Below are 127,494 nucleotides of genomic sequence, written 5' to 3'. Positions count from 1 at the left end.
AGACAGGAGGCCGGAGTTAGGAGTCAGAGCTGGGACTCCAAGCAGGCTCTCCAGCACAGGCATCTTTACCACAAGGCCAAAGAGTGTGAACTCTGATTGAGTTTTACAAGCTCCTTGGATGGTTCCAGCATACAGCTGGACTAGAGAATCCCTCACACAGCTAGTGTGCCAAGTGTAGAACGTGCTGTGCTTGACGTGTGACAGGTGCCTCCTCAGGCAAGCACTGAGGTGCCTGCCAGTGTTTTTCACTAAGTGTGTGTTCTCTGGGTGCAAGAGTCCCTGTGAGAATCCATTCGTGCAACACAAAGTTCCTGATCTCCTACAAGTTGCCAAGCACTGTACCAGGCACTTGGGGACACACCAGGGGGTATAACAGAGGCCCCACCTTTGAGTATGTGATGATGGCATCAACAAGTCCGGTTGGGTGTCTCCTGCCATTAGCCCAGGGATATGGGACCCGTGTGGATTGGTGAAAGGTGGACAGCTTTGCCAGGCTGGCAGGTATGTCCCTATCTGTCCCCTGTGTGCACGTGTGACTGAGGGTGAAGAGATCTGGTGAATGTGGCTTTCTGACTCTGAATAAATATGGCTGATGGCGTGGTGTGTGTGTAGAGGTTCGTGTGATCCAGACCTGTGAAAATACAGACACACAAGAGTGTGTATGTGGAAGGGCTGTGCTGAATGAGAGCTGTGGGCAATCCAGACAGCAGCCCAGAAAGCCCCATTGAGGCACTGTACACACACGCACACACGCATGCTTGCACACACAGCCAGCTGTGAAGAGGAGGAGGCTGGGTTTCAGGCCTGGAACTCTGCTTGGGGAATGTGGGGGAGGCCCAGTAGGGGCTGGAAACTCCAGGGTGGGAGAGAGAAACAGGCACATGCTGGCTTGTTGTGCTTGGGCAGTTCCGGGTGCTCTGGGTCTCTTCTCTCAAGTCCGGATCTTGGCATCTCCTCCTGTCTCCTCTGGGTCTTGAGCTTTGAAGCCAACCACGTGACTCTGGGTCTCCACCTCTCCAGCCTGCTTGGCTCCATGTCCCCTTCCGTGTCTCCGGCTCTGCCTCCATGGCTGCTTCTGTCTCCGTGTCCTTCCCTGTCCTTGCCAGGTGGGGGGAGGGGCCCAGGGCTCAGGGAGCAGGTGTCGGCTCACTCGGGCAGCAGGGAGTGAAGCTGAAGCCGGCAAGGAGCCAGCAGCCCCCGGTCACAGCCACACTGCAGTCTGCAGTGGAAGGGCGCCCACAGGCATGCAGTGACATCCACGGAGAGATGGGCTCCAGGGGACAGTCACAGAGACAAAGCAGCACACAGCCATGCCCAACCACACACAAGGGTGCCAAGCACAGGTCACTCGTAGGTATTGGAGACTCCCACTATGTGCACAGATACAAAGGCAGGTATGTGCTCACACACACACACACACACACACACACACACACATCCGGGCACATGAATTTTCTGCCAAACACCTGGAACACTCCTACCGCAGAAAACCCAGAGCCACGGGCAAGCACAAGGACATAGGCACACACACACACACACACACACACACACACACACACACACACACACACTTCGGGCACATACAGAACAAAGACAGCAAACCCAAGCATACACAAACAGCACACACCAGCACACAAAGGCTCAGGGACTTGAGTTACCAACAGCCCCACATCCAGTCACGACAAGGAGGCAGGTGTGTCCAGACAGGCGGGTGGCCGCGAGGAAGGCGGAGCAGACAGGCACACTGGGGGCCCAGAGGGAGATCAACACTTTCAGGTACATACTCTCCTACCCCACGGGGCTCTGGAGCACCTGGGGACATACCCAGAGGTGGCAGGGGCTGGGTAGGGTGGTCCCAGCACACCTGGCACCTGCGGCGCACCCCCAGGCACCCTGTGGGTCCAGGGTGCATCCATACTGGTGCATGTGTGCATGTGTGCCCGCCACTGCACACATGGCCACCTGTGGAAGGAGAGGTGCACTGTGCGCCCAGGGCTGCCAGGCTGGCGGCTGGCGCAGCATGGGGGTGGTTGCCATGGCGCAGGAAGCTGGGCCGCATACTAATTGGGGCTGCCATGGCCACTGCCCCACATGGCCGCGGGCTCCTCGTCCTCCAACCCATGCTTGGGGCCTGAGCCTCTTGCCTGGGCCTGAGGGCCTTCAGTTCACTTCTTTAAACAGAGAAGGTCCAAGCCCAGGCCAAGGGGACGCAGGGGCCCCACAAGGGTGGACAGCTGCTTTGCAAATAAGGAAGGCCAGCCTGGGAGAGGATAGGTGTGGAGGTGTTGGAGGCAATCAGGGGAAGTTAACCCCTCCTTGCTGCTGTCTTCTCTCACCAGCTTCCAGCAGCCCTCAGGACTGGTTTGATTTTTCGGAGGGAGGGGCCGGGTAGGATCTCAGCCCTGGTTCTGCTCCTCATCCCTGCAGTGTGGCCTGAATCTGCCTGGGGAGGCAGGAAGTGTGCAAGACTGCACCACCAAGCCCCAAGGGAAGGGGGCTGCAGCACAGGAAGGGTTAAGACCTCCCCCTACCTTGATCACAGTCCCCCAGAGCTGTCCTGACCCCCTACCCTCTTGGCCCTGCTGTGTTAATTGGCATGGAGGAGCCAGGCCATATCCTGGGGTTGGGGGAGCCGCCAGAGGGTTTGCAGGTAGAGGCAGTGGGAGGGGGACCTAATGGGGGGAGCCAGGCAGTTGCCTAGCAACCCCACAGCTGTCTGTTGACCTAGAAGAAGCTGCGCTGTCTTGACACAGCTGGTGTTTACATGTAACCGAGGCTCTGGCTTAGCGCTTGCTTGGAGGAAAGCTGAGGCAGGGCCCTCGTGGCAGCCTGGCCCCCGGCTGTCCAGGGCTCACTGCCTGCCTACCCTCTCTGCTCTACTTCGCACCTCAAGTCCAACGGAGGAGGAGTGGGCGAGCGGATCCCAGGGCTGGAGGTTTGCGGCTGGGGAAGGTTGGTGTGTACACACCCACGCACAAACACACGCACACAGCCTGAGGCCTGGGACAACAGACAGGCAGAGATAAACGAGAAGTACAGATTCCAAGTCATACCAAAAACACCTCTACCCTGGAACCCTGGGACACGCAGAATCAGAATGAGAAAGAGTGGCTCTCATCTGCACAGTGTCGTCCAGGCCTGAGGGCATGGAAACTCATCGGAGGGACGTGGTGCGAGGCAGAGGCCCTGGCCACCTGACAAAGTCGCCCTCCGACACACTGACACGCACGCAGCCCATCCCCCGCCTTCACAGCGTGGCTCCTGCTGGCCTGCCACGTGACAAGCAGAAGCTCATGGGCATGCACCAGAACACAGAGGAACACAGCTCACCACAGCTTGGACTGACTGCATGCAGGGCCCCAGGTGGGCAGCACCACCAGCGTAGGCAGAGGCACACCCAGGGGCCCTATATGTGAAGTGGATCTCCCCATATCCCACCTGCACCCCCCACACAAGCACCCGTGGCCCAAACCTGTGCCAGCCTTGGGTGTGGTGTGGGCAGTGCTGAGGCTCCTCCCTGCCCTCGAGCTCCCAGGAGCGCTACCCATGTGCAGGTAGGGCCTTGGCTGCACTTGGGAGGCCCAGCACCAGGGAGAGCCAAGGCCCCATTGAGGCCTCTAGAGGGCTGATAACCATCCTGTTATCTCTGGCTCGTCACGGGAGGCTCAGCCCTGGCTGTAGGGGCCAAGTCTGGTGGAGGTCATGTGTCTCTGTCCCAGGCACCTCTGGACTCTACACACATACACACACATGCACACCAGCATGTGGTCGCTCCTGGAGCAAGAGGGAGGTACTTGAGGGTTTTCAGAAAGAGGGGAGCCCCAGGCCTGGCTCTGCAGCCCGAGAAGAAAGGGGCTGGGTATGCAGGGCTGATGAGGGCCTCCTTCCCTTCTCCCCTACTCCGCCCCCTCATCCAGCAGTTCTTCCTCCCCCCAGGGCCCAAGGGGCCAGCTGGGGCCCCACAGTCCCATCAGCCCCAGCAGTGAGCAGAAGGAGGAAAGTGGATATTTTTAGCTTCTCTGCCACTGACATTTCGCAGCAGGCGACCTGGGCTGAAGCTGAGTGAGTGCTGAAGGCTGGGAGAAGCCGACAGCGCCTGCCCGCCCCCCTGCACATGCACGCACAACAGGGCACGCACACAGCCACAGTGCTCCCAGAAGGAGCACAGCTCCAGGCCCTCAGCGTGCCAAGCCTGGCCACACACACACCTCTGCATATGCTAGATTCCTACACCTCTTAGGATTGCAACCTCACTCCCCACCCCGCAACTCCAGCACACAAAGGATGTAGCTCACACATGACTCCTCCATGTCACATACTCCCCAACCCTAACCAAGCAGCCACATGCTTGTTGCTCCTTGGTTGGAGAAAAAGGACTCTGGCAGTTACAATGTATTGGGCACTATGCTAGAGGCTTGGGACACCATGAACAAAATTGATGAATGTTTCTGTCCTCATGGAGTTTACATTCTAGCTGGGGACAATAAGCAAAAAATCTGTGAAGTGCTAGACTGCTCCAAGAATCACGAAGCTGGGCAGACACTTTGCACGGCAGTGAAAACTCCACTAGAAAAGCCCTGGTTTCATGTCAGAATGCTTGGGCCACCATCCCCATCTGCTTCAGATTCTAGCTTCTTGCTCAGGCACGCACTGAGGGGCAGCAGTGATGGCTCTCACGCCAGAGTCCCTGCCACCCATATGGGAGTCCCAGACTGAGCCCTGGACTCCTGATTTTGGCATGGCCCACCTGGGCTGTTTGCAAACATATAGGGCAATGACTCATTGGATGGGAAGAGCTCTGTCTCTCTCTCACTGTCTCTCTGCCTTTCAAATAAAATAAAAATAAGTGAATAAAGTAGAATTTTTTTTTTTTTTTTTTTTTTTTTTAGAAAAAACCACCTGAATAGCCCAGTCCTTCAAAAGATGCAGCCACAGGAATGAACTCTTACATTCACTGCCTCCCAAGCACATGCATGTGAGAACAGTCACCAGCTGTGTGAACTCGGAACTCGGTTGCACACATACACCATTACGCACTTCACAGAAAGGTGTGCTTCTCACTAACTGGCACATACCGATCTAGTCACCGCTGCACTGACACACACACGTGTGCAGAATGCAGCCTCCCTAGGAGCAGGTAAGTGAGGGTTCACGCTCTTCCTCATCCCTAGGCCGTTCTGTGCCTGACACCCAGACAGGCACTCCCACCGTCACCACCACCCCCAACACACACACCCAGCCAGGGAAGTCACAGCTACACAGTCTACAGCTTCACACTCAACAACCTGGGGGACACATACCCAGGGTGTGCCCATGCTGCCCACCCATAGCCCCCCTCGATTTTCCTGATGCCATGAGGATGCCCCTGCATAGCACACAACAACCCTCAACGGGTTCAGCCCCGCTGTCCCCAGGCCTTGGGAGTGGAGCCCTCAGAAGAATCCAACCCCATGGTCTCCCCACCCAGGGAGGCAGGATCCTGTATGCCTGCAAATTGCTCCTCTGTGCCCAGCCTAGGGGGAAGTTTTGAGAGGCCAGCCCTGGCCCAGTGCCTACCTACTCTCTGCTCTCTGCCTCCTCCCTCTCTGGGAGCCTGTGGCCCAGAACCCAGCTCTCCCTTCCTCTTCTAGGTTCTACTAGAGGGGATGAGAGCCCTTGTAACACACAAGCAGACTCCTGAGGCTGAGAGAACCAACCCGATTAAAAAAAAAAAAAAAAGAAGGTCATTGTCATGACCTGAAGAACCTGGGTGGGAGACAAGACTAAGCAGGCAAGGGATGGGACGTCCTTGTTGGCTCTGAGCCCATGTGCACAGCCAACAGGAGTGGGAGAAGCAGCACTGAGTTGCTATCTTGGTCCTGCTGTGTGGCTCTGGAGCAGTTGCTACCCCTCTCTGGGCCTCTGTTGCTGCTGGACACAGAGAGTTGCAGTGGATTGATCTCTAAAGCCAAGGGATTCTCAATGACACAGCAGCAGTTGGAGAAACTGGGAGAGAGAGGCTGGCAGCCCTAAAAGCCTGGTCAGAGCCTTAAAAGCCCTCTCCTCCCAGAGTGCCCCAATGGCCTCCTCCCCCTCCCAGGCCTGGGACGTAGAGGCCAACAGCACCCCCTGGCCTTCAGCACAGATAAAGGCGCCTGCTCACCCTGCACGCCCAGACGCCCGCTCACTGCCTTTGCCCTTTGTCGACCAGAGTCCCCCAGCTTGTGGGTTTGGGCTTGGGCTCTGAGCCGGAAAGCCAGTCTATGTGTGCAATGTCTGTCTGTCTGTCCCTCTGCCAACAGCCTGCAGGCGCCGGGAGGGGAGGCAGCAGTGGGGAAGGTGGGGGCAGGGACAGTGGTAGCGTTGACAAGTTCCAATGTCTGCTTTCCCTCCTGGAAACCCAGAGCTGGGGCTGCCCCCCCCTTCCCTTCCTGTCTCTCTCGCTCAAGCACGTCCCTTCTAAGAGCCCCTCTCTGCAGACACCCCCAGTGGAGCCAAGCCCAGATCAGCTGCCAAGAAGGCCGATATTTCTTAGAGTTGCCACGTTAGAGGGGCCTGCACAGGCACGCACTCAAATCCCCCCGCCCGCCCCAAGTCCTCCTGCGCACATTCAGGCGACCCGAAGCACACAAAGACACGGTTGGACACGGCGGCCACCTGTGCACACAGGAGGCAGCACATGGAGCGCAACTGACCCGGGGCTCACTGACAAGCACAAACACAGCCGTGGGCTCCCTCCCCCTTCTTCCACCAACCTCAGCACAGACTCACACACACACACACACACACACACACACCGCTCACAAACACACACAGACACAAGCACACACAGGACCTAGCTGTGCAGAGAATCCAGCACCACCCCATCGCATGGTGCTTGCTGTAAACCATCCCTGCCATTGCCCTGGTTGCCTGCAGTCCCAGGAACACAATGCCTGCGCCGCCTGTTCCCTTGTCCACACGGTCAAGCACACAGTCACCAAGGTCTCCTGCATTACAGTTAGTAGCCACACAACACGCAAAGTCTGCGAAACACAGACCCACTGCAGGCCCAGCCCCTGGGCATTCAGACCAACCCACACTGGTAACTCAGCATCTTTCTGCACACTGAGAAACACGCCCGAGATCACAATGACACACGGCCATGCCTTGTGCACAGGCTAACCCTGTCCCTTGGGTGCACACAGATGAGCTCACTGACATACCCACGGCACTTCGTTATCCTGCTGCACCACGTAAACACATAGGCAGCCACAACATAGTCAGACGTGACGTACACAGACTCCAACGAGAGCACTGACCCTGTGGCACACACACACGGATGCCTTCCTTGTCACAGACGGCACCCAGTGCCTTCCAGGTACATGCACTGCTGGGCACAGTGTGCCTGTGTTCACAGACCCATGCTCTGCCCCAGGACACATGCAGCTGTCCTTTGTGCTTCCACAAGCACCCAGCGGCATCACAGCCCCAGGAGCAAAACCTCATCCTTGAACACCCCTGCACACTGAGACAAACCCAGACTCACAAACTGCCTCCAACACACTCTTCCAGGCACACACACATGTTCCCCTGGACAGATCTCACTCTCAGACCTTCTCCTCCCTCCCCCCACCCAGCCCCCTGCCTTCCTTTCTTGGCCGGTGAAGCTAGGAAAGGGTTGGGAAGGTTGGGGGCTGGCTCAGCCCTTGTTCCCTCCCTCTACCGGCTGGCTCACTCCCTCCTGTCTGGCAGAGTTAGCCAGCCCAGCCCCGGTTCCAGCAGCCCAGGCTGCTCTGGGCAAGCTCTCGGCGGGTTGGTCTCGGCTGTTGCCGCATCAGCAGCAGCAGCAGCAGCAGGGGCCGAGAAGGCTGCGGGCGGCTGCCAACGTGGCAGACGGCGGGCAGGGCGGCAGGAAGGAAGCTGGGCCGCTTGTGCGCCCACTCGCTGGGGGAGACAAAACCAAGTGGGCTGGATGAGCAAGCGAGGCAGCTGGGCAGGGGGACCTTGCTCAGGGACTGGGCTTCAGGCCCACACTGGCCGCGCACTCCCTGCGTGACCTTGGGCGACTTGTTCCCCGCTGTCCCTTGTGCAGAACAGCCTGGACTGGCCCCTTCTTCCAGCCCCAGATCCCAGTCTCCGACTCATTCTGTAGCCTCGGGGCTGGCTGGTCCCTCCCCTCTCCCCAGCTCAGCTTCTCAGCCCAGTGATAAACATTCCACCATTTTACAGATAAGAAAACTAAGGTTCCCAGAAGCCAACAGTAAGTGAGCGCTCGGGGCATCTGGTTGAGTCTAAAATCAGCACTGGTGCCCTCATTTTCCAGCCAGGCTTCCCCACCCCCACCTCCACCCACCTCACCTCCCAGCCCTGGGCCCCCTCAGAGCCACCTGGTCCCGCCCTGGGGAGTCAGAGTGCAAAGGCCAGACAGGCCTCCCACCAGCATTCCAGCTGCCACTGGGAACACAGCTGTCAGCAGAGCCCTAAGAGCCAAAAGCCGCCTCCCCAGCAGGCCCACATAATTGGTACATTGTCAGCTCTAAGCCAGAGCTGCTGTGGGACCTGGGTCTCTCTGGGCCTTTCCAGGCCCCGGTCTGTCCACCTGGCTGGCTCTCATGGCTCAGGCTCGGTCATTTGCAAGGGTCACTTTGGCCTCCTGTGCTGCCTCAGGAGTGACCATGGCAAAACAATGCCAGTGGGCAGCAGTGCCAGGGACCCCAGCAGGCCAGGGTGTATGCCTCAGGGCCTGGAAACCTGAAAATCTGGCCCCTGCCTCACCTTTAGGCTGTGGGGGGGAGGACGGTGTGGCTGACTGCTCTCTGAGGTCCCAGGTAAGGACTTACTTGCAGGCAGGTAGATGGGCAGATAGACCAACTGAATCGTGAAGGAGAGGAGAGGGGTGCTGACCAGTGCTCCAGGGGCCTAGCACACCCTGAGGAGGGTGCTGGGGAAAACAGGCAGAGGTGGTACCTCTGCCCCACCCCCACCTTTGTTTATTCCACGCCCCCTGTGGATACTCGCTGTGGGAGCCCTACTAGCACAAGCGTGGGACACACACAGGAGCCAGCAGCCTGCTGAGGGCTCAATCCTGTGGGCTGAGGCAGGAGGTGACACAGGGATGGAGCCCAGGTTTCCAGGAGTCAGACTGAGCCCCCTGAGATGTGGGATGAGAGGGGGTGGACAGGCATAGCTCAACGATTAGCCCCATTATACAGACAGGGAAAGCGGTGCTGAGAAATAGAGAAATGGAGCCGGGCCTGGGTGATGGCTGCTGCCCTCAATACCACACTGCCTCCCAGAGGAGGGGATTGCTAATGGTGGCATTCAGACGTAGCAACCCCATGTGTGCTGGGAAGAGGATCTGGACAGATGGTGCCCAGTCGGGCCCCTGCCTGGGGCAGGCAGAGCAGAGGGCTGTCAGGGCCAAGAGCAGAGTGCAGTCTTGGCCCAACAGCTGTGCGGGAGGTGGGCAGGCCCCTCCCGGTGTGCACTGGCCCCTCCAGCCCTCCGGCCTGGCTTGGGTGACCTGCATGAGCTCAGCTTTCCAGCAGCCCTGCGGAGGAGGCAGGCCAGGCACAGCTGCCTCTGTCCTCTCCCTGCTCAGCAGTGCCAAGGGAGGCAGAACCGCAGAGGGGTGGCAGACCGTCACAGCCACAGGCCCTCGGGCCCAGTCTCCTGGCCCAGGCACCCGCGGGACTCACTGCTGAGACCAGGACAGTGGTGCCGGGCTGGGCCTGCTGGTCAGGCCCGTCTCTGTTGCTGCAGCCTTGTTGAGCTGCCATTAACAAGTGGCCGGAGGTTGCCGTGTCTCCATGGAGACCAGACAGTCAGTGCGGCTGCGGCTCCGGGGTGAGGGCCGTGATTAGTGAGTGTCAGCTTTGCCAGCCTTGCTCTTCCCGCCGCTGGGCCCAGAGACAACAGGCCTGGCGGGTGGGGGAGGACTGGAAGGTGGGGGGAGCAGCACTCAGGGCTGCACAGGTTGGAGGGGGGAGCGCCCAGGCACAGCGCCAGGTGCTGCGTCTTTGTCTGCCCCTGTGGCTCCTTCATTCCCCCTCGGCGAGTCACCTGCCTTCCCTCCCTGATCCATCTTCCACACAGCACCAGGTGGAGCTTGGGAAAACACGAGCTGAATCCCAACACTGCCTTCTTTAAGAACTTTCCATGGCTCCCAAGCCCCTGGAGGCAAAGCAACCAGTTCCTTCTCACAGCCTTCAAGGCATGCATGTGTGTATTTGGCAAGCCTCTTTTTGAGCCCCTACTGTGTGCAAAGGAGCCTGTCAAAATCACACAGTCAATAAAACAAACAAGGTACCTGCCCTGGTGGAACCTCCTGTCTAATGAGGAACTCACTATAGACAAAACACCCCTTTCTGCTGGGTGGGCAGGGCGTCTCCTGGGACACCTGCAACCTACATAGGAGTGTCTTGGTTCAGGCCCTGGCTCTGCTCCCGATTCCAGCTTCCTGTTGGTGAGTAGCCCAGAAGGCAGCACGTGACAACACAAGAGGTTGAGTACCTGCGACCCACATAGGAGACGCGGATTAAGTTCCCAGCTCTTGGCTCTGAACAGGTAGGTCCCAGTGCTTGGCACTTCGGGAGTGAATGAGTAGATGAGGGTACACCTTCTTTCTGTCTCATTGTGCTTCTAGAAATAAACTAAAAATTGAAAGCAAAACAAAATACCCGTCCAACTTCTCTCGTCCTACCATCGTACTGGGGGCTGAGCAGGAAATGGAATGTGTTGGTAAAGACCAGTTTGCAGGGGAGGCAGTGGATCCAGGGTGGCCAGGGGGAGCTTCTTGGAAGAGGCAGCATCTTAACAGAATCACAGCCATGGATGAAGTTCCCCTGCCGGGTAGATGGAGGGGAAAAGCATTCCTGGGGGCAGCCTGTGCCAGGGCCTTGTCTCTTGCCAAGGGAACGCTCTGCCCTGCCCCCTGCCCCTCCCTCTTTACGTCCAACCCCCCCACGTGTTTCCCATTTTGGTTAAAGGCACAGGACTTCTCCAAGGCACAGGACAAACCTCGTCATTGCCAGCTCTCCTCCCCCTGCACTCTGCTGTTATTGTCCTTGCCTCCTACCACTTCTGTCGCCACTGTTCGTGGCCACCGCAGACCCCATCGTTTCCACTCTGCCTGTCGCACCAGGCTTATCCACTCATGGCTCCAATCATGGGTGTGGCACAGTGAGTGGTGTGCCCAGCCCCGGGCCTCGGGGCCTTGTGGGGACAGGCGCACGGTTGTTCCCTGCCCTTGGCCAGAGTCCGGTGGGGAAGGGCAGACAGGCCTGTGCGAGCAAGGAGGAGCAAGACAGACCCGGATCTGGAACAGGGTGTCTGGGAGGACTTCTTCGAGGAAGTACTGCTCAGGCAGACCCCCAGGAGGACAAGGGGTTCGGCAGGCAAGGGGAGGGGGCGAGGCTGCCAGCAGAGGAGCAAGTGGGCAGGCAGGAAGTAGGAGGTCAAAGCCTCTCTGGAGGCTGCTGGAAAGCCATGGGTTGGGGAGGGGGGATTCAACCCCGGAGGGGGAGCACTCAGCACTACTCCCACTCTCTGTCCTTCCGGTTCATTCTGCACACCACAGTTAACCTTCCGTGCAGTCATCTGTCTCCAATATGCACAGTCCTTTCCTGTCTCTGCTCTTCAAATCCTGTCCTGTCTCCCCAGGTCTTTTAAAGTCAGCGCTCAGCAGCCAGAGCCTGGAGGCCCCGCCGCCCCCTCTCTGCCTCCTCCCCACCCCCCCGCCTGCCAGCCTCCTGTTTCACAGCTCTTCCCAGCCAGCTTTGCGCTCAACCACACCCAAACAGGTCAGATCCTTCCAGAGCACCGCCTGGGCCTGCGTCCAGGTAACACATTCCTTCTCTTAGGCCCTCCCCCACTTCCCTTTTGAGGACCCAACACCCAGGGCAGACAGATGCTGCCTCCTCTAGGAAGCTGCTTCCGCTACAGGAGTCCATTTCTCTTGCTTCTCCGTTACAAGCTAAATGCATTTCTTTGTGGGTGTTACACTGCATAGGAGCCCTGTACCGTCATGGTCATTTTGACCTTGATTGCCTGTCTTCTAAGAAAGAACCTATCTTGGGGGCCAGCATGATAGCTCAACTCTGGCCATTGCAGCCATTTGGGGAGTGAACCACTGGATGAAATGTGTTTCTCTCAGTTTCTTCTTCCTTCTATAAATCTACCTTTCCAATAAAAAGAAAGAAATCTTTTTTTTTAAAAAAAAGAGAGAAGGAAAGGAAGGAGGGATGGATGGTAAGGAGGAGGGAGGGAGAAGCTGTCTTATTGTTCAAATTTTGCTTGGGTAAAACAGAGGCTCAAGGGCCCAGCACTGTGGCCTAGCTGCTAAAGTCCTCACCTTGAACGCACCGGGATCCCATATGGGCACCGGTTCTAATCCTGGTAGCTCCACTTCCTATCCAGCTCCCTGCTTGTGGCCTGGGGAAGCAGTTGAGGACAGCACAATGCTTTGGGATCCTGCACCCGTGTGGGAGACCTGGAGGAAATTCCTGGCTCCTGGCTTTGGATCGGCACAGCACAGCACCGGCTGTTAGCGAGAGGAAGATCTTCCTCTCTATCTCTCCTCCTCTCTGTATATCTGACTTTGTAATAAAAATAAATACATCAAAAACAAACAAACAAACAAACAGAGGCTCAAAAGAGCTACCTAGAACCTCACCCAGGCAGGGTGCTACCACAGCTCATTTTCTTAGTTACCAGTCTGCATGGGGCCATGGGAAGGTCCAGTGGCAAATCAGGCTAATCCTCTGCCTGCATCCCATATGAATACTGGCTCATGTCCCAGGTGCTCCACTTCTGATCAAGCTCCATGCTTATGACCTTGGAAAGGTAGCAAAGGATGACTCAAATCTTTGTGCCCCTATACCCATGTGGAAGACCCAGAAAAAAACTCCTGGCTTTGGATTGGCTCAGTTCTGGCTGCTGTGACCATTTGGGGAGTGACCAGCAGATGGAAGATCTTTCTGTGTCTCTCCTCTCTTTAAAAAATTTGCCTTTCAAATTACTAGGTGGGTGTCAGGTTCTTGAGCCCCAGCGGTCAACGGTCAACGATGCTTGGGACGCCTGGCCAGGGTACTTGGACTTGCCTGCAAGAACTTGTCCTGCTTAATTGAAAAAGTGGAGCAGTGAACACAGCCCCTGTTGTAAAAGGAGAATATGGCAGCTCATTTGGTGCTGTAGCAGAAGAACAGAACTAACTGGACAACTACCCCAAACAAACGATAACAGCAAACAATCTCAGTGACTGGAGCCAATGGACATTGGGAGGATGACATCATCCTCGGACTGGTGAAATGGGCAGCATTTCAGAACTATCCAAACTGCTCGAACAGAACCCTCGGAATATGTACACATGGAGACTCTGGGCTGATAGGAGGTGGCGGTTCCGCATTCCTGGGTGCTGGAATGTATGGAAAGTCATGAGTGGTTCCCCCCTTTGTCTCTCCTCTTCCCTCAGAAACAAAAGAATAGCAAATTTAGGAACAATTAGTACACCCAATTTTCCCTAACCCTCAGTCCTTCCACACTGATCCACCATGTAATCACTATAAAAAAAATAAATCTTATTAAAAAAAGAAAGAAAGATGGGCCTGGTGTGATAGTGTAGTGATTAAATCCCTCGCCTTGAATGCACTGGGATCCCATATGCATGCTGGTTCTAATCCTAGCGGCCCCTCTTCCCATCCAGCTCCCTGCATGTAGCTTGGGAATACAGTCGAGGACGGCCCAAAGCTTTGCGACCCTGCACCCACGTGGGAGACCCGGAAGAGCTCCTGACTTCGGATTGGCTCAGCTCTGGCCGTTATGGCCACTTGGAGAGTGAACCATTGGACGGAAGATCTTCCTCTGTGTTTCCTCCTCCTTATATATCTGCCTTTCCAATAAAAATAAATAAATCTTAAAAAAATAAAAAAAGAAAGAAAAAGAAGGGCCGAGCATGGTAACCTGGTGGCTAAAGTCCTCACCTTGCATAAGCTGGGATCCTGTATGGGTACCAGTTCGTATCCCAGCTGCTCCATTTTCCTTCCAACTCCTTGCTTGTGGCCTGGGAAAGCATTAGAGGATGGCCCAAAGCCTTGTGATCCTACACCTGTATGGGAGACCTGGAAGAAGTTCATGGCTCCTGGCTTTGGATTGGCTCAGCCACTTGGGGAGTGAACCAGCAGATGGAAGATCTTTCTCTGACTTTCCAGTAAAAATAAATAAATCTTTTTTTTTTTAAGATTTATTTTTTATTTTTATTGGAAAGGCAGATATACAGAGAGGAGAGACAGAGAGGAAGATCTTCCATCCGATGATTCACTCTCCAATTTGAGCGCAATGGTCGGTGCTATGCCAGGAAGCTTCTTCTGGGTCTCCCATGTGGGCGCAGGGTCCCAACTGTCCTCGACTGCTTTGGGCCGTCCTCGACTGCTTTCCCAGGCCACAGGCAGGGAGCTGGAAGGGAAGTGGGGCTGCCGGGATTAGAACCGGCGCCCATATGGGATCCCGGGCATGCAAGGCGAGGACCTTTAACCACTTGCGCCACCGTGCCAGGCCCAATAAATCTTTAAAAAAAAACTAAGGCCATTTTCTGCTGCCTTCCCAGGTACCTTAGCAGAGAACTGGGTTGGAAGTGGAGCAGCTGGGACTTGAACCAGCTCTCCACTATGAGATGCCAGTGTCATAGGATGTGACTTAACCCACTACATGATAACATCAGCCCCCTGGTGGGTAAATGAAACCCTCTATTCTGGGAGTCACTTGGGGCCAGAGCGGCCCCTAGCTCTTGGTCACCTACTGGTGACCCTGGGAAGCCCAGCCCAGATGTGCCAGATTCAGCCTTGCATCTCAGCTGTGAACTCAGCAGCACCTGATCTTGTGTGTGGCTGGGCAGACGATGAGCAGCAGGCATGGTGACTGTTTCCCAGGGTTAGCTGTGCACCAGCACAGGCTTAGTGGCTGAGTCTTCATCAGGACAATGCCATCCCCTTTGGCCTTCCTGCTGCCTCACTGACAGCAGGTTCACTGGCAGGAGAATTGGGGAAAGGAGGTATGGTAGCTGGCTGGGCCCCTGCCTGGAGCCTGGCCTGAGGACAGCTGTTTCATAGGTTGGGGTGGGGACAATGGGCAGAGCTTGAATTTGCTGGCAAGGGGCAAAAGAGGGGTTCTGGTGTCCTCTTTCTAGAAACTATCTGTCCTTGATAATCTTCCTACCTGCCTGCAATGATTCATCCTATTGGAGAGATGAAGAAGCGGCAGTGTTGTGGCTCCATCCTGGTCTCTTACATGGGTGGCAGGGGCCCAAGTATATGGGCCATCATCTGCTGTCTTCCAGGAACATTCACAGGAAGCTGGATCAGAAGTGAGGCAGCTAGGATTTGAACCAGCACTCCTACAGCACTTGCCCTGTGGCAGGCAAGCTTTCAATCCTTTAGAGCCTGCTGCCTGTTTTCATGAACACACTTACAATTCAGTCCCTTTTGCTGGTAGGCAGTCTCCACCTTGGCCACCTGGCTGCTCCTGGCTGTGCAGCCAGCCAGAAAGGGGTAGATTAGTGATCCTGTCTGAAGACCTGCCAGGCCAGGGCTTGTCCTACAGCCCCAGGCCAGCCCAGCAGAGCCCCGGGACTGCTCTGAGAGACGCAGCAGCTCTGAGCTCCCAACTCTGCCCCCCTTCCAAGCCTACAGCCTGCAAAGATGGCGCTGTCCCATGGCCCAGGCAGAGGCCGCCCCCCGCCTTGCCTTCAAGGCCCAGCTGTGGGGCGGCTGCCCAAGATCCCGCCAGCCCCGCCTCTCCTCCTCCCAGCCAAGCTGCTCCTCTGTGGTCACCTGGACCCAATTTCCTTCTTCCTGCCTCCTCCCATCTCTGGGAACCTCCCCAGTTTCCAAAGCTTCTCCCCCAGGAAACCATCTCTGTATTCCCCTTTCCTCCACCCTCAACCCCCACCCCAAGCCCAGGGTGGGCTAACCCCGCCTTGGAATGCTCCAGCCCCTCTCCTTGCAGCCCCACACGTAGAGAATCACTTGGAGCAGCAGCCCATTTTCCATTTGGTTCCTGGCTGAACATTGGGTCTCCCTGGCCAGACTGCAAGCGAGCTCCCTTCCCAGGGCAGGATCACGTTGTGTGCTGCCCTCTCTCCCCACATAGTCCATGGTGGGGAGGAGCCCAGGGCCAGTATCGCCCTTGGAGCAGGAATTGACCCTTAGCCCTCAGAGAGCTGGAGTCCATGAGCCCATGTGACTGTTTCAAGGTCAAATTATCCCTCACCTACTGGGTGAACACTGGGAAGGAGGGGAAGAGACGCACCCAAAGTCACCCAGAGGCCAGGCCAGGACTCCACCTGGCCCTTCTGACCTCCTGACAAGCCCGACAACGTGCTGCCAGAAGCCTGGGGGCTGACTTGGCCCCAAACGCCACTACCACATCTAGAGAGGTCTCCAGGAGGTTATTAGCCCAGTCTGCCTCCAACCACTGCTAACTCAGACACAAGCAGCAGAGGCCCGCAGAGCAGAAGGGGCTTCCTCAAGCTGCCTTAGAGCTGGGGCTAGAGCTGCAAGAAGATTCTGCATCAAGATCTTGGAGAAAAAAAAAAAAACAAACTGAAGCATTGCCTTTGAATTCTTTCAGGCAATAAAAATTGGGAGTGGGTGCTCGGTGCCGCATTGGCTTAAGCTGCTGCTTGGCATAGCAACAGCCCATATGAGAGGGCTGATTTGAGTCCTAGCTAGCCTGCTTCTGCTCTGGCTGCCTGCTGATGCATTCTGGGAAGGCAGCAGATCATGGCCTGAGACCTTGGGCCCCTGCCACCCTTGTGGGAGACCTGGATGGAATTCCATGGCTCCTGATTTCCACCTGGCCCAGCCCTGACTGCGACAGACATTTCGGGAACAGCCAGTGGATGAAAGATCTCTTTCTCTCTCTGCCTCTCTCCCTCAAATAAATAAGTCTTTACACCCCAGGCAAGGTTTCTTAGGGGATTTCCTAATGAGATGGCTGACTCAAACCCCAGCCACAGGGAAAATCACAATATATGTGGTCTGACCTTGGAGGGCATGTATGGGGACTGGGCCTCCTCAACTGCTGATGCCTGTGCAGTGGTCAGCATGCCCAGATGCACACAGGAGATGTGACATACAGCTCATCTGGACCAGTGGAGGATGTCAAGTGCCTTGTCAAGGGTTGGAAAGCAGAACGGGTTGGACCACTCTCCTGGCCAAGCTTTGGAATATGTTCCTGGACCTGCGGAGGCACTAAGGTAGAACTGGTCAGCCAACAGATCTTGGAAAGATTTTCTCAACCGTGGTGCAGCAAAGCCAATGATGACTCAGAACTATCAAACTCACCCAAGCAACACCTTCAGAACGCTCTTCTGCACATCGGGGTTTCTAAGGTGGCAGTTCTCCCATCCCGGGTACTAATGAAGTTTGATAGCAAGGAATGACCCATTCCCTATCCCTCTCTGCAGACACAGAAGAAAAATATAATTGAAACACTTGTCCCACCCCCTTTCTCCATTCTTGGACCCTCCTTACCCTAATCAGAGACCACATGAGTTTCCCTCTCAACTGTGTAAACAATGTTAAAAATAAAATTGTAGGCCCTGGCCCGGTAGCCTAGCAGCTAAAGTCCTCACCTTGCACATGCCAGGATTCCATATGCGTGCCGGTTCTAATCCCAGTAGCCCTGCTTCCCATCCAGCTCCTTAACTGTGGCCTGGAAAAGCAGTAGAGGACAGCCCAAAGCCTTGGGACCCTATACCAGCATGAGAGACCCAGAAGAAGCTCCTGGTTCCTGGCTTTGGATTGGCTCAGCTCTGGCTATTGTAGTCACTTGAGGAGTGAATCATTGGACAGAGGCTCTTCCTTCTGTCTCTACTGCTCTCTGTATATCTGACTTTCCAATAAAAATAAACAAATCTTAAAAAAAAAAAAAGAAAAAAAGTGCCAAGATTTGCACCTGACCTCTTTGTGAGAGTGGCTATGTAGGGTCTGATACACAGAGAGGAGGAGAGACAGAGAGGAAAATCTTCTGTCTGCTGATGCACTCCCCAAGTGGCCACAACTGCTGAAGCTGAGCCAATCCAAAGCCAGGAGCCAGGAGCTTCATCCATGTCTCTCATGTGGGCTCAGGGTCCCAATGGCTTGGGTCGTCCATGACTGCTTTCCCAGGCTGCAAGCAGGGAGCTGGATGGTAAGCGGTGCCACCAGGATTAGAACTGGTGCTCATATGGAATCTCAGCGCGTTCAAGATGAGGACTTTAGGCAATAGGCTACCAGGTCAGGCCTAAACTAAAATAAATCTTAAAAAAAAAGAGATACCCCTTAAGATACCTGCATCCCATACTGGGATGTTTGGGTTCTAGTTCTTAGCACCATTTTCAATTAGCATATACTTTGTAGGCAGCAGGTGATAGCTCAGCTGCTTGGATCCCTACCCTCCACATGAGAGTCCTAGCTGGTGTTCCAGGCTCTTTTCAGTGTGGCTCAGCCCTGTCTGTTATGGGTATTTATTTATTTATTTATTTATTTATTTGAAGAGGTATTTATTGTTATAGCAAAGGCAGAGTTACAGATAGATCTTCCATCCACTCTCAAATGGTTGGAGCTAAGCTGGGAGCCAGGAGCCAGGAGCTTCATCCCAGCCTCCCGTGTGGGTACAGGGCACCAATGCCTTGAACCATGCTCTGCAGCTTTCCCAGGCCATAAGCAGAGAACTTGATCGGAAGTGGAGCAGCTGGGACACGAACTGGAGCCCGTATGGGATACTGATCAACAATTAATATAAGTGAAGAATTAGCCTGCTGGGCACTACACCAGCCCCTGTTATGGGTATTTAGTGAGTGAATCAATAAATGGAAGATCACTCACTCTCTGCTTTTTTTTTAATCATCAATTTTCTCTACATATATACATATTATAAATATATAATATTATTATTTTATTGGAAAGTCAGATTTACAGAGAGCAGGAGAGACAGACAGGAAGATCTTCCATCCACTGATTTACTCTCCAAGTGGCCACAACAGCCAGGGCTGAGCTGATGTGATACCAGGAGCCAGGAGCTTCTTCCAGGTCTCCCACGTGGGTGAAGGGTCCCAAGGCTTTGGGCTGTCCTCGACTGCTTTCTCAGGTCACAAGCAGGGAGCTGAAAGGAAAGTGGTGTATCTGAGACACGAACTGGCACCCCTATGGGATCTGGTCCTACAATTTTTAAAACAAGATTTATTTATTTTTGTTAAAAAGTCAGATATACAGAGAGGAAGAGAGACAGAGAGCAAGATCTTCTGACCGATAATTCACTCCCCAAGTGACCGCAATGGCTGATGCTGAGCCAATCTGAAGCCAGGAGCTAGAAACTTCCTCCAGGTCTCCACGTGGGTGCAGTGTCCCAAGACTTTGGGCTGTCCTCAACTGCTTTCCTAGGCCACAGTTAGGGAGCTGGATGGGAGGCGGGGCTGCCAGGATTAGAACCAGCGTCCATATGGGATCCCAGTGCACTCAAGCAGCTAGGCCACCATTCTCGGCCCCCTACAATTTTTTAAAAGATTTGTTTAATTTATTGGGAAGTCAGATTTTATAGAGAGAAGGGGAGACAGAGAGAAAAACAGAGAGAAAAATCTCCCATTTGCTGGTTCACTCCTCAAGGGACCGCAACAGCCGGAGTTCAGCCGCTCTGAAGCCAGTAGCATCTTCTGGGTCCCCCACAGGGGTGCAAGGTCCCAAGGCTTTGGGCTGCCCTCTTCCACCACTTCAGGGCACAAGCACTGAGGTTGATGGGAAGTGGAGCAGCCAGGATACGAACCAGCGCCCATATGGAATCCCGGCAAGGCAAGGACTTTGGCCAGGTCCTCTGTCTGCTTTCAAGAAAATGAAAGTACACAAATAAAAATGAATTGAACATGAAACATGGATCTACCTGTGAAAGCTATCAGTACATAATGTTCTAAAAGAAATGGAAATATTTAACTGACCTTGTACTAGGCAAAGTTTTTTATTTTAATTGCAAAGTCAGATACACAGAGAAGAAGATAGACGGGAAGATCTTCCGTCCAATGATTCACTCCCCAAGTGGCTGCAACAGCTGGAGCTGAGCCGATCTGAAGCCAGCAGCCAGAAGCTTCTTCTGGGTCTCCCATGTGGGTATAGGGTCCCAAAGCTTTGGGCTGCCCTTGACTGCTTTCCCAGGCCATAAGCAGGGAGCTGGATGGGAAGCAGGGCTGCCGGGAATAGAACCAGTGTCCATATGGGATCCCGGGCATGCGCAAGGTGAGGACTTTAGCTGCTAGGCTACTGGGCCCAGCCCAAGGCAAAAATTTCTTAGGCATCCAAAGCACTAGGCCTAAAACCTAAGTACAGTGGTAGGGAACAGTGCTTATGACACAGGCTGCTATGTGATGGACAGGGGAGTGAGAGGCAATTGGGGAAGTAAGAAAAACCTAGCAGGAGTAAAGGCAGTCCAAGGAGGAGGCAGAGGCCACACTGGAGACTTCGTCTGACGGTAATAGACAGTCAGAGAAAGCTCTTGTGGAGGGCTTCTGGCGTAGTGGACCAAGTTGCTGCCTGCAATGCCAGTATCTCAAATGAGTGGCAGTTTGAGTCCCAGCTGTCCTACTTCCTAACTCCTAACTCCTAATTCCAACCTAACTCCTTGCTAATGCTCCTGGGGAAGCAACATTGAGTCTTTGTACCCACATGGGAGATTTGGGACTTGGGAGAAGCTCCTGATTTTTGCCTGGCCCAGCCTCACTGTTGGGACCAACTGGGGAGTGAACCAGTGGATGAAAGATCTCTCTGTCTCTCTTTCTCTGTGTAGCTCTCTATCCTGTAGCTCTGCTTTTCAAATCAGGAAAAGGAATTAAAAAAAAAATGGCAGGAGCAGCAAGCGAAGCATTGGCTGGGGACAAGACAGAAGCTGGAGTTACCATCCTTGATGTGCCCAGGGTGGCAAGGTGCTCCCTGCACAAAAGGGAGAAGAAAGGGGAACACTTCCTGCTCCCTGCCCTGCCGCAAGACAGCGCCAGGCTGGGTTTCAGCTGCTTGCAACCCAGACCTTGTTTTACAACTTACAAAGTCGCTTAATCCAGGTGCCAGAATGAGGTGGGGCACGGCAGGTGGGGACTCGGGCTGGGAGCTCTGTCCTGCCAGGCCCTGCCCTGGTCTTAGAGGAGCTGGCAACTACCAGCTCCCACCCACACCTCAGCTCCTATGAGTGCCCCACCCACCCTTGCTTGCACCTGGTCCTCCTCCCTGCCTCTGCCCTCTCCCTCCCTGGAGAAGAAAGAGCCCAGAGGTCAGGAGTTGCCTCTGCTCACTCCCACCACCACACGCTTATCACCAGCCTCTGGTTCTGAGCTGGGCTGCGCCCCTGGCAGCCAAGTCCCTGCCACAGTGTCCAGCATTGTCATCCCTCAGGGCTGCTCCCTGCAAGGAGCTCAGGAAAAGCACCAGTCATGACGGACATTTCTGGAGTACTGCTGTTTGCCAGGCACCATGCTAGAGTGAGGAAGGCTGCTGTTCCTACTCTCTGGGGACCCTGGAGCGTTGGGGGAGAGCCAGTACTCTTCTAGGGGTTTCACAGAAGTGCAAGGTGCAGTGGAGTGTAGAAAACCAGGCAGCTCACACTTGGAGTATGGTGTGTACAAAGCACAGGAAATTTTCTCCAAGTGACATCTGAGCTGGGTTGTAAAGAACTGCAGGGTCGCCTGGAAGTGTCAGGTTCTGTGCTCAGCACCTTATGTATTCATTTAAACTCCATAATGATTCACAATAGAAATAGTATTATATTTATACCCATTTTCCAGTCGCACTAGCTGAAGCCCCAAGGGGTGGCAGGTGCGGATTTGCTTTTAAATTCTCAGAGCTGGCTGAGTGGCAGAATCCACTGTGTCTGACTTCCATAGGGTAGCTGAGGCAAAGAGCATATGATCACCCAGGGACAGGGGCAGGAGAGGTGGGAGAGATAAGGAGGCAGGGGTGGGATGGGGGAAGCCTTTGTTGGGAGGGTGGCTTAGCCAGAGGGCAATGGGGAGCCATAGGAGGATAAGGAGTGATGAACCGTGGGATTAGCTTTGTTTACAGAAGCCCACTTTGAAAGAGGCACTGCAAAAACACCACAGAAGGGGGGTGGTGGGAGCTGAGGAACAGAGATGAGGGGATGCACCAGAGACAGAACACAAGGCCTGGCTCATTCTGGTGGCAGGAATAGAGGCAGGAGTCAAAGACAACGTCTGGCACTCTGGGCTGATGTGTTTCTGGAGGAGGCTCAAGGACTGGGGCTCAACCAGAGACTGGGCGTCTGCCCCCCTTCCCCCACAATGGCACCTGCAAAATTCACTCCTGGAAGGTGCTTTCTTCCTCTCCAAACACTCATGCATATTCATCACCTGTTTGTGCATGCCTTCATCCAAAATGTAAGGGCACCCACTGGATTCCAGATGTAGGCTCCGAGCTGGGGATATGGCAGGGAGCAAGCTGAACCTACCTCATTAGCAGGTATTTGTGACAAAGTGGGGTCCAGATTGCAATCCTAGCTCTGCAGTTTCTTTGAGGGGAGCCCTGGCTTCCCGCTTACTCTGACTTCAGGTGAATGAACCTCTTGCCTCAGTATTCTCACCTGTGAGATGGGGAGAGGCACAGTCCCCCACCACGGGGTTAAAGAGTTTGAGATGTGTGTGTTGCTGATGCCATGCTGGCTATGCCTGCAGAACCAGCTGCCAACATCACAGAGTTCACATCTTAGTGTGGAGACAGAGCCATTACCTAATGAACTACTTCACTCTAACAGTGATAAACACATTGGCGCAGCACAATCTGGGCAGGGTTGGAGGGGTGTTGGGGGGGGGGGGGACAGGCAGCTTCTAGCCCAGAGTGAGCCAAACCATGGGCCTGCTCAGCTGTGCAGAGGGAGGTCAAGTGAGGGGCAGAGAAAGGACAGTGGGGGCAGAAGGCCTGGGGGATCAGGTGGTGCAGTAGACGCAGAGTTTTGTGTGTTTCTGTTCCATCGACCTCTCCGGGGCCTCAGAACAGCGCTAAGAATTAGGTCAGGCCCTGTTCCCATTTCACAGACAGGGCACTAGGGCCCAGAAAGGGCCAATGACTTAGCAGGTCTGTGCTGGAGGAGGCGCTGGGCCAATGGCTTGAAGGCTGATCCTGGGGGCTGCTGGGCCCTGGTCTGAGTGGAGGCCTTTGTCCCCTTGCCTGCTGGGTCTGGCGCAGCAGGAGCTGAGGCTGCAGCTGGCCCCCAGCAGCTGTGATGGCCAGGGCTGCACTCCCCTGCTGCCAACAGACCAAGTCCAGGCTTGCAGAGGGGCTGGGAACTTCCTTTAAAAAAAATGCATATTGGCTTGTGACTTCCAACAGGCAGCTTCCCACATTCCCAAGGGTGGTTGGTCCCCAGGCAGCCAAGTGACCCTGAAAGGTAAGGTGACCTGGAACTGGAGGTCAAAGACCTCGGGGGCAGTGTTGGTTCAGCACCGCCACCCGCTCCCCCAGCTTGCTGTGTGACCTCAGGCAGGTCACCAGCCTTCTCTGAACCACAGCAGCAGCTACAAAACAGGGAAAGGAGGGGTGGATGACCTCAGTGGGGTGGGGAGCTCAGGAACCGGCTCCAGCCAGCTGCAGCAACTTCTCAGTCCTCTAAGTTAGAGGCCTGGGGGGCCTTGGGGGACCGGAAGCTGGAGCCAAGCAGCCTTTCATCTCTGCTGGCCCAGGGTTGCTGCAGGTTGGCAGGAGGCTTCAAGGGGCCTTCCTGTGACCTCAGCAGCCAGTTCTGCCCCTGCTTCCTCCTCCCATCCTCACCAGGGGGAAGCAGGCAGCCTCCTGCCCAAGGTCACTGACCAGCAAGTGGCTGTCCTTCGGCTTGCCCTTCCCTCCTATCCGAGAGCCAGCCCCGGCCAGCCTCCCCCTGCAAAGCAGCAGGTCTCCTGGGCCATTAGGAATCTGCCAGGCGAGGCGTGGTCTTTTCCTCTTGTTTCTTGGCTTGTTTTCCCAGTCCTCCAACAGCCGCCTCCTGCAAGCCTCCGGGTGCGGTGCGGGAACATTTTTCCTTTAAAAAAAAAAAAAGCGAGACAGAGAGGAAGAGAGAGAGAAAAATGCAGCCACGGTTTGAGTAGAAAAAGCAACCAACTCCTTAATCCTCCCCTGTAACCTCTGGCTCCACAGCCGCTTGGCTCCAGGCGCTGGGAGGAAGGCCTGGCTGGGGCGTGAGGCCCAGGCTTGTCCCCCACCGCCCCCACCTCACCGCCCCCTCGGCCCTCCAGGGTTCAATCTAACTTTTGGAGCCAGTAGGAAAAGAGCTGCAGGGGTGAGCAAACTGGGGGTGCCAAGGACTTGGCTGGAGACTTTGCCCCTGTGCCCACTTGGCTGCCGTCTGTGGAGGTTACGGGATCTGGAACTTTCTCTCCTGACCCACTCCCTCTGAGGCCAAGGGGCAATTTGGGGCCTTTGTTCCTGGGTCTTGGGAAGCAAGAACCACAGCTGGCAGTGTTCCCGCGGGCCATCTCCTTGTCCTTGCTCAGTGGCCCAGACCAGGGCTCACCTTTGTTTTCTGATAAAAATTGTCCAAGTCTTTTTATCTGTCCACCTGTAGGGGTGACACTCAGGTCCTACCCCTGGCTCTGGCAAAAGGACTCCTCACCAACTGCTGTGGGTGCCAGGGCTGCTTATCTTGAATGAATTACAGTCCTGAGTGGGAACATTAAGGGCAAGCTCACCCAAGGGACAGTGGATGATGACACAGCTCTTAGTACAGTCCCTCCCTGTTCCCCCCCCACACACACACCTGGACCCATCCTCCATCTCTGCCTCTCCCCTCTCCCCTCTCCTCAGCCCTTCTCGCAGCAAGCCCCCCACTCCCAGGCCTCCTTTCTCTGGTCTCTGCGGATGAATTGCTCCATGGTCAGCCACAGCCGTCTCCACCTGCACCTGACTGACTCCTTCAGTTCCCCCAAGAAGCTGATTAAGCAGGGATTTAGAATACCAGCAAAGGAGGGACACTGCAAACTTCCTTTTCAAATATTTGACCCTTGATAATTAAGAAACAAACACTAAGAGATTGGCATGGTGGCATAAAAGGGTAATTCTCCGCCTGAGGTGCTGGCATCCCATATTGGCACTATTTAGAGTCCTGGCTACCCCACTTCCAATCCAGCTTCCTGTTTGTGGTCTGGGAAAGCAGCACAGGACAGCCCAAGGCCGTGGGATCCTATAGAAACATAAGAGACCAGGAAGAGGCCCCTGGCTTCTGGCTTCAGATCGGCTATGCTCTGGTTGTTGTTGCTGTCTGGGGAGTGAACCAATGGTTAGAAGATCTCTTTCCTTCTCTCTGTAAAATCTGTCTTTCAAATAAAAATAAACAAATCTTTAACAAACATTGAAATAGTATTCATGGGAAAAATTCAACTTTGTTGGTGTTCCCTCCTCTTATTTTATGACTTATGTTGTTTTTAGTGTTGACCTAATACATATTTCTTCTAGTCTCAGTACCCAAAATCTCTTAATTGCTTGAAGCCCAAGTAATGCCGCTCTATTTCCACACCCGGGCAGAACCTAAGACAACACCGAATGCAGACATGTCACTCTCTGGCCTTGCTTTGTTCAGTACTCTTTGTAGGATCTGTACTATACATCAGTTTCTCTGTCCCCATGTAATTCTGCCTGAGGAACTCCTACTCTTCCTTCAAGACCCCATGCAAATGGCCCTTGCTCCAGAAATATGTTCTAGTCTTTTAGTTGAGTTACTCTCTTTGTTGCTATAGACTCACAGCTTCTGCTGCAACCTGGGTCTCCTTCTTACAATGTTTCTTTTATAAACTGTATTTATTTGAAATTCAGAGTTACAGAAAGAGAGGGTGAGACAAATATTTTTTCCACCCCACTTGTTCATTCCCCAGATGGCTATACTGGTCAGCTCCAGGCTATGTGCAAGCCAGAAGACAGGGGTCACCCATGTGGGTGGCAATGGACCAAACACCTGGGCCATCTTCCATTACTTTCCCTAGGCCATTAGTAGGGAACTGGATGGGAAATGGAGCAGCAGGGACACAAATTGGTGCCCGCATGAACTGCCGGTGTTGCAGGTGGTGGCTTTATCCAGTGCCCTATTTTGTTTTTTTAAGAAATGCCTTCCTCCTCAGCAGCATGAGACCCACGCAAGGACAGAGGCTGGCTAGACTGAATCCTGGGGCCTCAGCACCTGGTCGAAGTCCAGCCAGAGCAGGAAGCAGCATGCACTTGTGAAATGCCAACTGGAAAACATCACAAAAGAGGTAAAATGCAGGCAGGCTTTTGAAGGTGAGGCGAAAGAGAGTGACCTGCAGCTGCTGTGGGCATGGAGTCAGTGTAGAGAAAAGCAAGTCATCGTGATCATCATGGCAACTGTTACTAGGTGTGCCACACAGTGCAGTGGCCAAGGACACAGACCCGGGGCCTGGCACTGAGGCATAACCGGGCAATCTCCTGAATGGGACATCTGCTTCCCACATTTAAGCGCTGATTCTAGTCCTGGATGCTCCAATTCTGACTTCATTCCATATTAATGCACTTGGGAGGCAGTAGCCTGTGCCCCAAGTCCTTGATTCCCTTCTTCTCAGTTAGGAGACATAGGTGGCATTCCTAGCTCCTGGTTTTGGCCCGGCCCAGCCTCATCTGCTGTGGCCATTTAGGAACTGAGCCGAAGGGTGGAAGATTTACCTCTCTCTCTGTGTTATTCTCTCATTCCAGTAAATAAATTGTTTATAAAAGAGAAAAAGGGAGCCGATGTGGTGTAGTAGGTAAAGCTGCTACTTGCAACAGATACCAGTTTGAGTCCCAGCTGCCCACTTCCAATTCAGCTTCCTGATAAAAATCTGGGAAAAGTAGGGAAAGATGGCCCTTCTCAGGCCCCTACTACCCATGTGGAAGACCCAGATGAAATTAGTGGCTCCTGGATTCGGCCTGGTCCAATCTTTGGTATTGCAGCCACATGGGGAGTGAACCAGCAGATGGCAAATCTCTATCTCTCTGTCTTGTCTCTCTCTCTCTGTAACTTTGCTTTTCAAATTATTAATTGGGGAAAAAGGGGGAGGAAAGAAAACACAGACACACACACCACACCACACACATGAATGCACAATGCACACACCACACATGCACACTCACGCATATACATCATATATAAACATGCACAAAATACCACCTGCATACATCCCACACACTCACACACACCGTACATGCACGCACAGACACCACACGCACATGCACACGTACCACATGCAGGCACCATACATATACATCATATATACACACCCCCACATGCATATATCACACACACGCACAAACACACCACAGGCACACCCCACACACTTACACACACCACACAACCCATGTGCATGCACACCATATACACCACACTCACGCACACACACTCCACACACATGAATACATGCATGCACACACGTACACACTCACCACGCATACACATGTACAAGCATGCCACTTGCACACACATCACACTCACACATACCACTTGCACACACATATGTCACACACACATACACAGTCACACACATACCACACACAGCCATGCACATCATGCACGCATACCATACATACCACACTTATGTTCACACACACCACACATGCACAGACCACACACACATACACACATGCCTACATGCATACCACACCACACACACTTCACACACTCACGTACACACACACCACACATGCTGGCTGTGTCAGCTTGAGCAGATTGTATATACTCTTTGTGTGCCTCTGCTTCCTTATCTGTAAAATGGGGCTAACAACAGCAAGTACCACATCAGGAATGGCAGAGGTTAACACATGCAGGTTGTGGAGTGCTGTGCCAGGCACACACACCCCGTGTGTGTTTGCTGTCACTGCTGGCCTGGCCACTGCCAGGCGCTTTCATCTGCCACCTCACTCAGTCCTCGTCCAGCCTGAGAGCAGGAGCTGTGGCTCTCTGCACAGAGGAATGAGGCAGCAGCACTCGATGAGGTCATTTGCTAAGTAGGGGGTGAGACTTGAACCCAGGTCTCTCTGGGCCCATCACCCACCTATGTTCCTTGCTTGTGGCACCTGCCTGCAGGAGGAGGGGGTGAAGGAGGAGCGGGCACAGAGGGGAGGGGGGGTGCTTCCCTGTGCTGGGGCCTGGAAGCCTAGCGGCAGGCATTTTTCCAGGGTTTTCATTTCTGTCTGCCTCTTCCAAGCAGGTGAAAACCCCCACGGAGGCCTTCCCTGAGTCCCTTCCCTCCTCCCTCCCCTCCCAGCGCAGGGGATGAGGCAGTGCTGGGAGGGGGAGGTCAGGCAGGCAGCTGGGGGCTGCAAAGGAGGGGTGTGCGGAGGTGGGGGAGCATCCTGCCAGATCCTTTCCCTGCAGCAGCAGCCTCCTTGTCCCCCCATCAAAGGCACACAGGGAGGAAGGGATGGCCAGTGCAAAAGGCTGCAGGCAAGGCAGTGGAGGCGGGGCAGTGTGCGCAGGCGGCTGGAACCCAGCTTGCTGCAGCCGAGGTTGGGGCCCCCTGGGATTGCTCAGTGAAGAAGAACTTGTTTGACGAGAGAGGAGAGAGAGAGAAAAGGAGAGAGAGATTGAGAGAGAGGCCTGGACAACATGCTAGGCTCATAGCACCTGCACCCTGTTCCTGCAGATGTGCGGGGTGAGACCTCACTACCTCTTGCCCTGTCCTTGACCTTGGAATGCCTTAACTGATTGCTCCCTAACAGTGCTGCACCACGCAATGGAATGTGTGGCTTTTTACTAATCTCTCACTGCATTTTCTCTTCAGCTCTACAAGATCGGATTCTTCACTCCATTTTCTGGATGAGAAAACTGAGACCCCGATGATGTTTTATCAGATATGTCCCCAGTTGGACAGGGCAGAATTGGCACACTTGGGGCCTGTGCCTCAATCCTGTTTTCAGGCATCCCTCCCGCCTGCTGTACCCACTTGGCGGTGGCGGCGCTGGCTTTGCCGAAGTGCCTGCCATCCCCATAGCAACAGCAAGAGGCACTCTCAGTGCAGGCCTAAGGCAGGGCTCTCAGCACCCCGCCATCAGGAAACTGAGGCGCAGCGCGGGGGTGGGACTTGGCTAAAACCACAGAGCCACGGGGCAGCAAGACAGGGATACAGAGCCAGTTCTGGCGAGTCCCAAGGTCTTTCTTGCTTCTCCTTGCCGAGGCAGAGGGTCTGCTGCCGACTCTTATCAGGGAGCAACAGGAACTGCTTTTCATAATTCCTAGCAAAGAATGAGGGCTTTGGAACTTGGGGATTGCAACAGACTGTAATTTCTGGCTCCAGGTGACATTGCGAACTCTTTGAACACAAGAGGGAAGCCAGCTCCTCAGGGGAGTAGAATTCTCCCCCACTGTTCCATGGTTCAGTTTGGATTCCAGAGCTGCTGGGCTACTGAGCTGGGTGTCTTTGAGCAACTCACTTACCCTCTCTGGGATTCCTTCCCCTCCTTTGTAAAAGGAAGATGATATGGACCTCATACAATGTTAATCATCAATTAATTTGAAAGGCAGATATATAGAGAGATCGAAAAAGATCTCCCTTCTACTGGTTCATCCACAGTTGTTTGCAATGGCTAGGACTTGACTAAGCTACAGCAAGGAGCCCAGAACTCAGTCCAGGTGTCCTGTGTGGGTGGCAGAAACCCGCATACTTGATCCAGCATCTGCTGTCTCCACGTGTGCACTAGCAGGAAGCTGGAGCAGGGGCAGATGGGACAGAACTATGGCTCAGCCTGCAGCTCCTGTAACCCGTATGGGCGCCAGTTCCTGTCCCAGCTGCTTCACTTCCCATCCAGGTCCCTGCTTGTGGCCTGGAAAATCAGCAAAGACAGCCTAACACTTTGGGACCCTGCACCCACATGAGAGACTCAGAGAAAGCTACTAGCTCCTGGCTTCAGATTGGCTCACCTCCGGCCCTTGTGGCCATTTGGGAAATGAACCAGCAGGTAGAAGGTCCTTCTCTCCTCTGTAAATCTGCCCTTCATGTCAAATCTTGATATTCCACTATGGGATGTGAGTGGCTCCAGAGGAGTTTAACTGCTGTGCCAAATGCTGGGTCCATTTGTGTTTTGGAATATTTTTAAATTTTTATTTAATTTTATTTTATTTGAAAGGCAGAGCTAAGGAGAGACAGAGAGCTAGATGGTTAGATAGAGATATCTTCCATCCTGTGTACTACTTCCTGATTAACCACAACATTCTGGGCTGGACCAGGCCAAGGCCAGAAACTTGAAGTTCCATTTGCATCTGCTTATATAGGCATTGGGGACCCAGGTATGTGGGCCATTCTCTGCCGCTTTTCCTAGGAGCATTGGCAGGGAGCTGACCAGAAGTGGAGCAGCTGGACCTGGCATGATGGCTCAAATGGCTAATCTTCCCCCTGCAAGTGCCTGCATCCCATATGGGTACTAGTTCATGTGCCGGCTGCTCTACTTTCCATCTAACTCTCTGCTTTGTGGCCTGGGAAAGCAGTCCCAAAACCTTGAGACCCTGTACTCATGTGGGAGACAGTGGAAGAGGCTCCTGGCTCCTGACTTCGGATTGGCTCAGCTCCTGCTCTTGTGATCATTTCAGGCAGTGAATCAGTGGATGGAATATCTAACTTTTCTCTATAAAAGTACCTTTGCAGTTAAAAAAAAAAAAGAGTAGCTGCAGTTGCAGTGGGCATTCATATAGAATGCCTTTGTTGTAGGGAGCAGCTTACCATGCTGTGTCACCACACCGGCCTCTAACTTGTTTTATAGGATTGCTATGAGGATGGATGAGCTAATACACGTGAAGCAATTAGCACATGCCTGGCATATAGTAAATCCTAAGTGTCACTATTTATTAATATTACTATTAATATGCTCAGTACTGCTTCTTCTGAAAGGACTTGCTTGTCTCTGTTGCCTAAAGGGGAAGTTCTTGTTCTCAGATATCCTTCAAGCAAAGTGTCAAAATCTTTTTATACACGTATATAAAAGATATTTTCAGGGCCCGGCACAGTAGCCTAGTGGCTAAAGTCCTAGCCTTGCACATGCCAGGAACCCATATGGATCCCAGTTCATGTCCCAGCTGTTCTACTTCCTTCCAGCTCTCTGCTTGTGGCCTGGGAAAGCAGTCAAGGAGGACCCAAAGTCTTGGGACCCTGCACCCGTGTGGGAGAGCTGGCTCCTGGCTCCTGGCTCCTTCGAAGTGGCCCAGCTCCAGATGTTGCAGTCACTTGGGGAGTGAGCCAATGGACAAAGGAGCTTTCTTTCTGTTTCTCCTTCTCTCTATCAAATCTGCCTTTCCAATTAAAAATAATCTTAAAAAGTAAAAGATATTTTCAGCAGTTTGCATTATGGTACTGTGGGTTAAGCTGCCACTTGCAATAGCAGCAGCCCATACTTTGGAGTTGGCTCAAGTCCCAGAGGCTCCACTTCCAGCTTCCTCCTAATCTGATACTCATTCCCCAAATGCCCACCATGACCAGGGCTGGGTTATGCTGGGAGCCAGGAATTCTATCCAGGTCTCCCCCAAGGGTTGTGGAACCCAGTCACTTGGCCCTTACCACCATGATCTCCCAGAGTCTGTGACAGCGGGAGTTCATGGGGCTGCAGATTCAGGAGAAGGGAGTGAGCCCAGCATTTTGGTGTGGCATGCGGGTGTCTTAATTGCTTGGCCAAAGACCTGCCCTCTCCATAGGCTTATCTTCCAGGCCTGTAAGGGACTGCTGCTATCAATAATGTGAGGGCAAGGGGAGGTGCTTGGCCCAGTGGCTAAGAGGCCGCTTGGGACCCCGCAGTTCCAGGTCAGAGTGCCCAGGCTTGCTTGAGGTTGCCACTGCCAGCTACCTGGTGTTGCACACCCTGAGAGGCAGCAGGTAATAGATCGGAAACTTGAGTTCCAGTCACCCATGTGAAAAGCCTTGTTCCAGGCCTAGTCCAGCTCTACTTTTAGCCTTTGCAGGCATTTGGGTAGGGCATCAGTGCATACGAACTCTCTTTTTCTTTCTGTCTCTTAAAAACAAAACAAACAGGGCCTGGTGCAATGGTTTAGTGGCTAAAGTTCTCGCCCTGAATGCGCTGGGATCCCATAAGCGTGCCAGTTCTAATCCTGGCAGCCCTGCTTCCCATCCAGCTCCCTGCTTGTGGTCTGGGAAAGGACGGCCCAATGCTTTGGGATCCTGTACCCGCGTGGGAGACCTGGAAGAAGTTCCTGGCTCCTGGCTTTGGATCGGTCCAGCACCAGCCGTTGTGACCACTTGAGAAGTGAATCATCGGATGGATCTTCCTCTCTGTCTCTCCTCCTCTTTGACTTTGTAATAAAAAATAAATAAATATTAAAACAAAACAAACCTGAGCCTCAGAGAGGCGAGGTCACCTGCTTAATGGCATACAACTAGGAAGTGGCAGTAGCAGTGACTTGACATCAGCCTCCCATGACAATTCAGATCAGGGGACAGGTTGCTCAGCACCTGGACTCCTGCAGCAGCAGCTCCATCCCCAAGACCTTTTCTGGGTCTGCTGCCCAGGACTCACCTCCCTCCATGTTGAGAAGGCCACACATTGTTTAGGGAGTTCTTTCTGTGTGCTGGACACTTACCACATGTTACCTCATCAAGTCCTGTGACTCTATTTGCCTTTTAAATATTTATTATTTTTTTTAAAAAATTAAAATTTATGGACTGATGGATCTGGCACAGTAGCCTAGTGCTTAAAGTCCTTGCCTTGCATGCGCCAGGATTCCATATGGCCAATGGTTCTAATCTCTGCAGCCTTGCTTCCCATCCAGTTCCCTAATTGTGGCCTGGGAAAGCAGTTGAGGACAGACCAAAGCCTTGGGACCCTGCAACTGTGCGGGAGACCTGGAAGAAGCTCCTGGCTCCTGGCTTTGGATGGTTCAGTTCCAGCCATTGCAGCCGCTTGGGGAGTGAATCAGTGGACAGAAGATCTTCCTCTCTGTTTCTCCTTCTCTTTGTATATCTGACTTTCCAATAAAAATAAATAAATATTTTAAAAAAATTAAAATGTATTTCCATCTAAATTTTTGTTACCTAGGTGAGGGGACTGCAGACTCATGCAGACTCTGGGTGGGATGGGAAGGGATGCAAGGAAGTGAATGAGGGAGAAGACCTTGCCCTACCTCCTGTGAACATGGGGCAGGAAAGGGGGAGATGTGTTGCTTCTTGCTGTCAGATCATGTCAGTGCCAGGGGAGAGATGGGTCCCTGGTTTTGTCCCAGGGACCCCGATGGGGAGAATTATCTAAGGGTGTCACTTGAATAGTCTCAACTGTTCTGAGATGGTGCTGACTTCCTTGCATCAGGTATGAGATAATGCTTCCCATACTTTTCAGTTGTCTGTGTATTGGTGTGTCCATTGCTTTAGATGCTTGGAGGAGAATTTGGCCTATAGCGTTATTCAACCTGCTCTTTCCTTTTTTTTTTTTTTTTTAATGTGAGATACCCAAGGTCCTCTTTGAATCAAAAAATCCAGCTGCCTTTAAAAAAAAAAAAAAGATTTATTTTTATTGCAAAGCCAGATATACAGAGATGAGGAGAGATAGAAAGGAATATCTTCCATCCACTGATTCACTCTCCGAGCGCCCTCAATGGCTGGTACTGAACCAATCCGAAGCCAGGAGCCAGGAACATCTTCCGGGTCTCCCATGCAGCTGCAGGGTCCCAAGGCTTTGGGCCGTCCTCAACTGCTTTCCCAGGCTACAATCATGGAGCTGGATGGGAGGTAGGGCAGTTGAGATTAGAACTGGCATCCATATGGAATCCCAGTGTATTCAAGGTGAGGACTTTAGCCACTAGGCCACTGTGGTAGGCCTGAATCCTGTCTTTTGTGTGTACCCCAGTATGTTGTCTCTCCTTACACGGAGTCAGAAATGGTGGCCCAGTCCTATCACATATGCTCCGAGGCCAGATCAGATGCCCATGTCGTGTTTCCTGAGGTTGGGGATTGACTGGAGTGGTTCTATCAGGCCAACTCCTTAGAGCTCCTACTGGGTTACTCCTCAGATCCGGCTGTCCTGTGTGCCAGCAGGCACTGCAGCCCAGCCCAACCCAGCCCAAGACCTGGTTTCACATGTGCCAGGGGTGCGGCAGCTTGGTGAGAGCAATCCCCCAGTACCCTAACCAGGCCTGCACACAGACATGGCCCCTGTGCATGCCAGTGAGCACTGCACCCTAGCCCAGCCCAGCTAGTCTCCAGACCTGGCTCTCAGACAGACGCACCTCACGTGCTGTGGCCTAGCTGGGAGCACCTTAACCCTAACCCTGAGGACTATTTCCAGGCCTGCCTCAGACCCAGGTTAGGCCAATGGGTACCTAACCTGGCCTACCCCCAGCCCTTATTTTACTTGATGGGTTGAAAGAGAGATATCTGCCTTCCTTTGATTCACTCTCCAGGCGCCTGCAAAAGTCAGGGCCAGGCCAGAATGAAGCCAGGAGCCCAGAATTCCACCGGAATCTTCCAGGTAGGTGGCAGGGCCCCAAATCCTGGAGTCATCGCCTGCTGCCTCTCAGGGGTGTTCATTAGCAGGAAACTGAATCTAAAGTGCAATAGCTGGGTCTCAACCAGATACTCTGTGGCATTTGTCCCAAATAGAGAATTATTGTGTCACTTAATAGCCACTGTTACTGTGCCCATTCTTCAGGAAATTGGCCGAGGAACTGCCAGGCTCAGTGAATGCTCAGGCTCAAGCATTGTGAGGTGAGGTGGTAGGTCCAAGATTGAAGTCCAGAGGACTGGCTTTGTGGCATAGCAAGTCAAGCTACCTGAGACAGTACCATCTCATATAGGTGTCAGTTTAAGTACCAGCTGTTCTACTTCCAATGCATCTTCCTGCTAATGGCCTGAGAAAAGCAGTGGTGGATGGCCCAAGTGTTTGGGCCCCTGCACCTACAGGGAGACTTCTGACCCTTATTTCAGCTTGATCCAGCCAGCCATTGTGGCCATCTGGGTAGTGAATCAGTGGATAGAAGATCTCTTTTTCTCTCCTCGCCACCCCCCCCATAGCTCTGCCTTTCGAGTAAACAAATCTTAAAACAGGGGGTCTGATGTGGTAGCCTAGTGGCTAAAGTCCTCATCCTGTACACGCCAGGATCCTACTTGGTGCCGGTTCATTTCCTGACCGCCCCACTTCCCATCCAGCTCCCTGCTTGTGGCCTGGGAAAGCAGTTGAGGATGGCCCAAAGCCTTGGGACCCTGTACCTGCATGGGAGACCCAGAAGAAGCCCCTTGCTTCAAACTGGCTCAGTTCCGGCTGTTGTGACCACTTGGGGAATGAATCATTGAACGGAAGATCTTCCTCTCTGTTTCTCTTTCTCTCTGTATATCTGACTTTCCAATTTTACAAAAAATTAAAATAGGGACCAGGTGTGGTAGCTTAGTGGCTATAGCACTACCTTGCACTCGCTGGGATCCCACGTGGGTGCCAGTTCGTGTCTCGGATACTCCACTTCCCTTCCAGCTCCCTGCCTGTGGTCTAAGAAAGCAGTCAAGGACAGTCCAAAGCCTTGGGATCCTGTACCTACCTGGGAGACCTGGAAGAGGTTTCTGGCTTCGGATCGGCTCAGCTCCGGGCCACTGTGACCATTTGGGAAGTGAATCAGTAGTAGATAAAAGATCTTTCTTTCTATCTCTCCTTCTCTCTGTATATCTGCCTTTCCAATAAAAATAAATCTTTAAAAACTACACTAAAAATTAAAATAAAACACAGACTTTAACCTAGGCAGGGAGTGAGCCCTGTGCACAGCAGATTGAGATGCTGGTTACGATGCCCACATCTTGTGCCAATGAAGGGCCTGAGTTTGAGTCCCAGTTCTGCCTGGTGGTTACAGACATTTTGAAAGCGAATCAACAAAAGGGAGGGCTCTCTGCTTTCTGAAAGAAGGTAATGAATGAATAAGTGAACTCGGGGTGGTCTGTCTCACTGTCTGCATGTATTTTGGGGGTATTAGACCATCAGAGAACAGCCTTACTTTTCAAGTCAGTTTCCTTTCCTTGTAATTATCATTCATTCAGCAATCACCAGGACTCTCCCTAGGCTGTGTGCTAGCCCTGGTTGCTCGGCCCACTATCCCTGCTGCCACTGTCCCCTGACCTACGTTGCTTCCACACTCCACCCTTCCTTTGGTCAGCAAAGCTTCTGCCAGCCTCCCATCTTCACTAACAGATGTACTTCCCACACCACCTCACTCCAGGCATTACATCTTCTGGAAACTTCCTTTGACCCCACCAGGTCACCTGATACTATCAAAAACTCATCCTATTTTCACTTCTGGTTCCTTATCCCATTTCTGTGTCTTGATTTGCCTGAGCATCTGTACCCAGAGATGTTTCTCCTTGAAGACTCCAAGCTCTGACAGGTCTATTTTATTCACCATTGTGGCTGAGCCATCAGTAGGTGGCCCTTACTGCCTGCAGGTGCTTCGTGATTTCTTACTGAACGGGTGAATCCAGGAATGAATAAATAACTACCAGGATTTTACCTGCAATGGTTCATTACTAGCACAACGAATTCATTGTGTCTTCACAACTGGCATGTGGCCCCATTTAAAAGAAGGAGTTGGCGAGGTTCAAAGCTCCAAAGTGGTGGAGCTTGGATTCAAGCTCAGGTCAGTCTGACCCCCAAAGCACTGCCCTCTGCACAGCTGCCTCCCAGCCCCCGGCAGGCCTCAGCTGGAATTAAAATAGTCATTGGTCTCAGACCACATGTCCCAATGTGAGCTGGGAGGACACCAATGCAGATGACACGTGGAGGCTCTGGTGACACCACCCATTTGGCTGACTCTACCCTTCTTGAAGTCTTGGGCTGCTCCCCCTCCCACTCCCTTATTGGCCTTCTTCCTTTCCAGTGAGGGAAAAGGACGTGGAACAACAGCCAGGACAGCCCTGCTGGGAAAAAAAAAAAACAAAAACAAAAAAAAAAAAACAAGCCTGTGGGGAACAGAGAGCCCAGAGAGACCTGGGGTGAGGTCCTGGCCTGCAGGCCAACACGCCCACGGCCCCCACGTGGTGTCCCCATGTCCTGGCCTCACAGCCATCTATTCCTTCCCTCTAGATTCCTAACGGCCAGAAACAGCACGGGCACACCCCTCAAGTCCCTCTTCCTCAGGAACCCTGGTGACTAACCCTGGCTGGAGGATGACCTGGTCTCAGACCAGAGGGACTGGCCCGGCTTCCTTAAGGAAGGAGCTGAGGAGGAAGAAATACAGGAAGTGAAAGCTGAAGACAGATGCCTTCCAGTTACCTCAAAATGTTGATGGCAAAGTGGAATTGAAAGGAAAGTTTGTTTTGGTGCAGAACACTTTTGAAGTCCACACTTTGTTTTCTTTTCATCAGACACATCTTTCATTCACTCTGGAAAATCCTCAATACAGGTTTGAAACCCTCCCCCGCCCCCCGGGCTTCAAACCGGGTGACTAAATCAAGCAACCGGCAGAGACTCGATTTCCTCTTTTGCAAAAATGAGGGCAGCATGTGCCTCACAGGCTTCCTCTGGAGAAGAGGATGAGCTTTCTTGGGTCACACTGCGACCCAGCTGCAACCTTTTGGTTTTAACAAGTCGCCGTGAAGGGTCGGTCACTCAGGCATGCCTTCGCAACAACCCCACCCCAGGAGGTGAGGTAGAGAGAACGCTCCTGCTTTGCACAAGGACAAACTGAGAACCAGATGGGCTCAGGGAGCTGAGGTCGCCGCAAGGTAGGGTGGCCCATTGCACTCGGGCCTGACACTGGCATTTCTGACCAAGTTTGCGGCCCCAGGAACCGAACCTCGCCCCGGATGGATACTTCAGCGGACTGGAACCTGTGACTCACACTCCCCACCCTACTTTCCGCCGGTTACACACTAAAGAGATACAACTAACTGCAACTTGAGGGGTGATTCCAGAAAGTTTATGAGCTTGGCCCCTTCTGCCCGTCAAACATATCGATCCTCTGAACCCTAATGAGGAGAATTCGTCCTTTAATGTACTTTACACTTTGTTGGGGGCGGATTTTTATACTCCGAATTTAGGAGTCGACGTGATTTAATCTCCACCCCCACTTCACTTGGTCTGCGCCCCGCTGTTTACTCTGATTGCGGAAGTCTCTCGGGTGGAGCTCCCGGGACGGTACCCCTGAGTACGTCTTTTGCGTAGGTATTTAACTGGCATTCCACTCAGGCCAATGGAATGTCTGCAAGGGCCGGGTGGGTGGGGCAGAGAACCAATCAGAGCTCTTGGCGGGGTGTGGTTGCGTCTCGGGGCGGGGAATCGCGTAATGGCGGACACGGGCCGGGCGAGCGCGACTGGGGGCGTAGCGCAGTGAGGGGGGTCCGGCTGTGTGGCAGCCCGTGAGGCGGTTCGCGGGGCCACACCCCGTGTGGAGACGGGGCGTCCGGCCGGCCCTTCTTGTCTCTGAGGGCGACCGCGCGAGGCCAGGTGAGCAACAAGTCCCCTTGGGCGGGCCCCGCGGTAAGGCACGGACCCCGGCGGGGCCGCCCCTCGCGCACCGCGCCGGGTCCCGGGGGAGATGGGGTGCCGCGCCTCCTGCTGCCGACCGGCGGAGGCCGGGCGAGCCGTCAGCGCCTGCTGGCCTTTTCCTTAGTTCCCCCCCGCGCCCCAACCTAAGCGGGGTGGCTCGAAGTCCCCTCGGAGACTTGGAGGGTCCTGCAAGTATGAGAGGCCCCCCCGAATGTCCCGCCCGGGACTTGGCTCTGCCTCCCGCTCTGTCGGGGTGATCTTGAGCGAGTCACTTCCTTCTGTTGACCTCGGTTTCTCCATTTGTAAAAGCTTTATCAGTGGGCGCAGAAGAGTTGAAGGGCCGGCTCTCGTGGGAGGTCCTGGGGCGGGGGAGCAAGTTCGAACCCAGGCCCAGCATCAGTTTCCGTGCCTGGCGGCCTCGCCGGAGACCGGGCCCGTGTGGTTGACAGGAGGGCCTGCTGAGGAAGCAGAGTCGGCCGGAGCGGCTCTCTGGCCACGCGGGGATGCAGTCGTGGGATGGGTCTTGGGTCTACAGCAATCTCAGAGCTTCAGATGGGATAGTTTTTGAGCGGGTGCCCCATAGGGAAGAGCAGAGCATCTTTGGGGGGCCGGGGTTGGAATTGAATCAGTACCCAGTTAGAGGAGAGTTTATTTGTTGTTGTCTACCATGCCTCTGGTTCTGACTGAAAAATTGTGTAGCTACTTTTGAGACGTTACACCTAGGAAACCCAGATTTCAGAGGAGTTAAGTCACTTTTCCAGGGTCACACAGTAAAAGCAGAACTGAACTATGTTAAGGGCAAAGAGTAAGTCACTTAGATCACTTACAAGGCAGGAAGAGGAGGGAAGTTTGCTTTGTTAGAAACTGAGGGAGGGGGCCGGTCTCAGACACGTCTGATTTGTGGCGGGGAGCCGGGCTGATCTTGATGTCTGGAGGATTAATTAAGTAGTCCATCCCTGTTGCCCATCTGTGGGGTGCAAAGGACCAGTCCTGTGTTATAAAAGTCACTGTGAAGTTAGGAGGCCGGGGAGGGAGCCTGGTCTGAATGCTGGTCGCATGGCCTCTAGGAGGAAGTTCACCATCTATTGGTGAGGAGACTTGGAAGGCAGGGCAGGGCGGTGCCAGCCCAGAAGCTTTTTTTTTTTTTTTTCTCCTCTTGAGGAAGGCCGGAATTTCTTGGGATGGAACAAGTTTCCCGTTTGTCAGTTCAAATTTCTTACCTCTTGGTGCTGTTTGAAACCCCAGTTTCAAGATTGTAGATTTTAGATTAGGAGGTCATTGGGTACTAGGAATTATAGCCTCAATTTTTTTCCCCCAAACCCCAGAGCTTTTGGTTAATCAAGATGGTAGGGGACTGACTGGCTGTGGGTATTGTTCTCATTTGTTAATGGTAGAGAGGAAAATTGGAAGAGGAAGTTGCAGAGAAAGAGGGCGTTTGTTAGCTTCGGAGCCAATATGTATTTCTTTGTTTGAAATTCTAAAACCAGAAAAGCAACAACTAAAGGAGGAAGGAAGGGAAGAGCTGTGGAACTCTTCCTCCTGTTCCGATATCCTTAAGGGCTGTCTGTGCATCCATCCTCTTCCAGAGCCCCACTTGCACAGAGAAGTTGGCGGTAGTTTGTTAGACAGGCAGAGCTTATCTTCTAGAGTTAAATTTTAAGTCCTGAACCCTCTCTGATTAATTTTTGAAAAATCAGAACATTTTACTGAGCATGGTGTTTATCAGTGGATAGTTCTTTTTTTCAATGCGATTAGTAGTCCATTCTTTGCCTTTGTTTAACTGTGATTTCAGTCAGTGGATTTTAAATCAAGTGGACTTGATTTAGATATTAGAGGATGCGAATGTCAGCATTGCTTGAAAAATAAATTGGAATACTCAGTTTTTTGACATTTGTTGAAAAAAATTTTTTTGAATATATATTTTTCTGGAGTGAATGAGTGAGTATGTGTGTGAGAGAGGGAGAGACAATTGTTAAGACATTGAACTTGTATATGAAGATGTACCATGATTTTCAATAATAATAATTTTGAATAAAGCTGTATTTCCTTTATAAGAAGAAGTCTTTTAATTACTCTGACAGTCCATATTGGGGCCAAAAGTTCTTGGGACCAGATGTGCTCCTGGGATGAGAAATTTTGGGATGTTAGGAAAGAAATATGGTACATGTAGTTTGTGCTTTGTGACACTACAGAGAGAGCTGGGCAACAGCCTGTGATCCGGCTGTTTCTCTAGTTAACTTGATGTTCACACTAACTGGGGTAAATATTGTAAATAACTTGATGCTGTTTCTTATGTTTTTCTACTAAATGAGTAATGAAAAGTTTGTGACAGAATTTTGGAGTTAAAGTGAAAGGAATGTAGACCTCTGGGTAAAACTTAAATGATGATAAGAACAGTTATAGGAAAAAATAATATTTAAAAGTCACAGGTCCTAGGGGCCGTTCTAGTGGCTCAGTTGGCTCATCTTTCACCAGCAGTGCTGGCAACTTATATGGAAGCTGGTTCAAGTCCTGGCTGCTCCACTTCCTATCTGCCTCCCTGTTGATGTGCCTGAGAAAGCAGTGGAGACGACCCAAGTCCTTGAGACCTTGTAGCCATGTGGGAGACTTGGAGGAGGCTCCTGGCTCCTGGCTCCTGGCTCATACACCTCTAGCCATTGTGGCCACTTGGGGAGTGAACCAGTCCAGCAATACATGATCTTTCTCTGTCTCTCCTTCTTTCTCTGTAAATCTTCCTGTTCAATAAAAATAAAGTCATAGGTCCTAAAGACCGTATTCTATACTAGAAATCTTTTTTCATTTCTAGCATGTGAAAATCTTGCTAAAGTGTATCTGATACCAAAAAATGTGTATTTTAATATCTTACTGGTCTTTGGTTGAAGTGTTAGGATGACATCTTCCACCCCTTTTTAAATATTAACTTATTAATATCACTTTTTGTATTGTAATTAGGAATATTCTACCTTTTTCCATGTAATTCAGAGAAAGGTAAATCAGGTTAGGGTCTGTAGATTCATGCTTAAAGCTGACTTTTCCCTTCAGGGTGGTCTTTAGCATAAGATAATACTACTGGGTGGAACTTGGACCAAAATTTTCTTTGTTTTTAATACACAAAGGTTACATAAATTGTACATTTTAATCAGCATTTTACTAAAATGTGTAATTTAGAGTAGTTTTATTCTTCAAGAGTTGTTTTATTTGAAAGACATAGCATTAGAGAGAGAGAGAAACAGGGAGAAAGAGATTGAGATCTTCCATCCATTGGTTCGGTCTCCAAACGCCTGCAGCACCCAGGGCTGGGCCCAGTCAGAGCCAGGAGCTCTGCTCCCTCCAGGTCCCCATGTGGGTGGCAGGAACCCAGGGCCTCAGCGGTCTCCTGCTGCCATCCATGTGCATTAGCAGAGAGATAGATGGGGAATGGAGCCACTGATACTTGAGCATCTTGTGATTTCAAAAATTTGTTTATTTGAAAGATAAAGTGGTAGAGTGGATTGATTAATCCTCAATCCACTGACTCATCCCCTCAATGGCCCCAAATGTTAGTGCTCTCGGCTGAACCCAGAGCCTGGTATTCCATCTAGGTCTTCCACATGTAGGCTGTGTTCTGCTTTTCGGGCTGTGTTAGTAGGGAACTTGGATTGGAAGTGGAGCAGTTAGAAATGGAACCAGTGTTCGTATGGGATGCTGGCATTGCAGGCAGCAGCTTGTTTTGCTGCTCCACAACACCAGTCCCCAAATAACTAAGTAAATATTAGAAACAGTACCAACGTATCTAATAGTTGGCGGGTCCATACCCACAGTCAGCTCACTGTTGGCACTGTGCAAATATGAATACCTTCAATTTTTGACCTAGGCAGAATTGGATGCAGTCTGTGTCAAACTGAAAGTTTGTTTACACTTTGAGTTGTGTCCCTACCAAAATTGATTACAGTGGCAATTACTAAATTAGGAATGGATAGAAATGGAGAATTCTTGAGGTGGGAGGGAGGTGGACTACTGGGCACCTGGGAAAGAAAGGGAATGTTGTCATTTGATTAGGTTTACAATATATAGTACGGGGTGTGGCATATAGTTGATGTGCTAGCTCATTATTTATTTGTTAAAAAAATGTTTATTTGAAAGGCAGAGTGACACAGAAAAGGGGATCGTCTGTCTGTTGCTTTGCTTCTCCAGTGTTTGTGATAGCCGGGGTTGGTCCAGGCTGAGATCACGGGTCCCAGAGCTCAGTTTGGGTCTGTCACAGGTTACAGGAACTCAGGTACCGGAGCCATCATTGCTGCCTCCTGGGGTGTGTGTTAGCAGGAAGTTGGAGTGAGAAGAGAGCTGGGACCTAGTGCCAGGCCCGCAGGACGTGAGGGTCCCAAGCAGAGGAGGCTTCACCGCTGTGCCACAGTGTCTACCCCGACACCAGGAATGATGAAACATCCATTCTGGTCTCGACCCCTGGGTGACAGTGGCCCCTCCTCCCACCTGAGTTGTAGCTGAAGTGTTTCCAGGCGTGTCACATGTACCCCAGGGAGACAGAGTTTCCCTCTTAGTGCCACTGTGTTAGCAGCAGTGGGAGTGGGAGAAGGAAGTGAGTGTAGATCTCCTCAGATACTGTTCTGCTTTTATTCCTTCTTTTTGGTTATACAGTCTCTTGTCTTGCTTTCGATAAGAAAGGAAAATGAAGGAAATCGAGGGTTTTATTCTCTTCAAATTTTATTTTATTCATTTAAAATATATTAGAGCAGTGCAGATAGCTGAATTATTTATGCAGATTTATGTAAATTCAATTTCTGTCACTGATTAAGATTAGATTGAGGAAAGCACTACTGGAATATTATGAACTAGCATGAAGGCTGTCTCAAAAACAGTAGCGGAAAAGTTTAACACCTGAAGAATAACCAGTATTGTTTTTTTTCCTACAAATTATTCTCATTTATTTTAGAGACAGACAGAGGTCTTCTGTTGACTGCTTCACTCCCCAAGTGCCTGTAGCAGCTGGAGCCTGGCCAGGCTGAAGCCAGGAGCCAGGAGCTCAATTGTGGCCCCCTCTTCTAGATGATAGGGACCCAAATATTTGAGTTATCTCCTGTGTTCCTAGGGTGTACACTCGCAGCAGATTGGAATTGGAAGCAGACCCAGTCCCTCCAGTATGAGCCGGGTGCTCCTCGGTGACTTTGTACTGGCTGTGTTAAATACCTGCCCTGCTGCTTGTGCTTCATAGCTAAGATTTATTTTCTGATGAGACTGCATAGATACTCTATGACTGTTAAAAAAAAAAAAAGGCATTTTAGCTGCTGAGCATGCTTTTCTCTAATTTCTGTATTTTTTATGTTATGGTGATTGGTCAAGGCAGTAGTCCTTGGTTTCTTTGGGCATTGGTAAATTATTGACAAGGTAGTAGTAACATTTGGCCAATCCTCTGCAATGTAACTTTGTAATCATTCATGTCTTAATTACCATTAAGGTGAAGCTGAATGAATGGTTTTTTCTTTTCTGTTTCATTTGAAGTTATGAATGGTATTCTAGAGAATTCAAATGTATAGTTATGAATAGTGTCTCAGAATAGTTACCATTTATGCAAATGAAACACACTTCTTAACTTAGAAACCAAACAGAATTGAATTAGAAAAGAGAAAGAATAGAAACAAGAATTGTAGAATGCTTACAAGAGGAAATAATGTACAGATATAGAAGTATCTTAGAAAAATTGCTTTTCATCATGATTTCAACATACTAATAAAATAAACAGTTTGAAATTCCTGGGGAAGGCTTTGCCTGTGATGTTTATTGTCAAGCTTTAATGTGGAGAAGTCTTAGATACCCTCTTTTATTGTAAGATTAATTTTAGTTAAAATCAATTTTCCTAATTTTAGAAAAAAGAGGCCCTTTTGAGGAAGTAGTGGTTCAAGTCAGTTGCACTTTGAGTGGAAATATAAACTTGGTGTTCAACAACTAGTGACTCTTACTTTCAAGTGTTTAAAATTTGAATTTTTCTTTCCCTCCTAATTGTGCCATTGTTCTAGCAAGTATTCAATCTGAGAACACTGTCTCAAGTAAGATTTTGAGAAATTGTGCTTAACCCTGTAGAAGGTCTTGTGGGTTATGCCCATTGATATTCCCTTCCTTTTACAATTGAGAACTATAAGTGAATTTACCTTTGTAGATTATTGATGGTCTTTAAAATAAGATATTGCCTTAACCAAAGGCAATATGAGAAGTATAAGGCCAATTTTGTAGGACTGATGTTGTGGCATAGTACATTAAGGTACTGCTTGTATCATTGGCTCTCATATGAGTAGCATTTCAGATTTTGGCTGCTCCTCCCTGCTAATGCGCCTAAGAAAGCAGCAGAAGGTGGCCCAAGTGTTTGGGCCTGCCACCCATCAGGCCTGGATAGACTTCAGGCTGGCCTAGTACTGGCCACTTTGGCCACTTTGGCCATTTAGCGGAATGAACATTCAGGCAGAAGATCTTTCTGTGTTTGCTTTTTCTCTGTGACTCTGCCTTTCAAATAAATAAGTCTTAAGGAAGAAGATCAATTTTAGTACCTTTAACTTTGCGTTTGAGAGGTAAAGAGAGAACTCCTGTCAGCTGGATTAACTTCTCAGATGTGTGGAACAGCTAGAACTGGGTCAAGCTGAACCTGGGAGCTAGGAACTCCGTGCGGTTCTTCCACGTGGCTGGTAGGAATCCAGTGACTTCCGCCATCACCACTGTCTTCCAGGGCCTGCTGCAGCAGACAACAAATCACCAGCTGGAGTGAGAGGTCAGACCGAAGCACGATGATGTGGGACTTGGGTACCTTGATGAGCATCTAAACTGTCATGCTAGTTGCCTGTCCTCTAAAGAGACAGTCAGGAGGAACTTCCGTCTGCTGATTCACTCGCTGGAGCTGAGCTGATTCGAAGCCAGGAACCAGGAACTTCTTCCACGCAGTTGCAGGGTCCCAAGGCTTTAGGACGTCCTCAACTGCTTTCCCAGGCCATAGGCATGGAGCTGAAAGGGAAGTGGGGCCGCTGGGATTAGAACTGGTGCCCATACGGAATCCCAGGATACTGCACTTGGCATATATATTTGTTTATTTTAAGATTTATTTATTTTTATTGGAAAGATAGATTTACAAAGAGAAGGAGATACAGAAAGATCTTCTGTGTGCTGGTTCACTCCCCAGATGGCTACAATGGCCAGAGTTAAGATGATCCAAAGCCAGGACCCAGGAACTTCTTCCAGATCTTCCATACAGGTGCAGGGTTCCAAGACCTTGGGCCATCCTCTACTGTTTTCCCGGGCCACAGGCAACAGAAAGCATATATTCCCTATCAGAGCACCTGGATTTCCCAGCTTTGGCACCTGACGCCAATCTCCACTAGTGCTTTATCCTGGTCTCCTATGTGGGTTCAGGTACTCAAGTGTCTAAACCATTTTTTGCTGTTTTTCCCAGGCACATTAGCAGGGAACTGAATTGGAAGTGGTATAGCCAGGACTTAAACTGGTGTGTATATGGGGTGCTGGCATTGCAGGTGTTGGCTTACTTTTTATATGTAGTTTGTTTTCGTTTCTCATGTCCTACATTCACTTGTTTTAAAAACTCCTTGAAATTGCAGCGATTGCAACAAAAAAATGCTCATTGCAACAAATGATACAATCATAAAATAATCACGAGTGAAAATATTCTCAGATTTTTATTTCTGCCTTTTTTTTCAATTACGAAAATAAGGAATGCTTTTACTACAAACACAAATAAGAAAATTGGGCTGACATTGGTGTAGTGGCTAGAGCTAACACTTGTCTTGCCAGTATCCCATGTGGGCTCCAGTTAATATTCTTCCTGCTACACTAATGATGCAGCTTCCTGCTAAGAGCTTGGGAAAAGCAGTGGAGGATGAACCAAGTATTTGGGCCCCTGCCACCCATGTGGGAGACCTGGAGGAAGCTTCTGGTTCCTGGCTTAGGTGCGGCTCAGCCCTGGCCATGGTGACCATTTTGGAAAAGAACCAGCAGATAGAAGGTCTCTCTATCCCTATCTTTTGCTCTGTCTAACTCTGAATCGCAAATGAATACATAAATCTTTATTTATTTATTTATTTATTTTTATTATTATTGGAAGGGCAGATTTACAGAGAGAGAGAGACAAAGAAAGATCTTCTGTTTGCTGATTCACTCCCCAAATGGCCACAGCTGCCAGAGATGATCCTATCTGAAAGCAGGAGCCAGGAGCTTCCTCCTGGCCTCCCATGCAGGTGCAGGTTCCTAGGGCCCTGGACCATCCTCTGCTGCTTTCCCAGGCAACAGACAGGAAGTTGGAAGGGAAGAGGAGCAGCTGGGACACAAACCAGTGCCCATATGGAATTTTGGTGCGTGCGAAGTGAGCATTTAACTACTGAGCCGTTGTGCTGGGCCCTCAGTTCTATGTTTTAAACAGGATTTATTTATTGGAATGACAAAGTTATAGACAGAAGGAAAGAGCATGAAGGAGAGAGAGGAGATGAAGAGATCTTTCACTCACTGGTAACTCCCCAAAAGCTCACATCCATTTGAATCTCCCATGTGGATGGCAGGTGTCATCTGCCATTGCTTTATCAGGCACATTAGCAGGGAGTTGAATCTGGGGTGGAGCAGCCTGGACTTGAACTGGCGCTCATGTGGATGTCAGTGTTTCGGGTGGTAGCTTAATGTGCTGTGCTATAGTGCTGGCCTGCTATTTGTATCTGTCTATTTCTGTATATCTACATCTGTGTTTTTAATAGATTTGAGAGACTTAGCTTTCATTTACTCGCTTACTCCTTAAATGCCTGCAGTGACTAGGGCTGGGATAGGACTGAGGCCAGGAGCTAGAAGCTCATCTAGATCTTCTACAAGGATGGCAGAAACTCAGTGACTTAAACCATCAACACAGCCTTCCAGGGTCTGCACTAGTGGAGGTTGGAGGTGCTCTGATAGGGAATATAGTTGTGTTAGCTGGTGTGTGTGTGTGTTTTAGTGATAAAAAACAAAAACTGTACGTTTAGATTTACTCAACTGGATTTAGCTTAGATAATTGCAGTTTTGTTGGCAGTATCAAAAACATCATAGTCTTGAATGAGTTGAACATATGTATGCCCTTTTCTCTACGTTAGGCCTGAAGAAAGTGTTGACTTAGGCTACTTCATATCATAGAGCTTCTCTTTCTTGCTCACTTGCTCTATTTTAAGATTTTATTTATTTATTTATTTATTTTTAATGATTTACTTATTTTATTGGAAAGGTAGATGTACAGAGAGGAAGGAAGAGAGACGGAGAGGAAGATCTTCCATCTGGTGATTCACTCCCCAAGTGACCACAACGGCCGGTGCTGCGCCGATCCAAAGCCAGGAGCCAGGAACTTCTTTCCAGATCTCCCATATGGGTCAGGGTCCCAAGGCATTGGGCCATCCTCAACTGCTTTCCCAGGCCACAAGCAGGGAGCTGGATGGGAAGTGGAGCTGCCAGGATTAGAACTGGTGCCCATATGGGATCCCAGCGTGGTCAAGGCAAGACCTTAACCATTACGCTATCGTGCCAGGCCCTAAGATTTTATTTATTTGAAAGGCAGAGTTAGAGGGCCTGTGCAATGATTGGCTCAGTGGCTAAATCCTCGCCTTGGTCATGATGGGATCCCATATGGGTCCCAGTTTGTGTCCTGGCTTCTCTACTTCTCATCCAACTCCCTGCTTGTGGCCTGGGAAAGCAGTAGAGGATGACTCAAGACCTTGGGACCCTACACCCACATAGTCCTAGCTTCAGATTGGCTCAGTTCCTGCCATCGTGGCCACTTAGGGAGTGAACCAGCGGACAGAAGATCTTTCTCTTTGTCTTCCTTTTCTGTAAGTCTGCCTTTCCAATGAAAATAAAGCTTTCTTTCTTTTTTAAGGAAGGGAGGAAAGAAGGAAGGAAGAAAGGAAAGAAAGTTAGCGAGAGGGATAGGGGAAGAAAGAATCTTCTGTTTACTGCTTCAGTGGCCAGAGCTGGGCTGGTCTGAATCCTGGAGCCAGGAGCCTCCTCCAGGTTTCTCACATGGGTACATTCTCCACTGCTTTCCCGGGCATGTTAGCAAGGAACTGGCTCGGAAGTAGGCCATTCAGGACTTGAATTGATACCCATATGGGATGCCCATGTCTCAGGTGGAGACTTTACTCACTATGCCACAGGTCAGCTCCCCTGGAGCTTCCTCACAGCCTGTTTGGTCTGATGCTTGGACTGGCTTGACCTTGCATGGTGAGCATGAGTGTGTTGCCTTCTGCCTTCCTCAAGCCGACTCTGGTCAGGTTTGTATCTCCTGGATCTGCTCTTAGGTCTGTGGCCTGCCCTTGGAGACACTGAGGGCGTGAAGGGCAGGGATCTGTGGAGCTGTCTTCGTGGTCGGCAAGGCCTCTGCTTTGACTTGGGGAGGGACACGAGTGTCTGTTTTCACCTTCACTGTCGTCTAGGTAAGAAGGTAGAATTCTTCTCACTACAGCTTTCTAGATGGGGCTGCTTGTGGGGAAGGCCTGAACATCTTTGAAATTTAGAGTTGTTATTCTAAATCGGTAGTTTTGGAAATCTTACCGACGTCTTGAATTATGTTTATATTCTGTACTGCCCACCTGAGTAATGAGTTTTATTTGTATACTGCATTCTGTAGTAAACTGTTAGATTTTGTCGGTTCAAATAAAAATAGTAGTTGCGAGTAGTGAATATATACTGTGTTTATAACTGCCCATGGTCACACAGCTAAGCCAACTGGGACTAGAATTCAAAACTCCTGTCTTCTTAATTCTAAAATCTGGGTTTAAAGTGTTCCAAAATGTGTTTCATTGTTTCTTTAGATTTTTAACTGCTTCATAACTTCTGAGGTTTGATGCAGAAGTATCTATGTACCATTTCACATCCTTTTTGTTTCATATTAAAGTGTCTTTTATATTTTCTGAAAAAAAAATCTGTGCTTACCCAGAAGCCCCTCTGTCTTTTGGTCTTTTCCAGTACCTTGCTATGCCTGTGCTGTGATGACCATAGCTGCACGTTCTATTCTAGGTACAGATACACTTTGGTTTGTACAAGGATAGGATAATGTGTTCTGTTTCCAGAGCTTTCAGAATAACTGCCAGCCTCTTGCTGCCTCTGTGGAGCTGCGACCAGGACACAGTCAAGAGGCTACAGCCCCTTTCCTGGCTTCTACAGGTAGCTCCAGCTCATCATCGCCTAATAACAGTTTGTTGTGTTTTTCCATTACTGAGTTACCTTAGCTTACTTTTGTCTGCTTGGGAGCTGTTTTCCACATTCTGGACACATATACCATCATACTTTGTTACTGTAGAATTCTCCGTAAACCGGGAAGGCATCCCTAGATCACATTCTTTCTAGATAATTTCTGAAAATGTTGATTGTGATAGGTCTCAGCTTCAGTCCCGGGGTGCCCTTTGTTTATACATCTGTGTAGAGCAGACACTATTGCTGCTCTCTGCTGTTTGTTTCTAAGTGGAATTTCTGTGTGAAGGAAAAAATTGGCCCTCCCACCCCCTGCTGCTACTTTTTTTGTGCTCTTTTGAGCACCTTTGGAGCAGTTTTAAAATTCCGTCCATTTTGTTTTCACTCATTATGTATCTTATTTCACATGTGTATGTTTGGTACCCAGTGTCTGGCAAACAGCGGATTCTCTGTAAGCCTTTGTCATATTAATGCTCAACAATAGGGTGATGCTCAGTATTGGGTTATTTAGCATTCAGCAGAATTTTGGATACTGATTGTATGCCAGATACAATTAAGTATACCTTATTCAAAATACTTGGGACCAGAAGTGTTGCAGATTTTGGATCTTTCTAGATTTTGCTCTGGGCCAGGGCTGAAGTCAGGGAATGAGAACTCGGTGCCGGTCTCCTCTGCAGGTAGGAGGAGCTTAGCTTTTGAGCCATCCTGCTGCCTGTCAGGGTCCAGGCTCTTTCTCATCTTTATTCCCTAAACAGTATGGCATAACAGTTACGTGGTATTTACGTTGCATTTTGTCTTGTAAGTAATCTAGAGAATATGCAGGAGGGTGTGCATGGATTAAGTACAGAGTTTTAATACAAGGGATTTGAGCATCTGCAGATTTTGGTGTTTGTGGGGGTTTCTAGAATCAATCTCTCATGGTTATTAAGGACAGTCATATTTAAAATTTGGTAAGTTTTTTTTAAGATTTATTTATTTTTATTGGAAAGTTAGATATGCAGAGAGGAAGAGAGACAGAGAGGAAGATCTACTTTTAAGGTGAGGATTTTAGCTACTAGGCTACCGCACTGGGCCCAGATAAGTTTTGACACATGTGTATACCATTGTGGTCAAGATAATGACACACCCATCATCCCTTGTGCAGTCACTTCTGCTCTTCTCCCCCCTACCATTCCACAGGCAATCTCTGATCTGATTCTTTCACTGTGAAGTAGTTTGCATTTTTTAGAGTTTACTTTAATAGAATCATTAGAATGTGCTCATTTGAAGGGTGTCTGGCTTTCATTTAGGATAATTGTTTTAAAATTCATCCATGTTGGTGCATATATCAATAGTTCATTCTTTATTGCCATTTTATAATTCATTATATGAATATCAATTTGATTATCAGTTCATCTCTTGATGGACACTTAAGTTGTTTCCAGTTCTAGACTAAATCTGTTATGACCATTTGTGTTCAGGTGTTTATATGGGTAATAATATTTTTTAAAATAGAAGATATTTGTCCCCCAAAAGCACTCATTATTTTGTAAACATTATTTATTTTGAAAGTCAGTATGGTGAGAGAGTCAGTGAGGGAAAGAGGGTTTCTGTCTGCTGGTTCATTTCCCAAAATGTTGCCATAGATGGGGCTGGGCAGACTGAAACCAGGAGCTTAATCTGTGTTGCTTGTGTGGGTGAGGAGCCTAAGCATTCGGACTCTTTGGCTGCTTTTTTCTGGGTGTTAGCAGTCAGGACACAAACCAGCGCTGTGTGGGATGCCAGAGTTGTAGGTGGTGGGTTCACTTGCTGCATCACAATGCAAGACCTCTTCAAAATTATTTATTTAAGAGACGGAGACAGCTCCCATCCATTGTCTCACTGCCTAAATGACCATACCAGCTGAGGCGGGGCTCTGCACCAGGACTGAAGTCAGGTTTCCTCCGCAGGTGGTAGGAGCTTAGCTCAGCTGTTTGAGCCATCACTGCTGCCTCTCAGGGTCTGCATTGGCAGAAAGCTGGAGTGAGAAGCCAGAGCTGGGGGTAGGCTCACGGCACTCCAACGTGGAACACGGGTATCCTGCCTGGTGCCCTGGGTGCGGAGTTAAATGTCTGCCTCTCTGGCTATTTGTTTGAAGAGCCGTTCACTTATTTGAAAGAGAGAGAGGGAGAGACCAAGAGAAAGAGATCTTCATTCCACTGATTTACTCCCCAAATGTCTGCGATGGCTGGAATCTCCATCAGGTCATTCATATGGATGGCAGGAACCCAAGTATTTGGCCCATTTTCTGTTGTTTTTCTAGGCACATTAGCAGAAAATTGGGCTGGAAGAGGAGTACCTAGAACGTGAGCCTTGTGCTCCTAAGGGACGCTGTCGTAGGTGGTGGCTTAACCTGGTGTGCCACAGTACCAGGCCTGTTTCTTTTTGTAAATCAACACCTAGTAATTGTACATATTTAAGGAGAATAATGTGATAGTTCAGTACATGTACACAGTACAAATCATTAGCATTCCCATTTCCTTAAACTTCTATCATTTCTTTGTGTAGGGAACCTTCAAACTCCTCTTCTATTTTTCATAAAATATGTAAGTGTGAAACATCTATAGGCAAGATCACTTAAACTGCAAATATAGTTTTATTTCCTTCTTGGCCGTCTGAGTGCTTTTCTTTCTTGCCTGATTACCCTGGATAGAACCTACAGTCCAGTGTTGGACAGAGGTGGTGAGAGAGGGTGTCTAATCTTGTTTCTCATCTTCAGTCTTTCATTATTAATTGTGATGTAAAGCAAAGGTTTTTTTTTTTCATAGACGTAGATTTTTGTCAGATTGAGAAAATTCCTTTCTCTTCCTGTTTTGTTGAGTGCATTTTAATCATAGTTCAGGGGCTATTGTGATGGCTTAACTGAAAAATCCTCTGCCTGCAAGTGCCAAGATGCGCTATAGACACTGATTTGTATCCCAGCTGCTCCACTTCCAATCTAGCTCCCTGCTTGTGGCCTGGGAAAGCAGCGGAGGATGGCTTAGGGCCTTGGGACCCTGCACCTGGAGAAAGCTCCTGGCTCCTGGCTTTGAAGGGGATTAGCTCCACTCTGGTCATTGGGGCCATTTGGGAAGTGAATCAATAGATGGAAGATGTTCATCTGTCTCTCCTTCTTTATGTAAATATACCTCTGATAAAAATAAATAAATCGGGCCCAGCGCGAAAGCATAGTCCTTGCCTTGAACGTACCGGGATCCTATATGGTTGCCGGTTCTAATCCCGGCAGCCCTACTTTCCATCCAGCTCCCTGCCTGTGGCCTGGGAAAGCAGTCGAGGATGACCCAAAGCTTGGGACCCTGCACCCGCATGGGAGACCTGGAAGAAGCTCCTGGCTCCCGACTCCAGATTAGCTCAGCTCTGGCCATTACGGCCACTTGGGGAGTGAATCATCGGACGGAAGATCTCTCTGTCTCTTCTCCTCTCTGTATGTGTATCTGTGCTATTGCACCGGGCCCTGATTTTCATTTTTAAAAGATTAATCTACTTGCTATGAAAAGAATGGGTTCTCTGGAAGCAGGAGTTGTTTGAGATGGGTAACAGAAAGCTTTTACGAAAGTCCAGATAATGGTGGAGGCTCAAGCAGGGTTGGTGGAGACAGAGATGTGGTGTATTTTGTGTGTATTTCTTGTGTGCTGACAGGACTTGTTGATGAGTTATATATGTGGTTCATGGAAGAAAACAGTCACTGAGCATGGTTTCTTTTGTTGTTATTTTTTAATTAATTCTGCTTGAAAGATGAAGGGATCATGAGAGAATTTTATTTTAAAATATAAAGTATACTTATATGTGTATGAGTGTGTGAACATGGCTTCTCTGGAATCTATTAGCTTTCAAGACACAATGTTATTCTGGTTCTCCTTCTGTCTTCCTGATCCTCTTTTGTCAGTCTACGTTGTCCTCTGACGTTGCTACTTACTTCATTCTTTTGTATTGGGAGGCCATCTGCCTTGGTATCTTTTTTTTGAAAAGCAGAATAACAGAAATCTTCCTTCCACTTGTGCACTCCCAAAATGTCCACAACAACGGGCACTAGGCCAGGCCAGAGCTAGGAGCCAAGAACTCTACCCAGATCTCCCTTGTGGGTGGCAGGAACCCAAGCACTTAAAGTGCAGGGTGGCTGGGATTCAAACCAGGGGCTCTGCTGTGGGATGCGATGATCCGAGTAGCAGCTTAGCCAGCTGTGCTGCAGTGCCTGCCTGCCTGTCCTGCTCTTCTGTCTTTAATTGCGACCTCTGTATGTAGCTCCCATATCTATCTATTTCTGCGTCTGAGCTCTAATTCCAGAATTCCTGTCGTACCACCCATTGCTGTCCTGTCTGCAAGTCTAGCTTTTCCTGGCCTGTCTGCTTTTGGGACAGTTGATCAGATTGTTACAGTTTGTGAGAAGTTTAAGGATAGATTTTGTAACATTGTAAAGACTCATTTCTTTATTATTTTAAAGATGGGTAAAAGAAGGAGGGAGGGGAAAAGAGAGAGAGAAAGGGAGAGAGAGAGAGAGAGAGAGAGAGAGAGAGAGAAAGAGAGAGAGAGAGATCCTTTCCAGAAGTCTGTCATAGCTAGAGCTGGGACAAGCTGAAGCCAGGAGCCAGAAATTCCATCAGGGCTGTCCACGTGGATGGTAGGAACTTAGGCACTCTATTAGCCTACAGTGTCCATCCCTGAATTTTGTAGCCTTCTTGGGTGTTAATGGTGGATACTTTGCTTTAGAGAAGTACATTTCTAGGAAAGGTGCTTGGCACACTTGGTGAGGTGGTTTTTTCTTAAAGACCTTGGCTTTCTGATAGGTGATGAAAGTGATGAAGCTAAGCTTCTGTTTTGCTCCTGCTCTGCTTCCATCCAACCCTTCCCTGCCATTCTTTGGCTTTCACATATTTCTGTTTGTTCACTCACTTTTGCAGTACTGTTTAGGTCAGCCAAGATGCTAATTATTGACCCAGCCATTCTCCCAGCTTATCTGTGTATAAACCTTAGTTACTGTTGATGTCCCTGAACCCTTCTTCCTGTGTGTGGACACTCTCAGGTCGTCCTTGTCTTTCTCCTCACTGTGGTTCTGGTCCTGTTACCTTGGGTTTTTTTGGTCTCTACTTCTGATCTCTCTCCGTAACTCTAGTCTGTTCTGCCCTACTTAGGTGAGATGTACAGCGTTTTCCCAAATATTCTGCAATTTGTAATTCCAGTAATGGGACTCCCATTGCTTATTGACTGGTGTATAAACGAAGATTCTATAAAGATTCTATAATCTGGCCTCTGCTTGTCTTTTCAACTTTTTGTCCTATTTCTTGTGAGATAATGCATTCATCTTCATTTCCCAAAAAATTCTCATTTTCGGTTTCTGTGCTTTTTTCACACTCTATGTCCACTTAACATAAAATACTCCTTGTCAGTCATCATTGCATGTTTAAATTCTGTCCATTTGGGGCCTGGCATGGTAGGCTACTGGCTAAAATCCTTGCCTTGCATGCACCAGGATCCCATATGGGCACCAGTTTGTATCTTGGCTGCTCCACTTCCAGCTTCCTGCTTGTTGCCTGGGAAAGCAGTACAGGATGCCCAATGCCTTGGGACCTTGCACCCACAAGGAGGACCCAGAAGAAGCTCCTGGCTCCTGGCTTTGGATTGGCTCAGCTCTGACTGTTGTGGCTACTTAGGGAGTGAACCAGCAGATGGAAGATCTTTCTGTCTCTGTAGATTTCACTTTCCAATTAAAAAAAAAATTTTTTTTTTAATCCTGCCCATTTACAAATAAGCTTCTTTTAAATTTTCAGTGAACATTCTTTCAAAACAAATTATTTGAAAGACAGAGAGAGAGAGAGAGAGAGGCAGCTAGAGAGGAGTTGTTCCAGCTGCTGGTTAACTTCCCACATGTATGTAACATCCAGGATTGGGTCAGGTGAAAATCAGGAATTGGGTTCAGTCTGAGTCTCCCACGTGGGTGACAAGGACCCAAGTTCTTGAGCTGGCTTCCATTGTCCCCTGGTTACACATTAGCAAGAGGCTGGCTCGAAATTAGAGGAGTTAGAACTCTAGCCAGGCATCCCAATATGGAATGTAGGCATCTAAAGAGAGAGAGAGAGAGAGATCTTCCATCAGCTGGTTCACTTCCCAAATGGCTGTAACAGTCAGGGCTTGACCAGGCCAGTACCAGAAGTATGGAACTCAATTTGGGTCTTACACATGGGTGGCAGGGCCATCATTCGCTGTTTTCTCAGGTGCATCAGCAGGGATCTGTAAGCCGTTCAAGCTGCTGAGACTGGAACAGGTTCACGTTTGGAAAGCCAGCATCACAGATGGTTACTTAACCCACTGTGGTGACCCTTCTTTTTTTGTTAATCAGGGGAATGCCTCAAAAAACTTGCCCTTTTTAATTCTTTGAATACCCTGAGGTTTGAGATGTAACTGTTTTTTCCTTCAGATTTATTTATTTACTTGGAAGTGAAAGAAAGAGAGAGAGAGAGAGAGAGAGAGAGAGAGAGTTTTCCATTCACTGGTTTACTTCTTAGATGGCTATAATGAACAGACCAAAGTGAGAAGCCAGGAGTTTCATCTGGGTCTCCCACAAGAGGCCCAGGGACTCAAACACTTGCCATTTTCCACTGCTTTCTTCAGGCCCAAACCAGGGAGCTGGACTGGAAATACAACAGCCCAGACATGAACCAGTGCCCATATGGGATTTTAGTATCAGAGGTGGTAGTTTAATTCACTATTGCCACAACTCTGGCTCCTGAAGTCATTATTTTGTTTGTTTTTACTTGTTTATTCAAAAGGCAAAGAGGGAGTTTTCTGTCTGCTGGTTTACTCTCCAAACGCTCACAGCATTCAGGGTTGGTTCAAGACAAAGCCAGGTGTCAAGAGCTCAGTATAGGTCTCTCACAGTGGTGGCCAAGACCCGAGTACTTCACTCTTAACTGCCGCCCAGGGTGTGCATTGGAGAAATTGGATTAGAAGTGGTGGTGGGGCTTGAGCCTGGGTACTCTGAAATGGGCTTTAAGTGTCCTAAGTGAAATGGGTTGTGAGTGTCCTAAGTGAAGGCTTAAGTGCAGCACCAAGGTGCCTGCCTCCCGGATTCCTTTCAACATAGCAGCGGTACTCTGTGATAGTGTTTCTTGCTTCTAAAAACTAAGATATTCCAGATTGTTCTTGTACATTTCCTGCTCCTTCCTCAAAGAGCTTTGGATCCTTTTAGTGGGACATTTAGAAGCCATGTTACTGGCTCCCTTGTTTTGTAAATGAAGCAGCTGAAGGCTAGTGATGTCTGATTTAACCAAGGTCACACAGGTTTAGTGCCAGGATGTGTCCTAGGACCCAGGTCCTCTGGCTCCTCCCTCTTTGCCATTGCCATTTTGTCTTACAGCTTCTGCCTAGTTTCTACTGTGGTTTGACTACATTTTAGTTTCCACTCTAGGCCATAAGGGGAAGATAGGTTTTGTGGGTCACCATTGGAGAAATTATCAAACCTCATTAATTTGGGCTAATTGGGGAAAAAACCTGGTAAGAATGCTGTATGTTGTTTTCTGGAGGTGCAGCTGTTACTTGCAGTTCACAGAGTAACTGAAACTAGGCTAATAGTGTTACTAGGTTATTTTGTTAGGTAGAGGTCCTTGTACCTGCCTTAATGAATAGCTGAAAACGATGTGTAATTTAACTTTAATTTATGTAAATTAGACTCTTGGAATGCTTAAAAACAGCTCATTAAACATTTCTGTCTGCAATCTTATTTACACTGTTTCTGAATCTTTTTCTTTATTAGAGTGTAGAAGTAAACTTCAGCTCAGATCTGAATTCATTTTAAGTTTTAAATATGTGGAGTTTATATGAATAAAATGTTGCTGTAAAATTCAGAGAATTTCAGAAAGATATTTGAGAAAGTGCAGAGGAAGAAGTCAGACATCTGGCAGTTCAGCCAACCAGCACACAGCTCCTTGCGTGTGCAAGTCAGCTGAGAGTGCTGCTGCGGGAAGAGAGGGAAGAGAGCGTACCGAAAGCTCCTTCACTTCTCCCCACAGCAGCATCACCCGAGGGCCTCACTCAGAAAATTGTGTATATTGAGGCGCAGAGGACACAGGTGTGTGAGTGCTGCCTGTGTTGCCTTTTGACTCTGTGGCCCCAGTCACTTGGCCTCTGAGTTGTAATTTATTCATCTATAATGAGGTAGGTAAAATGAAGTAGTAATAAATGTATCCTTTTAAAGACTTATTTTTATTGGAAAGGCCGATCAGATTTAAGGAGAGAAGGAGAGATAGAAAAATCTTCCATCCGTGATCCTAATGGCCAGAGTAGGCTGAGCCAATCCAAAGCCAGGAGCCAGGAGCTTCTTCTGGGTCTCCCACATGGCTGCAGGGTCCCAAGGTTTTGGACTGTCCTCTACTGCTTTCCCAGGGCTATAAGCAGGTTGTTGGGTGGGAAGTGGAACAGCCAAGACATGAACTAGCATCCATACGGAATCCTGGCACTTGCAAGGTGAGGATTTAGCTATTGAGCTGTTTAGCCAGGTCTTAAATATTCCTTTTATCGTACAAACTACTTGTGAGAGTCAAATGAGCTAGTTAAAAAGCTGATATAATAAATATTATTTGAATTAATGGGAGATGATAGATGGAAAAAAATTTTTATGTATACATTTTATCTTTGATAATTATTATATATTTGAATGGGGTGTGAAGGGTCAAGGGCTAGAGGAAAGTGGGTTAGACCATTGTTTTGACATTCTCTTTTTTCCTTCCTGTATCTGGGAGGAGAGGAGGAGCGGAGAAATAAGGGGAGAAGCCACAAACCCAGCGTCCCAATTATCTCAGGGTCCCCTATGTGGGGCACACTCTGAGAGTCCTGCTCAAGTGTTTTTTTTTTTTTAAAGATTTATTTTTTTATTATTTTTTCATTGGAAAGGTGGATATACAGAGAGGAGAGACAGAGAGGAAGATCTTCCATCCGATGATTCACTCCCCAAGTGAGCGCAACGGGCCGATACTATGCCGATCCGAAGCCAGGAGCCTCTTCCGGGTCTCCCACGCGGGTGCAGGGTCCCAAAGCCTTGGGCCGTCCTCGACTGCTTTCCCAAGCCACAGGCAGGGAGCTGGATGGGAAGCGGGGCTGCCGGGATTAGAACCGGCGCCCATACGGGATCCCGGGCGTGCAAGGCGAGGACCTTTAACCACTTGCGCCACTGCGCGCCGGGCCCAAGTGGTTTTTTTTTTTTTTTTTAAGATTTATTTATTTTTGGGCCCGGCGCGCAGTGGCGCAAGTGGTTAAAGGTCCTCGCCTTGCACGCCCGGGATCCCATATGGGCGCCGGTTCTAATCCCGGCAGCCCCGCTTCCCTTCCAGCTCCCTGCCTGTGGCCTGGGAAAGCAGTCGAGGACGGCCCAAAGCCTTGGGAACCTGCACCCGCGTGGGAGACCCGGAAGAGGCTCCTGGCTTCGGATCGGCATAGTATCGGCCCGTTGCGCTCACTTGGGGAGTGAATCATGGGATGGAAGATCTTCCTCTCTGTCTCTCCTCTCTGTATATCCGCCTTTCCAATAAAAAAATAATAAAAATAAATCTTTAAAAAAAAAAGATTTATTTATTTTTATTACAAAGGCAGATAAGCAGAGAGGAGAAGAGACAGAGAGGAAGATCTTCCATCTGTGGTTCACTCCCCAAGTGACTGCAACGGCTGATGCTGTGCTGATCTGAAACCAAGAGCCAGGAACTTCTTCTAGGTCTCCCACGCAGGTGGAGAGTCCCAAAGTTTTGGGCCGTCCTTGACTGCTTTCCCAGGCCACAAGCAGGGAACTAGATGGGAAGTGGAACTGAAGGGATTATAACCACACCCATATGGGATCCCGGCACGTTGAAGGCAAGGACTTTAACTACTAGGCCACCGTGCCAGGTCCTCAAGTGGTTTTGATAGTTCAACAGTTCTGAATTGCTGCCAATCTTGCCACTCCAATCACGATGAAATCTCTGCAGAATCCGTCAGCTGACATAGTCCACCTTAGAGTTTCCGTTTGCCCAGATATTCACTGCCAACTCTTAGCTGGGGTAGTTGATTGATTTGTTCTGTGCCCGTCCTCTGTTATGGTACCAGGTGTCCTTTGCAGGCTCCAGTGTACTGCTGTCCACTGCTTGGTCAAAGCCACTGAGGAGGCCCATGTTTTGAAACTGGAAGCTTTGTGTGTTTCTGAGTATTAGAAAAACACAAATCAGACTTATGCAGATGTTCTAATGGTGTGCAGCACAGCAGCAAGAGGAGGGGTTTATGATGTCAGCCCAATCTTGGTAGTCGAAGTGCCACAGAAGCCAGCAGCCTTCACGTTTTCTGGGCTTCGGACAGTGTCACAGGACCCTTCCTTACCAAGCAAAAGTTGGTAATAACTCTGTATAAGAAATGGTGGTATGCACAATTATACTTTACAGAGATTTTTATAAAAATAACTTCAAAAAAGTCAAATATCTAAAAGATCTTTTTCTGTTATCTGACAATTCTACGTAATTTGGAGTCTCTTATTCTCCAAAATCAGCTAACACGTGCACCAAAGGCAGGTTCTAAATTTTTTATATGTAATATATGAGGATATTTCAAATATGGAGTTCAAAGGTCAGTTTATTTTGTGCCAAACATTTTCAAATACATGTGTAGTTTCTTTTATAACACACCATGTTTTGTGTTTTAAAGAACCCTCATTCAAAAAGTTAAACATTTTTACAAGAAAGTAAACTTACCTTTTAATTCCACTTTTGATTCTAGATTTTTTTTTTTTTAACATATGTTTGAAAAGCGGACAGGCAGACTGACAGAAATCTTTGAGCCACTATTTCATTTCCCAAGTGTGGCAAGATGGGGCTAGACTGGGCTGAAGCAAGGAACCTGAAGTAAATCCAGATCTCCCCCGTGGGTGGCAGGAGCGTCATCACCTCCTGCCTCCTGAGTACACTAGCAAGAGCCAGGGCTCCAACCCAGGCACTCCTGATATGCTATGCAGACGTCCCAAGAGGAGTAAAACTTATTTATTTACAAGACTGAGTGTACAGAGAGATGGGAAAAAGAGAAATGTATCTGCTGGCTCACTCCCCAAATGTCTGCATTGGCCAGGATTGGCCGGGCTGAAGCCAGGAGCCTGAGACTCCCACCTGGGTGGCAGGGTCCCAAGTACTTGGATCATTTCTGTGGCTTACCTTGCTGCTCTGTAACACCAGCACTCAAGGTTTTATTTTATTTTAAAATTTATTTATTTATTATTTGAAAGGCAGAGTTATATATAGAGAGAAAGACAAAGGGAGATTCTCCATCTGCTTGCTCAATTTCCCAAGTGGCTGCAGTGGCTGAACCTGGGGCAGGCCAAAACCAGGAGCCAGGAGGTTTCTGCAGTTCTCCCACACGGGTGATTGAAGCCCAAGTACTCAAGTTGCCCTCCACCGCCCTCCTAGGCACATTAATAGGGAGCTGGATTTGAAATAGAATAGCCAGGACCTAAACCAGCGCCCACATGGGATGTCAGCTTTGCAGAGGTGGCTTTTTAGCTACTGCACCAAGCATGTGTCTTCTTGAATTTTATTGAAGTATCCTTGTATTTTTAAAAAAACTTTTAAAAAAGATTTATATATATTTTGGGTCTGTCGGCATGGCCTAGTGGCTAAAGTCCTCGCCTTCAACGTGCAGGGATCCCATACGGGTGCTGGTTCTAATCCCGGCAGCTCCACTTCCCATCTAGCTCCCTGTTTGTGGCCTGGGAAGCAGTCGAGGACAGCCCAAAGCTTTGGGACCCTGCACCCGCGTGGGAGACCCAGAAAGAAGTTCCTGGTTCCTGGCTTCGGATCGGCATAGCACTGGCTGTTGCGCTCACTTGGGAAGTGAATCATCGGACGGAGGATCTTCCTCTGTCTCTCCTCTTCTCTGTATATCTGACTTTGTAATAAAAATAAATAAATCTTAAAAACAAAACAAAACAAAACAAAATCCATGATCCTAATTGCAGTTTTTCAGGGGCTGGTGTTGTAGCATATGAGTAAAGCTGCCGCCTGCGACGTCAGTACCCAGCATAGCTGCCTGTTCCAGTCTTGGCTGCTTCGTTTCAGCCCAGCTCTCTGATAACGGCCTGGGAAAATCAGTGGAAAATGGCCCAGGCCCGCCACCTGTGTGGGCGAGCTGGATGAAGCTCTTGGCTTCTGCCTTCGACTTGACTCAGATCTGGCCGTTGTAGCCACTTGGGAGTGCATGAATAGATGTAGGGTGTCTGTCTCTCTCTGCCTCTGTAATTCTGACTTTGAAATAAATAAATGTTTTTAAAGAGTTGCAATGCTAGGTATTCTATTCACAGTGCTAGATAATAAAGGTATATCTGTGAGGAAATTTGTCTATGGGTCTGTGATTGTATCCTAAACACTGAGCTTTGTTAATGGCCTTGTCTCCTGGTTCTTTAAGGATAGGGTGGTCATATAATTTATTGTGTGAATTAGTTAATTTTTAAGAGTAAGAAGGAATACTATTAATAATCACCCTGAGATGATTGATGTAAACCATGATTAATGGACACCCTAAAAGGTATCTCTTGGCAGAGTTCAGTTTTAACAAATGTGACAGGACCTAATTACTTCATTATAATTGAATTTTGTTTACATTGGTTTTTGTTTATACAGTACAAATTTTTTTTTCTCCTGCCAATAGAACTTAGGCTCTGTCACTTAATATGTTTTCATATTTTCTTCTTTCATTTTTTCTAATTCCTTTGCTTTTTTCTACACCACTTAGAAAATATTCTTTTTCAAAACCCGTTTCCTCCAAGTTTGAAAAATACCAGTAGGAAGAGCCAGTTTTGGGGTATAATGGTAAAGCCACTAGCTGCCATGCCGGAATCCCATGTAGGAGCTCCAGTTTGAGTCCTGGCTGCTCCACTTCCAATCCAGCTCCCTGCTAATGTGCCTAGAAAAGCAGCAGAGGGTGGACCAAGTGCTTGGATCCCTGTCACCCACATAGGAGCACTGGATGAAGCCTCTGGGTCCCGGCTTCAGCTTGGTCCAACCCTGGCCATTGTGACTATTTGGGGAGTGACCCAGCAGATAGAAGATCTCTCAGTGTTTACCTGTCTCTCAACACTTCCAAGTAAATAAGTAAATCTTAAAAAGAAAGAAAAATATTGTGTTATGCTGGAGACAGTGTTCATGTTTGTTAGAAAGGGTTAAAGCAGTCTAGACTCCAAGATGGCTGTGCTGTCTCAGTGATCTGTTGGCCAGGTGTTATCTATGGCCGTTTTTCTAACTGTGCTTATTTGCAGTAACATTCTCCTGGAGTCACATCCAATTAGAAGTTGACCTTCACTGATGGAGTGCTAGTATTTTTGGTTAATTGCTAAACAAGCTTTCAAAGTTGTTCTGGGACAATCTGGTCTGAATTTTTAAATATCTGCCTTCTTTTTGCTTTTCTTTTTTCATGTGGTATATATTTAATGAAGTATGCATCTACAATGGTAACAGGGGATGGAATAGGCCAGGGACACTGAAATTTGTATCAGATAGCTTTTTTTGCCAGTTGCTATACTATGAGGCTTGTAACAGTGGATAAAACACATATTTAGGGCTCAGCGCGATAGCCAAGTGGCTAAGGTCCTTACCTCACACGTGCTAGGATACCATATTGGTGCTGATTCTGGTCCTGGCAGCCTTGCTTCCCATCCAGCTCCCTGCATGTGGCTTGGGAAAGCAGTCCAGGACAGTCCAAAGCCATGGGACCCTGCACCCACGTTGGGAGACCCAGAAGAAGCTCTGGGGTCCTGGCTTCAGATTGACGCAGCATCAGCTGTTGTTTGCCGCTTGGGGAGTGAATCATCGGAGGGAAGATCTTCCTGTCTCTCCTCCTCTCTCTATATGTCTGACTTTTCAATAAAAATAAATAAATCTTAAAAAAAAAAAAAAGAAAGGAAGAAAATCTTATATACCGCTTCACTCCCAAGATGGCCTCAACAGTCCGTGCTGCGTCGTGCTGAAGCTGAGTACTCTTCCTTTGGTCCCCGTGTGGGTGTCAGAGGTGCAGACACTTTGACCACTTTCTGCTGCTTTTCCCAGGCCATTAGCAGGGAGCTGGAATGGGATTGGAGCAGCCTGAACATGAATGGTTGACCATACAAGATACTGGAGTCAGAGGTGTTTTACCCTTTACGCCATGACAATGCCTCCAACTTTTTTTTTTTCTTAGATCATGAAATGTACTTTCACAGGATAGTGGTCTTAATAACAATTTCCTTTTATTTTTATTATTATTTAATAATACTGTGGGGGGGAGTGGGCGTTTAGCCAATTGGTTAAATCACCTATATCCTACACACTTGACCTTAGTGCCTCCGGCCATGGGTTCTAATGCAGATCCTGGGAGATAGCTGTGATGACTCAGTGGAATTTCTGCAGTGTGCCTGGGAGATCTGGGTTGATTCCTTATCTCAGCCCCCGCCGCCCCCCCTCCTCCTGCCCTCTGCTGTCTGTAATAGGTCTTTGGGGAATTTTCCCAGTGAGTGTAACCACATGTGCTCTCTCTTTATCCTTCTGCCTCTCAATTAAAATAAAAAGATTTATTTATTTGTCTGAAAGGCAGAGGGACATAGAAAAATAGGAGGAGCAATTGATCTTGTATCTGTTGCTCCACTTACAAAATGCCTGCAAGAGATGGTAGTTGGAGCAGGCCTGGGCCAAAGCCAAAAGTCCAGAAATTCATTTGGTTTACTCATGTGGGTCGCAGGAACTCGAATATATCTGAGCCTTTCCAGGCTATGTCTGTTGCCTTCCCAGGCTCATTAGCAAGAAGCTGATTTGGAAGCAGAGTAATTGGACTTAACCAGACCCTTGAGTATGTGATGCAGGCATACCAAATGGTCTATATATATATTTTTAATATAGCTCAGAGCTTTTAAATTTCTTATTTTGGGTGCCTGGTGCTTTGATATAGAAAGCTAAGCATCCACTTGCAGCTCCAGCATCCCGTATGGGTGTCAGCTTAAGTCCCAGTGGCTCCTCTTTCAATTCAGTTACCTACTAGTGGCATTAACCAAGAAATTGCTCCTGTACCCACTGTGGGAGACCAGAAGAAGCTCCTGACTTTGGAACAGCACAGTTACAGCTGTTTTTGCCACTTGGGGAGTGAACCAGTGGATGGAAGATCTCTTTATCTCTCTGTTTCTTCCTTTCTGTCATTCTGTCTTTCAAATAAATAAAATCTATTTAAAGAAATAAGATACTAGTTTGGCTTAAATTACCAATTTTATACTTTTTACTTAATATAGAAAATTAATAGATACTTCAAAAAATTATTTATTTGAAAGGCAGAATTAGAAAGGGATAGCCAGAGAGAGAGAGACTAAGAGAGAAATCTTGCATAAGCTGATTGACTTCTCAAATGGTCACAATAGTAGAGGTTAGGTCAGCCTGAAGCTAGGAGCTTGGAAATCCACATGTCTCCCACATGGCTCCCTGTACATGAGGGACCCAAGTACTTAAACTGTCATCCACTGCTTTCCCAGGCACATTAGCAGGGACCGTGATAGGAAGCAGAGCAACTGGAACTCAGACTAGCTGTCTGATACGTGCTGCTGTGATGCAGATGGTGGCTTAAGCTGCTGCACCTCAGTGCCAGGTTCTGTCCTTTTGTCTCTGTGGTTTTTTTCCTTCATAGTCAACAAGAAGTTTGAAAAAGCCATAGTGCCTACCTCTCAGTCTGTTCCTGTTATGGCTCAGGATGAGACGGGTGCTTCCAATACAGGAGTTGCGGTGAACTGTTGGAGTCACAGAGAATTTGGTCGATTCTGGAGAACAGAAGGATTAATAGAATTTCTTTTTTTCTTTTAAGATTTATTTTTATTACAAAGATATACAGAGAGGAGGAGAGACAGAGAGGAAGATCTTCTGTCCGATGATTCACTCCCCAAGAGAGTGCAACGGCTGGTGCTGTGCCAATCCAAAGCCAGGAGCCAGGAACCTCCTCCAGGTCTCCCACACAGATGCAGGGTCCCAAAGCATTGGGCCATCCTCAACTGCTTTCCCAGACCACAAAGAGGGAGCTGGATGGGAAGTGGAGCTGCCGGGATTAGAACCAGCACCCATATAGGATCCTGGCTTGTTCAAAGAGAGGACTTTAGGCTTTAGGCCACGGCGTCAGGCCCCGGATTAATACAATTTCAAAAAGAAGGAAAAAACAGAAGGGTCTTCTGGTGGGTGGGAAATGTCTCTGGTGAAATCACAGAGGCATTGGTGGTCAGTGGATGAGCATTGGGAGGGTGTGACCTGAAGGATGCTTCACAAAATATGCTGGTGTACAATAGGGAAAGGCCTCGTGAAGCCCATTTTTGCTCTTAGAATTGCTCGCTCTGATTTTTCTGTCTCCATTTCAGTGTTTCTTTTTTTCTTTTTTCTTTTTTTTTTTTTTTTTTTTTTAAGGTTTTTAGTTCTATTGGAAAGGCGGATATACAGAGAGGAGAGACAGAGAGGACGATCTTCCGTCCCATGATTCACTCCCCAGATGGCCGCAATGGCTGGAGCTGAGCCAATCCAAAGCCAGGAGCCTCTTCCGGGTCTCCCACACGGGTTCAGGGTCCCAAGGCTTTGGGCCATCCTGTACTGCTTTCCCGGGCCACAGGCAGGGAGCTGGATGGGAAGCAGGGCTGCTGGGATTAGAACTGGCGCCCGTATGGGATCCGGGGCATGCAAGGCAAGAACCTTAACCACTGCACCATTGCGCTGGGCCTGTGTTTCTTTCTTTCTTTCTTTCTTTTTTTTTGGAAAAGATGTTTGTATTTGCAAGAAAGAGAGAGAGAGAAAGAGAGGTGGAATCTTCCATTTCCTGACTCGCTTCTCAGATGCCCTTAATCGCGTATTTAGGGCCAGGCTGAAACAAGGAAGTGGAACTCCATCCAGGTGTCATGTGGATAGCAAGAGGTCAAGCAGTTGAGCCATCTTCTGCTGCCTTCCCAGGCACATTAACAGATACTGGGTTGAAAGCAAAGCACCTGAGCTTTAAACTGCCACTCTAGTATAGGAGGCCAGTGTTCCAGTGGGAGCTTAACCTGCTGTGTTGTAACTCCAGCGCCTATAAATAATTTTAGAGTGTTAAGAAAAGATTGATGGGGGCTGCCACAGTGGCATAGCAGCACTAATCCTAAACTTGTGCCACTGGCATCCCTTATGGGTGCCAGTTCAAGTCCCAGCTACTCCACTTCCAATCCAATTCCCTGCTGATGTATCTGGGAAGCAATGGAAGATGGTCCAAGTTGCTTGGGCCCCTGCATCTATGTGGGATACCTGGAAGAAACTGCTTTCTGCTAGTTTTGGACCAGAGCAGCTCTGGTTGTTGCCACCATTTGGCAAACAACAGGTGGAAAATTTGTCTTTCCCTGTTTCTCTCTGTAGCTCTTTCAAGTAAAATGAATTTTTTTTTTTAAAGAAAAAGTTGATTCTTGATCTAGTCTACTGTTCTTAGTTCTGCTTTCACACATAAACATAAGATACAGAGGGATTAATTAGTTAAACTGAAAGAGAAAGCTTGCTGGTGACCAAACCCTGTGTCAAACCCACTGTGGAGGGCTTACTGTCATCTTAAGATGCAGCTATTCCTTTTGGTAGATTTTTCTGATCGATTGTGAGTGCTTCCACTTGCACTACTAGCTCAGTCTTTCACCCCTTCGTATTGTATGTTCTCCGTGCTGCTGCCAGGGAGAGCTTTCTAAATGCAAGTCTGATCATGTCACTCTCTGGCTCCATTTTAAACAGCTCCCTGTAGCTTTCAGCACACTGTGAATGCCCTAGCTCAGTGCACAAGGTGCTCTGTGCCTTGGCTTCTGTCTGCCTTATTAGCGTCATCACTCATGCCTGCCTGCGCTTCAGCCACACCAAGCCATTTGTGGTTCTTGAAACACAGTTTGCTTGTGCACACACACTGTTCCCTGTACCTTTATCTTTGAATCAACATTACCTGTCCTTAAAGGCCCCCTATCTTTCCCTTTTATTTATTTATTTATTTATTTTATTGGAAAGTCAGATATACAGAGAGGAGGAGAGACAGAGGAAGATCTTCCATCCATTGACTCACTCCCCAAATGGCCACCATGGCTGGAGCTGCGCTGATACAAAGCCAGGAGCCAGGAGCTTCTTCCAGGTCTCCCACATGAGTGCAGAGTCCCAAAGCTTTGGACCATCCTTGACTGCTTTCCCAGGATACAGGCAGGGAGCTGGATGGGAAGCAAAGTGGAGCAGCTGGGATATGAACCAGTGCTGGTATGGGATGCTAGTGTTTGCAGACAGTATTAGGTAGTTGAGCCATCACACTGGCCCCAAGGCACCATTTCTTAACTGGTCCCCAGACCCCTCCCCCACAACATGTCCTAGCTTGTCCTAACCTGAGCTGGATCCTGTGTAACAGTCTGAGTTTGGTGTTTGTTGTCACACTGACCACAGAACATCCTTGTTTTCTTTCCATCGCCTTTGTGTGGCTTGCAAGTTCAGTGAGGGCAGAGGAAGCTCCCCTCCATGTGTGGCACAATGTGGTAAATGAGCTTCATTAAGTGAATGAATGCGTGAATAAGTGATTGGCTACCACTTTATATAAATCCCATCATTTTATAGTTGTCATTTGTGTGCTAGATTTTCACCAGCTCTGTCCATGTTTTTAGAGAAAATAAGTGAGAAAGAGACAGCAAAGAGGATGGATAGGAGAGTTCCTTGTCAGCAGGCAGTGGGTAAATTGGTAAGAGAAGAATATTACAGGTAGCGAAGCAAGACACTGATTCACGAAGGACAGGAAGGACTCAGGGGCTTGAGAACATTTTAGGCAAGTGCCTGTACAGTTCAAGACAGCCTGCATTTTTTTTTTCAGGTTTTGGATATGTGCTAGTTTTCATGACCTTCCTTAGCCTTTTTTGAAAGTTTTTCTCCCTTGGCGGATAGCTATCATTTTTCTCTCTTTACATTAGGGAATTAGAACTTTGAGATAGATTAGTAAAATGGGGATGACAGCTCATGTTGGTAATGGTGGCCTCAGTTTCTGATTTTTAGGTCTTCACTATGCTTTATCCCAGAATGGAGCCCTGGTCACTTCCCTGGGCTTGAGAAATGCCTGTGAATTCTGTTTCACGACCTGGTGAACTGCAGGGAGTCAGTGCTAGAACAGAGATTGACCTTGGGCTATTTGGGTTGTGTTTTCTTCCATTAGGAAGGAGTGTTATTAGACTAGTGGTTCAAACTCATTCCCCTCCCGACTCTTACCTTGTGAGGGCTAAAAAACAAGATCTGCTGACTGTGGCTTCATTTGTTTGTTAAACATTTATTGAGCCTTCTCTGGGTCCCTAGCCTGGTAGTAGGCGCTAAGATTAGAGATGACTAATAGCACCCGCCTCAAAGAACTCACTGTCTGCTGGGGGAATAAGCAAAACCATCATTTTAATGCACTGTGATGGTATAGGCATAGACAAGGTGTTTGGAAAAGTGATGTGGCATGAGGGAGAAAGGCCTTGGGACAAGGCCTGTCAAGAAGTGTTTCACGTACACTCAGCCTTGGAGACCTTAGAAGTTGGTGAAGATTATAGTGGGCGGTCAGACTTGATCATCCAAAATATAGAATAAGAGAGTATGTGATACAGCAGGGAGCTGTGGGAGGTCTGTGGGATGGCAGAAGGGGTGCCTAGATAGGAGAGTGTGACAGAAGGCACTGGCATTGTGGTGCTGCACGATAAACTGCTGCCGCCTGCAGCACCTTCTTTCCATATAAGTTCTTGTTTGAGCCCTGGCTGTTCCACTTTTTTTTTTAAAGATTTATTTTTATTATGTTTTTATTGGAAAGGAGGATATACAGAGAGGAGAGACAGAGAGGACGATCTTCCGTCCCATGATTCACTCCCTAAGTGAGCGCAACGGCCGATGCTATGCCGATCCGAAGCCAGGAGCCTCTTCCGGGTCTCCCACGCGGGTGCAGGTTCCCAAGGCTTTGGGCCGTCCTCAACTGCTTTCCTGGGTCACAGGCAGGGAGCTGGATGGGAAGCGGGGCTGCTGGGATAGAACCGGTGCCCATATGGGATCCGGGGCGTGCAAGGCGAGGACCTTTAACCACTTGCGCCACTGCGCCGGGCCCCACTTTTTTTTCTTATAAAGATTTATTTTTATTTGAAAGGCAAATTTACAGAGAGAAGGGAAGAAAGAGAGCGCACTCTTCCATCCACTGCCCCACTCTCTGAGTAGTTGCAACCAACAGTTGGAGCTGAGTTGATCTGAAGCCAGGAGCCAAGGACTGGAGCCTTCCTCTACTGCTTTCCCATGCCATAAGCAGAGAGCTGGGTTGAAAGTGGAGTAGCTGGGACTAGAACTGTGCTCATGGGATGCCTGTACTTCAAGGCTAAGGATTAGCCTAATGAGCCACCATACTGCCGCCTGCTTCACTTTTGACTAAACTCTCAGGTGGAGTTCTCTGCTTGTGTACCTGGAAAAACAGCCATTCACCCATATGAGAGAACAGGTTGGAATTCAGGCCTCCTTCCTTCCTTCCTTCCTTTCATTTGTTGTTGTTGTTTTTTTATTTATTTATTTTTTTTTTGAAAGGCAGATTTACTGAGCGAAGGAGATATAGAAAGAAAAGTCTTCTGCCTTCTGGTCATAGCAGCCAGAGCTGAGCTGACCAGAAACCAGGAGCTTCCTCCAGGTCTCCCTCGCGAGTGCAGGGTCCCAAGGCTTTGGGTCGTCCTCGACTGCTTTCCCAGGCCACAGGCAGGGAGCTGGATGGGAAGTGGAAGATCCCAGTGCATGCAAGGTGAGGACTAGTCATTAGGCTACCAAACCAGGCCCCTTTCTAATGTCTTAACAAAACAAACAAACAAACAAACAACAACAAAGCATGTAACAAGAAATCAGGCTGATACTACAGAAAGGGACCATATCATGAGCATTATTTTGCTGGATTTTGATGAGGGATACAAAGAATAGATAGTGATAAATAGGGCTCGAAGTAATGGCTAAATTGGCTAATTTCCCCCTTGCAAACGCTGGGGTCATGTGGGCGCCAGCTCTTGTCCCAACTGCTCCATTTCCCATCCCGCTCCCTCCTGATGGCCTGGGAAAGCAGTGAAGGGTGGTTCAATGTCTTGGGACTCTGCACCCATGTGGGAGACCCGGAAGAAGCTCCTGGCTTCAGGTTGACTCAGCTCCAGTTGTTGTGGTCATTTGGGGAGTGAACCAGCAGATGAAAGATCTTTCCCTCTCTATCTCTCCTTCTCTCTGTAACTCTGCCTTTCCAATAACTAAATTTCTTTTTAGTTGTAGCTGTAAATAGCTGTAAATAATGATAGAAATACTTTCATTCATCCAGTGTTAGGTATTCAGTGTTTCTCTACTGTTGTTTTCTTGAACAATTGAATTTTTATTTCTTGAATTTGTTATTTTTATGATACCCAGATATGAAGTTCTTTCTTTGTATTCTTTAGGTGATTCTGCTTTAAGTAAGATGTAGTCAAACCCTGCACTCTGACTTTGTGGAATGGATGACACTTTGCTTTTAAGGCAGCTTGGAAGAAGGAGGTTTTAAATGACCTTCAAAGAGTAATGTCAGACCCCATGTCAATGTCACTGCAATTCATGCGTGCATGGAAAGTAGGAAAGGGAACTTAATTATGGAGGAGGGGAATCGTAATCCTGCTTGAATGGGTTGTTGAAAGTCCTGGGCCCGCCCCTCAGGCTCAAAAAAGGACTTTCTTACATTTGCTGCCAAGAGGCCATAGGGAGAGCCCACATAAATGCCATCCTCACTGCAGGGCATGAGAGTCAGCCGCGTCGTTACTTCCACAGGTGCAGAATACTTCCACCAGAGACTCTTCCAATCTCCACTGAACGGCATTTGGCATCATATTGTCCTTCCCCAGAAAATCAATACCTTTGAAGCCTGTAACATGGCAATTTTAGGTCAGGAGGCATTTGAAGACACCTTTTTAACCTGAAGGGCTAGACTAATAAGATAGATTTTGTACAAAAATACCGGTGTTATCAAGATGGAACTTGAATCATTTACATTTTGAAAGGGGCTTGGTTTTACTAGGGAAATTACTTCTTGTCTTTTTAATGGTGCTGTCCTGGAGCACTGTGATCAGCAGCAGCTGTCGGTTCTGCTTCTGCCAGTAGTCTTTGCTAACTATTTTTATTTTATTTAAAAGCCAGAGAGAGAGAGAGAGAGAGGGAGAAAAAAAAAAACCCAGAGATCTTCTATTGGCTGATTGATTTACCAAATACCTACAACTGCTGGGGCTGAGCCAGGTCAGCCCGGGACTTGGAATTCAAGCTAGGTCTCCCACATGAGTGTCAGGGACTGAGATACTCAAATCATCATCTGCTGTCTGTCAGTGCTTTAGATGAGGGAACCTGTAGTGACGTGTCATTGTCCTTTCTATTAAATGACTTCTTAGGGGTAGGTGTTTAGTAAAGCTGTTAAGAGGCCATTTGGGACACCTGCATTCCACATTAAACTGCCTGGGTTTGCATTCTGGCTTTGCTGTTGAATCAGCTTCCTGTTGATGCACACCCTGAAAGACCAAAGATGATCGCTAGCTAGAGTGTGTTCCTGGCGCCCATGTGAGACACCCAGAGTTCTAGGCTCCTGGCTTCAGCCTGGCCTGTGCTACCCTGGCTGTCATGGCGTTTGGGGGTGTGAACCAGTAGATGGAGGATTTCTTTCTTTGTGTGTGAGTGCATGTGTATTCCTTTTCAACAAAATGAATATTGAAAATCACTAAAAAAATAAAACAGTGTCCGACGCCATGGCCTAGCGAATAAAGTGCTTGTCTTGCATGTGCCAGAATCTCATATAGGCGCCGGTTCTAATCCTGGCAGCCCTGCTTCCCATCCAGCTCCCTGCTTGTGGCCTGGGAAAGCGATCATGGAGGGCCCAAAGTCTTGGGACCCTGCACCTGCATGGGAGACCTTCAAAAAGCCCCTGGCTTTGGATCAGCTCAGCTCTGGCAGTTGCGGCCTCTTGTGGGGATGAACCAGCAGATGAAAGATCTTTATATTATCTCCTTCTTTCTGTAAATCTGCCTTTCCAATAGAAATAAATCTTTTTAAAAAAATGAAAAAGGAGTAGTAGGAAAACAAAGTTCAATCTTTTTAATTCCTCCTCCTGTAAGCCTTTTCCTTCCTTTGTAGTTCTTTAGTGCACAGCCAGTGACAAAGCCCGTTTTCAAAGCAGTTCATAGAGATTTAGCTATCCAGTTTTTTTTACTATAGGTCACCAAGAAAGAATAAAAGCCAAATAACTGGAGGGGAAAATAGCGGAGGAGAGAAACTGAGGAGTGAAAGTCCAGAGAGCAAATCAAACGCTTGGGGTGATCTCAGGTAGCTACGACTGGACTAGCAGAATTAAGGTCATGAGATGTTTAGGCGGCTCTAATAAAGGCATTCTTCTAACAAATCTTGTCTTGGAATTCTCTTTCCAAGTAAAGAACTTGTGATGATTGGAATGCCACAGAATTCATCTCTTGGCTTTTTGTTTCATAAAGGTATTAGCATTTAGGCTCACATCCCGTTTATGCATGCCCAAGTTCAAAACCCAGCTGTACTCCTGACTCCAGCTTCCTGCTAAAGTAGTCCTTGGGAGGCAGTGGGATGGCTGGAGTAATCGAGTTGTCGCCACCCAAAGGAGACTTGGTCAGAATTTCTGGCTCCTGGCTTTGGCCACCCCCACCCCCACCCCCGCAGCTTGGGTAGCTGCAGGCGTCGGGGCATGATTTGGGGAATGGAAGCTCTCTTCTTTTTATGTCTTTCTGCCTTTAAAGCCAATACATTTTTAAAAAGAAAAGTTTAAAATTTTTTTCAAAACAAACTCTTTAACAATTTATGCGAGGTAAGAAACACCAGTTCGTTTTGGGCAGGTGGTATTTAATTATACCCCTTTCTCTGCAGGAATGGGCCTCTTTCCAGCAAAATAGGGGTGAAATCGCAACAAAGATCCATGTGGTACAGCTTTACTTTTTTTTTTTTTTAAGACATCAGTTTCTTGCATTTTCTAATGTCAAAGGTTAATTTAAAATATTAATGCTGAAAAGATTAATTTAAGATATTAAATGGAGTAGGCAAGAATACATGTACATATTGTAATTACTTTTTACAATTAAAATAATTGGATTATATTTAATGAGCTATTTACATTTAATAATTTAAAAAGACTTATCTTTTCAGTATTCCCTATATGCAGAAAGAGATGGGGGGAACTTGTGATGTAATTATCTTGACTTGAGCTAAATAGGAGAAACAACTGTGCTTTTTAGAAAAATGGTCAGAAGACTATTACTTTAAAATATACATGTACAGTTTAGGAATTACCCATAGGAGTATGTTTTGGTTCATTGTGAAAGAAGATGAAAGATTAGGTGCTTAAAAAAAGTCCCTGATGACAAGATTTGATGAGCTGAACAGTGAATAGAAAATGAAGCTTAAAGTGATTTTCAGGGACCCTGTAGATAAAAGTAACCTGTCAGAAGTGACGGAACCCCAAATGCCTTGCTGTTTGAAAACAGGGGCTTGTTTGAAAAGCAGCAGCAGCTGAACATGCTGTCTGAGGCTGGCACTTTAAATGAGCCAGTGTTTATGTTGTTTAAAGTGAGAGATGTGAAGCCCCTGAGCAGCTGGCTAAAATTGGGTATAGAGGGGGAAAAGGCAGCGTGTGCTCCTCATTAACACCATTCCAGGCCTCGGGTAGGTCTGTCAGGGAGACTTCCCTGTGTTAGCATGCAGTCTTTTGTTGCAGGAAAGAAAACCAGTCTGGGGTTTGGGAACACCTGTGCATGAGCACTGTGGGCCTATCTGCCATAACTGCTCGAAGGTCTGAGTCTTTGTCAAGAGCTGTCGTGATGTGGAGCTAGTATGGCCTTTGGGTCTGGTTGGACTGTTCAAAAACTGTGTGTGTGTCTTCAATACAGTTACAGCACCAGATTAAATTTTAGCTTTCTCAGCTGTAAAAATCAAACTATCACTGCTTTTCATGAAGAATTACCTTGAGGATTAAACATTTTCAAGAAGGGCCTGGCGAGATAGCATAGTGGTTAAGCCCTCACCTTGAACGCGCCAGGATCCCATATGGGCACCAGTTCTAATCCCAGCAGCTCCACTTCCCATCCAGCTCCTTGCTTGTGGCCTAGGAAAGCAGTCAAGGACAGCCCAAAGCCTTGGGACCCTGCACCTCCCTGGGAGACCCAGAAAGAAGCTCCTGGCTCCTGGCTTCGATTTGGTTCAGCTCCAGTTGCAGCCACTTGGGGAGTGAATCATCAGATGGAAGATCTTCCTCTCTGTCTCTCCTCCTCTCTGTACATCTGCCTTTCCAATCAAACAAATACATTTAAAAAAAAATTCAAGAAATGTGAATAAATACTTGGCACAATTTGGGAATTTAATATTTATTGGGTAGACACTATAGAATGCTAAGAAACTTTTAAGAATCTTAACTATGGATCCAGGTATGTGCTGTTGGTGCTGTAAAGATATTTTCTGTTTAGTGTAAAGATGCATTTTTAAAGATGTATTTATTTTATTGGAAAGACAGAGATATAGAGAGAAGACGATAGAGAGAAAGATCTTCGTCCATTCGTTCACTCCCCAGGTGGCCACAATGGCCAGAGCTAAGCTGATTCAAAGCCAGGAGGTAGCAACTTTCTCTGGGTCTCCCATCCGGGATACAGGTGCAGGGTCCTAAGGATTTGGGCCATCCTCTGCTGCTTTCCCAGGCCACAAGCAGGGACCTGGAAGGGAAGTGGAGCAGCCAGGACACAAACTGACATCCATATGGGATCCTAGCACGTGCAAGGCAAGGACTTCAGTCACTAGGCTATTGTGCTGGGTCCCAAGATATTTTGTTTTTCAATTCTTGTAGTTAGTGATACCCTCCTACCCCTCAATCTGCTACAGAACAGAATGTAAGGAGTATCAGAAAGGGCTCTACATATCTGTGGCTTTTCCAAGAGGGAGTCTGCATTCAGACTATAAGTCAAGGAAGGCTTCCAGAGGTGGTGGCGTTTGCTTTGGGCCTTTAAGATGAAATGGTGTGTTTTCCAAAAGAAAGGCCACTACCTATTATAATAGTGCTTTTGAGGCTGTTTCACTTGCAAAGTACATAAAATGAACATACTGAATGGTCTCTTGACTGTGATTGGAGATCTGATACTCAGTTATAATCCTTAAAATTGGCATAATGTGAGCTGAGGCCATCATTTCTTCCTTAGTGTTTTTCTCCACTTTTCTTAGAGAACCTGTGACAGGAGGTCAGAAGCTCAGCCACGACTTGGCCTCCTCTGGACGCAAAGACAGTGGGCCTGGGAGGAGACATAGGGAAGCCCTTGTGCGTTGCTTGTTTGATTTGCTTGCCCACCTTAAATCAGTCCACAGCCACTCAGAGGTGAGAGCAGACAACCTCAGCATGCCTTTCAATCAGTAACCTGGAGAGCTGTTGGCTCCTGAGTGCACGTCTGCATTGGACAGGTGCTTAGAACCGTCAGTGGGGTAGCCGTCATCTTCCCTGTTCTTAAGGCTCACTCTGTGATAGAACATGCCTCAGGGTTCACCCAGGAGTTAACACAAATATGAGGAATACCCATATGAATCTTAGCATTAAAAAAGAGAAATTTCACATAATACAATGTTAACAACAATTTTTAAAAAAGAGAAATTTCCAGACATTTTCCTCAACAGTAATCATTCAAAAACTTTAATACAGCAGTCAAATATTATATGCTGATGGTGACAATATCCTACGTATTTGCAGTTGCAGTCGTTTGCTTGATGTCAGGACATTTGTTTGTTATCCTCTTACTCCCAAAAGCACTCTGAGGTATATACTTGTGGAAGATTGAGATTCTAACAAAAACATCATTATTTTAAGAAACATTTATTATGTGAAAGGCAGTTAGAGATTTTCCATATGTTGAACCACTCCTCAGACGGCTGCAGTGGTTTGCACTGGGTCATGCTGAAGCCTGGAGCTGCTGCTTTCAGAGAGCTGGATTGAAAGCGAAGCACCCAGGACACCAACTACCACTGATAAAGGGATACTGGCCTCTCTTAAGTCTTCTTGAAGTCTTTTTTAGCGTACCACTTTATGACTGGGAGCCTTGTAAAACCGATAGAAATGATTCCTGGCTTAAATAGGAAGCGCAGGTCTGCCATCCCTGGGAAAAGGGAAATGGAGATGAGCTTTGGGATTATCCTTGCTCTTGAGTGGGGTGCATATTTGGAACCAGGGAGCAGTCTGGGGGTTTTTAGAACAATGTAGAGAAAGAAGTTATAGTTTAAGGGAGCTTGGAGATGTGGAGCAGAGTTCTAGAGAGAGGGAACTGTGTAGAAAAATGGCCTTAGGAATCTCTGTTAGGTCCTTTTGATGACCAAGTGCATGTCTAGAGTCTAACTCCAGAAGGCTAGGGGAAAGTGGTCAGGACACTAGGACACTTTGAGCTGCTAGTTCTCAAAGTAGGACAGAATTTGAGTTTCTACAAGCCAAGGTGGGAAGTCCACATTGCTCATTGAGGGCCTTCAGTAACGATTTCAGGAGGGATATATTTTAGTTCAAGGACTGAAAGAACCCTAGAGTGGGGTCAGTGTAGCACAGCAGGTTAAGCAGCTTGTAATGCTGGTATCCTGTATCTGAATCCCAACCCTAACCCAACTTCTCACTGTTCTGCTGCCCATGTGTTTTTGTTTGTTTGTTTTAAAGATTTCTTTTATTTTTATTGGAAAGTCAGATGTACAAAGGAGAGACAGAGAGGAAGATCTTCGTCCAAAGATTCACTCCCCAAGCGGCTGCAACAGCCAGAGCTGAATTGATCCAAAGCCAGGAGCCCCAGGAGCTTCTTCCACATATCCCACATGGCTGCAGGGTCCCAAGGCTTTGAGCCGTCCTCAACTGCTTTCCCAGGCCATAAGCAGCGAGTTGGATGGAAACAAGGCTGCTGGGAGCAGAACCGGAGCCCATATGGGATCCCAGCACATTTGAGGCAAGGATTTTAGCCAGGAGGCCACTGCTCTGGGCCCTCCCATCTGGTTTTTTGCTAAGGCAGTGGAAATTAGCTGTAGTAATTAAGCCTCTGCTATCCATGTGGGAGACCAAGGTGGAGTTCCTGGCTCCTGGCTTTGACCTGGCCCAGAACTGGCTGTTAGGACCATCTGGGGAGTGAAACAGAGGATGGAATATCTGTTTCTCTCTCTGTTGCTCTTTGAAATAATACATTTTAAAAAATATTTATTTGGGGCCGGGCGCAGTGGCGCAAGTGGTTAAAGGTCCTTGCCTTGCATGCCCGGGATCCCATATGGGCGCCGGTTCTAATCCCGGCAGCCCCGCTTCCCTTCCAGCTCCCTGCCTGTGACCCAGGAAAGCAGTCGAGGACAGCCCAAGGCTTTGGGACCCTGCACCCGCGTGGGAGACCCGGAAGAGGCTCCTGGCTTCAGATCGGCATAGCATCGGCCGTTGCGCTCACTTGGGACTGAATCATCGGACGGAAGATCTTCCTCTCTGTCTCTCCTCTCTGTGTATCCGGCTTTCCAATAAAAAAATAATAAAAATAAATCTTAAAAAAATATATATATATATTTATTTGGGGCCTGGCACGGTAGCCTAGTGGCTAAAATCATCGCCTTGAATGAACTGGAATCCAATGTGGGTGTTGGTTCTAATCCTGGCAGCACTGCATCCCTTCCAGCCCCCTGCTTTGTGGCCTGGGAGAGCAGTTGAGGATGGGCCAAAGTCTTGTAACCCTGTACTCACATGGGAGACCCGGAAGAGGCTCTTGACTCCTGGCTTCAGTTCAGCGCAGCTCCAACCATTGTGGCCACTTGGGGAGTGAATCATCGGAGGGAAGATGATCTTCTATTTCTCTTTCTCTCTGGATATCTGACTTTGCAATAAAAAAATAAATCTTAAAGATATATATATTTTCTTAAAGTCTACTTTAAACCTACCTTAACAAAACTTTATTAAAACAAGCTTCATAAATACCAATTCTAACTAAAAGTAACTTAATTGCTTACTGGTGGAAATCCGGTGTTCTGGAAGATAGCAATGTTAAATATTCAGCAATATAAAATCACAGTGTCCAGTGTGCAATCAGAAGTTGTAAGACATGCCAAGAAGATGTGACCCATAATTAGAAAAAATTGCTAGAAACAGAAATTACAGAGATGTTGGAATTGGCAAACAAAGATATTGAACCAGCTGTAATAACTGTGTACAATTATATAAAGTGAAACTTGAATGTACTAGTTAGATATTTTAACCTTGCAGATTGTGGAGTATGATTCTATTTTTGCAATCATTGGGTTTTTTTTTTAAAGATTTATTTATTTTTATTGGAAAGTCAGATATACAAAGAGGAGGAGAGACAGAGAGAAAGATTTTCTGTTCATTGATTCACTCCCCAAGTGGTCACAATGGACAGAGCGGCACTGAACCGAAGCCGAGAACCAGGAGCTTCTTCTGGCTTCTGGATCTTCCACGTGGGTACGGGGTCGGGTCTCAAGGCTTTGGGCCGTCCTCGACTGCTTTCCCAGGCCACAAGCAGGGAGCTGGATGGGAAGCAGGGTTGCTGGGATCAGAACCAGCACCTGTGTGGGATTCCGGCATGTGCAAGGCGAGGACTTCAGCAGCTAGGCTACTATGCCGGGCCCAAACTTTATTCTTATAGTATTGATGGTTTGATGAAATTTACACAATGATCGTGTTCCCTTCTTATGTCATAACAAAATATGTGTTTTGCTAAGTCCAAAATATACATTTTCCCCCACATTTTTTAACATCCCTTGAACCATTATGCCTTTTAGAATCAGTGACCTCTCAGTGGCTGGTGCTGTGGCATAAGGCTCCACTTGTGGTACTGGCATCCCTTATGGCTGCCAGCTTGAGTCTGACATGTTCCACTTCCGATCCAGTTCCCTGCTAGTGTGATTAGGAAAGTAGCAAAAGGTGGTCCAAGTCCTTGGGCCTCTACACCCACAAGGGAGACTCAGAAGAAGTTCCTGGCATCTGGCTTTGGACCTGCTCAACTCTGGCTGTTACAGCCGTTTGGGGAGTGAACAGAAAACAGAAGGTTCTTTCTCTGTCTCTCTTCTCTCTCTAAATCCCATTTCAAAAAGAAGTAAATAAGTATTTTAAGAAATAGGATCAGTGGCAGTTCAGATTTGATGAAATATGATAGAAATCCATTGGAATCATTATTTTCTACTAGTGTTAGAGTTTAAGACTATGCGCACATATTCCCCTATTTTGAAAACTCTCCTTTCTTTATTCTCTCTCTCTCTCTCTCTCTCTCTTTGCTGCTTGTTTGCTTAGGTTTATTTATTTGCGTGGAAGGCAGATTTACAAAGAGAAGGAGAGACAGAGAAAGGCCTTTCCTCTCCTGGTTCACTCCTCAAGTGACCACAATGGCTGAAACTGAACTGATTTGAAGCCAGAAGCTTTTTCCTGGTCTCCCATGCAGCTTCAGGGTCCCAAGGCGTTGGGCAGTCCTATGCTGCATTCCCAGGCCGCAAACAGGGAGTTGGATAGGAAGTGGAGCAACTGGGGCACAAACTGGCACCCGTGTGGGATCTTTGGAGGTAGAGGATTAGTCAGTTGAGTAATTGTGCTGGGGCTCCTGTCTTTATTCTTTATATCTAAATTCTGCTTACTTCATGTTTTTGTTTCAGAAGCCCATTTGGTCTCTGCAGTTTCCAGTGACCTTTTCCTCTTTCCTGTTGAAGGCATTGACTACATCATTCATTTGGTAAACTTCCATTTATTGCTATATTTTCACTTAACTGTGACTTTATACTTCCTTAACTAAATTATAAACTCTTAGTTTCAAGGGAAAGACTTCACAGTTTTTTGTATCTTCTACTGTCTACTTGATAAATACTTCCTGACTGATAATAGGGTAAAATTAGTTAACCATTAATACTACCTGAAATTTATTGAGTTAGTATTATATAATGACTGAGTGAGCCACACATAGTCTTGGTCTCTCTTTCTTCTTTCTTTCTTTCTTTTTTTTTTTTTTAAGATTTATTTATTTTTATTGGAAAGCCAGATTTACAGAGAGAAGGAAAGACAGAAAGATCTTCTACCCACTAGTACACTCCTCAAGTGGCTGCAGTGGCCAGAACTGAGCCAGTCTGAAGCCAGGAACCAGGAGCTTCTTCTAGGTCTCCCACATGGGTGCAGAGTACCCAAGCTTTGAGCTGTCTTCAACTGTTTTCCTAGGCTGCAAAGAAGGAACCTGATGGGAAGTGGAGCAGCCGGGATATGAGCCAGCACCCCTATGAGATTCTAGTGCATGCAAGGTGAGAACTTTAGCCACCAGGCTACTTCTTATGAAGTAGAGAGCATTGCATTAATTTAACAGTTTAGTAGACCGAGAGATGAGGCTGCTTGCTGCAAAGGTCCCAGAGCTAAAATGTGGCAGTGGTAGAGTCAAATGCAACCCTTTGTCTCTGATTGTTCATGCGCTCCCTCCTCTGCCCCTTTGCTGATGAGGTTTTAGGACTTTGGTAACTGCCTGGTAGACTGAAGGGAGAAAGAAAAAAATAGTACTTTTTTTCCTTTTCTCCAGGACTTTTCCTTATAAATCCCACGTTTTGAGTGGTGGCTAGACCTTGTGAGAGGAAGTAAACATACAGCTGCCCTTTGCTGCTGACTCTTAGTCAGTTGCTGGCGGCTGGGCTGTTAGTGACAGATGAGTGTGTGACACTTCTTCAGGAATGAATTCTTGTTACAGCTGGCAGAATAAAATAGTTGTTACGGAATTGCATGGCAGTTTGCTCCGTAATTCCTGCCCCGGTTGCTCAGATGCAGTTGTGATTGCTGGGTCTCTCCCCTCCCCGAAGTCACTGTATTAACACTCCTATCTCAGACTGCTGCCTGCCTGTTCCATGACCACACGGTGTATTTGTATGTTGCCCTCAGCTGTCAGCAAAACATTTTGCTGAATTTCCTTTTCTGTTGCTGCTCTACAACCTTCTTTTCCCTAGCCTTTCTCAGTTATGAAAAGTCAGTTTCTTTTTTGGCTTTTCCATCCCAGAGAGGGAGCAGTTACTGCAGAGAGAAGCTTGAAATACCAAGTAAGACATCATAGAGACAAAAATGAATGGTTAGACAGTGGGCCAGATGAAATGAGACTTACTCAGTGCCTGATGTGCAATTCAGCTCTAATTATCTCCTTCCTCTTTCATTTTCAAATCTGCCACTGTATTTAATCCAGCAGTGAGTATCCCAGTGTCTTGACTACAGGGAGTTTAATCTGGTACAGAACGCACTGCTGCTGTGAGAGCCAGAGCACCACTGTCCTCAGCATTCCTGAATAAGGTGGCAAATAGTCCTTTCCATAAACACCAACTATAGATTCCCATATGGATTAGGTTTTTGACTCTGCTTGTCTGGGAGTCTAGAAGACACACCCAGGATAGGCCTCTTCCCAGACTTGGAGAGGAATGCATTTTGTATCTAGCCTCTTATCTCAAGTTTTTGGGAATCAGCAGTTGGAGATCACACTCTTCTATCCTTGGCTGTACATTTTAAAGGAACATATTTGAAATAAAGGTAGCTTTATTGGGGTTTATGTAAGTTGTTATTTTTAAAGATACTTTAGAAATTTATTTAAGAGGGCACAAATCAATAGCTAAGGCTAAATCCTTGCCTTGCAGCCGCTGGGATCCCATATGGGTACTGGTTCATATCCTGGTTGCTCTACTTGCTTTCCATCTTCCTAGGAAAGCAGTCGAGGACGGCCTAAATCCCTGGGATCCTGCACCAACAAGGGAGACCTGGAAGAAGTTCCTGGTTCCTGGCTTCAGATTGACTCAATTCTGGCCGTTGCGGGCCCCTTGGGGAGTGAATCAGTGCGTTTAAGATCTTCTGTTTCTCCTTCTCTCTGTAAATCTGACTTTCCAATAAAAATAAATAAATCTTTTAAAAAAATGTATTTAAGAGACAGCCAAGGTGCTCTTATCTACTACTTAGTTCACTCTGCAAATGCCTGCAGATAGCTGGAGCTAGGCTCGGGCCAGGAACCAGGAACACAATCCAGGTCATATAATCTAGCTATCCCACACTGGTGGCAGGAATCCAGTTTCTCGAGCTGTCACTACTGCCTCCCAGGGTCTGCATTAGCAGGAAGCTGGAGTTGGAAGCTGGAGTTGGGAATTAAGCCTAGCTGTTCTAATGTGAGATGTAAACATAACTGTTAAGCTAAATAACTAACTAATTAGTTATTTAATAACTAAAGCTTTGTGAATATTGACATATTTCTTGTAATCTTACAAACTTGTTTGTTGATTTGATAACTTTTGTGTGTGCATATAGGTATTTTTAAGAATAGTTTGCTTATTTTTATGTTTACCTTTTAAAAATTTTATTTATTTATTTATTTTAAAGGAACAGTTACAGAAAGGGAAGAGACAAAGAGAGAGAGAGAGAGAGATGCTGTCTGCTGGTTCACTTTCCAAATGGCTGCAATGGTCAGGGTTAGACCTGGCCAAAGGCAGGAGCCTAGAACTCCACGCTGGTCTCTCCTGTCAGAACAGGGACCCAAGCACTTAGGCCATCTTCTCTTCTCTCAAATGTTTTAGCAAGGAGCCAGATCTGAAGTAGAGCAGCTGGATATTGAACTTATATGGGACTCCCACATCACTGGCAGCTACTTATCTCACTCTGCCACTGTACGAGGTCCTAGTTAACTTTTTTTTAATGTTAAACTTCTGGGTTAGTGTAATGCTCAGTTGATGATGAAGGCAAAAAAAAAAACAAAAAAAAAACAAAAAAACAAAACTAGTGCCCATAAATATTAGGGTAAAGTAAATATTATTACTCATAAGGATTTTTCCATTTATGAGTAAATTATTTCTAATCTGCATTTATCCAATCAAAGTAAAAATAAGCCCAGTGAGAGGAATAGTTTGTAGTTCAAACTATACCATTTTGATTATTTGAATATTGATAATTTGGCAGTAAATTTGGAAAATAAAATGAACTCTTGTAACTGGAAGTCATCAATGACAGCAACATCATAAAACTTGCATAACAGTAGTGGCTGTATAACAGGAAATTAGGCAAAGATGGAGATACAAAAGACTTTATGTGGATCAGTCTTTTCTTCAGAGCTCAGAAGACTTTGCAAACAAAATCTCAGTTTGCTATAGAATCTCTTGAGTGTTCTTTGCCAAAGTTCACTGCTAGATGAATTGAAATTGTATCCCTGATTGCCAGTCATTCTTAAACTAATAACTAGAATCCAGATTTCTGACTTCAGGTAAATGTGTTTTCTTTTGGACAACCAGATATATCCTGTCAAACAGACAACCCAGGGCCAGTGTTGTGGTGCTACAGGTTAAGCCTCTACCTGTAATATCAGTATCTGGTATGATGCCACTTGGAGTCCTGACTATCCCACTGCCAATGCCACTCCCTGCTAACGTGCCTGGAAAGGTAGAAGAAGGTAGACTAAGTGCGTAGGCTCCTGGCACTGGCATGGGAGACCTGGATGGAGTTTCATGATCCCGGCTCAGCCTAGCCCAGTCCTGGCTGTTGCAGCTATGGGGGCAGTGAGCCAGTGAATTGAAGTGCTCCCTTCTCTCTCTCTGTCTCCCTATCTATCTATCTATCTATCTATCTATCTATCTATCTATCTATCTAATCTGTCTATCTCTATTTCTGTTTAACTTTGCCTTGCAAATAAGTAAATATATACTTTTGAGAGCCCAATTTTGGCCATTTACAAGGTGGTTTTCTGTGGTAAAGTTGAGACTAAAAGGAACCAACTTTGAAGGTAAAAGTGATGCCCTAAATTTTAGTTTTTAGAGCAAAGGTATGATTAGAGCCTGAAGAGTAATAAAGGAAAGAGCAAAAGATGGAATGCCCCAGAAGATAATAGAGAATTATGGAATTACCAGGTGTGAAATGGTCCTTGATGGAGGTACCATGTGCTCAAGGAGTAAAGTCCTGGAGTTCAGAAGTCCTTTGTCCTGCACTATTGTCTCAAAACCAAATCAAGACAAGAAGGATCCTTCTATTGACCGAATGTTGGCCCAGAGCTGGTGTCATTCCTTTATGAAATTCAAACTTCTCTCAATTTTAGATCATAAATAAGCTCTTTTCCTTGATTGTTCCAGTCCGATTTTTTTTTCCTGTCTACCCCAGGAGTTCCATTTCTGTCCTGCTGGCTCTTTTGGACATTGTTTTAGTGACCTGCACTAATTTGCTAGCCATTCCTGGTGTTTGGAGACAGTCTGGTTCTGTTTGTCAGTTCAACCCCACCCTTTATTTCAACAGGAAGTGGGTGAGTGCTTAAGGTATGATGAGAGTTTTATCCTTGTAGCTGCTGCACGATGCTAGGGACTGCTTTAGTATACAGACTGAAGTACAATGTCTCTCATTTTGAAATAAGATGACTATCTTGTTTTCCAACTGAAGTTTTTTAATTTTGTGGAACGCATTTTTTTAACGTAAAGAAATTCATCTCATTGAAGAGGAAACTACAAACCTCTTCTCCTATGCACCCCCACCCCACCTAAAGTGCTGTTAACTACAGAATAGTGGGAAATGCTGAAGTGAAAGCAGAAGTCCTAATTGTCTTACATCCAACGTCCCCACGTGTTCCCATCCCCTGCTCCTGCTGATCAGCATTTTGAGGTGTTTTTCAAAGAGGAACTGCCTTGAGAAGCATTTCTGTTGTGATGGCTATTGCTATAGCACAGATACAGTTGCCTTTTGACTGTGTTGATAGAACTCTGTGGGTATTACCAATGACCTTGGCTCTAAATGCAACGTTGTTTATCTATAACATCCCTTCCAGCACAAGCAGTCATTGGTCTTGATGATAACAGGAATTCAGATTGTGAGGTGTACTTGAGGGACTGTTGTTACCTGCTTCTACCCACAACCCCTCCTCTCCCTACTCCCGCTCCAGGCTGTTGGGAGCAGTGTTGTGGGAGTTCAGAAAGTAGAATGGGTGTCAAAGTCTCTTGGACTTTCTACTAACCAAATGTGAGATGTCCAGTTTCCTGATAACTTTAACTTTCACCATTTGGAGTGAAGACTGACCGAAGAGACCTGAAAGAACACCTTATCCAGTTTCCATTTCTTTGTTTAAAAACAACTTATTTTTATTTTTGTAAGATATATTTGCTTTACTTGAAAGAATTAGAAAAATGGAGAGGGAAAGGCAGAAAGATCTTTCATCTGCTGGTTCACTCTCCACGTGGCAACAACGTGCAGAACTGGGCTGGTCTGAAACTGGGACCCAGGAGCTTCTTCCAGGTTTCCCACAGGAGTGCAGGGGCCCGAGGTCCTGGACCGTTCTCCACTGCTTTCCCAGGCCATTAACAGGGAGCTGGATTGGAAGTGCATGCCAGTGCCTCATAATGCTACTATGGCTACACCACCACACTAATCCCAATGCATTTTATTTATTTGAAAGGCAGAGCTACAGAGAGGGGAATCATACAGATCTTCTATCTGTTGGCTCATTCTCCAATGGCCACAACTGGTTTCAGGTGGGTTGATCTGAAGCTGGGAGCCAGGAGCTTCTTGCAGGTCTCCCAAGTGGATGCAGGGACCCAAGGACTTAAGTCATATCAACTACTTTCCCAGGCCAGGGGGGATGAATTGGAAGTGGAATAGCTGGACCATGAACTGGCAACCCATATAGAATGCCAGTACTGCAGGCAGAGGCTTAGACTACTATGCCACAGTGCTGCACCCATCTAGTTTCCATTCTGAAGCATGAATCCTATCAAGGCACTGTCAGCCCATACCTTTCCAGAGTCTGCCAGACCATTGTGAGAAAGGATGTCTTGAAGTCTTTTATTTGTTCTTGGAGTCATTCTCAAGTCTTTAGCTAAAACTAGCTCAAAGTAAAGATGGGATTTGCTGTGGAGTCTGGCGTAGGTGTCTGGAACTGGCCACGAAGCTAGTTTTTCCCTTTTGCATCTCTGAGTAGCCAGCTCCCAAATCAGACTGGGAGCTGCAAGACTGTGTAAACCACTTAAACCAGGTCTCAGTCTGGAGTGCCTTTTGGACCTCACAGATCTCACATGTGGATCTAGACCTGAAGATGATACTTAAATTCATAGCATGGTCCAGCTCTTTGTGTGGTTTTTAAACTTGCCTCTGATCCTGTATTCAGGTTACAAGTGGAAGTTGGCTGAGGGAAGTTATGACAGCTTGGGCAGAAGCAGATCCAGAAGCTTCAGAGCTGGGAAGTTGCTTAGAGACCTGCTAGATCACTTAGTTTAGTTTGTTTATTTTGTAGATGAGGAGACTGAAGCCCAGGATGAGAATTCTAACATCTTTGCTTTAGAAGGCACAGTGAACATTATCTAGTGTGTCCTCCTGGCACTTTCTTATATTCTGGGAATTTTCTCCAGCCTATCTGATTGCTAATTTGTGGGGAGAGTGTGAGACCTCATAATCTTTTTTTTTTCACCTAGTTAAGAAGGATGCATGCCCATATGGACCACTGATTAAGGTCCAGGAATAGGGGAAAGTGGATGAGACTATTATTTTCAGTTTTGTTTTTCTTCCTCCTGCATCTGGGATGAAAGGGGGAGAGAAGAGGAGAAGCTATACCCAGTTTCCTGACTGTATCAGCACCCAGGGGTGGTGGGTGGCCACCTGATGTCATCCCAGGGTCCCCAATGTGGAGCATGCTCCAAGGGTTCTGCTCAAGTTATTTTGATAGTTCTGAAATGCTGCTGACCTCACCACTCCAAGGATGGGGGAATCCTTTCAGAGGACCTCATAATCTCACCTAAAGTGACCCTATTCTGTTACAGGACAATACTACTGAAAAGGAGCTAGAAAACTCATCTGTTTCCCTATAGCTTTTATCTTCCTAGTGGTTCTAACTTAATTCCTCTAGAACATCCTTCAGGGTAAGATCTTCTCAAATCCTCAAATGCCATCATAGTTTATGATTTCCTCTTATTGAAGTTAAGTGTGATTGGAAGAGACCAGTGCTGATCACATAGGACAGCATTGCATGAACCCAAAACTTTTTCCCACTTCTTTTTTTCACAGCTCTTGTTTATCTTCATATCCTTTTTCTGTCCCTGACACTAGCTTCTAGCTCTTTGCATGACACATTTTTTGCTAAGATTTTATTTATTTCAATGGCAGAGTTACAGAGTTACAAATGGCTGCAGCAGTTGGTGCTGTGCCTTGCCAAAGCCAGCAGCCGTGAGCCCCACCTGGATCTATACAAGGGTGGCAAGGGTCCAGGCTCTTGGCCATGATCTGCTGCCTTTCCAGGCATGTTTAACAGGGAGCTTAACTGGAAGTGGAGCAGTCAGGACTTGAACTGGTGCTCAAACATGGGATGCTGATGTCCAGCATCAACTTACGCCTTTGTGGCACAGCAAGTTAAGCCACCTGTGAGGTCAGCATGTCATATGAGCACTGTTTGCAGTCTGGCTGTTCCTCTTCTTATCCAGGTCCTTGCTAATGCACATGAGAAAGCAGCAGAAGATGGCCTACATGCTTGGGCCCCTGCCAGCCACGTGGGAGACCCAGATGGAGTTCTTGACTCCTTTGTCAGCCTGGCCCAGTTCTTAGCATTGTGGCTATTTGGAAAGTAAACCAGCACATGGAAAATCTCTCAGTCTATCAGGGGAAGGGTTAGATAAACTTTTCCTCTCTTTCTCTGACACTCTGCTTTTCAAAATGTAAAATAAGTAAAATTTTAAGAGGAATTTATTTTTGTTTGAAAGGCAGATTTATAGAGAGAAGGAGAGGCAGAGAGAAAAAGGTCTTCCATCTGTTGGCTAAAATGGCTAAAATGGCTAAAGCTGAGCCAATCTGAAGGAGCCAAGAGCCCTTTCTGGTCTCCCACTTGGGTGCAGGTGCCGAAGAACTTGAACCATCTTCTGTTGCTTTCCCAGGCCAAAAGCAGGGAGCTCAATCACAAGTGGAGAAGCTGGGATATGAATCAGCACACATATGGGATTCTAGTGCTTGCAAGTGGAGGATTAGCCTATTGAAACACCATACCTACTCCAAAATAAGTAAATCTTTAAAAATACACACACACACACCCTTGGGGCTAGAACTATGGCATCGCATGTAAAGCTACTGCCTGCTGATATAACAGGGAAACATCAGAGGGTGGTTCCCTGCACCACAGTGGAAAATCCAGAAGAAACCCTTGACACCTGACTTTGGACAGGCCCAGCTCAGCCTGTTGTGGCTGTTTGAGGAGTGAAACAGCAACAGAAGATCTCTGTTTCTCCCCCACCCCCCACTCCTTTTTTTTTTTTTTTTTTTTTGGAAAAGCAGATCAGATTTACAGAGAGAAGGAGAAACAGAAAGAAAGATCCTCCATCAGCTGGTTCATTCCCCAAGTGGCCACACGGTCAGAACTGAGCCAATTCAAAGCCATGAGCTTCTTCTTGCACGCCGGAGCAGGGTCAGTGCATGACACTACCTTCTTACAAACCCTGAGAGACAACAGATGATGGTTCAAGTAATTGGATCTTTTTTTTTAAGTTTTTTTTTTCTTGGAAAGTCAGATATATATAGAGAAGAGGAGAGATAGAGAGGAAGATCTTCCGTCTTCTGTCTGCTGATTCACCCTCTAAGTGGCCACATTGGCCAGAGCTGCACTGATCTGAAGCCGGAAGCCCAGAGCTTCTTCCATGTCTTGCATGCAGGTACAGGGTCCCAAGGCTTTGGGCCATCCTCAACTGCATTCCCAGGCCACAAGCAGGGAACTAGATGGGAAGCAGTGCCACCGGGATTAGAGCCGGCACCCATATGGGATCCCAGCTCGTGCAAGGTGAGAACTTTCACCACTAGGTTACCGTGCCAGGCCCAAATAATTGGATCTTTAACACCCATCTAGGAAACCCAGATTAAGTTCCTAGTTTCTGGCTTAAGCATATCTTACCTCTGGCTTTGCAGACATTTGGGATATAAACCAATAGATAAAACATTTCTGTAGCTCTCTGCCTTTCAAATAGAATAAATGCTTTCTAGAACACATAATTTTTGGGCAAGATTTATTTTTATTTGAAAACCAAAGTCAGGACCTGGCTGTGTGGCCTAGTGGCTAAGGTCCTCGCCTTGAACGTGCCAAAATCCCATATGGGTGCCGGTTCTAATCCCGGCAGCTCCACTTCCTCTCTATCTCTGCTCCTCTCTTTATATCTGACTTTGTAATAAAAATAAAATAAATCTTAAAAAAAAAAAAAAAAAGAAAAGTCACAGAGAGAGAAGAGAGGTAGTGAGAGATATTCTTAATCTATGGGTTTACTCTCCCAAATACCTACAGCAGGCAAAGCTGTGCTGACTTGAAGTCAGGAACCAGGAGCTGCTTCTGGGTCTCCCAAGTGGATGCAGGATCCCAAGGACTTGAGTCATCCTCCTGCTGCTTTCCCAGGCCATTAGCAGTGAGCTGGATTGGAAGTCAAACAGCCAAGACTCAAACTTATGAGCACCCTTACGGGATGCTGTCACCATAGGTAGAGGATTAGATTGCTTTACCACCACACCAGCCTCCAAAAACAAAATCTTTTAAAATGTGTTAAGGGCGGGCATTTAGCCTTGTGATGAAGATATCCACATCCTGGAGCCAGCACTGTGGTGTAGTGGTTAGAACTGCCACCTGCATCTCTAATATCCCCCATGGGCTCTGGTTTGTGTCCTGACTGCTCTACTTCCCCCAAAATAATCTCCTGGCCGTTGGCTGCAGACTGGCCTAGGTCTGGCCATTGAGGCTCTTTTGGGGATAAAGATGCAGATGCAGGGGTTTCTTTCTCTCTCTGTGTCTTTCTCTTCGTCTCTCTGACTGTGCCTTTCAAATAAATAAATGAAAAAAGTCATCCACGTCTCTGCTGTAGTCTGCTTGGGATGCCTGCATACCTTGTAGGAATGTAGGTTTGAGTCCCAGAACCTCCACTTCTGAACCAACTTCCTGCTAATGCATTTGGGAGGCAGCAGAGGATGGGTTAGATTCTTAGACCCCTGCCAACCATACAGGAGACCCAAATGGAGCCCTGGCTGTTGTAGGTACTTGAAGAGTGAACCAGTGGGTGCAAGATCTCTCTTTTTCTCTTTCTCACCCCCTACCACCTTTCAAATAGGTGAAAAATAAATTAATAAATTTGGAAGGGAGGGCAATAAAACATAAGCCTAGGCTCAGCGCAATAGCCTAATAGCTAAAGTCCTTGCCTTACATTAGCCGGGATCCCATATGGGTGCCGGTTCGTATCCCAGCTGTTCCCTGCTTGTGGCCTGGAAAAGCAGTAAAGGATGGCCCAAAGCCTTGGGACTCTGAACCTGCGTGGGAGACCCAGAGAAAGCTCCTGGCTTCTGGTTTCAGATCAGATCAGCCGTTGCGGCCACTTGGAGAGTAAACCAGTGGATGGAAGATCTTCCTCTCTGTCTCTCCTCTCTGTATATACGCCTTTCCAATTAAAAAAAAAAATCTTTAAAAACAAACAAAAATGAGGCTTGTATTGTGGCACAGTGGGTTACACTGCTACCTGTAATATCAGCATTGCATACTAGAGAGCTGGTTTGAGTCCTGGCTGCTATGCTTCTTATCCAGCTCCCTGCTAATGCTCCTGGAAAAGCAGTGGAAGATGGTTCAAGTACACCCATATGGGAGACTAAGATGGAAGTTCCTGACCCAACTTAAGCAATAATTATTGCTGTGAATAAAATTTCCACTGAATAAAATTTTTCTGTCGGTCTCTCTCTGACACTCTGCCTTTCCAAATATAAAATACATAAATCATACACAAAAATGACAGCCACGTCCTGTATTAAGTCTCTGGATTCCCGTCTATCAGTTCCTGGCCTTAGCTTCTTGCTGATGCAAACCCCGAGAGGAAGCAGGTGATGGTTCAAGTAATTGGGTGTGGGAGACTTGGCTTGCATTACTGAATTCCAACTGAAGTTCCTGTCCCAGCCCATCCTTAGCTGCTGTGAACACTGGGAGAAGGAACAGATCAATCTCTTTGCCTTTCAAAGAAAATTTTATAAGATAGAGTTTAATTTGTTTCAGAAGGGGAGATTAAAATGCCTATAACAGCAAGCACTGGGCCACAGGAGCCATGATTCCATCCAAGTCTCCCTTGATGGTGGCAAGGAATGCAAATTCTTGGGCCTTCTTCAGGCAGATTAACAGGAGGCTGGATCACAGCAGGAGGCAAGACTTGATGCCTGGTACTTCAGTATCAGATGTAGACATGCATTCCGAATAGAGGCTTGACCCACTATACTACACAATCTGCACCCTCTCCCCATTTTTTCAGAACTACTTATTCATTTATCAGTGACTATAATTAATTCTCCAGGAAGATGTGAATAATTGAAGGAACTATAAATAGCTACACCTATGTTTTCTTTTTATTGTTTTTATTAGCCCTATTGCGGGTAATTGGTGTATGTTATATATATTAATTAAAGTCTCTAGAAAATTTGCCAAACATGACAAGTATCAGAATCATGATTCTAACCCAAGTATATATCAATTTCAAAGCCTATAAATTTTCTACATCTTGAAGCTAACTTGAGAGTGAAGAGCCTTAAAGCTTTTGTTGCCCACTTGTAAGTTTATTTCCACTAGACTGCAGGATTTTCACTGCTATAGTTCAGATCATGTATAATTCAGTACTTGTGCAGAAGAAAACCATTGGTTATCCAAGAGAAGTCTGAGTCCTGGTGTAGTAATTTCATATCACAGAATTTTGCCTTACTTGACGATGTTGAAAAAAAATGGTTTTTTAATAGCAGATACACTTTTCCAATTGTGTTTTCTTGGTGCATATTGACATGTTGCCATTTCTTGAGTACTGACCAGCTGGTTATGGGCACTGGCTTTTTTGAGAAGGGGAGATTGTCTTGCTATTGAAAACTTGATTCCTGGTCATGTCTAGCCTGATGATATGGAGTTAACTCCATTTGCATCTGCCTGCCCAAGGCACTTGGAGAACATAAATGCCAAAGTACCAAGGTGTTAGAAATCCACACCCGGCCCAGGTCCACCATTTACTGGCCATCTGGAATCCAGTTTCCATTAGGAGTCCAGGGGAAAGTCTGGAATGTGCTGTCAGTGGATGCATTCGACAGTTTCAAGGTGGTCTGGCTCTTTGAGCTCCTTTGAGAAGCAGGAACAATACTCAAGTGATTGTAAGTGGAGAGAGGCACAGTGGCTGTTTTCAATCATTCTTGGCTGTGCCCTGAATTTCTGGTTCTTTCAGAAAGCCTGAAAATTGAGACTCTAAGAGCATTGGAGGATGGTATCAGAGCCCTGCAAAGTTCCTTTTATTTGTCATTTCTGCTTCCTTTCCTGTTCTAACCTCTCTTCGGCTGTGTCCTTAAAGTTTGCATCTTAGTACCCAAGATTTTACATGAGTAAAAGAGAAAAGAGTTACATGGAAAGTCCAAAGTTTGGATTAGAAAACCTGTTGAGTCAGAGGAGGAACTTAGCAGAGAAACGGAATGGAAATCATTTCCTTAGACACTAGACAAGTATTCAGGAAACACCTCTGCACCCCAAAGATAGGCACAGCTGCCACACAGTGACTATTAAAGGGAGGTTCAAAGTTATAAGCAAACAGCTGATTCTCTGGGTTCTTGGGCTGTTGCTGTTGGTGACAGGAAATCTTGTTCCCCAAGCTGCTGGCTTCCTGTTTTATTTTTACTGCAGCCGAGCAGAATGTCCATAACAAGGAGCAGTCTGTTCTGAAGGTTCCACCCCCCTTGAGCCTGCAGGGTTGCTGCTTTTATTCCTCTTGGCTCCTCAGCCCTTTGCTGTTGTTGTTGTTATTGTTGTTTCACCTTTCAGATCTGTGGTGTTTTCTCATGTTTAGTTTGGTTTAAACGTTTTCTATGTACAATCAGCTTTTTGGCGATGAGCTGATGTTTTTGCTTTTTTTTATCTTTAGGAATTAATAATATTGGGGACCTGGATGTGTTACCTTTATGCTTTAACTTTTCATGTAAAGTGAATTGTGAATTTGCCATTTTCCCAAGCACAAAAACCATTAGGTCACATCAGACTTACTTAGGTTCACAAGCTAAGGAAACGGAATAAACCCAGTGTGCCAATCCAGTTTTTAGAGGTTGAAACCTTAGTGGACTGGCTGCTAGCCTAGTAGTTGAGCCGGCATCGATGCTTCCTGCTCATGTGGACCCCAGGCAGCAATGGTGATGAGGTTTCTGCTACCTCAGTGGAGTCCTGGACAAAGCTCCCAAGCCCCTGGCCAAACCTGGCCCAACCTGGCCCAACCTGGCCCGTCACCTACTGCTACAGTGTTTGGGTACTGAGCCAGAGGAGGAGAGCATTCGATTGATCATTCACTTGCTCTGTCTCCCTCTCCAGCACTCTTTCTGAAATAAAATAAATAAATGTTATTTTTTTAAAAGCCCCGCTTTCATCAGAAAGCTAGGAGTTCAGTAAATCTAAAACAGCTCAGCATGAGCTTGAAGGGCTGGAGGATTTCCCAGGGAAAGGGCCTCAGCAATCCACCGGAAAAGAAACAGTAAGTAGGAAAGTTCCCGGATCAGCTCCAGACACTTCCTGCTGTCTTGCAAGCACCTATATTTGAACCAAGTGGGAAGAGGATGGGGAGCTTTTGAGCAGAAGAGAGAGGACAGGTTATCTTGGAGCAGTTTGTTCAGCCTCAGGTGTGACATACTGAGCATGTAAAAGTGTTCTTAATAGTTTGTTAGTAGTATTAATAGCTACTAGCAGCTAGTATCTAGTTGTACATTAACAGTCACCCATTCAGGGAAGATCTGAAAGGGTTAAGTCTTGATATATACCAATGGAATTACTATTGGCCCCTTAATTTCCATGTGAAACATTATCAAATGACAGAAACTCTTTTTTTATTTTAAGATTTTTATTTACTTATTGGAAAGCCAGATATACAGAGTGGAGGAGAGACAGAAAGGAAGATCCTCCGTCCGATGATTCACTCCCCAAGTGAGCGCAACAGCCGATGCTATGCCGATCCGAAGCCAGGATCCAGGAACCTCTTCCGGGTCTCCCACACAGGTGCAGGGTCCCAAGGCCCTGGGCCATCCTCGACTGCTTTCCCAGGCCACAAGCAGGGAACTGAATGGGAAGCGGAGCTGCCAGGATCAGAACCGGTGCCCATATGGGATCCCAGTGTGTTCAAGGCAAGGACCTTAGCCGCTAGGCCACACCACCAGGCCCAGAAGCTCTTTTTTAAATAAATGTTTAAAATGTATTTGAAAGGCAAAGAAAGATCTTCCATCTGCTGATTTACTTCCCAAATGACTGCAGTGGCCAGGGCTGGGCAGGAGGAAGCTAAGAGCCAGGGACTCCATCTTGGTCTCCCATGTAGGTGGCAAAGATGCAAGTATGTGGTCGTCTTCTCCTGTTTTCCTAGGCATAGTAGTAAGGAATGGTTCGGAGATGGAGAATAAAGCAGCCCGCACTTAAGCCAGTGCTCATATGGGATGCCATTTTCTCCAACAATGGCTTAACTAGCTGTGCCAAAAAAAAAAAAGTTTTTTTTTTCTCTGCCTTAATTAGTTGCTTGGAATATGGGTATGGATACCTCGGATAGGATCTCTTTCTGCCTAGTGAAATGACCACATCTCCTTGTCTTTAGGAAGTCTTGTTGGTTGGAGCAGTGGTTGTCACTTTAAAATTTTAGGCTACTATGTAATTCATTCAGCAGTTACAATTCAGAAATTCTAAACTGATGGAACCTGTCTTTTGATGGCAAACCTTAAAAAGGAAGGGGGGTTGTAATGAGAAAAGAAGGAGTTGAAGTGTTTATTTTTAAAGCTGTTTCATGTATTTTTTATTTTTAAAAAGATTTTTTATTTGAAAGGCAGATTTCACAGAGAGCGAAGGAGAGATAGAGAGGGGGGGTCTTCCATCCACTGGCTCACTCCACCACAGTGGCTGGAACTGAGCCGATCTGGAGCCTGGAGATAGGAGTTCTTTCCGCATCTCCCATAGAAGTGCAGGGTCCCAAAGACTTGGGCCATCTTCCACCATTCTCCCCAGGCTACAGCAGAGTTGACTCAGAAGTGGAGTAGCTAGGACATGAACTGGTACCCATATGGGATGCTGGCCCCTGTCTATTCATTTAAAAATGATTTATTTGGGGCTTGGCGTGGTAGCCTAGCAGCTAAAGTCCTCGCCTTGAACACGCCAGGATCCCATATGGGTGCCCGGTTCTAATCCCGGCAGCCCTGCTTTCGATCCAGCTTCCTGCTTGTCGGCTGGGGAAAGCAATCAGACAGCCCAAAGCCTTGGATTCCTGCACCCATGTGGGAGACCTGCAAGATCGGCTCAGCTGCAGTTGTTGCCGTCACTTGGGGAGTGAATCATCGGACGGAAGCTCTTCCTCACTGTCTCTCCTCCTCTCTCTATGTGTCTGACTTTGCAATAAAAATAAATCAATCTTTTTTAAAAAATGATTTATTTATGTGAAAGGTGGGGTTACAGGGATAAAGGTACAGAGAAAGAGGTCTTCCATTCACAGTTCAGGCTGTAGTGGTTGGGATTGGGTTGGGTCTTTGTTTTTGTTTTTAAATTTGTAAAGTCAGATATATAGAGAAAAGAAGAGGCAGAAGGATCTTCCATCTAATGACTCACTGCCCAAGTGGCTGCAGGTCCCAAGACTTTGGGCTGTCCTCAACTGCTTTCCCAGGCCACAAGCAGGGAGATGGATGGGAAGGGGGGCCACTGGGACATGAATGGGTATCCGTATGGGATCCTGGTGACATGTGCATGCAAGGCAAGGACTTTCACCACTAGCCTACCGCACTGGGCCCTGGGCTGAGTCTTCTATGTGGGTGGCAAGAGCTCGAGTACTTGGTTTTGGCTTCCATTGTTTTCCTAGGTGTGTTAGCAGGGATTTGAATCAGAAGTAGAACAGTTAGGACTCGAGCCAGTACTCATGTGATGCTGGTGTTGCAGGGCTTGGGAAGGAGCCAGGGAGTACTTAACTCCCTATGCCACAATGCTGGCCCCTTTAAACCATTTTATATGAGAGCAAGATGAAAAAAAAAAAAAAGACAACCCTAGTGTGCCTGGAATTTGTGGTTGAGTAATACTTTCCTGTTATTTCTTTTTGAGGTTGTTTTTCATCGTTCTGCACATCGCCTGAAGCAGGTCCACCATGCCATTGGTGACGAGGAACATCGAGCCGAGGCACCTGTGCCGGCAGACGCTGCCCAGAGTGAGAAGCGAGCTGGAATGCATGACCAACATCACCCTGGCAAATGTCATCCGACAGCTGGGCAGCCTGAGTGAGTGCCTCCAAGAGCCTGTGCTTTGCCCTCAGGGGTCGTTGGTGCTCTTTATTTAGTTCCTTTTCCTCCCACAGTCCTATTTCTCCCCCATATGCCTTCCCTAGGTAATGCAAACTGCATCCCACCCCTCCCCAAAGAAAGGCTCCTCTCTGTGCAGATTCTCCCTTCCCTCCTTTCTTTATCTATCACCACCCTCTAGGTTCCCTCCCCCTCCCCCTCCACCTGCTTCAAAAGAAATCTGTGGGAAGGGTGGCAGGAAGGGCTGCAGCAAAAACTGCAGATGGAATGACAGAGCAGAATTCTGTGTGTGTAAAGTGGGAGGTTCACAGAGCAGTATCTTGGGTCGGGGAATGTGCCTGTAATTACATGAGCTGTTCCATGTAGCCTGACTTGGTGGAAGCCTCAAATGTGCCAATAGTCTTTATCTCCCCAACACCCTCCCCTTCTCTTTCCAAAGAAGAGTAAACCAAACACGCAGAGAGCTTCTGGCTGGTTTGTCCACCCTGCTATACATTTAATTGTGCTGCAAGCCCCCAGGTCCAAGTTCAGGGTACAAATTACTTCCACAGTCTCAAGGGTATTGGGAGTTTTGCAAGCTGCCTGAACACACAGTGACACAAATAGTAGTTGGAACCATTCTTTTCTAGGAGGAAGATGGGGGTTAGCCCAGTCTGTTTTGGAGCTGACGGAAGAAAAGCCAGCTCAACTGTGCTTTTTTTTTTTTTTTTTTTTTTTTTTAATTGGCAAGAATGAATGAGCTGCCTTGGGTGGGGTGCATGCATGTGGTTTGGATTTCATTCTGAATCGAGCTGACTTTGTTTGCTTGAAGCGGAGATCTCTGAGAAGGGCAGCTGCATGGATTGTCTCTGCACTTGTCTCGTGCCACTCCAGCTCCCATAAGAACCTCTGTCAGAATCCAGTGTCGTGATCTACCTTAGCGAAGGCATCTTGGTGTGAATTATGTCAGACACTCACCCCTCCTGTCGCATCACTGCCCTTAGTGAAGGCAGTGGAATGTAAAGAAAGCCTGCATTCCCCCCAGATAGTCATAGGCCCTGGCTTTCACCAGGAGCCTGAGGAGACACTGCTCTGCGGCCCAGTGATAGATGGAGTCTGAGATTCCAAAGCCCTCACCCAGCTCAGGGACCATCTTGGTTGATCCAGGGCTTAGGGAAACCTGGATGAGCGTCACAAAGAAGCGAAGCCCTGCCAGTGCCTGCTGCACACAAAGGAACACTGACAGCAGCGCAGCTGACAAGGAAGCACTCGAGGGCTGCGAGAGCCCCACCTCACTGCTGCAGAAATCATCGTCCCCACTCACGTTGCCCCGAGAAGACCAAGCGGGTAGGAGGCAGTCTTACACAGGCTCCTTCCACTAGACAACATGCGTTCAGCTCCTGGTTCTCTCCTCACACGGCAGGAGCGTCCCTCACTAGCAGGCATTTCTCCAAGACATGCTGGGTGGATGCTACTGCTGGCCCTCCCACCTGTGATGAGCCTGCACCAGTGTTGGTGGAAGCTCATTTGAGGGCTGGGGTTGGCTTGTGCCCCAGGAAACAACATTTCCTCACATTGTGTGGCTATCTAACCCTCTGTGTGTCCAGTAGCACCATTCTAGTGTATTTTGTGAACTGGATGCTAAGATCCAGGGGGTAATAAATGATCGCTGCCTTCTAGGAGCTCTGAAATGCATAATAGTTAAGGGGAGAAAGGCGTGAAAAGGGAACTCCCATCTGTCTTTTGTCTGTTAGGACAGGTTCTGATAGAAACTTGGCATAAATTATCGCACTTGTTCATCCCAGTAATCCTATGAGGATAGAGGATGGTATTCCCATTTTTCAGATGAAGAGATGAAAGTTCAGGAAATTAAGATAACTTGCCTAAAGACACACAGCCTGAAGGAAGCAAGCAAGCACAGTTGTTTTTTGTTTTGTTTTAACGATTTATTTACTTGCAAGGTAAAGTTCAGAGAGAGGAGAGAGTCAGAGAAAGAGAGATGTTTCATCTGCTAATTTACTCCCCAAATGACCCCAACGTCCAGGGCCAAAACCAAGAATCCAGAATGGCAGGAGCCTGAGCATTTAGGCTTTCCCAGGCACATTGTCAGGGAGCTGGATCTTAAGCCTGGACTAGCCCCAGCTGTGTTACAGCTACTTGGGGAGTAAAGCAGCAAAAATGAAAGTTTCTCTCTCAGGATCTTCTAGCCCCTGGGCCCAGCATGGTAGCTTAGTGGCTAAAGTCCTTGCCTTGCACACACCGGGATCCCATATGGGTGCGCTGGTTGATGTCCTGAAGCCCCGCTTCCCATCCAGCTCCCTGCTTGTGGCCTGGGAACACAGTTGAAGACGGCCCGAAGCCTTGGGATGCTGCATCTGTAGGAGACCTGGAAGAATCTCCAGGCTCCTGGCTTCAGATCAGCTCAGCTCCAGCCACTGTAGCCACTTGGGGAGTGAGCTAGTGCGCGGCAAATCTTTCTCTCTGTATCTCCTTCTCTCAGAAGCTCTGCCTTTCCAATAAAAATGATTAAGTCTAAAATAAATCTTTAAAAAATGAAAAAAGGGAGCTGGTCCTATGATGTATGAGGTTAAAGCTTCACCTGCACCCACATACGAGGCCCGGAAGAAGCTCCCCGTTCCAGCTGCAGGCTGGCACAGCTCTGACCCTTGCAGCCATGCGGAGAGTAAAACAGTGGATGGAAGATATCTCTTTCCCTCCCTCTCTCTAATTCTTCTAAGTAAAATAAATTCTTAAAAAGTAAAATCAAAACAACCTCAGACTTGTGTATTGCCATTGTCCCTTGCTTTGAGTCTCTGCCAACAGTGCCCTCATTTAGAGCTTTGACGTTCACCTGAACTATTGCCCAGGCTTCCCTCTGGCCTCCTCTCTAATCCAACCTGAGTTCTGTCCTCTCTACCCCTTCCAGAATGATCTCCCTAAAATGTAAATTTTACTTTTTTCCTTTTATAATTCTGAATTGGTTAAGTCTGGGTTAAATTTCGGATTTTAACACACTTGTAAACTAGGAATACAAAGCTTAACAGTTTATTTCACCTGTTCCTCTGGAATATCCAAGTTCTTTAGCCAAGTAGTCAGCACCTTCTTCTCGAAGAACACAAGACTGTTGAACGAAGTCTTCTCAAAGGGTGCCAGCCTCCTTTCCTGCAGTCTGTCTTCCTCCATTTTGCAGCCATGCCATTTAAAACAAAGAGAGAAAGAAAGGAAGAGAATAAAGAATAATTTACCAATTACTAAGATTCTGAGATAGGCTTGCTCCCCCATACTTCCACATAGGGTTCTTGCTGCCCTGCCCCCGGCTGGACAACCCTGGCCTTCCTTGTCTGCCTGGCTCCCCATATCTTATCCTTCAGACTTAGCTCAGGGCCTCCTCCCCAGGTTGGCTTAAGTGCTCCTCTGAGCTCCCACTGTAGGCTTTTATTATTAACTATCAGAGGTTGCAAATTATCTGTCTCTTAAAGTAAATCCAAGGGTCTTTGGAAGCAGAACTCATGTGCTGTTCATCCTTGAACCCCATTGTCTGCCTTGTTTGGTCCCTCCCACCAGTGAAGGTTTGTTGAACAATTCACCATATGTATCTCTCCCGTTCCATGCTGTTGGTGCCCAGAGGATAGAGCAGAGGAAGGAATACTTTCTGTGGGGAGGGAGGGTGCAGGTGGGGATCGAGAGGGTCAAGGAAGCCTTCACAGAAGAGGTTACATTTGAACTGGGCCTTGAAAGATGACTGTGATTTCATCTGGCAGAGTGTGCAGAGATGGGCTCTGTGTTCTTCAGGCCCTGACCTTGGCCTTGTGTGCATTGTACTCTAGCCAGAAGTGCTCAGTGTGGGAGTGGAAGTCTAATTATGGAATAGATAAAACACAAAACTTAAAAATTCCTCAGCCATAGCTTCCTCCATGACAGTACATCCAGAATTTTTATTTTCCTTCTGTCCTGTAACACTGCGTTTCACATCCTAGGCTGCCATGTCTTAGGAATACAGGTGCAGCTAGCACTTTTGAGCAGCACTGTGGCCACCCACAAGGAAAAAATGTCATTTGGAAATTGTACCGGAACACCCATTGCGTGGGCCAGGGAGCTCTGGGACTCCCACTCAGGCTGTGACAGGGGCAACTCCCCATTTCAAAAAATCAGTTTTACTTTCATGTAACATCTAGTTTGAAGAGTTCTGCTAAGGGAAAAAAAAAATGAAGACTACTCTGGAATCTTGTGCAAAATGCAATACCTGTTGTGAATGTCTTCATATATGGTATGAATGAATAGAATTTAAATGTTAGCAAGGACTTTGATTTTTTCCAAGTCTCATACTTCTCTTTTCAGAATTGGAGTAATTTTTTGCACTTGAAGAATAGGGACTATCAAATAACTGGTTAAAATTGTGTTGAAAATTTCCTCTGAGCATAACAGGGAGCATATGAACTGTTGATGTGGTATAGTAGGCCTGTAGCACCAGCATTGCACTTGAGTTTGTATCCCGGCTGCTCCACGTACCATTTAATTCCCTGCTCATAGCCTGGGATAGCTCAAGTTCTTGGACTCCTGTATCCGTGTGTGAGACCTGGGGAAAAGCTCCTGGCTTTTAGCTTTAGATCGACTCAGCTCTGGGCACAGAAGCATTTGGGTAGTGAACCAGCAGATGGAAGATCTCTTTCTTTGTCTCTTTCCTCTCAGTAACTCTGCCTTTCAAATAAAAATTTTAAATTTAAAACTATTTTTAAAAAAAGAATATAGATATTCACAGTCTTTAAAATCATTTGTAACATGGTGGGTTAGTTGTCCACACTTTACAGATGGGGAAACTGAGGCTTGGACATTTTGGCTTGCTGAGTATATGGAACTAAATAGTTGGGACTCACACCAAATTTGCTAATATGAAGTCCGCTGCTCCTTTCATGTCTTATAGTGTCATTCTGAGTCTGCATGAGGTGATATGGCAGGGGGAAGCCTTCAAACCACCTCACTCCTCCTTCCCTCTTCCATAAGACATCTCAAGGTTCCCCTTTTTATTTTTATCTGGTGGGCTGGAATTGTGATTCAATCAATTTAGTTGCTGCATGCAATGGCAGCATCCTACATAAGTGCCAGTTCAAGTCCCAGCTGTTCCACTAGTGGTCTTCCTGCCACTGTGCCTGGGAGAGCAGGGGAAATTGACCCAAGTCCTTGGGCCCCTGCCCACCCACATGGGAGGCCTGGAAGGAGCTCCTCGATCTTGGCTTCTGCTTAGCCCAGCCCTGGCTATAGGGGCCATTGGGGAGCCAGCAAATGGATGATCCATCTGGATGGATGGATGGATGGAGAGAGACAGGAAAAGATCTCTCTCTCTCTCTCTCTCTTTCTCTCTCTCTCTCTCTCTCTCTCTCTCTCTCTCTCTCTCTCCCTCCCCAACTCTACTTTTCAAATAAATAGAAGATTTTATCTGGAAAACCACCATGCTAACCTCCACAACTCCCACTACCAATGTTCCCTTCACGAAGGATTGGGAAACCCTGCTACTCTTGGTGACCTCAGGGTCAATTTTCTTTTTCTTGGGAATAGATATATATTTTGGAATCTGTTTTTTTTTTTTTTTCTTCCCACACATACCTTTCTCTAGTTTAGCCTGGATGAGCATGAATCCAGTGAAGATGAGCATGATACTTTGTGGTTTAGAGAAACTTGGGCTATCCTGGACAGGGCTCAGGTTGGCTCTCCAAGCTGCGGAATGGAGGTGAGGCTCCAGCGTGAGACCTCTGAGCTGAGGTGCTCCCCTCCCCTCCCATAGTTGTTCCCTCACAAAACCCTTCAGGGTGCAGAGGCTTGCCCCTTCCTTGATTAGGAACTCCTTCTTGACGTCCATTTCCTAGCAAACCAAACCATGCAGTTGACTGGCCTTATCCTTCCTCTCCAGGTTGTCCTGGGGTGGGGGGCGGGGTGGAACTGCAGCCACCTGCAGGTTCTGCTCTGACTTCTCAGGAGACACCTTGCTCCTCGGATATAGACTGAACCTAAATGTAGTTTATAAGCTAAAATTGAGAGCTTGCCAAAGTCGGTCTCCAAAAAGTTAGGTTTTGGTTAGGCTGGGTTGTTTCTGCCCACCTTTACCTTTCAAGCCAGAAGCTGGTTGGCATCTTTATTCTTATGCACTGCCTTTCATTCCCAGGAAGAGTATGCCTCGTGGCTTGGAATGACAGTATGGAGGTTGTGTCAGATTGCTGTTAGGTTTCTTTGGCTGCAAGTTCTGCTTGCATTCTAGAGTTGAAAGCACAGAACTCTTTTTTTTCTAAAAGACAGTTTCTAAGACATTGTGGAAAGAGATGGCTGGTATGTTGTTTTGCAGGGAGGGCTTAAAATGTGAGCTTTTCATTTGTTCCCTGAGATGTAGATTTGAAGGGTTGTAACCTAGAGCAAAAACTTTGAAAGTTGTAGTTTATAAAACATAAAAAAGTAACCTTTCACCCCTTCAGAGAAGTTACACATATCTGCGTGTGGCTTGTTGGTAAATTCAGGCGCCCTGGAAGATACCATGACTCCTGAGAGTTGTCCCTTGTACTTTTATAGTCCCATTGCAGAAGACAGTTCTTTATCATGTTAATAGCAGTTACCTAGAAGGTCCTCTTAACTTCCCGTGTGTTTTTCAGAACCATTTTACAAGGTGCTTTTGCATAAACCAGAGGCTGAGTGCTATGAGCAAATATCCAGCGTTAATTTTTTTTGCATTACACCTTTCAGCTTTATTCAGCCTGTTTTGAGTTTCGTGACTGTTCAGAGTTGGCCAAGAAGGCTGTACTCTCTACAGAACATATGCAGATGGCCCAGGCTCTGGAGAGTGTCTTCATCTCTCAGAGCAAGCATCTGCTTGTGGCGCAGAATATCCTAGCGGGGGTAGAGGGGTGGGAGTAGGGTGGTTCGTGCCTGACCATTTCTGTCCCTTCTGTGCACTGGTGACTTGGTTCCTTTGTTCTTTGCAGGTAAATATGCAGAGGACATTTTTGGAGAGCTCTTCACTCAGGCGAAAACCTTTGCTTCTCGGGTAAGCTCCCTTGCCGAGCGGGTCGACCGACTACAAGTTAAAGTCACTCAGCTGGATCCCAAGGAAGAAGAAGGTAAGGAAGCTGAGCTCAGCATTTGCAGGCTCTACTGAGCAGTTCCTGAGAAATGTTCCCCCATTTGTAAAAAAGCAAGGGGGGAATCACAGAGACCTATGGAGTTCTGCTTTGAAATGACACACGCCTGGGAGGTGTAAAGACACCTTTTAACTCTACCTCACCCCACATGCTCCCTTTCCCCAAAACCCCCAGTTTCCTGGCGCTCAACTTTCCTTTCTCAATTGTATTTTGCTACCATAAAAGTACTTGGAAGATTCCTTCCTCTTAAGGAGAGGCCTGCTCTATCTGGCCACATAGTAAACCTTTGTGTTCCCTCATTTTGTTCAGTCTTGAAATGGCTGGGCTGCTGACAGCCTTGTGGGGCTTCCCCAGAGGGGAAGGGAAAAAAAAAAAAAACCTGGCTGCAGACAGCCGCAGCCGAGAAATGCAGCAGCTGAGGCCTCTCCGACTGATGTGACTCAGTGTTTGCTCAGCCTGCCGTCCATTTTCTAATGCCTTGCCTCTTCTCCCAGTGTCGCTGCAAGGAATCAACTCCCGAAAGGCCTTCCGAAGCTCTACTGTTCAAGACCAGAAGCTTTTTGACCGAAACTCCCTCCCAGTGCCGGTCTTAGAAACATACAATACCTGTGATACTCCTCCCCCTCTCAACAATCTCACTCCGTACAGGTAATGGCTGGCTAGCTCCTTCCCTTTTCCAGCCTGTACCAAAAACAACTCTAGACTCTTTTATCTGAAGACGTTGTTTACATCAGAAGATTGTATCACAAAGCGTATTCTCTATCCCAAGGTGGCTTGTGGCAACAGAAGCTAGAGTTTACCCTGTAAACACTTGTCACTTAGTATTGTTTGGCTTCTGAAATTCATAGTGCATATCATGTATACCAAAAGTTTGCTGTAGCACTGCGTCCTATAGAGTTTAATTTGGTATAAGCCAGGTCCAGCTTGGATTCCATCCAAGGTATTTAGTTATTACAGAACCAACAGGACTTTGTTATAAGGCGGTCCTACAGCATGGATCCCAGGGGCAGCATGCTAGTGAGGCCCCCATTTGCTTGGAAACCACTAGGTTACCAGATGTTGGGGCGTGTTAGTCAGGCTTGCCTCATGGACTGGCTGCTCTGGGCCCAGAGGGGCCTTCCAAAGCTTAAGGAGTAACTGGCATTCTTCCAGAGGAGTGTCGTTAGTTCACTGTGTTTTGAACATCCTTTTGACATTTTGTTCTGAAAGGACCTACTTTGCTGTGACTGGACTTGAAAGAAGAGGGTGCCTTATAGACAACCAAAAGTCCCTTCCCTCTGGTGGTTTGGTAGTGTTGTCATGCTGAAAAAACAAATAAACACCGCAGAGGGGTGCATATTTATCTTGCCATCCATAAGTGTCTTTGGAACAGGTAAAAAGTAATTATTGATCGCTGGAGGCAGATGTCTGCTATCAGACATGGCTGTACTGCCAAGCACAAGTGGGTGCACCCCTGTGAAATTCAAGGATGCCAACCTGATTTAGGGACCCGGCAGCTTCTCCCAACATAGATCCAGAGGGAGTTAGTGGCATCTCGCTTTTTCTTTGCTGTGTGAGATTGTGTTTACCCTGCACTTCCCTAGGCACCAGCCAGCAGAGCAGAGTGGAGCTTGGACTCCGCAGCCTCTGTCGTTCAGTCCAGTTGTTTTAGGCAGGGGTGTGAGTCAGGAGAGATCACACAGCCGATCTGTCAGGGAGCACGGTCAAGTACTTGTGTGGCAGGATGGGATAGATGAGTGACATTTAGAGAATTCTGTCTGTTAATGGCATTTTCCTTCATAAATACAATACCAGAATTACCATCTCCTCTCAATAATCTGGAGTTGGACTAACAAAAGCAAGCAAGTGGTGGTGTATCTCATTCAGAGCAAGAGTTAATGTAAAATCACTGCAGTTGGGAAATACTTTCTGTATATTGTGATGGGGTTGGAAAGCCCTTCCAATTATTTTTATTTCAGAATAATACTAAAATAAATGTTCCCCATAAGCCCATGCTTTCCTAGCAGTGGGAGGGGCCTATCCTAGCCAGACTGTGGGATTCCAGCCAGGATGGTTGAGCGACACTTGGTGTACTGTGCACTACTTTCGCAGCTACTAAAAGATGATGATTAAGCCTTGGGGTCCCAGAACAACTGGCCATCTGTTCTCACCAGAGCCCCCTTGTGGTTGGGGGGTGTGGATGCTGAGCTGTTCTGGAAGGGAACAAGAAGGTGGGTGCTGTAGTTATCTGGGTGTGCAGAGGAGTAACAGCGATGCCCACATGAACAGTTTTATATATCAGAAATGCATCTGCATGTGTACACATCCGAGCCTGCCTAAGTATGCCCAGGTTTCAGGTGAGAGAAAGCCCCTGCCTTTCCTAGAGTCCTGGGGAGTGGGGAGGGGAAGGGAAACTAGTGGTAGAAATCCCTCATCTGTGTCAGGCCCTCCAGATAGCTTCCGGGAGATGTCTGTGGTCATGCAAATGTGTAGAAATCATCAGAATTCCTGCTGTTGTAGTCTGCTCTTGCCCTGACCATGCAAATCCCTCCACCAGGAATTGAAAGTAAGGCTAAGGTTCTTAAAAAGCCAAATGAGGAGAGAGATCCTCCCATTCAGGGGCATCTGAGTGTGGTATGGGAAAGGAAATAAGTGATCGATTCGAATGACTCCTTGAGTCCTTGGTGTAACAACTGCTAACTGGCAGGTGTTTGGAATATTGGATGTGGTTGGGAGCTCATCTGTCCACTGACAGCTGCTTGTCTTCATTTCTATCCTAGGGATGATGGGAAAGAGGCACTCAAATTCTACACCAACCCTTCGTACTTCTTTGATCTTTGGAAGGAGAAGATGCTGCAGGACACCAAGGATATCATGAAAGAGAAGAGAAAGCATAGGGTGAGGGGAGAGGGGCCTCTGTTCTGCACATCAGTAGGCATGGTTGTGGAGGGGGATAAAAAGGAAGGCAGCCTTATGTGAAGTAATTCCGGGTGGCTGCTGGCTTGGATGCCAGGTAAAACTCTGAAAAAAATGTGTCCACACCAAGCACCACCAAGATGAAAGTGTAAATCATACCAAAAATGTGTTTGTTCCCCTTAGCACTATTAACAATTGAGTATATTCAGGCTGAGTTTTAGAAATTGGCGTTTCTACCCACCATTTATTTCTCTTGCAATTTGCACCTGACTCTGCTGGACACATGAGTGAGGCTTGTCCTCTCCCTGCCAGTTGTGCAGCTCATTTCTCCGAGATGAGTACTACTTCTCTAGTGTTTGATTAGCAACAGGAGCAGTTTAATACCTTCCCTGCTGGCTGGGCGGGGCCAAGGGGAGGGGAGGTACCTGGGTTTGGGAGATGCCCCTCTCTGCTTGGACTCCTAATGGTGTGTGTGTGACCTGTCAGTTACGACCTCACAATCCCATTAGCATGGCTGCCAGGAGGCCCAGGAGAGCGCCAGAGGCTAGTGCAGTGATACACACTGAAAATTTCCTCACCGTTTTTTTTTTTTTTAACTATTTCCTTGTATCTGTCCCAGATATCTGTACCTGTCATTACTTCTCATCTCTTGACAGACTTGTATGGATGAGCAAATGACAAACAGCTGCTTCCTAACTTCCAAACAATTAGAGCTGTTTAAAACTTGAATGAGTTATGCAGAGAAGTGGTGGGTTGCCAGAGCTAGAGGTGTTTGAGTATGTGACTGAGCAAATATTTTGCCCAGGAGGTAATTTGGGTTAGATGGCCTCTGGGTCACTCCAAACCCAGTCATTCTATAAATTCTCCAGGTACCTTGTATGCTACCTAGGCAGATCAGCTCTGGGGTTCCACGACTGTGAAGATGGGTGGAATTTAATGAACAACTTTGGAAAATGTTTAGCAGAGGCTTTTCTATTCATTTTCATTATAGAAAGAAAAGAAAGATAACCCAAACCGAGGGAATGTAAACCCACGTAAAATCAAGACCCGTAAAGAAGAATGGGAGAAACTGAAGATGGGACAAGAATTTGTGGAATCCAAAGAAAAGGGTTCAGGGTAAGTGATACTTTTGTGTTCTCAGTGACATTTTTTAAAGGGGTTGGGGACAACTGTCTAACAGCTCTGGCACGATGCCTTTCACAGCCCCTGAAGTCTAGCTGTGTAGCTTAAATCAATACCACTATTAATCAGCTACTTTAAAGCACATCCATCCGATGATTAAAATTTGCTAAATAAATCAGGACACTCAGCAATTTAAATGAGGTGAGTGGAGTGGTCTGAAACAGCTCCGTGGCTTCTAGTGCCCTTCCTCTGCCAGCCCCTGGTGTGGCTGAGGGTCTCAGAGCAAGGACTGCAGAGCGAAGCTCAGAGCTCTTGGGAGCCCTTTGCCTCCAGAGCCCTGAGCTGAAGGTCGTGCCTGCAAGCTGGGCATTGCCCGGGAGAGAGGACACAGCCAGGAAGTGAAATTGTGCACATCACCAGAGCAACTCTTCAGCCAGCCTTTGTCGGTCTTGAGAGAGAAGCTGGGCAAGGACTGAATGCAGACCTCGGAGACAGTGTGGGAAAGGCTCCCGGGCCAGTATTGAGGCTATATATCTCTGTAGAGAAACAGGCGATGTCAATTTGACCCCATTTCCTAATACCAAATCATGCTGGAAACTTGAAGGCAGAACATGGTTTTAAAGCTTGGTTTGATGCCTATCCCTGTGTCTGACCTGTGTGATATTCAAAGCCAAGTCACCACGACTGCCTGGCCTGAATGTCGCCTTGGTTTTCCCTCTAAATATGTGGCATCCTGACTGTCAGAAAACCATGCCAGCCAGTGCCAGGTGTCCAGGAATGATAAAAGGAAAGAACTGTGTTCTTGCTTTTAGGAATAACTCTACCATGAAAATCTTGACTTTTAAAAAATCTTGACACTTCTGACACTTGTTCTTTCTGGATTAAGAGATGTTTTAAAGAGTGATGAACATGGGGAGAAGAAAAATGAACCTTTTCCTCTACAGGAGAATCAACCCTAAGGGGACCTGCATTACCTCACTTCCCACTCAAAGGAGCCATTTTGTGCTGTGGTCCCATCCTGCTGGGACAGGCACTTGCAGTCGGCTCAGTGACCCTGAGGTCAGGAGCTTGCATTTTCAGAACACCAACCCTTATGTGTATTTTGTGTGTCTGTGGAATGGGGTTGGGAAAGATGGTTTGGCCTCATGGCTAGTCTATGTGGACATGCCTGCTGGTAAGCCTATAAAGAGATGTGCCAAGCCCACATCGCCAAAGCCTTGGGATTTTCCACATCAGAGTGTCATTCGACTCAGTCTGCTCTCTCCAAGCCTGGTTCCCCATGTCTGTTCTAGAGGAGCTCTTTTAGGACCCAGTGATGGCACAGAGATGATGAGATGGAGCAGAGCAGGCTGTGCTTTCTGGCCAGCACCTGGAATGGGAGGTTTATTGGTGTTCGCTGAGAGGAGAGCACTTCACTCAAGGCTCTGAGGGACAAGTTTTCAGGAGGCAAGCCCTAGCAGGCACCCTGCTTTAATCTGCAGCTCATTTTCTTTGATAAGAGACCTGGCAGAGAGACCACGTTTACTACCACGCAACAACTTGCCTTCATCCTGGGCTTGATTTTGCAATCACATGCCTCTTTGGCCTTTGAGCACTCCAGAGACTTACCAACCTCAAACTCAGGCTGCGTGCTAGTCATGTGTTTGGTGTTCACCCTTTGCCACAAGGTAGACTTGGGATTCAGTTATAACTGCACCTAACATTCGGGATATAAGCTACATCTAACATTCAGGAGAGAATTTAAAAGAACTGAGTTTGAAAAAGGCCAGTCCTGGAGAAGAGAAACATGTTTGATAATCTGGGTTGAATCCCATTACTGCAGACAGTGTGGCAGAAATATCTGGGCGATACTTGACCGCAGGATACCTAGTCCTACAGCAAAATTCAGTATAGGAGAAAATAGTGCATTCTTATTTTATTTCTTCCTAATGATTTTTGTATCAGACATATTTATGTGGTATCTGTTAAGAAGAAAAAAAAAATACTTCCCTTGGGCCTGTGAATGACAAGCTTGGCACTGGGTTTCTCTCCAGGTACTCACCCACCTTGGTGTACCAGAATGGACGTGTGGGCTCGGTTGAAAACATGGATGCAGGCAGCTATCCACCACCACCACCACAGGCTGACTCCACCTCTTCTCCTTCGCCTTCCTTCTCTGAGGACAACTTGCCGCCCCCACCAGCAGAATTCAGGTAATTGTGGTTCCTTTTCATCCGCTGTGAGTAGTTAACCAGTATAATGTTCAAAATCTAGGCCAGGACCACTGAAATAACTTTCAGGCAAATCTGTCTAGGTAATAGAAATGATTAACATTTGTCAGGCGTTTAGTAGGTACCAGGCACTACGCTAAACACTGTATATGTTACTTAATCTTCACAGGAGCCTTCTTAAAATAGATATTGTTATTACCCCCCCTCCATGTTACAGATGAGTAAACTGTGAAGCAAAGAGGGTTCAGGGTTCAGTGAACTTATCATACAGTTAGTTATAGACAGAGCCTTAGGCAGTGTGATCCAGAGAGAGTGGAAGACTAGATGGAGACCTTCCATCCACTGGTTCACTCCCTAAATGAAACTAGGGAACTCTATCCAGGTCTCCCATGTGGGTGTAGGGTCCCAAGCACATGGACCATCATCTGCTGCCTTCCTAGGTGTGCTAGCAGGGAGCTGGATTGGAAGTGGAGCAGCCAGGATACCAGTAATGTGCCCTACTACAAAGCTGGCTGCTGATCTTGTATTCTTAACTGTTTTGCCATACTACCTACAACTGAACAGACAGATGCCACCAACTTCTCTGCTTTTTCCTTTATTTAAAAAAAGTTTTACTTTTTTAATTTGAAAGGCAGAGAAAGAGACAAATCTCCCATCTACTGGTTTGCTCTCCAAATGCCCACAACAACCAGGGCAAGACCGGGACAAAGCTGGGAACCAGGAACTCAGTTCAGGTCCTCCCACATGGATGGCAGGGACCTTTGACTGGAGCACTTAGCTGCTGACTCCCAGGGTGTGCCTTAACAGGAACTGGAGTTGACTCAAACGGAGACCCTCCAGAATGGGGTGCAGGTGTCTTCATCACTAAGGCAAACACCCACCTCTTCTGTAGCTTTTAGTTTTTGACCTGAGCAGCAGACAACACTCATGTTGCACTGGCCTGCTTCCCAAATGCCTGCAGCACCCCCAGGAGGGGGGCCCAAAGGTGGGAGCTGAGGTGACTGGAGCGGTCACTGCTGCCTTTCAGTGCCCACAGAGCAGGAAGCTCGAGTTAGGAGCTCCCTAATGCCAAGCAGGGAGTGAACCCAGGTGCTCTGACTTGGGATACAGGTGCCCTCACTGGCTAAAGCCCCACCCATCCCTTGTTTGTTTTCCTCTGCTTTAGCTCAGCATGAATTGAAGTGGAATGATGCACTGTTCGGAAAACAGTTCGCAGGTGGTTTTCCCAGTTATCTAGGAACCTTGCAGATAGTCACTGTCTCTCCTATATCTTCTGGTTCATTTCGCTGCCGGATGCAATCTCCAGAAAAAATGAAACAAAGAGGAAAAGGACATAAAATGTAGGCTCTGTCCCTTTAGGAGTCTATATCCCCATCAGAGGGACCCAGGAAGGGCCAGCAGTCACGGCTGCAGAGAGGTTGGGGGTGTTTGGGATGGCCCTTTATGCTCGCTCACTTTTTTCCTCTGACTCCTGACAGTCTGGAAAGGCGCGTTCTTTTCCTTGGACTCTGAGCACCCCTCAGATGGAGACCTGAAGCAGTGCTGTCTCCCCCATTCTTCTTGCCCCTTGAAACCACTAATCCCAAATCACTTCCTGCTGGTTGCCTTGTCAGATGCAGCTGAGGCTTCAGGGGCTGTGGAAAATTCCAAGATGGATGCTTTTCTGAGGAGGAGCTGTTAGTACAGGGCAGATACCAAGGTGGGAGGAACCTTCAGCCTCACAGGAGGCTGGAGCCCTTGCAGCTGCAGCGGAGCGAATCTGATCCCAGGAGAGGTGGAGCCTTAATCCTCTTTCAAACCTGGGTCAAGAGTCATGTGGCAGATTCGTTTCCCATCGCGACAGATTCTCAGATTGAGACTGGTTCGCTCTGAAGTCTCCCCCCCACCCCACCCCCGTCCCCGTGAGCACTGAGGATGCATTGACCTAATCTATATCCTGCTTGGGTTTGGTCAGCTTGCCTCAGGTTTCCTGCCCTCACCAAGTCTGGTGAATGTTAATAGCCCGAGACATTTGTATTCTAGTGACTTCTTCCATGCGTTCTGACTCTTGGCTCCAAGCTAAAACTAACAGCTGCCCATGACTCACCCCGCGCCTTGGAGAGGGGCTTCCAGGGGGATGCCTCCCCTGAGTGCTGAAGGGTTAGGGGAGGATCCAAGTGTTTGTGGACAAGTCTCCTTCCTGGTGGTCATCTTCAACTTCCAACTGGCTGGAAGCTCTTTTTCTAGCCACAGTACCCATTCCATTGACTGCATCTTTGAAGAGCTCCTGGGTTTTTCTTTCTGACTGAGCCACATAGTGAAATTGAAATGGTGTAGTTGGCTAGGATAAGGCTAGATTTGGCAATAATTGTTAATTCTGAACAGGGCAGTGGGAGTGGCGGGGTGTTTACATCCTGAAAGTGACGGTGAGTCTTTTCTTTTTAGTTACCCAGCAGACAACCAGAGAGGATCTGGCTTGGCTGGACCCAAAAGATCCAGCATGGTCAGCCCAAGCCATCCACCCCCAGCTCCACCTCTGGGCTCTCCGCCAGGCTCCAAACATGGCTTTGCTCCACCACCCGCCCCTCCACCCCCGCCTCCCGTGGACATCACATCTCCTCCACCACCTGTGGGCTTTGGGTCTCCAGGCACCCCTCCCCCACCCCCACCCTCATCTTTCCCACTTCACCCTGATTTTGTTGCTCCTCCACCTCCTCCTCCACCACCAGCAGCTGACTACCCAGTACTGCCACCACCCCCCTTGTCCCAGCCAGCAGGTGGAGCCCCACCCCCTCCCCCTCCTCCCCCGCCCCCAGGACCACCTCCTCTCCCCTTCAGTGGTGGGGATGGCCAACCGGCTATACCACCACCGCCTTCGGATGCCATCAAGCCCAAGTCCTCCTTGCCTGCTGTGAGTGATGCCCGTAGCGATCTGCTTTCCGCCATCCGTCAAGGTACACTCCAGTGGTGGGTTTGGGATTGTGTTTTTCTGAAGATGGGGGTAACTGATGAAGATATGGTGTGAGGGCTGTGCTCTTCCCAGGAAAGAGTGATTGAGACCTCAGGCCTGAGAACAGATTTCTTCCCACCTCTTAAAATTCTGTTTCAAAGACAGAGAGGTTAGAAAGAGAAACCAAGATCTCCCATCCACTGGTTCATTCCTCAAATGCATACAACATTTGGGCCAGGCTAAAATCAGGAGCCCACACTGCCCCTAGGTCTGCCACCCAGGTTGCAGAGACCCTCTGCCTCCCGTATAGGATGTGGGCACTCCAAGTGGTGTCTCAACCACCAGGCCAAATGCCTTCCTCCTGAAGTCAAAAGTCGAGAATTCTTAACCTGAGATTTTGAAAAATTCCTTAAAAATGTAAGCTTTATATGTATACATGCATTGTCTTTTCTTGAGGAAGGACACTCATTTTTCATCAGGTTCTGCGCCCCAGAAAAAAGTCACTGTCTTAGCAGGACACAGCCACTCTGGTCCTCTTCCACTGCTCTGCCTTCCTTTCCTCCACTTTTTTTTCCTCATCCCTTTTTTCTCCCCATTTCCTCTCTCTCTATTTTTCTTTAAGATTTATTTATTTGAAAGGCAAAGTTCTAGCAAAAAAAAAGAGAGAAAGAGAGAGAGAGAGAGAGAAATTGACTGATTGTTTTTCCATCACCTAGGTCCCCTTCCCAAAGGGTTGGGGCCAGGCTGAAGTTAAGACCCAGGAACTCTGTCCAGGTCTCTGGTGTGGGTTCAGGGACCCAAGCACTTGGGCCAGCTGCTGCTTTCCCAGGCGCATTAGGAGGGAGCTGGATTGGAAGGGGACTCCAACAAGTTCTCAGTGTTATGCCACAATCTGGCCCTTATCCTCTTCCTTGGTCATGGCTTCACAATGGCTAGTGGAGTGGCGGCTCCCCACGCAACACCTCCTGAGAAAGCCCAATCCTCTGCAGTCAGGAAGAATGGCTTCTCTGCCACAGACCCCTGGCCCTGGCCGTCCCTCAGTCCCACCCCCTGCCAGGGCAGAACCGAGGCTGGGCACACCCCTTCACTCTCTTCCCCCTCCCCTGCCACCAGGTTTCCAGCTGCGCCGGGTTGAGGAGCAGCAGGAGCAAGAGAAGCGGGACGTCGTGGGCAATGACGTGGCCACCATCTTGTCCCGGCGCATTGCTGTTGAGTACAGCGACTCAGAAGACGACTCCTCGGAGTTCGATGAAGACGACTGGTCCGATTAACTCTGTCTGCCACCCGCTCCTTTGTCTTTCCTTCCTACCTGCCGCCTTTGCCGCCTACCCCCACAGTCCCAGAGGCGGAAGGGGAGAAGAAAAGAATTTTAAGGGGCCAGAGCTTTCCTTGAAGCAACCAAAGATATATCCAAATGCTTCCTCAAAAGGAACATGGATTTCCTGTCCCTGTTGTCAGGCACCATGGGCCTCCTCAGCCACAGCCGCTGAGACACCCCTTGTCCTTGCAAGCTATTGCTGCATACTGAAAGGAAGGAAGACTCCTAAACCCTCCGCTTGGGTCCCGGCCGGATGCGGTATCTCCCCCTAAAAGCCATTTCAGTCGTGCCTTGTCCCCAAAGCTTTGAAAATGCCAGCCCTCTTTGGTCCTGATCAGTGAGAGCAGCCTGCATGGATGCGGCCAGCCCCTCGCATGCTCCCCTGGGAAGGCAGTGCAGTGTCCCAGCAGCCAGACTGGCTTTGGCCAAACCTTCCCTCTGCTGGCATGCCCCAGGCCCAGGAGGTGTTAGCCCTCCTGAGTGGCTCCCCACCTCACCCCCAAATGGCGCTTTTCTGAGGGCTGAGGTGTGCCTCCTCGCAGACTGCTCTGGGGAACAGGGTGTTCAGCTGTTCCCCTAAATACCCTCCCCACTCCTCCCCCCAGGAGTCCTCAGGGAGCATGGCCCAATTCAAACCTCTAACATGCGTGACCAAAGCAGCCCTGGCACAGGGAGCCAGGCCCATGCCTGCTCTCAGGAGCAGAGCCGGGAGCTGGCACTGAAGGCCTGAGAGGGAAGGGACTTGTTCAAGGTCACCTGGCTGACCGGTGACAGAGCAAGAGCCTGAGTGCTTGATTTCAAATCGACTCTGCTTTCTGGGACCAAATCACAGCCCAAGCTGGAGCCAGAGTGGAACAGTTCTGGCTCCATAGCTACTCCAGACCTCAGCCTGGGGGGTCAGAGAGGGCCCCCTGCCCCCATCACCGCTCAGCTCCTTATAACCTTGCCTCTAATCCTCTGTTGCCCCTTTCCATCACCCCCTCACCACGTAACCTTGAGAGCGGCCCTTGTTGGGGCCAAGAGCAGTGGGAAGGAAGGGGCCGGCAGCTTTGGCAGGTGCTGTTTTCAATTCCTCTGCAGCTCCTCCCCCTCTTCCTTCCCCCGTTTAAGCCTAGACTCTGCCAACTGTAGAAACTTGGGTCCTTCAGGCTGGCAGCCACAGCAGGTCCCTGCGGGGTAGGCATGGGGGCGGGGGCTCTGGCAGCTGGGAAGATGCTGGGAGGCAGAGGGGCGTGATGAGGTCCATTTCTCAGCACCCCTCACTGCGTGGCAAGGTTCCCTACGCTGCTCCCTGCTGTGCCCAGAGCTCATACACAGGTGCTATTATTCGGTGGGGAAGGGGGGAAGCTGGTCAGCTCTGACCCTCAGCGAGGTTTCTTCTCTCTGCCCTAACTATTGTGTAGCCTCTTCTGCCGAAATCGGCTGCTCCTGGCTTCTTGGGCTTTCAGAGCCCTGAAACAAAGAAAAACAGGATCTGTCTCTACCCAGCACAGCAAATGGTTGTAGTAATTGCCAGAGCCCTCGTAAACCCCTCCGGCTCGAGGAGAGTGTGTATAATCTCGGGTACTGCCGCTGTCTGCCTCCCCTCCACCTGCCTGCCTTGAACTTGGGGCATGGGGCTAAGCCTGGAGATGCAAGCAGGCGCCCTAGCTGCAACCAGTCTCAGGCCAGGTATCCATGGCACGGGGCAGGCGCCCAGTTCCACTCTCAGCATACCGTGCCACCTCTTCCCATCTCCCATCCTGCTTTGCATTGGGACCCTAAAATGGCCGATGAAGGGGCCTCTGCCACAACCCTCTTTCCAGCAGCGGCTGGAAAGGCAGGCAGGGCAGTGGTTCTTCCAGATAGGAGTCCTGGGGCCTGGCCAGGCCAGGGCTTGGGCCTAATGGCTCTGACTAAATTACCCCCATCCTCCTCCTTTCCGGAAAAGGGGGAGCCAGAGCTGCTCACAGTCATTCTGCTGTGACCTTGAAGGGGGCGGTGTTGGCCTGGCTTCTGGAATGGACAGAGTCCACCGTGGAGAGGGCCAGGGGCAGGAGGAGGTGGGGAGGGGCCCTGCCCGCGGAAGGTAGGATTAGATCATTAGCTCAGTGACCTCCTAGGGTTTCGATGTGCTGTGTTCTCATCCTACAGCTGCTTTGGTAATGATCTGCAAGTCCCGGAGAGCAACAGCACAGCTCTGCCTGGCGCTCTCATTAAAATCTATGCAGCCAAGCTCGGCGCTTTGTAGCAGCCGGCCTTGCGAAGCCTTCTCAGCTCGGGGGGCTGGGGACCCAGTCAGCCAAGGGGCCCTCTGGGCTCTACTTATGCATATGTACACCAAAAAAAGATGCTTCTTTAAACCCAGAGCCCTTTAAGATGATAAAGGACCCAGTGCAGGTAGTCATCGTGTGTTTTTGGAATCCTGTAATTGTAGAATGCAAAGTTTAGTGGTTATTTAAACTGGGCCAGTGTTGGTAAGAGTGTGAATCAATGGCCCATAAGGACTCTTCAGGGGCGAAGCTGAGGAGCCACCACCCTCCCTGGGCTGCCCGACCCAGGGGGGCTGCCCTCATTCCCGCGGCCCAAGGGTCCAGCTTCCCGGCGACAGTGTCAGGAGTGACTTGTGGCTTTTCCTTGGCTATGAGATGATTTCATTCCAAAGGAGCAGGGGGGGAGGGGGGCAGGGACAGCTCGGTGATCCCTGGGAGGCTCCGAGCAGCTGGCCCAAGCTCCAGCTTCCTCCAGTGGAAGCTCGAGTGCCCTCAGAAACGACCCTGGCCAATGTCACCGCAGAGCCAGGGCAGCGTTGTCAGAGCTAATGTGAAATCTCTTCCCGTGGCGCCGATCCTCTGACTTGCAGCGCCAGCTTGGACAGATTGAGGTCTCTGTGGCTCCGGTGACCCTGCTTGAGCATTCCCACCGTGTCCAGCTCTGCTACAGCACCGCCTCCCGTCACCACCCCCACCTGACCCCAGGGCCCAGGCCAGGCTGGGGATGGGGGCTTCCCCGGGGGGCCAGGCTAGAGACCAGCTAACCTGTTGGGACCAGATGTTGTGCAGAAATGTTTCTCACTCTGTGCCTGCTGCCACGTTCACTTGGACAGTGCGTCAGTGAGGGCTAGGGAACAATTTTGTTATTGTATTAACTTTATCCAGCTAATTCACTTGAGAAACTAACCAATTTTTACTTTCTGTCTAGAATGATGTACATGTAGGAGAGTAAGCCGTAACGCTCCCAAAGTGCCTTGTTTTCTCTGATATAAATATATTTATAAGGACATATTCCAGTGGGTTTCTGGGCGTGTTCGCCATGTTGAGATTTTAGGGAGAAAGTGCCCGCGGAGAGGGGCCTCCCGATTGCCAGCAGGCCCCTCCCTCCTGCGCAGAGAGGAAGGTGGAAGACACCTGGAGACTTGGGGCAAGGCTAGACCCCTGCCCGACCCTTCCTTCTCCTGCCCGGTTCTTCTCAGACCCTCAGAAGGTCGACCGGGTCTCTGCTCTCATTTCCTCCCCACGAGGCTCATGCGTGTACCGCATTTGTGCCCCAGTGACCTGCAGGTTCCGCGGAACCATTTTCTGTATGCACATGAGTCCTGAAATGCCAACGTTGAAAATCATCTGATAAAGTCTTTGTAGCCACTCAGCCACCCAGGGTGTGTGTGAGTTGTTTTCCTGGGAGAAGAGATTAGGAGGAGCCACACCGGCGGGAGGGCTTCCTGTGTGGGTGGGCACGAAGGGCAGGAGGCCAGTCACTGAAGGTGAAGTGGGCTGGAAACCATTTTGAACAAGGAGGAGACCCAGGTTGGGGAACCTGTCGGTCTGCGCCCCCCTCCGGTAGGGGGGCAGGGCAGGGGAGGCGGGCTGCTAGCAACGCCTGGCCTCGGGTGAGGAGCGGGGGGCTGAATGCTGATGTTGCCTCCCAACATCTGGCCGGCATCTTGTCTGCCTCTCAGACCCAGGCAACCTACCTTAAATAGAGCGATTTACAATGGAATCCGATAAAAGGTTTAGGCTGCCGCACGCCCCCTCTCCTGCCTGAGGAAGGCGAGGGGGCTGGGTTTAGCTTCTGACCCAAAAAAATGACCTACCCAGGAAGCAACGGTTGTTCCCAGCACAGCTGCTGCGGGTAACTGTCCCTGGGGGTAATTTATGAGCAGACACCCAGTTCCGGGCCCCACCGAGACAGTGGAGTGGCCCCCGGGAGGGGCGGGAGCTGGGTCACGCCTGCTGTTGAGAGAGTCACCCACTGGCGTCCCAGGAGAGGGGGCCGAAGTTTTGAATTGTCAGCAAGTGCTGCGCCAGCCGCTCTGAGCTCATCGTGCAAGCCGGGGGTGGCCGGGGAGGGGGCCGCTCGCCGCTCGCCCTGCAGCCCCTCCACTCCACCCTCCTGCTCGGGCCTGTGTTTAGTCAGCACTTGGCTGCCCGAGGCCGGTGACTGACAAGCAGCCAGACGGCCGCCCTGGCAGAAGACAAAATGGTGGTGTCGGGAGCCGCCCTTGCTGGGGAGTTGGAGGGAAGGAATGTGGTTCTGGGAAGCCAGGAAGGCCTGAGCTGGAGTTCTGGCTCCGCCATCCGGGAGCTGTGACCCTGTGCAGGTCCCTTCACCTCTCTGAGCTGAATGAGTCCCCGCTGAGAGGCCAGGAGCCCCCATCTCAGCCCTGGGGAAAGCAGGTTCACAGAGGTCAAGTGAGATGCCAGAGAGCACAGAGCTAGCTGGCTGGGCACAGAGCCTGCGGGTCGAACGCTGGCTCCAGCCGGGGCTCACGGCGGACGCCATCCCCAGGCAGGCTTACCAGCTCGCGTCTGCCTCCAGAACGCTGTGGTTTAGGGCTGGAAGGGTTTGTGAAAGGTCTCAATTCCCATCTCCCCACCCCTGGGGTGAAGCATTACAGGCGCAGTAAACAGGTGGTGCTTCTTTGGGCTCCACCCAGGGCAACCAGACCTCAGGACTGCAAGTTCCCTGCACCCTCAGCCACGCATGGGGGGAAGCTGGGCCTCGGTACGCACCCACGTGCACGTGTGCCTGCTCACACGTGAGCTGAAAAGCGGCACGCGTGAAGGAGCACACAGCCCAGGGACACAAGCATTCACTGTGCACAGAGCCCTGCCCCTGTGCAAATCAGGGCACACAGCAGCCTTGCAGTCCCAGGAACACACAGTGGCTGCCAACTGCACACCCATGCTCACAGTCACCCCTCCCTGCTCGCTGCCGCCGCCTGCTCCTTACTGCCCCCTTCTGGCCACCTGGTAGCCAGGGCACCAGGAAGCTCTGCTCTTGGGGTGTTGTCCGCCTGGTTTCTTTCTAGATCCTAAGGGTGACCAGCAGGTTCAGGCACTCCCTCGGCACAGCATCTTAGCACTAGAGTTGTGGGTGTCTAGAGGGTGTTCCTGCAACTTGAAAACAAAAAGCCTTTGACAGCCAAAGGGGCATGGCACGGTGGGACTATCAGTTGCTGATGACAGCCAGCCAGTAGTACTTGGGACAGGGGTCCTTCCTACCTGGACCCCTCCCACTCCAACCAGCAGCCAAACTGTGCCTGCACATACTGCACGCACAGACATGTGGCCAATCCAGAGAAGTCGGGAGTCAAGTCTTCTAGCTCCTGCTTTGCTGCTGCATCTCTATTCAGCAACAAGCTGTGACAATGGCGTCTCACGCTCTTGGGAGTTCCCCGGTGTGTGTGCCCGAGTAAAGCACAGCCGCTAGACACGACCCTGTTGGCTCCTCGGGACAGTCTTGGAGGGGTTACGGATGTGGAATCACTCATTCCGATCTTGCAGACAAGCACACAGAGAGGTGTAGCCATTTATCCAAAGTCACACAGCAAGCCAACAGCAGACAGGAAAATAGAAACTGTTCTTCCCAGTGCTTCAGTCTGCCTCCAAGAGAGTGGAGCACCCTTGGACTTGGGCCCAGAGCCTTGAGGCTAGAGCCAGAGGCGCTGGCCTTGGGTCTGGGAACCCTGACAAGGTCTGCATTGCTGTCTGAAGCCTTGTGGGCAAGCTTAGGTATGTGGCTTAGGGGTTGGAGAAAGGCAGCCTGGAGCCTGGCGAGGAGTCTGCCTCTCACCACCCTCCACCCCACTGGCCCTGGGGCTTTTATGCCAGACCAGAGGCAGGCAGGAGGGGGGCTCTTCCCGAACCTGTGGCCACTTGCTGTGTGCTCATGCATGGTCAAGCCTGCAAGCATCCCAGAGGACCCTGACAGTTTTATGACATGGATGGGTGTGCATGGCAGTTCTTCGTACCTGGGTCTGTTGCTGAGGTGTGTACACTCGGTTTGTTCCTGAGCGTACTTTGCAGGTGCTAGTGTGCACCCACATGGGTGTCCTGTTGCTGTAGAACACATCCATATGTGCTGCTGGGAGTGGGTGTGAGTGCGCATGTAGGGACAGCCTTGGGTGACTGCACAGGAGCCACACAAGAGCCCCCGCCCCCAAGAGCAGGACATCACTTTTCCTTGTACTGGCCTTGGGACAGGAGCTGCCCCACCCCACTCCAGCCAGCCACTGAGCGCACAGTGCCCCCACCTCACCCCCACGAACCCCCTATTCCCAGACCTCCCCCCTTGGCCAATTTGCAGCCTCTTGCTCCCAGCTCCAGAGCAGGCCTGCAGCAAAGTCAGGAGCTGGCGGCCAATTAGCGAGGGGGTTAATTAGGGATCTGGGGGCCCCTGGGGGCTGGGAAGCTGAAGGCAGGCACGGGGTGAGCAGGAGTGTGAGGTGCTTGTCATGAGATTGGAGCGGGAGGCTGAAGCCAAGGGGGAGCAGGAGAGTTCAAGATCGCTGAGTCCTGAGCAGGGAGCACGTGCATGTAAAAAGCCAGGCACAAGCATTCAGGGCTTGTGTCAACACCTGACCGGACCCTGCCTGCACACATACACACATGTCTGTACGCTGTGTGCAGCTGCGTGTGCAAAGGCTTTAGACGTGCAAGCAAGGTTGGTCCCTATGCACATGTGGGCAAGAGCCTGTTCAAACATTCACCTGTGTGCTGCATCACACAGACATGCCCGGACAGCTGACACGGCCCGTGTGCATTGTATGCAGGTGTGCCTGGCTATACATGCGTGTCAGGATGTGTGTGCCTGAGGGCATGTTCTCTGGACAGTCAGGAGCCAGGCCCTGTCCACGTGCCTGTGTGTACCCATGGGTGATTGCCCGCATGTGCGTGCTCAGTCCTCAGGGTGGAGGGAGCTGGGGGTGCGGGGCTGGCAGCCTTGCAGCTCCAGGGGGGTCACCTGACAGACAGGCTTGCTGCAGCCCCCGGCCCTGGGAGCCTGTTTTCTAGCCAGTGGAAGCTGTGAGCCCGTGAACTCATCTTATATTAATAGCTGCTCTCTCCTCATTCACCGCCGGGGGAGGCAGTCATGGCCCCGGCCAGGCGCTGCAGCGGGGCTGCCTCGCTCTCACACAGGACAGAGGGCAGTGGGGAAAGGCGATGGGGGCACCCCTGTTTAGCTCTGCCTCCTTGGATCCGGCATGGGGGCTGGGCAGCTTGCAGAGGCTGGCTTACCCTCCCCAAACGCATGCATGCACACACAGATGGGCACACACACACACACATATGCACATGTGTGTGGAGCAGCCCTGCACTGAGTGTCAGGAGGGGGAAGGCGTGGTCCTGCCCTCAGTCTAAAGTAGGAGGCCGGCTCCCAGGATTCCCAGTGTGGCGGGGGAGACACGACCTTGTACTTAGAAGCCCCTCATGCTTTTTTCAGGCCTTCAGTCTGAGAGGATCAACATGGCCTTCCTCCAGGGGTCCGAGTCAGAGGCAGAAGCCAGGTGAGAAGCTTCAGTCCCAGATCCCTTGACAGGCGCAGTGGGCACCATATATCTGTCACTTCAGCTGCCACCAAGAACTCAACCAGGAAGGCTTCCTGGAGGAGTGTGGGGTGGAGGTTCAAAGCGAGGCCTCGTCTGTGGGGTTCCAGGAGATATACCACCACATTCACAAGCTCAGCCCAAGGGGCAGACCAGATGTACCTCAAGGGGTGGCCAAACCCCCCATGCCTGGAAATGCTTCAGACCCTTCCCCACTCCACAGCCCCCAGAGAGACCCTTCCCACAAAGGGTGATTAAAGTCAGGCCTGTTCAGATCCTGGAGCTGGGGTGGGGGCACACAGGGCTGAGCCCTGGCCCAGGAGCAGCTGGCCCTTGACCTTCCCCTCCTGAGAGGCACAGGGGGCAGTAGGCAGTTGTGCTCAGGTGCCAGCGATGCCCTCAACAGGCCGGAGCACTGCCAGGTATCCCCTACCCCCCAACCTTCCTGCCTGCGCCTGAAACCCACTCCCACGAGAGGCGGGTTTGGTCTCCCACACACCTGCTCACTGCGACTTAGGGCATGTCCAAAGTCACCTTTCTAAGAGACAGTTTCTGGACAATTGCATTTCACACTCCCATCCTTCCTGCCATACCCTGGGAACATGTCACTGACACCACATTTCTGGGAAAAAATGTTTCTTTCCATGATTTTCTCCCACGGCTAGCAAGCAGGCCACCCTCAAAGGCAGCAGAGAATGGGTGAAGGTCCTTTCCCCATGTGGGCCACAGTGTCTGCATCTGTAAAGTGGACACAGAACCAACCTGAGGAAGCTGTGAGCCATCTTTGGCTGTGTTGGCCTCAGAGCTTGGCCTGGGCATGGCTTGCTGAGCTGGGCCGGCTTTTCCCTGGAAAGGCAGGGAACTGGACCTAAGGCCCAGCTGAGCTTGTGTCTGGGAGGCACCACTGTGGTTGCCACCTTGGACTCTTCCACCTGATGCTGGGAGGTGGCAACCACAACAAGCGGAAGAGCTGTCGGGGGTGGGGGAAGACAGGGAAGACCTGGATCCTGGCCTGGTGCAGTTCCCCTTTGGCCTTTGTGCTTCTGCTTGCTGGCCCACAGGGCCACATAGGGCCCTGCCTCCAAGCCCTGCCCAGTGGTCAGGTCTGGGCACCTGAACAGCCAGGTGGGTCAGTGCTTCTTCAGCGATCCTCTTACCAAACACGCAAACCTGGGACAATGTGCCTGCACAGCCCAGAAGCACCTGCTCACAGTCACTCACTTTTCCAGCTCCAGAACCACTAGGCTGTGGCTGGCTGCCTCCCTGGGGTGGGCCTGCGGCCCTGGGAGTGCACCTGCTAGAGCCTGGGGTGTGGAGGCCCCAAGCCTCAGGAGGAAGGAAGTGGGAGGCCGTTGCCTAGGAGACAGTGCCTAAGTCCTGGAAACAGGTGTTCCTGGTTGTCCCGACTTTGGCATTTCCTAGCTGTGGGACCAGGGCCAGTCCCCTACCGTTGGTCAATCTCTACTTCCTCATATGTGCCGAGAGGCGCCTGGTGGGCTTAGCCACTGGCCACAAGGGACACTCCCAGTGCTCAGGAAACTGACCTGCAGTGAGCACGTCCTTCATGCCAGAACCTCAGGTGACCTGATGTGGGAATCCTAGTTCCTGTCCCCAGGGCAAGGAAGTCCTTGTCCAATGGTGCCCAGGTCTGAGCAGAGGGGAACTGGCATCCTGCCAGGCATACCCCACGCTGGGTCTCCAGTTCTTCCAAAAAGCCCTCATGGCTTGGCCTGGCCCTCTGGTTATCCCCCACCACACAAACACACCAGACACCATGCACACACCTCACACACACCATACACACACAGCTGACAGAAACGTGCTTATCACAAAATCACGTTTTATTGGGTTTAGGTACAAGAACAGGGAATGCACTGGGGGCCATACCCCGGTTGGCAGAGGGGTGGGGAGTTGGCTCGTGCCCCGCCTCCTCCAGGGCACCGCGGGGTGAGGCCGGGCCCCCATGCCATGGCTGTGGCGCTGGACACCAGGCTAGAGTGGAGTTGGGGCTGCTTCTGGTCCCAGCTGCTCAGCCAGGCTGCAGTTCCCCCGAAACGGCCACCAGAGGGCAGCCTGCCCCCAGCGCAGAGGAATTCTCGGTTGCTCAGGTGATGGCTTCTTAAAAAAATAAAAAACCAGAGGCTGGTGTGTTCCCCTTGCAGCCCGACGGGGGGCGGGCCTGGGGAGAAGGCTCTGGTTCCTATGATCTCTCCGATAAAAAATAAGCAAAATAAATAACAAAATACGTGATTTCTCTTTCTCTCCACCCTCCTCCCCCCAGCTTTCCAGGAACTGAGGTCAGGACAGTGTAGGGATCCAAGATCCCATGGTATGGCCTGGATTTCAGGGCGAAGGTCTCTTTTCCTCCCTTACTATCCGTAAGAAAATCCATAAATAAATAAATAACTCATAAATAGATCCTCTCTTTGTATGTGCGCACATAGATATAGATAAATCTGTCTTGGTCTAGGCAGCTAAGTGACTGGCTTCTCTTCAAGCTTAGAAATTCAAAAGTAAAGTGACATGGTCAAGGTCAAGTCTAGGGGCAGAGGAAGATGGAGGACTCGGAATGGCTCTATAAACCACTTCCTCCTCCTCCCAGTTCCCTGCTCCCCCCGCAGAGTTCTGGAATTGCACATCAGCTGGGCCGTGGGGCAACTCTTAGTAGAACCCCGAACACCTGCACATCCTGAAACCATGAACCCGTCGGGCCCCTGCAGGGATCTGCTGGAAACACCCGATGGCCTAGAACTCCAGAACCAGCTGGGTCTCAGTCAGGGGTGTGGAGCCGGGGTGGGAGAGGTAGGGGGTGAGAATGAGGCCCTGAAGAACATTCTGGAACATTCTGGAATCCTGTAGCGAGATTGGGGCCAGAAGGTGAGAGGGACAGGACTAGACATCACTGGGGGAACGGGAGCGGAAGGGCATCTTGGAAGAGGAACAGCAGCAGCAGATGGCCCACAGCACCTTCTGCACGTCTTGGTTGCGGAAGGCATAGATGATGGGGTTAATCATGGAATTGTAGGTGGCGGGGAGCAGGGTGAGATAGGTGTAGAGGGGTGGGGAGTGGGCATCACCCAGCAGGCAGTAGACAGTGAAGGGCAGCCAGCAGGCGGCAAAGGCGCCAAGCACCACGGCCAACGTGGCGATGCCCTTGCGGGTGGCCACATAGTGGGAGGCGGGCAGCAGGTGTCGCTGGAGCGCGATCTGCTGGGCATGTCGGCAGACGATACGGCAGATCTGGGCGTAGAGCTGCAGCATGATGCCAAACACCATGAAGAAGGCAATGGCCAGGACCACCAGATGGTTCTTGGAGAGAGGTGAGACTACCCCACAAGTGGTCAGGCCATCCAGACAGTTCCAGACCAGCACCGGTAGCAGCCCCAGGCCCAGGGCGCCTCCCCACACTAGGGCCAGCATCACGTAGGTCCGTGTCACCGTCGTCTCTGAGTAGTAAGTGAGGGCGTTGTACAGAGAAAGGTAGCGGTCCACGGTGATGGCCAGCAGACTGCCAATGCTGGCGGTGAAGGCCATTGCCAGCACGGCCACCAGTACCAGGCCCATCTCCTCTGAGCCAATGCAGAAGATGGCAGCAAAGTGCAGCACCAGACCCAGGCCCGCCAGCAGGTCTGCCACGGCCAGGCTGCCCACCAGTAGGAACATGGGGGCACGAAACGCAGGTGTGCCCACGATGATGGCCACCACCAGGGCATTCTCACAGGACACCAGCGTGCCTGAGATGCACAGCACCACGTCCCAAGCTGTGGGGGAGGGCAGCGGCGGGGCTGCGGGGCCTGCGGACCCCTCTGCAGCTGGGCCTGTGCTGCTTGCATTCACACCACCTAGGCCAGCTGAGAGCCAGGCCAGAGGGCCACCTGCACCCCACATCGTGGCACCTGCGGGAGAAAGATCCTGTGAGAATTGAATTGGACTGGGGGTGCTGGGAAGAGGGCTCCAGAAGGGGTAGCACACCCCTCAGTATGGGTGGGGGGGCACCCTTCATGCATGCAACACGCTTCATGCTGAGCCCAGGCCATCTGCACCTCTTGGATGTCCCAAGCCCCTCCATCTTTTCCTGGGGATCCCTATCCTGGTCTCTGCACCCTCCTCTCTGGGTCCTACAGGCCTCCTTTCCCACGTGGGTGACGGGAAGCAAACCTGACCAGGGGCTGACACCAGTGGGATAGGGTTCCAGGGGGACACCAGGGACTCCAGACAGGGTGGCCAGGAGAGGATAGTGCACAGGGGTGGAAGGCAGCCGCCTGCCCTGCCATCTGCATGAATGATGCTCCAGACCCTTCAGGGTGCTCTGCACTGGCAGCTCCAAGCTCCGCCCCCAAGGGAGCGCGTGAGCTCCCCATCTGCCCCCTCCCGCCTCGCCTTCTGGGGTAGCCACACCTGGGGAGCTGGCCCTCTCCCTCCCAGACTTTTGTGCCCAGCGGGGGCCCCCCTCCTTCAGTCCGAACCCCCTGGGTCTCCAGGAAGGGCCCTCGCCCCCCGTGCTGGAAGCCTGGCTCCCCCTGAGTCAGACCCGCTGGGTGCCGGGACACCTGCATTTCAGGCCAGGTTCAGCCTCCTGCCCCGCGTATCTGCATCCCCAGATCAGACCCAGGGTCCCCGCCCCAGATGTCTCCTGCAGGCCCGACCTCCACGACCCTAGATGACCCGCTGTCCCTGCAGAAATGCTCACTCTTCGCCAGGTCACCCAACTGACCACTCCGGCACCCGAATACCTGGATGCCGCCCCGCCCGCTCAACCCAGCATCCCAGCCTCGACCTCTGACCCTGGCGGGCAGCTAGGAGCCTTGGCCCGGCCCATGGCCCCTTGCAACCTGCGTGCCCTCCCGGACGCCTCAATGTGCGCGGCGGCGGCCCTGGCGGGGGCCCTGGCGGCGGCTGCTACTCACCGTTCCGGACCGGGTGCGGCCGGGCCGCGGGGAGTCCTCGCTCGGGTCCGGCGGCTCAGGGTGTGCGCGGACCCCGAGAAGCCCCCGCGGCCGGTGAGAAGCGGCGTGAGTCACCCCGCCCCGCCCCCGGCCCCCAGCTCGCTGACGTCAGCGCCCCGCTAGCCAATGGGCGCAGCGCGCTGAGGCGCAGCGCGCGTTGCGCGGCATAGTAATGAGGCCTCGCGCCGCCCGCTCCCCCATTCATAAAAAGCGGCCGTGGCCACGGCCCCGCCCCTCCCGAGTGGGCCCGCGCTGTCCTTGACGCGGCGCCCTCTGCGGGCCGGGGACGCCGCTGGGACAGCCCGAG

At 49.0% G+C, this 127,494-nt stretch overlaps 2 protein-coding genes across 3 annotated transcripts; one reads left to right on the top strand and one right to left on the bottom strand.

Annotated features, from left to right (window-relative positions):
• Positions 1–38,192: 38,192 nt before the first annotated feature.
• On the top strand, positions 38,193–118,061 carry WASF2 (WASP family member 2). Of its 2 annotated transcripts, XM_040979667.1 has the most exons (10): positions 38,208–38,366; positions 80,258–80,334; positions 96,670–96,842; positions 103,808–103,942; positions 104,458–104,611; positions 106,723–106,840; positions 107,850–107,974; positions 110,014–110,172; positions 112,615–113,123; positions 114,233–118,061. In XM_040979667.1, the coding sequence occupies exons 3-10, from the start codon at positions 96,713–96,715 to the stop codon at positions 114,388–114,390; spliced, it is 1,488 nt and encodes a 495-aa protein (XP_040835601.1). In that variant the 5' UTR covers positions 38,208–38,366; positions 80,258–80,334; positions 96,670–96,712; the 3' UTR covers positions 114,391–118,061. The 2 variants fall into 2 exon arrangements, with proteins under 2 accessions (XP_040835602.1, XP_040835601.1); XM_040979668.1 differs by lacking the exon at positions 80,258–80,334 and having other exon boundaries at positions 38,193–38,366.
• Positions 118,062–125,133: 7,072 nt separating this feature from the next.
• Positions 125,134–127,220, bottom strand: GPR3 (G protein-coupled receptor 3). The gene is made up of 2 exons (XM_040979767.1): positions 127,149–127,220; positions 125,134–126,137 (listed from the first exon to the last, which is right to left on the bottom strand). Exon 2 carries the CDS (start codon positions 126,127–126,129, stop codon positions 125,134–125,136), a length of 996 nt encoding a protein of 331 aa, XP_040835701.1. The 5' UTR covers positions 126,130–126,137; positions 127,149–127,220.
• Positions 127,221–127,494: the final 274 nt, after the last annotated feature.

The sequence above is a fragment of the Ochotona curzoniae genome, unplaced genomic scaffold, assembly GCF_017591425.1.
Source record: "Ochotona curzoniae isolate NIBS_2020 unplaced genomic scaffold, NIBS_Ocur_1.0 contig_3255, whole genome shotgun sequence".
Lineage (NCBI taxonomy): Eukaryota > Metazoa > Chordata > Mammalia > Lagomorpha > Ochotonidae > Ochotona > Ochotona curzoniae.
The sequence above is the reverse complement of the archived record's forward strand: the minus strand, read 5'-3'. Positions and strand labels throughout refer to the sequence as shown.

Bases quoted from the DNA above. Each gene is read 5' to 3' on its own strand.
- GPR3 (XM_040979767.1), bottom strand. From the start codon at position 126,129: ATGTGGGGTGCAGGTGGCCCTCTGGCCTGGCTCTCAGCTGGCCTAGGT.
- WASF2 (XM_040979668.1), top strand. From the start codon at position 96,713: ATGCCATTGGTGACGAGGAACATCGAGCCGAGGCACCTGTGCCGGCAG. The intron at 106,841-107,849 runs GTGAGGGGAGAG...TTTTCATTATAG, and splicing joins AAGAGAAGAGAAAGCATAGG to AAAGAAAAGAAAGATAACCC. The intron at 110,173-112,614 runs GTAATTGTGGTT...TTTTCTTTTTAG, and splicing joins CCCCCACCAGCAGAATTCAG to TTACCCAGCAGACAACCAGA.